This window comes from Amblyomma mixtum, chromosome 2, assembly GCF_055824585.1.
Source record: "Amblyomma mixtum isolate Tamu chromosome 2, ASM5582458v1, whole genome shotgun sequence".
Lineage (NCBI taxonomy): Eukaryota > Metazoa > Arthropoda > Arachnida > Ixodida > Ixodidae > Amblyomma > Amblyomma mixtum.
The window spans coordinates 106,600,983-106,743,010 of NC_143013.1; the positions used below are offsets into that span (position 1 = coordinate 106,600,983).

At 50.2% G+C, this 142,028-nt stretch overlaps 7 protein-coding genes and 1 non-coding gene across 8 annotated transcripts; 4 read left to right on the plus strand and 4 right to left on the minus strand.

Annotated features, from left to right (window-relative positions):
• Positions 1–545: 545 nt before the first annotated feature.
• Der-1 (derlin 1) lies at positions 546–36,926 on the minus strand. Its single transcript, XM_089572328.1, has 8 exons — positions 36,624–36,926; positions 34,286–34,385; positions 31,165–31,229; positions 29,064–29,090; positions 27,850–27,945; positions 21,385–21,437; positions 7,132–7,242; positions 546–1,641 (listed from the first exon to the last, which is right to left on the minus strand). The coding sequence occupies exons 1-8, from the start codon at positions 36,774–36,776 to the stop codon at positions 1,494–1,496; spliced, it is 753 nt and encodes a 250-aa protein (XP_089428454.1). The 5' UTR covers positions 36,777–36,926; the 3' UTR covers positions 546–1,493.
• A 402-nt stretch (positions 36,927–37,328) lies between these two features.
• mRpL21 (mitochondrial ribosomal protein L21) lies at positions 37,329–41,706 on the plus strand. The gene is made up of 2 exons (XM_089572329.1): positions 37,329–37,733; positions 38,726–41,706. The coding sequence occupies exons 1-2, from the start codon at positions 37,359–37,361 to the stop codon at positions 38,990–38,992; spliced, it is 642 nt and encodes a 213-aa protein (XP_089428455.1). The 5' UTR covers positions 37,329–37,358; the 3' UTR covers positions 38,993–41,706.
• Positions 41,707–54,913: 13,207 nt separating this feature from the next.
• Positions 54,914–57,241, minus strand: LOC149360465 (uncharacterized). The gene has a single exon (XM_089569289.1). It carries the CDS (start codon positions 56,918–56,920, stop codon positions 55,187–55,189), a length of 1,734 nt encoding a protein of 577 aa, XP_089425415.1. The 5' UTR covers positions 56,921–57,241; the 3' UTR covers positions 54,914–55,186.
• A 29,343-nt stretch (positions 57,242–86,584) lies between these two features.
• On the minus strand, positions 86,585–89,642 carry LOC149360466 (uncharacterized). The gene is made up of 3 exons (XM_089567856.1): positions 89,502–89,642; positions 88,668–88,673; positions 86,585–87,046 (listed from the first exon to the last, which is right to left on the minus strand). The coding sequence occupies exons 1-3, from the start codon at positions 89,595–89,597 to the stop codon at positions 86,585–86,587; spliced, it is 564 nt and encodes a 187-aa protein (XP_089423982.1). The 5' UTR covers positions 89,598–89,642.
• A 12,093-nt stretch (positions 89,643–101,735) lies between these two features.
• LOC149360467 (zinc finger protein ZFPM1-like) lies at positions 101,736–109,560 on the plus strand. Its single transcript, XM_089569290.1, has 2 exons — positions 101,736–101,869; positions 109,144–109,560. The coding sequence occupies exons 1-2, from the start codon at positions 101,759–101,761 to the stop codon at positions 109,558–109,560; spliced, it is 528 nt and encodes a 175-aa protein (XP_089425416.1). The 5' UTR covers positions 101,736–101,758.
• Positions 109,561–112,402: 2,842 nt separating this feature from the next.
• LOC149360468 (uncharacterized) lies at positions 112,403–117,366 on the plus strand. The gene is made up of 2 exons (XM_089569291.1): positions 112,403–112,519; positions 116,867–117,366. Exons 1-2 carry the CDS (start codon positions 112,403–112,405, stop codon positions 117,281–117,283), a joined length of 534 nt encoding a protein of 177 aa, XP_089425417.1. The 3' UTR covers positions 117,284–117,366.
• A 6,712-nt stretch (positions 117,367–124,078) lies between these two features.
• Positions 124,079–125,862, minus strand: LOC149360469 (zinc finger protein ZFPM1-like). Its single transcript, XM_089569292.1, has 2 exons — positions 125,746–125,862; positions 124,079–124,498 (listed from the first exon to the last, which is right to left on the minus strand). Exons 1-2 carry the CDS (start codon positions 125,860–125,862, stop codon positions 124,079–124,081), a joined length of 537 nt encoding a protein of 178 aa, XP_089425418.1.
• A 4,062-nt stretch (positions 125,863–129,924) lies between these two features.
• Positions 129,925–129,997, plus strand: TRNAM-CAU (transfer RNA methionine (anticodon CAU)). The gene has a single exon. It is a non-coding gene; the product is annotated as a tRNA-Met (tRNA).
• The last annotated feature ends 12,031 nt before the right edge of the window (positions 129,998–142,028 follow it).

A 142,028-nucleotide genomic window follows, 5' to 3' on the forward strand; every position in this document is an offset into this window, starting at 1 on the left:
TGTTTTTGTCTAGAGGCAAACTGGTCTTCAATCCGACCCATGGCGCTCCTCTTGGAAATAACGCCGAAGGGCGTCGCACAACAGCAACAGAAACAGCATTTTAAGAGTGAAAATTTTATGCATAAACGAGAAACCATAAAACTGAAGTACCAGCCTGCACAACAAGGTTTAGGTGCACGCCGTATTTACCTGAATTTCGAACAACCATGATTGCAATGCAAGGGTTTCTCTGCTTTTGCCAGTGACGAACAGGAAAAATAAATAGCAACTAAGACTATGAGAGACTCAAGATACTATCAACCTTATGAGAATATGAAGGGTAGCTTTCCATTACTATTACAAGTGAAAAAGCTGTCATTACACTCGAGTGAATACAGAAAACTGCATGTGCAAGAAACCCAATACGCATATTTGAAACAATGCAAACTTGACCAAGCGTACCTGCTGACAGCAGTTCTGTCATGTCTTCCCGCCATAATGGACCTCGCATCGAGTGCACTTCATAAGGTCAGCATCTACACTACACGCTTGAGGCACCATCCAAAGCCGAGAAATAAAAATCATTTTATTTCCATCCAAATTGCAACAGATGCTCGCTTGCACTCTCAGATCAATTCAGGCAAACAAATGAGCAGCTCATTGCCAGGCAGGAGAGAATACACAGCTGCTGCTGTGCCTCAGAGGTGCCTATTATCCACCAGGGAAGAAAACTGCACAGTGAAGTAAAATTTAGACAGGGCATTTTCAATAAGCACACTGCTGGTGGGTTAGTCCGCAGAAAAATATCAACAGCAAAGTCAGCTCTTGAAATAAAACATCCTCAGGCGGTCACTTCGCTACACATCAAATTTAAGCGACACAACCATTGGCGCCGCATACATGGTCCACAGCATAACCTACAAGCACGATCCACAAAGTTCATTAAAATGCACACCGACTCTGCACGAACAGCTTATGTAGTTACTTTTCTCATTAAGGGTCTGACAGCTTAAAACAGACCAAAGAACCAGTAAGAAATTTTGCAATGGCACAGGATCTAACTCAAGAAAAGAAAAAGTGATTTCCGCGAAACCATAAAAAAAAAGGCACCATCTGTCCCATTTAGACGAGTGAGTGTCCACAAGTACAAAACAACACCAACAGGAAAACGAAAAACAGAACAGGCTGGGTAACACCCTTGCAAATGTCTCTGAAAATATCGGCCAAAGTCCTCACAGAAAGTATGTGCTTCTTTGTCTCATTGCCTTCCCCTTGCATCATCCTTTGCTAAAGCTAATTTTCTCGCCAGGCAGCAATGCCCAGCACACAGAAGGAAAGGGGGGGGGGGGACACATGACGACAGGGAAGGAATGATGTAACAATGCCGTGCGCTCATTGGCTCCTTTCTGTCCGGCTGCGGCCCTGCCTGTGCGCCCCCCTCGGAAAGTGGTGCCTGCTGTTCGTGGCCCCAGAAAGAAACAAAGTGGCCGGAGGGTGCGGTCATCATCCGGACCCTAGTTCCCGAGCACACGACCCCTGCCCCAGTTGTGCCAGCCGCCACCAGCGTTGGGGTCATTGTTGCCAGCGTCCGCCGGTCTCCTCGGCGCCGGAGCCTGGCCAAAGCCACTCACGCCACCGACGCGATCGGGAAAGTACCGGTACCTGCGCAGCAACACAGAAGAGAAATGTTTGTCACTCATCCACTCTCGGATTTAAGAAGACAGCCCAAGTATGGCTGGTTAACTGCAAACCCTCGGTATCTCACCATCCCCATGTTATACCCCTGTCACACTAGCAAATTCAATGTCATTCTAATCGAATGACATTAGCACCTAATGTCATTAATCGACTGCTACACGGGAACATGTAATGTCATTAGGCTCGAATGACATTCGCCACCGAATGAGTTACAGGAACTCATTCGTATTCGATCTCGAACCGAATGCGTACTCTCGACACCAGATACGCAGCAGAAACAAGTGGCACGAAAAAATAATGTGCACACTGCCAAACTTAGAAACTGTATTTATTTAACAAAACTTCTGTTTGGGCTAGATGGTGCATAGCTTATAATGAAATGAATTCAAGCGCACAGGAACACGCACACAAGAGGAGGAACACACAGGACAGGTAGCACCTGTCCTGTGCGTTCCTCCTCTTGTGTGCGTGTTCCTGTGCGCTTGAATTCATTTCAATATAATGTATTTATTTACTTCTGCTAAAAAAAAAAGTTAATGCTGGTGTGAATCTGTTTACACTAGAGGCTGTCGTGGATAGCTATTACTCTCGGTCTCAGCAGCCTACAGCAGCGGCCGAGCGAAAAGCAGCGTCTTTCCCGCGACCGTCGGTCATTTTGGGTTCTGTGTTTCTTGCTGGTTGGCGTGCCACGTTCGTTAAGCTCGAAAGTACGCAAAGACGTAATCTGAGCAGTTCACCTTTTCGAATCATTTCCATGCTCCTCGCGCCGCCATGTCAGCCATTTTGTTTGTTTACATTTATCGGATTTGTGGTTGACTTTGTACTTGGCTTGGCTTTTGATGGCTGAAGTGGTGCAGAATGGCCGAAAATTATATTTTAAGCTTACAATACTGCACACAAATGTTCTCACCCGCTTTTGAAACACTGCACAACAATTTCAAACAGCTTTTACGCACTGATCTCTTTCAGTTGTACTACTTTTTTTTTCACTGATCGTCATTGCCATCATTTTCTAATGACATTATTTTTTTCCATGTAGCACCGAAAGAGACCAAATGACATTCAATGCATCGAATGAGGTTCGAATGACATTAAACTTGTTAGTGTGACAGGGGTATTAGTCTCTGAGCAAATACACTAGGCAGAACTAACGAGGGGGAAAAAAAAAGCCCACAGGTTCAAAAAGTGCCAAACTATCAGAATGCTCAGACCAGCACTTAAAACGCCGCTGCATGTCTGAGACAACTGCTGCTGCACTTGCCCATTGCAAAGAGCACCAAAGGTGCACTGGAAGGAACCACCTAGGAGATTATGACATACCAACCATGTCAAGAAGGGTGGTGGCAGTGAAAGGGCGATGTCATGTCAGAGTCCACGACCTCACTAGGGGGGTGTACAGTTCTCCGGATGCAAAGCTCAAAGTGGGGGGGGGGGATGCTGTGCCTTTCTTAACTCTGAATGAGCACAACGCTCCCTAACTTCATTGTTCTCTGACTAGTTGCCTGAGTGTGCACTTTGAGTTGAAATGCTTTGGCTGAGGAGATATACCTCAAATAGGCACGCACTGACCTGAATGAGGCCAAACACAGGTCAGCACTAGACTTCTTCACATTCATCTCTCAGTGGGATTTTTTCATCTTGCACAACCTTTTCACCAGACGTGCAAATATTCCTCAGGATACCCCTGTCTCTGGCACCATGAGAGGTGCAGGGGTTCTAATTTAAAACCTATCTACAATGAGATCGTCTAGGTTCTCAGGCCTTGCAGTATTGTCTCTTGAAAGCAAACTGGCAAAGAAAGTTCGAGGTTGAAGAACCAATGAGCAAGCTTTGCAGCCCTCACGGTCAAAAAAAAAAAATTTTCTTTTTCGTTATGTACAAACTCTGAGTGAGTGGATTCATTCACCAAGCGCCAATAAGTTGTCTACCTACATATGAAAAGAAAATTTTTGGAAAAAATGAACTTACTAATAATACCACTTGACAACACACTAATTCCATTTCACCTTCCATGACATAGGAGACTTCTTGGAGATGCAGGAGCCTTTTTAGCACTTCTTTGATTGCAATATAGTTGGGAGATCATTGTCCATGCAGAAATTTCTTTGGGTTACGAAAGAAAAAATAATCACCGGCCGCAGCCTGAATACTTATGGTCGCTTTGGAGCACTCTGAAACACTTTGATAAGTATCTCCCATTTAGCTGCTTAATACCAGGCGCTTTTTTCATACTTGGCTGTTCTTTCGAAGCATTACCATCTAGTGCACAGGGCTTTCACATGCTCCGAAAAAATAAGAAAAAATGAGCAACCGAGTGCTCGGCGTTATGTGGGTATCTCTCACCAATCTCAGCCAGTCGCTAATAGCAGGGTCACCCGGTTGTGGCTTTTGAAGCTCTGTCAAAATAAACCAGCTCCAATCCAACAAAGATAATCAGTATGTCGGCTCTCGTAACATTTTTCCGTGGTGCATGGCAGCAATGGCATTTGCAAGAATCGGAAAGGCTTAGCATGATGCGCCTTCTACAGTGTGTTTGCACCTAAATTTGGGAAGATACATCTTTGCAGCTTTGTTTGTGCCGAGCAAATGCAACGCAGGTGTTTTTGAGCGCATACAGTGCAAAAAACCTGCGTGTCCACGGCAAAAGTGCAATGTGTTCGTGGTTGATTGTAGTATTGTTTACTAGAGAACACTTTTTGGTGGTGACCACGCTGAAAAAGCTTGAAACGCACGCTGTGATGCTCGCCAAACAGCTCGCTGTGAGATAGCTCCAAGGATGGAATATGGATATGCTTTGGCGAAAAGATATGATGCGGAATGAATAAGATGCGATAAACGACGCTATCAGTCAGTACAAGCCAGAAGGCTTTCAGGGTCTATTTTAGTCAAGCGACCACTCTCAGAGCGCCTAGCATATTCGGCTGGACGGTGCCTTCTCCGACCCAGATTCAGTTTGCTACCTACCTGGGCGTTCCCAGTCAGAGGATCAAAGCGACCAGCCGAAGACACCATTAAGCTCAGTGAAGCCACGTTCCCAGATAGCTTGCATTTGCGAGACTTCAAAGCTGACGCACTATCGTCCTTGCCGTAACGCATTTGCCGACAACTTCACGTAGCATTTCATTTTGTTTGCTCCCACAATGCCTTTGTAATTAAGGCATAAGTTGCTCCATCCATCGTCTTCTGTGGCATGCATTTTCGTAATAAAACAAACACCTCTTGCATCCTAAAAGGCTGTCACCATAAGTTTTCCAGCTGTAATTTGCACACAAAATTTCTTTAAGTAGAGTTGGCAACCCCCATGCTACCACTGCACGAATTTCGAAATTCCTCTATTTTTTTTCTAGCTCACAATTATTTGCACTTGCCATCTCGTCACTTCCTGTGCTTCAATCGAACTGAACTGCTAGTGTATTCATGCCAAGAAGTATTTCGATATATACAAGGGGTACTGGACTTACTGGACGCTCTGTAGGAGTTAGTTTTGCATTACTAAATAATGCGGCCTAGTCATTCCTTCAATTTCATTAGGCTGTCTTCTGGTATCTGTCTTAACTCTGTTGAATGATTGCTTTTTTTTCTTCTTGCTTATTCCAACAGCAATAAATTCAGTTTTCTGTATGTTCGCGTGGGGCCTTGTGCCATTCGCCACTTTAGTTCTCCTTGATCAATCCTGCATATGAGTTCACACGTTTTCACATGCTGGGAAAGTGATTGCACCATTTGATTACTGGTTTCTTTCTAGTTATCCCTGCAGATATCAAATGCAATTTATCTGCACATCGTGAAACAGTCCTTGGCCAGCTGCCGTTTTCACTCTTCCTAGTTTTTCCTACTCCTATCGTTGTGAACCTTTTAAATGCTCACACAACATTTGCAATTCTTTACTATTTATCTGCTGTGCTAGTTTTCACACTGTCAACTGCCACAATCATCCATGTCTCCAAATCATAGTTCTATTTATCTCTTCATAAGAGCACCTTTCTTCCAAAAGCAAACTTGAGTAGTTTCGCTTCTCTGGCTTATCTAATATGAACATGCAAATACATTCACTAAGTGGGTTCGCATGCATAGTGCCATACAATGGAATAGAGGGAGGGGGCGGTCGACGCAATGGCCACCACACCAGGTACACCTGACCCTAGTGATGCGACTGGGTAATCTATACAGCTTCTCTAAAGCATCCTTTCTTGGTCGAGCATCGCCACATATGATGCAGACTCAATTCTCACTGATTCAGGCAAGTGTCCGACCCAAAAGTAGAATTAAAAAAAACTGGCTGCCAAATGCCCACTCTGCCCGAAATCTGAGCCCGAACAAGCAAGCGGTTAAGCACAGAAAAATTTTTTCACCCCCCGATTTTCTCTACACGATGCAACTCAGTATGTTCACATGAGAAATATGGAAAATGATCGGTCTGTCTGGAGGCAGGCGTTACACATTAAAACTACTAATAATTCCCACTCTCATAATATTAGATCATTAGTAGAGCCTACAACTAAAGGCATTTGCCTATAAATGCCTAAATGGAGAATATCAGTCCTTTCTTGCCTTTTTGCTGTTTTTTTTTAAGCAGCTACAGCGTTGCCTATAAAAGCTTTAAATGGTACACATGTTGCCTATAACTGCCTGCAAATACTTAAACTTGAAATTTCGTTATAAACCAGCTTATTTTTTCTAGGGTGTACTGCCTTTTACTGCAGAATGGTGCAAAAAATGCACTGCCCTGCCTCAGCAGAGTAAGTGACAGTCGATTCAGGCACCAGCAGGCGCTGAGTAGACAAACGACTCGGCTGCAAACTCCTCCTTTCCACCGACACAGCAAAACCAGACGCCAAATTCGCACTGCAAAACCTGAACTGCACGTGCGCAGTCCTGGGAGGGAAACATTGCGAACACAGCAAAAATAAGGCCGATATCCACTTGAGGTGCATGCCTCAGTAACTATCCCTTGGGACACAGTGAATCTGCTTTCTCTGTTCTGCTTCTGAAGGTTGGTGTTTGGCAGTCGATACCACAGTACAACATTGTAGATGGGTCTTTCATACACAGTGGTGGATGGACGGCACACAGTTGCTATGGAACAGAAAACTTTATACAACTTGTCACGGAGGTACGGATGAGATACGCACTAAGAACAAGCAACTGCATGCAGGCTTGCATCTACCTTTTAACCGAGCAAGCAGCTCATTTGCTACGATGTTCACCAAGCAGAATAACGCATGGTCTTGTAACCTTCCTCAACCGCTGAATGAGCCGTTACCTTGAGAAATGTGCGGCACTTGCTTTTGTTACTGCACTGCAACAGCTGCATTCTCACAGGGCAGTATATGTACAAAAAAGGGGGAGCATGCAGATGCTCCAGGGTAAAGCACTTCAAAGTAGACAAGTGTACTCCACTACACCGTCCCTCCCAGCTCATGAAACATGAAAAGTCGGGAGAGAGCAACTCACAGGATGGAGGGCACCTGGAGGAGGTTGCGGCCCCCAAACTCCTGCGGGTACTTGAACATGAGGAAGAAGTAGAGGTGGCCCACCAGGATGCCAATCAGCTCATACAGGCCCCTGAAAAGGTGGCAGTAGGAAAGAGAGAGACATGGGCAACACATTGCGGGAAACTGCACTCTGATGCTGTATGCATTCACCCTCTCCCCCCCACACACACACACACAAGCATGCACGCAGCCAAACGCGGATATATACTGAATTACTGGCCGCATCGAATATATATTGAATATCACTGGATATCACCGGAGCATCGGATATATATTGAAACCTGGATATATACTGAATAATATATTGAATTACTGGCAGCATCGGATATATATTGAATATCATTGGATATCATCGGAGCATTGGATATATATTGAAACTCGGATGTATATTGAATAATATATTGAATCACTGGTAACATCGTCCTCGTCTGTATGTTTCTTCGATGCCCTTGTTTCCTTTCTGCTGCTCAATTATACAACTACTGGTTGGTTTATTGCGGTTTAACATCCCAAAGTGACTCAGCCCATGAGGGACGCCGTAGTGAAAGCCTGCAGAAACTTCAACCACCTGGGGTTCTTTAAAGGGACACTGAGGAAAAATTGAAGTTGGCTTGTATCGGCAGAATACGAGCTCCTAATTACAAAAACGCCACTCATACTGACAACAAAGCTCTTGTAACGTAGAAAAGAGCAAGAACCAAAATACAGGTATCACCGCCACAGGCCAAACTCGCAAGTGCAAGCGTGATCACGTCATAGGACAAAACAGTGTTGCTAGAACCATTGGTAGAACCAATGGTTCTAGCAACAGTAGGACACAGGAAGCCACGAATCACTGAGGCGCAGCCAATGCATGCACAAATCTCCTTGGCGTCGGCAGATGGCGCCACGTCCCCGGCAGCTACGCGCGCGTCTGCGGCACCGGGACCAATCAGCGCCTGCTCTCCGGCGCTGGCGGGCTCCTGGTATTCCGCTAACGGTAGCAAGGTACATGGTATGCTAAAGGTGTCTATTTGCAAGAACTTCGTTGACTACCTCGAGAACGGGATCCATCGTAACGCTGGCAAAACACCGGTGCAAACGTAAACGAAGCGATGGTAGCGACGGCCGCAATAGCCGATAGATGCCTTCAACGTGCGGTCAGCGGTAGCTTTCTTTTCGGCTGCTGCTAGGCCGCACTGCTGGCCGCTAGAAATCACGGAGTCTGCGTCACGTCATGTTCACATCATGTTTCACGTCGCTTAGTCCTATGTCGTCATAGGAGAATCCCAAGTTTGAATCAGAGCGGCAGGAAAAACTTTGTCAACTTCGAATCCAAATTTCTTAGCAATAAATGCACCTTTTTTTTTTAAACGAATTCAAGCGCACAACAACACGCACACAAGAGAGGAAAGACACAGGACAGGCGCTATCCTGTGTCTTTCCTTTTTAGCGCCTGTCCTGCGTCTTTCCTCTCTTGTGTGCGTGTTGTTGTGCGCTTGAATTCGTTTCAAAATAAGCTATGCACCATCTAGCCCAAACAGAAGTTTTGGTAAATGCACCTTTCACTGCCGGCAATTGTGGCAACAAAGCCATGAAATGCTGAACTATTGGATTTTACTTTAAAAAAAATATTAATAAAGCTCTCCTCACGGTCCCTTTAATGTGCAATGACATCACACAGTACATAGGCATCTAGAATTTCGCCGCCATCGAGGTGCGACCGCCGCGGCCGGGATCAAACCCGTGTCTTTCGGGTCAGCAGCCGAGCACCATAGCCACTGAGCCATCGCGGCGGCCCATATCCCCTTCAGCGGCGGTGTGTACAATTGTACACATCAAATTTGGCGCCGCGTGGCGCTCCCGCCCTTGCTTCAAACGGGATGGTACATCACGTGGACATGTAAACATGCCTCCTAAGTGGAAAACTAGCGCCATCTAGTTTTTTCGCACCAACGCTGAAGCCCAAGCTAACATTGAAAATGGACGCCACCGCCTTTTACGGAGCAGCGCGTGAGTGCATTGCAATTCTTTTTCTTTTTTCGCTTGTAAATGATATTTAGAACAATGGTGTTTATATCAGCGTAATATATAAGGTTTGGGCTTTTCACGTGCAGAATGTTTTTGCAGCATGGGTTAACGATAGCTGTGTGCCGCAGAGTGAAAGATGCGTGTGTACAATTGTACACATGGCGCCTCAAGGCCGCCTCACCTGATAACGCTGTTTCTGCTTTTTGTTTCGTTTCTTAGAGGTAATGGAGAACTTATGCACATCTTTTATGTATTATAGGTCTTAGAGAGCACTCAGTATGCCGTCAAAAAGCATCGACTACGTCCGCTCAAGTTCTTTTGGCCAGAATAGCCGATGGAAACATCTCGGATGGGGACTTTTCAGACGATTGCTTGGGATTGCTGCAATTGCTTGGGATTTTGGCCTCTGGTACGATCAGGGCCAACAGACTTCTAGGCTGTGAGCTCAAGAGTGAAAAGGAGTTGAAAAAGGAGGGGCGCGGGAGCTACGACTTCAGGATTGCTGAAGACGAAGACGTAGTGATTGTTCGCTGGCATGACAATGGTCCAGTCAACATGGTCTCTAGATTAGTAGGAATAGGCAACATCACCAAGGCGAAGAGGTGGAGTGAAGCAGCAAAAAAACATGTTGAGATCGACTGTCCGCAGGTAATCGCGCAGTACAATCAATTTATGGGTGGCGTGGACAAGCTCGACTTTTTGATGTCCTTGTACCCCCACCATTCAAAGACAAAGAAATGGCCAGTGAGGGTAATCGCCCACTTCATCTCCTTCTCCATCTGCAACAGTTGGCTTGAGTACATTCGCGATGCTAATGCAGAGGGACTTCTCAAAAGGGAAGTGAAGGATGTAATGGCGTTTCAGTCAGACATTGCACGGAGCTTGATTGCAAGCAACAGAACTGCGCCTAACAGGAGGGGAAGACCAAGCACGAGCACAGCAGAGCCTGCCCGAAAATCACATGTCGGCACACCTCTGCCGACAAACTCCACAAGATCTGACGGAAACAACCACTGGCCATTCACATCAACGCCAAATTTCCGCAAAGGTGCCGAAACGCGGGCTGTCTGTCAAAGTCTCGAATCTTCTGCCGTAAATCCGGAGTTTTCCTCTGCCTGAGTGCCACCAAGGACTGCTACTACGAATTTCATCACAAGAAGTAGGAAACATCCAAGCAGGCAAGCTGAGATGCATTGGAAATGCACTCTTAAGTACTTGAAAAAGGTTAGGTTGTTCCTTGTGTTGTTCCTTGTGTAAGTGGACATAGACATATTTCGCGGCATAGAGGCGCCATGTGTACAATCGTACACATCAAAAAAATTTTGTTCGCTCAATAAACATGTTTTTTTTTCATATTACTCAGTTTGGATCGTTATGTAGAGGCAATATGTGAAGGAATCGCAATTTTCTTTCGTGTTTATCTTAATTCGCGCCTGAAGGGGATATAGTGAATTACCGCTGACATCAAAAAGTACAAACATCCCCTTGAAAATGTCATGCAAAAGTATAGCACTATTGTTCCAGTTTATCCCATTCAGTGGAACATTCGTCATACAGTATAATCTCGTTACTACGAACCTCACATTAACGAATTTTTCATATTTACAAACTTTTTCAAAATCCCCGCCAAAATATCTATATTTTCAATGTAAAAATATTTCACTACTACGAATTTCAAAATACCGAACATTTCAGAATAACGAGCATAATTTATTTGCCCACCTATTATAAATGCACCTCATTATTACGAACTAACCCCGGAGAAGTGAGCCGACTCCCCGAGAGGCACACGCTAACTCTGCTAATCGCCAAGGGCAGGCATCCGATACAATCCAGTCCAATCCGAAGCCGCCTCGCAACCGGAAGTTGGCTCGTCTCTACTCCTCCTTTTTTTTTTCTCCCACGGTGTACCACGGCCGGTCTCGACGCGTGCGCTCTCTCCTCTCTCCTTAAGAGAGAGCGAGAGAGCGCGCGCGTCGAGACCGGCCGTGGGTGTGCATGTGACTAGACTACCTCCGCGCTTTTCTTTTTTTGTGTACGGCCGCCGCGAATGCGAGGCCTAGTCGTTTCTCGCCGCTGCGTGTTGACTGTGCTGACGATGAATTCTGCGGGCGCCAGCGTCAAGATGAAGCGACGGCAGTTCACGCTTAAGGAAACACATCGTTGCTCCAACCCTTGGATCAGGGGATTATAAGGTGTGTAAAAACAGAGTTTCGGAAGCGCCTAGTGCAGCGCTGTTAAACCTTCGGCTCGGACTCCCGACAGCCATAAATGTCCGCCAGGCTGCCGAAATGGTAACTGGGGTGTGGTGGAACGTAAAGGCCTCGACCATCAACAACTGCTGGAGAAAAGCTGGCCTGGTGAAATTGCCGCTTCACACAGAAGACTGCGATGACGCTGATAGCACGGATGACGACAGCGCAAAAGAGGTGCGGACTGAAGTCACTGCGAAACTCTCTGTAGACTCTTCTGTAACTTTTGCCGACTACACCGAGTCGGAAAATGCTGCCCCTGACTGTAGAAGACATCGTAAGCAGCGTTCGCGAGTATGGAAAGCGCGGCGAAGAAAATGAACTGGACGACGATGCCGACTCGCCGCCTGCAGACCAAGCGGCCGAACCTGTGTCTAGTGCGGAGGTTCTTGCATCCATAGGCAAACTTTGCACATTCATCGGACGTTGTAGCGATGTGCCTGATTCTGTGCTCCAAAAAGTTGACGTTGAAGAGTTCGTCCTGGGGCGCCTGTGTCGCACCCGCCAGAATCACGGATTTCTTCAAATAAACGAGCGCTGAACCTCTCGTTTGCGTTCCTGTTTGAAAATTGCATAGCTTGTCGTGTGCCCTTCCTGAAGGTACAGTATTTTCATTGTCCAGTAATACTACTACCTTTTTTCGCGAGTCTTTCGTTATTACGATATTTCAAAATAACGAACGACTATTCGCGACCCCGCGAAGTTCGTTGTATCGAGATTTCACTGTATTGAACAGAATGTCATGCCCATGCAAGTGACACTTCTCCTAATGATGCCTCCCAGATGACCTGCTTCACTAGCTTAGCTGCTGAAGGCATGACAGAAATCAGCTGTCACTTAATTTTAAAGAGATATTATTCTGCTTATGGTGGACCAGTAACAGGATTAGATCTATGATGATCGGCAGTGGCTGCTTCCCAACCACAGTCCACTGCGACTTCGATGCAAAGCAGCTAGGCCTAGGGACACCCTGCAAGCGGCACATCGCTGCAGGAAGTGTGCCGCTAGAGTGAGTGCGCCCTATTCATGCTTCCAGGTTACGGACAGATTTAGCTGGTAGCGTGTGAAAGAGGATGCTTTGCATGCTGCAAAATGGCCCTTTGTGAAACGACTGTCAACTTCAGAAGCAGGAGCCAGGCACCAGCTATTGGGAATCATTCGCCCTATTCCTGAATAGTGAGGCCCAATGGTCATCGAAACTTCACTGGATGTCCCACGAACGTCCAAAACGTCCACAGGACATCCAGGGGAATTTTAGTGCCCACTGGGGTATTAGCACAAAGGATTACGAAACGAGCTCAAAAAGGCATGGTAGCACACTGGTGCCATCTGGTGATGAATATTACAAAAAAGGCCTGTATGATAGACTTTGTAGTTGAGGGTTTGACGGAAACCCATCTGGCGAGGGAAATTCAGCATATTGAAAAAAACAGCACTCGCCGAGGTCACTCTGTGACCTCGGCGAGTGCTGTTTTCTTCAATATGATGATAGACTTTGGGAAAAAGTAGATTTTGTTTTGGTTTTTCCACTCATGTTTTCTCTGATTTGCCGGAGGCGCACGTCTCACAAGTGATGCCTGCATTATGGTTGTAAATGGTAGATTTCGAGCATTTAATTTTCAGTTCCCTCAGCAGTGCAGTCACCTATTCGGGCAGAAAAAAAAACAGTGGAGAGGTCCTCAAAAGTGTCTACCAGCGTGGTGTAGCTTTTTTCACTTATCGATTTGCCCTTTAATCTACATTTAATTTAAATGCATTAATAACTTGGGATGATGAAACATCTGTGAACAAGGTGCTCTAGCAGCCTGTGTTATCCTAGATGGTTCCGTACAGTTGTCATATCAGGCACAACAATTATAACCACACTTCACATAACTGCAACGTTTAAAGGGACACTGAGGAGAAATTGAAGTTGGCTTGCATCGACAGAATACCAGCTCCTGACTACAAAAACGCCACTCATACCGACAACAACGCTCTTGTAACGTAGAAAAGAGCAAGAACAAAATACAGGTATCGCCGCCACAGGCCAAACTCGCAAGTACAAGCGTGGTGACGTCATAGGACAAAACAGTGTTGCTAGAACCAATGGTCTAGCAACGCTAGGACCTGTGAAGTCACGAATCACTGAGGCGCAGCCAATGCATGCGCAAATCTCCTTGGTGTCGCCAGATGGCGCCAGTGGCCGGCAGCTACGCACGCGCCTGCAGCATCGGGACGAATCAGCGCCCTTTCAGCGGCGATAGGCGGGCTCCCGGTATTCCGCTAACGGTAACAAGGTACACGGTATGCTAAAGGTGTCTATTTGCGAGAACTTCGTTGACGAGTTCGACAACGGGATCCATCGTAACGCTGGCAAAACGTCGGTGCAAACGTAAGCGAAGCGACTGTAGCGACGGCCGCAATAGCCGATAGATGCCTTCAACGCGCGGCCGGCGGTAGCTTTTTTTTCGGCTGCTGCTAGGCCGCTCTGCTGGGGCCAGAAATCACGGAGTCTGCGTTACATTGTGGGAATCCTGGCTTTCCGCCGTCGCCTTTGCGCGGCTGTGCCGGCCGCCCGCGTTGTTTCTCCTCTTTCTCTTGCTCCCGCCTCAGGCGGTGGAGAGGCGGCTGGGTGACTAATCACTGTCATTTAGCCACAGCTCCGCCCCGGCTCCCCAAGGGCCTTTGCCATTGGCGCCTTTTGGCGGGAATCCGGGACCCGTTTTGGCGGCCGCGCATCCCGCGACCGTCCGAGCGGGGCCCAGAGAGAGAGATCCCTCCGAGACAGCGTAAGGTGCGTACGTTACTGTTTGTCCGTGCCGGCTTTGCCGCTCGGACCAGTGCTTACTCGAGCTCGCCCGCACGTGTCCTCTGACCTGCAGCGGCTCGAGCCTGTCCAGCGGGGTCCAGCGACCTCTGACAGGCGTACCTTGCGTTGAATGCCCACTCTCTCTCGCAACCGGCCCAACGGTCGACACGAGAGAGAGATCACAGCACTGCCGCGGGGACATTCTCCTGCAGCGGCGTGCTAGCGGCGCACATTGCTCGAGTCGCTTCGTGCGCGCAGCGGAGCCTTGCTCCTCGCGCGCCCCCGGGACGGGGTAACTATTGAGTGCGTGTGTACCTGCTGAAGGACGACGTGAATAAACGTCTCCTTTGTGAACTTGGAGGCCTATTTCTTTGCGGCGAATCGCTCTCCTCCCAGCGGAGGTTGAGTGCACCGCATCGGTGTCCCAGTGTGTGTGTGGTGACGGCTGATCGGGGCCCTTGGCTCGCGCGAAGCTCGAACCCGCGGTGGGTGGTGGCCTGTGTCCACTTAGAAACCCATAACTGGCGCCCAACGTGCTAAGTCATTGGCGCTTACGCCTTTGATGGCACATTAGCCGAGCAGGTCGCCTTGACGATCACGCTTGCGCACCGTGTCTACCACCCCCAGCGCGGCACTCGGCAGCTACATGTCGGCTCCCTACGGAGTTGTAGCGTCGTTTGATCCGCTGGCTGCTGTTCCTTCGAATAGCTAGACACCGTGGTTGGCCGCGGCCCCCATTGGGGTTTACGGTGACACAACCCAAAATGTTGACCACGTGGCTCCCATTGGAGCTGTATCGGAAGCACCCTGCGGTGCATCCGCTGGTCACATGCCTCAGCTGTGCACGCTTTCCGCCCAGTGCGAAAGCAGTTCGTGTCACGCTGCCGCAACCGGCAGTTTCGAACAGCAGCAGCCGTGCCTCGCGAGCAGTCAATTCTGCTCTGGGAACGGCGAGGCGCTGGCCCGGTTCCCTGTGGAAACCACGCCGCTCATCGAACTAGGAGCCTTGCCTCCCTCGTTCGTGCAGCCCGCCCAAGCCTCCACTGAGGCAGGGGCGCAGTCGCTGAGGCCGGAGCTCCATTGAGCCAGATGCGGAGAAACTTCGAGCCATACTCGAATTTCCCTCGCCCAAGGACGTACGCGGCCTGCGCCGTGGTGTGGGAATGGCCAACTATTATCGTCCTGTGCCCGCATGCAGGCACCCTTGACCGAGCTCTCGGGAAACACTGCCGCGTGGCGATGGGAGCCCGAGCAAGAGCGATCCTTTCGCCTCCTGTCTAGTGCCATTGCCGAGACAGCGCAGCTCAGGCTACCCGACCTGACCAGACAGTTCGTAGTCCAGACTGACGCGAGCGATCTGGGTTTAGGAGCAGTTCTCCTACAGGAATTCGATGGCGTGCTGCAACCGCTGGCCTTTGCCAGCCGCTCCTTGCTGCCCTCGGAGAGGAATTGTTCCGTGACCGAGAAGGAGTGCCTCACCATCGTGTTTGCACTGCGCAAATTCGACGTCTACCTTGATGGAACGCAATTCGTGGTGCAGACAGACCACAGTGCGCTCAGTTGGCTGATGCGGCTCCGCGAGCCTGCGGGTCGGCTGGCGCGCTGGGCTCTCCTGATACAGCATTACGACTTTTCGGTGCAGTATCGAAAGGGGAGCACAAACGTGGTAGCTGACGCGCTATCCCGTGCCCCACTCGCCAGCGGCGCCTTGACGCCTGTAGGCGGAGGGGGCGAAACAGCGGACGAGCCGCCGGGCGGCAAGGAGGGGGAGCCCGCAAACGGGTTAACCCATTCCGCTAACCAGGCAAGCAGCGCTTCGCAAAGCGGACGAGAGGCAAAGCTCTTCGTGAGCGCCTCGGAGTTGCCGACGCGAACGGAAATTTTGGCTGCAAACCTGAGTGGGGACGAGACCAGGCTCCCCTCTGGGATCGTTTTCAGCCGTAAGAGCTACTGAAAGTCCAGCAAAATGACCCATTTTGTCGCGAGGTGAGCGACGGTCTCAGGGAGACGGAGCGCCGTGACGCTACTGGTATTGTAGCGGGCGCAGGGGGGCAGAAGCCAGCGTGTGTCGCGGCGAACCCCGGGGATTTATATTTGCTGGACCATGACGGGCTCGTGCTGACGTACATAGCCACCGATGACGAGTCCATCGACCCGTTCAAGGTGGTTATCCCCAAAAGTCTGAGAGGTGCACTGTTGAGATTCTCTCATGACGAACCACTGGCCGGTCATCTGAGTGGCTCCAAAGTTTTTGAAAAAAACTGAGTCAATCGGTGATGTGGCCCGGCATGAAGCGTGACATTTTCCGCTCTTGCCGTTCCTGCCATGTCTGTCAAGCGGTGAAGTCACGGGGAGGCAAGCCGCCTAGAATGATGATACCGATTGACAGTGTGCATCCGTGGCAGATGGCCACCTGCGATTTGATGGGGCCTTTCCCCAGGAGCAAGCAGGGGTTCCTGAAGGCCTACGCGTCACGGTCTGACGAGCTTGCGCCGGTACCCATTGGTATCAAAGGCAAGCGCAAAGGCACAACTGGTGCTGCGGAACGCAAGCGTACGGAGCACCGGTACAATCTGAGGCGATGGTCACCGGTGTGATTGATGCCGGACGGCGGACTTTTCCGCAACCGAAGGCACGCAGCCTCAGCTAGCTGGCGAGCTTTCTCGTCAGGCCCTACCTAGGTGAAGCACGGTGTTATTTTTTTTTTGTTGTTTTTGCAGCATGCTCAGTTCCAGCCTTGTGTGTTTATCAGTTGATTTATTTGTTCGCTTGAGTCAGTTTCTAGCCACTTTCGTTTCCAGCTGGTTCGTCTGTTTTTGTTCTAACGTACCGAGATGTACATAGGCAATATGCGTTTGTGTTGGCGTTCAGTTTTTTTTACCAGACTTGTACATAGGCAAACTTCAGCCCGCTTGTGTTTGCTCTTATCTTCTAGAAGGAATAGATTGGATTAGGTGTCGTTTGTACGGCGCGCCTTTTCTCATTTCCGGCCCGACTGTGGGTGGTTGGCTCGTTAAGGAGCCGTGTGTCGCGGTGTGAGTTTTGTGCGGCCCGTATGGAGGGGAAGTTGGCGGGGCGTTTGGGGCGATGGGGGGCGGAAAGTGCACCCTTTGACCCTCGCCGCGGCGCCTCTGGACGCTTCTGATGAGGGAATCGTTGTCGCCGACCAGCGTCCGCGCACGTGCCGGTGTATGCGTGTTTGTGGCTGTGGCTGTGTGTGCGCGTAACCATGAGCCAAGGCGACGCCTGTGAGTTGTGCCGTGTGCTTCTTTGTGAGCGCGAGGATTAGAAGGACCCCTCGCTGTGGCCAAGGTTACACATCTGGACGCCGCCGAACGTCCTCGCCCGTTTCAGCCGGCGTGAAAGGGGTGCACTAACTTTCTTGTGCCCGAACGTGATGTCGTGTCCAAGGGCGCGAGGTCAGTGCTCTGCCGCGGCCCCGTCGTCATCAACGCACCCTACATCAACGGAAAGAAGACCGCCATCAGTCGTCGGCCCTCCCAACCCGTTCAACTTGAAGTCTGCGAGCGGTGAGTCGCCGACCGGCCCATTGGGCCGCGCCATCGAACTTTGAGGCTGACATCCACCTGTCACATAGTTGTACAGTTGAATTCACATCGCCTTGTGTACCGTGTATATAATCTGCAAGCTGTTTTGTTTTTTCTTGAAGCGTATGCAAGTGTTGTTTGCCTTGTTTTCCTTTGTTTGTGTGTTGTTGTTTTTTACGTTGTTGTGGCTGGAACTGAAGTGTAGCTAGTTTTTTTTGTGTATTCATTTCTTTATTTTGGAACTGAAGTGTAGTTTTTTTTGTGTATTGATTTCTTTATTTTTGGCCGCGTGCTTTGCCGATGGGTAGGAGGGCATTTAAGGAGAGGGGGATGTGGGAATCCTGGCTTTCCGCCGTCGCCTTTGCGCGGCTGTGCCGGCCGCCCGCATTGTTTCTCCTCTTTCCCTTGCTCCCGCCTCAGGCGGTGGAGAGGCGGCTGGGTGACTAATCACTGTCATTTAGCCACAGCTCCGCCCCGGCTCCCCAAGGGCATTTGCCATTGGCGCCTTTTGGCGGGAATCCGGGACCCGTTTTGGCGGCCGCGCATCCCGCGACCGTCCAAGCGGGGCCCAGAGAGAGAGATCCCTCCGAGACAGCGTAAGGTGCGTACGTTACTGTTTGTCCGTGCCGGCCTTTGCCGTTCGGACCAGTGCTTACTCGAGCTCGCCCGCACGTGTCCTCTGACCTGCAGCGGCTCAAGCCTGTCCAGCGGGGTCCAGCGACCTCTGACAGGCGTACCTTGCGTTGAATGCCCACTCTCTCTCGCAACCGGCCCAACGGTCGACACGAGAGAGAGATCACAGCACTGCCGCGGGGACATTCTCCTGCAGCGGCGTGCTAGCGGTGCGCATTACTCGAGTCGCTTCGTGCGCGCAGCGGAGCCTTGCTCCTCGCGCGCCCCCGGGACGGGGTGACTATTGAGTGTGTGTGTATCAGCTGGAGGACGATGTGAATAAACGTCTCCTTTGTGAACTTGGAGGCCTATTTCTTTGAAGCGAATCGCTCTCCTCCCAGCGGAGGCTGAGTGCACTGCATCGGTGTCCCAGTGTGTGTGTGGTGACGGCTGATCGGGGCCCTTGGCTCGCGCGAAGCTCGAACCCGCGGTGGGTGGTGGCCTGTGTCCACTTAGAAACCCACAACGTCATGTACACGTCATGTTTACGTCACTTAGTCCTGTGTCGTCATAAGAGAATCCCAAGTTTGAATCAGAGCGGCGCGAAAAACTTTTTCAACTTCGAATCCAAATTTCTTAGAAATAAATGCATCTTTCACTGCCGGCCAAGTGGCAACAAAGCCATGAAATGCCGAACTATCGGATTTTACTATAAAAAAAATATTGATAGTGCTCTCCTCACTGTCCCTTTAATGCAATGCACCTACGAAGGGTTTCTTTCAAAAGTTCTTTGAAAAATTGGAGTTGACATGAAACGAGAGACATAAAATCAGGGACCATATCTGCCAGATTTGATTTGGCTGGAGAGTTTTCTTGAACATTTGAGCACTGAAAATAAAGCGGGATGATTTTCAATCTTGAGTTCATTCTTCTCCTTTTCTATTTTTTCAGTAAATGTCACTTTAGGAAAGATTGTTTCAATACTACTTGATAACATTTAGCACTGTAGCAGCCTGTCAGGAGTTAAATTTTATGACGAACACAACTGTGTGCTCAGCTTGTCTATTTTTTCTTCCTTCTTTTCATACTAAAAAATCAGCTTAAAAATATTGCAAAATGAATAACCAATGCCATGCTTCATATGGTAGCATTCTTTTAAAATATAGTAAAACTGAGCAAAATAATTCCACAGCTATGTGCTCTAGACATTCCTAAGACCACGTAACACAAAAAACTGGGAAAAGTACCCTTATTTTCTGAATGACACTCTTCCTAAGCAATAGTAGTCATCCTTGTCACAAAGGGTGCATAACATGCTTCCCACTTATGTCAGCCAAAGCAACCCTCTGCAGTTCATCAGTGTCTGATCACCAAAGCGTTCGGCAGACATAGTAGTCCCCATTTTACGCATGCAGGTGTCCCAAATGAAGCAATGATATAAAATACACAGCACCAGCCATGGCCTGCCCAGATGGATTATGTGCACCCTATCCGTTTAACTGACTGCTGCTCATATTGCAAGCCCCTGAACGGACACGCACACTCCTTAGAGCTAAGTGGGGCACTAACTTTATGTACAGTAAAACCTCGTTGATATGTTATTTAGGAAACTGCAGGGAAAAGCCTATTATTTGCAAAAATGTATAATCCAAACTGCCTAATTTTGACAAACGTAACTACTGAATGAGGTACGAAGGCATTTATTGACAATTTCACTTCTTAAAAATGTAGATTACCAATTCTTAGCACAAGATCTCAACAGATATGTTTCTTGTGCTCGCAGAGTTCATTCCGGTTCGTGCTGTCTTAAGCACGGAAGGAACTACGTAACGCATCTGGCCCGTCGACGGCAGTGACAAAAGTAACGAAAATATCCCCCTCGTCATTTTCACATGCTTCGCCCTTTTGCACTGAAGTAATGCGGGGAAGCCACCGCGGTGGCCGTAGTTCGTAGATGCTTCGCCCCCGCGCCCTTATGCACTCGCAAAGAAACAGCGTTTCTCCTCTTCATGTCACGCCCTCGCAAAAAGGGCTCTCTCGAATGCAAGCATGCCGTTTTTATTTTTGTTGTCACTGTTGCTGTTAGCAATAATGGTGGCGGAGAAGCGAGATGGTGGTGCTTCGCCTCCTTGCACTTAGGTACTGCAGAGAAGCCACCATGGCGCATGACTGCCGCTGCATTTCAGGTTTTCATGTCGCATGTCCTCGCTTTCGGCCCACTTGCATGTTTTTTTACATGTGCCGTTGGTCAATAGACGTATTATATGATCACAATTAGTCGAAATTTTAAACGCAGTACCCAGGAAATGTGTTATCCGGGAACGTATTAACCAGGAGAAACATAGTGTAACTCTATGGGACATTTTAAATGTCCGGAATTTTGAGCGTATGAACCGGGAATTCGCACACACTGGGAACGCATGAACGAGATTTCACTGTATCTGACCCTGGCTGTGACCCTTGCATGCACCAATGATGAACTACAAAAGTGACGGCCAATGGCGGAGTGCTTGCCATCCAGTGAGTTGCATCAAGAGTTGCACCACCATGTCCTCAGGACATCAAAATGAGCACGACCGAAATTACGACAGCTGACAATGACGTGGCGACCACGTCGACTCCAACCAGCTCCTCCCGCTGCAACCGGAATTCATCGTTAAGCATCAACCACAGCTTTGATGACCGCAGCGGTAGCGACTCCAAAATGCCTTTGTTGTTTCAGTTCGTTTTTGGATAACACAGAAACCTGCTCAACTGAAATATTTTACGTGGTCCGACAGGCTCTGATTACACGAGTTCTTTTGTGTTTTCGCTTCTTCCACTTTCCGAGAGGGTTTGATGGACCCCTCAACAAGTGGACACTAGTGAGTGTGGTCTACACTTGGTCAGCCATATGTTGATCATGCCACGCTATAGAAGCACACAAGGCTTTATGAAAAAAGAAAAAAAAAGAAACATATTTTTGATAAAAAAATAAAGGGCACGAGTGCGACACTCACCCGCCACTGATGATCATGTTGAATGCGAGCAGGACCCAGGGAAGGTAGATGGCCTGCAAGGGAGCAAGACAGCAAACTCAGCGGTGAAAAAAAAAGAAATCGCCTGCTTTCACAAGCAAACATACCGTAAAAACCGGAATATAGGTCGAACTTTTTTTCAAAAAACCATGGCCTTGCAACAAACCGCCTATTGATGCAAGACTTCCGTAGATTTTAGAAGTCTTGCAACAATAGGCGGCTGAAATAAACAGCTTCTATCACCATCGCCATCAGCAGCAGCGCGGTATGGCGACGTTATGGCACCACCGATTTGCGTTTCCGTTGTCCCAAAGTTACTATTTTGCTTTGTGGCTGGGTGTTGTCGGCGTGGAAATCTCTCCCGCAGAGATGGTGCGCAAGTCTTTTAGAAAATGCAGCATAAGCAATGCGCTAGACGGCACAGAGGATGATGATGCTCTGTGGAACGTGGGCAGCGAGAAGCAATTGTCGTCCGACCCGAGTTTGGATGACTCTGTTGATTTGGAGTAACGCTTGCACAGTCCGTGCACTTCTCTGTACTGTACACCCGGCCAATTCTTTAACAGTACTGCGTGACCATTGCCTCGCGTGTTTGTCAGCACCTTATCACAGAGCGGCGAAAGAAGCAAGAGTAAGCGCATGTGTACACATGTGCGTATCTCGCTTGTTTCGCCGCTCAGCACCATTATTAAGGCGCTGACAAGCACGCGGGTCGATAGTTCCATGATAGTGTTAAAGAATTGGCCAGGTGTACATATCAGCAGCATCTAAATGAAAATAAATATCGTCACTATAGTGCAACCGGTTGAGTTGCATTTGTTTCAAGGTAAGGGTGTCTTTCAGTACTTTTGCCATTCTAAAAGATCTTTCCCTTTTAGAGTTGGTTAGTTGGGGGGTCGACCTATATTCCGGTTTTCACGATAACAGCACGCAAGTACGACTTTGACCTCGACAAGTATGGTCTCCTCCAGCCCAAGGCTAATCACAGAGCTATCAGCTTCCGTTCCCGATGACGCGTCCTGGAGACTTCTGTCCCCGACAGTGCAGAAATAATGACAGGCAGCAGAGTGAACCAGCTTATCATGGTAGGTCCCAAGTTACAGTAGATATATAACAAAATATTTTCCATACGAAAATATTTTCCAACAACAGCTGTAAAGGTAGCTAGTCACGATAAATACGAATGGTTCGATCATAAGACATTGCCAACAAATCACTCTCAACAATCTAATCATTAATGAGTCAAAATGTTTTTCAGCACAGCTTCCAAATCCAAAGTACTGCTTTTCTGCCAAGCCAAAGAACAGGTACAGTACAAAACCATGCAAACTGCAGCATGTGGCTCGTATACTCAAGCAAACACAGTACAGTAGACTCCCGTTAAGACGAACTCGCTTAAGACAAATCCTCGGATAAGATGAACAACTGAGACCCATTTGGATGGTTCTTCAAAGGGTCCAACATAAAACAAATCTGCTTAAGAGGAACTGTTTCGTGCGTGATTCGGTTCACACAAACTTTTTCAGTGACTAGGAACCCCGGCAACCCCACAAAACGGTACTCGTGGGGCATCTATGTGGCATTGTCAAGCAAAGGAAAGCTCTATAAAACACTTTTAGCATAGTTTAAGTGCACTTGGAGCCTCGAAAATGGCCAGGAACAAGAAAAAAAACAATTGCCAGTCGCTTTGGAAGAGAGAGAGTGAAAAAGAGAAGCAAAAAGAAGGAAACTAGACCAATGCTGTTTTCAAGTAGGGTAATGCAGCTTTGTTTTGTGCCCTCAATGTTCAGCTCACTCCATGCATAATGCTATATACCGCATTTACTCTCATAATAAACATGCTTGCATAATGAACACATCCCCTACTTAGGCTGTCAAAATGTACGCAACTTTTTATCTCTCTGCTAATTAACACACCTTCTTTTTGGTGCACAGCCTGCTGATGATGATGGTGAATGCTAGATGGCAGGTGCTCCTTTTTTAAACGCCAAAATACTATGCAATAAAATAAAGCCTCATCAGTCGAATGTCAAGCCTACTACACATCGCCCTGTGGGACTAACTGCCAATAAGAATGCTCCGCGATGAATCGGAGAACCAATGGAAATTCCATCTTTTGGATTCCAGGATTGTAGCAAGTTGTTGTTGCGGTTACGCTTCGCGCCCAATGCTGTGAGTTATGATTCAGCCACTCAGTCTTTCATGGCAGAGAGAACTGGGGCTGTGCTTCCTTTTGATAGAATTATGGGCTGCTACACGATTAGTGCGCGCGGGTTTATTATCAGATCTGTTGACTATGCTATCGAGCTCAGAAACCATGCTGCAGAGAGAATTCATTCCCTTTAAAATGTAAGTCGTCCCGACTGAAGTACTTACTCAAACAGCCAGCCATATGTCCCACTTGTAGCACTTACAATTTCTTTCGGATACCGTATAAATGCGTGTAAGGGCCGCACCCGTGTACGGACCGCACCATGTTTTCTGAAGAAAATGTTAAAAAAAAAACCAAATCCATGTAAGGGCCGCACCCAAACTTTCCACTACCCACGCAGGAATAGCTTTGGAAATGCATGCACCATTGCCTCCGTGATCAGCTCTCGATGCAAGCAACTGTGCACTTGATCGTGGAGGCCCCACACGCACACAGGAGCTTCCAGGTGCTGCCCACAGATGGCGCCCGAGGTCGCAGTCATCACCATCGTCAACTTTTTCCTTCGTCGCGAGGTCCCACTATCCATATCGGCATCAGTAGACACCTTTAGTATATCATGTACAGTAGAATCTCGATGATACGAATTTCAAGGTAACACGCAAAATATTCGTATCATCCCGAATTCGTATGATCCAAAACAAGACAACTTCAACATGAGAACGAACACAAAAATGAACCAAACTTTATTATGGCGAGCTATTTCCGGCCGAAAAAGTCCGTAATGCTTGTCTGAACTTTTTTGCCATCGATGTCGCGGACAAGCCCCGCCTGAAATGCATAAAACCGTGCAGCGGTTTCGTCGCTCACGCTGCCGGCACTTACGGTGCGGCGCAGAACGTCCAGAGCGTGAAGAGTCTCTCCCGTTGACGGCGGTTGATCACACTCGTCGGCGTCTTCACCATCGCTGTCAGGTTCATGTTCGCCATCATCTGCTTGCTCGCTAACCAAGTCTTCAATAGACCTTAGCCCGCAGGTCGCGACGTTGTCGTCCGCGGTAACGAAGTCTCGAGCCGAAGCTTCAGTTTCCAAGCTGTCCCAGCCATCAATGGTCAAGTCTTCATCTGGCTCTTGGCAATCTCCCGCGGAGGCCGCATCACGCCCGATGGCAAATCCGCACTTTCTAAAACAGTTTGAGATTGTCTCTGGAGTTACACTATCCCAGGACATAGCTATAAAGTGTAAAGCATCCAAGAGGCTGATCCGCAAGTTGGCTTCTTTGCGGTCAATTTTTGCCAGCAGACGCCTCACTAAAAGTCCTTTGAAATGATGCTTCACATTTCGTATTATCCCAGCGTCCAGTGGCTGCAGGTGGCTCGTAGTATTCGCCGGCAGGAACCTGACTGTCAGGTTATTGAACAACATTTCCTTTGGGTGGGCAGAGCACTGGTCCATGAAAAGCAAAATTTTCCGGTCTCTTGACGCCATTTTGCGATCAAGGCTTGTCAAAAATTCGCTGAAAAAATCTGCAGTCATCCACGCCTTTCGATTGCCTTTGTAAATGACAGGCAAACGTTCTGCCGATCGGAAACACCTCGGTTTCTTGGACTTACCGATGACGGTAAGCTGGAGCTTCTCGGATCCATCCGAATTGCAACAAAAGAGTACTGTAACTCTCTCCTTGCTCTTCTGGCCGCCCTGGCATGCCTGTCCTTTCACACACAAACTCCTCTCCGGTTGAAGGTTGTAGAAGAGGCCCGCCTCGTCGGCATTGAATATGTCGCGTGGCGCGTAATCTGAAATCAGCGCCGGCAGCGTGTCCAGCCACTCGTCAACAGCTGCCTCGTCCACTTTCTTGCCTTCACCTGAGACGACCCGGTAGACAAGTCCGTGCCTCTCTTTGAAGCGGTGCAGCCATCCGCCAGACGCTTGGAAACCTTCAATTCCAAGCGCAAGTGCGATGCTGTCTGCTTTTTCACGCAGCACCTTGCCGTCCACGTTGACGCCGGCCGCCGTCACTTCGCGGAACCAAGTCAGCAGGACCTCTTCCAGCTTGACATGGGTCGCCGTTTTCGCCTGCTTGACGTTCACACCGAAGTGCTGCGCATTCTTTAAGATCACCTCTCGCTGCCCAACAATGGTGCAGAGCGTCGACGGCGCTAACCCTAGCTCTTTCGCTAAGTCGACGCGCTTCTTCTTGGGGTTTTCGTCAACCTTCTTCAGCACCTCAAGCTTCTCCTTAAAAGAGAGGGCTTTACGCTTCCGCGACATGTCGGCAGCTGCGAACGCTTGCGTCCTTGTCAAATTTGCGCAGTTCACGATGCCACGATACAGCGAAGCTCACAAAGAGGCGGCGAACGGAGAACTGCGGCGGCGGCAGACAGCGGCACAGGCTTCCTGGGAGCAGCTGGCGAGACAACTTTTCGATAGACCAATGAGCTGCCAGCAAATGGGTGACCGGGCACGTGACTGCTACAGGCACGATCTGTCTCGAGGGGGGCGCACGCTCTTAAAAAAGAGCGAGCGCGCACCCCTCGAGATCGGCCGTGCTACAGGTTACAAAAGGGAGGTGAGGGTAGGATGGCTAGCGGGATGGAGAGGAGGCAGCTGGAAACCCCTCTCCACATCTGCGTGCCATCAGTGGCTCGGTTTGCGCGCTCGTGCAACGTTCGTTCGTGTATTCCGCGGCGAGGGGTGGAGAGGAGTCAACGGCGGCCGCGGCGGGTGTTCCCCTCTCCTCTGGAGACCAGCCGCGCCGGCCCGCTCGCATGCGCCGCTGGTTTGCGCGTTCGTATCATCCGCGGCGGGTTCAGAAAGTGTTCGTATCACGCCGAATCTTAACGTATTCTGTACCATGTAGTCCGTTCAAAGCATTCTTTAAATTCGTATCATCCCGAAATTCGTATCAGCCGTAATCGTATCATCGAGATTCTACTGTACTGTGCTACCGTTGTCATTACCGGAGCATCGGCAGCCCGCCCACCGCCGGTGAGCACGCACTGATTGGTCCCGATGCTGCAGGTGTGTGCGCATTTGCTGGGTACTTGGAGTCATCTGGCGCCGCCAAGTGATTAGCACATGTGCACTGGCTGCGCGTGGGCTCCTGGTACTCCTCGCACCGGTAACGGCAACACAGTACACGATATACTAAAGGTGTCTAGTATCACCAGTTCCAGCTTTTTGTGGCTGTCAAAGGCGTGGGAGTTGTGATCAACGTTACTAGAACAAACTTGGTTGCAGTAGCGTGTTAGTTCATCGTAGTTGTGGCTTTCATGTGCTGCCGCCAAACGTTGCAGTTTTAGCACGATGGGCAAGCACCTCTACACAGCTGGGAGTTAGCTCTCGAACAACGCAAGCGTGCAGCGGGCAGAAAATTCGATGTGGCTGAGGAGTGCGTCCAAATGAAGATGCAACCAAAAGGATGCATTGCGAAACACAAGCTCCAAAAAGCGCGCTTTCGGAGGCAAGCCATGCGAGTTTCCCGAACTGGAAGAAGAGCTGCTCTGCTATGTGATGGAAGTGCGGAACAAAGGCTACGCATTGAAAGTGGACATGCTGCGTGACTTCTCATGGGATGAGCGTGCACCAGAGCACATCACCAGCTAGGAGTCTGAAGACTCCGCGAGTGACGACCGAACGTAGAATAAATGCCGCTCATTCTCTCACTGGTGCGTTTTTACTTAAAAAAAAAGAAAAAATTCACAAATCGCGTGCATTGGCCGCACCGCAAAAATTGGCCCTCAAAGCTGGAAAAAAATAAGAAGTGCGGCCCTTACACGCGTTTATACGGTATTTTCCCCTGGGTAATTGATGCATCCGCCAGATTTTAAAATTTTTTTGCAGAAAAAGTGTGTTGATTATGTGAGTAAATACAGTATGTTCCATTTGAAATTATCTCTCACTGCAAGTTCATTTTACTGTTTTCTGTAACACATATCTGAAAATACATTGCGTGCACCCGTATCTATTTTCGGAGGCACTCCTTTTAAGATGAACTTCTCGTAGGACGAACACATTTTCATGACCCCTCAAGTTCGTCTTAAAGGGATACTGCTGTATTTCGGTTCCAACATGCATTAAACAAATGCGGGGCACAAGGTTAACAAGGCACACAAAAGAGAGTTGTCAGTTGCTGCCGCTGCTGAAACATTTTCCATTTTGCACCCCTGACAGGGCAAAGGTGCGTGCTTGCATCCTTGGGTTGATTTCATCCAGGGCTGCAATTGGCAGCTGCTGTCGTGTGAGGCACACGGTAAGAGATGCACGGCAACCATATCTGTGCTACCGCATCCGCTCACCTTGAACTGTGTGCCGAACCAGAAGGATACGATGACGTCCTTGTTGAGTTGACACCAGACGTAGAGGACGCTCAGCACCATCGGGTCCATGAGGAGCTGTGCGGAGACAGCAAAGCACTGTCAGATCTCTACAGAGACATCTTTATGCACTCGGCCACCAAAAGACTGGCTCTCGGATGGCAAAGTCGGATGACAATTTTTTTCTTAGAGAACGAGGAATCGTCACACCAGTTAAAAAATTAGCAACTTTAGCTGGCTCACCCGAAAGTGATCCCCTTCATAATGGTGCTGAACAGCTAATTACTATAATAAGAGAGAGAGGAGATCTTCCAAGTATTAACCTATTCGAATTATTTCACAGAAAGCAAAAGAGCCTTCTAAAAAGGTTAAAAGCGACCTAACGCATACAGTGCCACTATTACGGCAAGAAAATCAAACTCCGGGCACCACCAAGCATGCCAGCTGCAGTATCTGGCTAGGGAGGTCGGCAGCAAGCAGGGCTCCACAGGCAACAATCACGAGAAACACCAGCACAGTTCAGCTTTAAACGAGTGCTCGAATTTGCAGAGACCACAAGTATATCATCTCAGCAGTTGCATCCAAAACCTAACCTATAAAGTGGTGGAATACAGTGATGGAAACCATAGTGCGTAACAAAAGTTTCCGCCTGAAAACGTGGATATGTTAAACAGGACATCCTAACCAAAGGTGGCGCTGGGTAGCCCCAAAATGTGTACTTTCAAATAACTCCCAGAGCTTTTGTCTTCCCTTGGGGTCAAGAAATGACAGTAACTTTGCTACCATGGCTTCAAAGAGACATGGAGGACAAATTTAAGTTGCCCTACATCGTTTCGTTACCGTGTTGTAATGGCAAAGAGATTACATTCATTGAACAGCAGTTTTTATGACCTAGAATGGGCCACAGTATGAAATAGGCCACAGGTTGTTTTCACAAGCAAACTGTGGTAATGTCAATACTTTTCCTTTTTTTTTTCTACTCAGTTCTCTGAGGCTAGCCCACATTACCACACACTTTAAGACAGCAATCACGGAGTCCATTATAGTGCCAGCATCACCGTCAATGCACTAAGAACAAAAATTGGACCGAGTTGTCCTTGATTTCCCTCTAAGCCTCTTGTGCCTCATTCTTCCCAGCCTTGAGCCTCAAAACTTAGCTGCAATCCACAAAGGTGGTCTGTTTGAACAACACTTACCATGAGGTCTGACAAGAGGGCGACGATCTGGGCTCGAGAATCAAGGTCTCACCAACAATTTGCCAAAGAGAACTCAACGCAGAGAAGCAAATGGGAGCAATTTGGAAAATGCCAGGCTATCCACGCAGCAAACTGAAATGCAGGTGCAAAATATTTTTCAAAATAGTTGCTTTGCTGCAAAGCAAACCAAAGCAAAGGAGGCACATTGAGGTTTGGCACTGCTGTCTTGTGCCAGCCTGCTTGAACATTTCTGTTCACTTACTCAAAAGAAACATGAATGTATACAACACAAATACAATTGGGCCCCATGAAGAAATGCATGAAGGTGACACAAAAATCTGAGCAAAAATTCGTGCGAAGCCTTGTAATGTTTGTTTGTTTACGCTCAAAGCTGCTGACACATGACTATCACCTTGTTTGTGATGACAGATGCGACCTGACTTATCTGGAATGCTTGTAGCCGTACATAAACATTCTTTGTAGTTGTGCATTCATGTGCATGTCTCGTTCGAGATTGTTGTAGGTTCTTACAGCATCTTATGTCGAAAAGTTGGCTGAGAGCGGCAGTAATTCCCTTCAACTATCACCAAGAGCACTTGTTGCTGCCGCCGCCGCCCAGTTGTTCCTTTCTTAGTGGGCACAGGTCAGTCCAACAAAGAGTACATTTCAGTGCCACACCAGTCTGCTTGCATGTTGTCTATGGCATTGCCACTACCATGCGGCAATACCTATTAGCCCATTATAGCCTATCATGTTATATAACTTGACAAGTGTTGCTACCGGTAAATTATTTTTGAAAACCTGATAAACGAACTACAAAACAAAATACTCTACACCTTTTGGCCGAGCTTAACATAATGACAGCTTATATGGCTTAGTCAGTGTGATCTAAATTCCACTGCATCTAAACACCTTTCACCACAGTGACCACCCAACGTAAACAGTACATTCAACTACCACAAAGTTTTGTGATCTAAATTCCACTGCATCTAAACACCTTTCACCACAGTGACCACCCAACGTAAACAGTACATTCAACTACCACAAAGTTTCGTTCGCCGCTGCAATAAGAATGGGTATGAACGAGCCAAGCAGTCATGAAGCTCTTCTATGCTATTTCCTTTTGCATTGCCATTTCATCACAGGGTGAGAAATTAAACTCCAGGTGAAAAACAGGTGCACAAAGGCTTAAGCTACACATCTCACATGAACGCCACATCTTGACAACACACTAGGAGCCTTGACCCTCGCTCAGTGCTATTCCTATTTCACGTGCTAGCTCCTGAAAACAAATACCTCTATCATTTCCATAAAGGCTATGGCCTAAAGTGACAATATGACATACATATCTGCACAAAAACCATTCTCCCTCAAATGAGATATGCTTGTTTCATAACACTCAATTCCAACCAAAATTGACTGCTACACTATTTGCTTCCAGAAAGAGTCACAGGAAAAAATTCAGGGGGCACTATGGCTCTCTAAAGTGCTGCAAGGCGAAAGCCTTTCCTGGTGCACTGTTTGGCATTGACTGTGAGGCTGTTCGTGCTGTACTAGCGCTTCATTTGACTACACACTTTGACTACGCATTACAACTACACACTTTGACTGCTTCTTGAGCACAACTCTCTCTCTGCTTCAATAAGTTCAGTTTTATCCATGGCTCTGTTCGCAGTAATGAGGTATGTGATGTGGTGACCCACGGATGCCTGATGCCCCCTGTCGGAGCGGACAACTGTTTTTTATCAGTTGTCGTCTGCTCCAAAAGTGGGCGTCAGGCATCCGTGCATTACTTTGAATCCGCACACTCTGACGTCATGACCATTTCAACCAACCGAAAAGCGTGACACCTCTGCTGACAACCTTCTGTCGACAACGATGAGGGATTAAAGGCTTTCGCCTTAAAAGCAGTGCTGCACCATTTTCCCGACTCCACCACCAACAAGTGGGCGCCAATTCCAGGCCCACCCAGAAAACATTTTGCATTGGCGAGGAAAGCAGGAGTTTTGAGCTACGACGTACTACGCCACCGATGGTGATTCTTATGCCAGAGAAAGTGCCTCGTACAGCCACTGCTGTGAGGGGACGTGACAAAGGATACCACGATGCAGATCCAGTTGAAGAGCAGCATGAAGAGGTAATTGGCCGGGTGCCCATCAAAGAGGCCTGCACGGACGGGTGGGATAAAAAGCAAGAGGTGAGAAAACGCAATGAACAGTCACAGGGAAGACACCCTTCAGCTGTGTTTCTACGACATGCCGCTGCTGCCATTTCAGTCGAGGATTGGCAGAGGAAAGGAACCCCAAGGCACCGGAAGGCTTGTGCAGCTTTCTCTCTCCCTAGTTCTTTAAAAACGGAGCAACAGCTATGTAACACCAGCTAGAAAGCATAAAAAGCCACATATGCCACAGGAAACACAGGTGGTTCCAAAAGGCTCTATTCTGCTAAAAAATTGGCTGGCGGCTTAACATTGCTAAGCATGAAGCATTGTGCGAAAGCACCATTTTTTGCATGTGGACACCACCATCACGTATCTCAAAGCACAACTGAAGTGTCCACTGGCCCAGGGGGCCAGTTACCTATGCACCTTTCTTTTCCTAAAATTGAGTATGGATATGAGGGTTTTAACGTCCCAAAGCGACTCAGGCTATGAGAGATGCCGTAGTGAAGGGCTCCGGAAATTTGGACCACCTGGGGTTCTCTAACGCGCACTGACATCGCATAGTACATGGGCCTCTAGAATTTCGCCTCCACCGAAATTCGACTGTCGCGGCTGGAATTGAACCCACATCTTTCGGGACAGCAACCGAGCGCCCTAACCACTGAGCCACCGCAGCAGCATTTTCTTTAAAATTAACGGAGTCTGATTTTGAGAAAAGGAAGGGCGCATAACTGCCTAAATTTGTAGGCAGCCACTCGGCTACTGAGCTGGAGTCCCTGGGTTCAAACCCAGCCCCGTTTCGATGAAGGCGAAACGCTAAGGCGTCTCCATGCTGTGCGATGTCAGTGTGCGTTAAAGATCCCCAGGAGGTCCGAAATTTTTCCGGAGACCTCCACTACAGCAAGGGGACCATTGTGAAGGAACGGAGAGCACACACGCAGACCAGACTGCTCACTTCTGAGGCCTAATTGACAAACAAACATATGTCTATTATATGTTTTAGCGAAATCACAAAAGACACCGCCAGCAAAGCAACTGATGAACTAAAAAGCTGCTGCTTTTGAACTGATTACAACAAAATCATCATGCTGGCCTGACAACACTGGGGGGTTATGGTACTTTGTCCAGACATCATCATCAGTCAAAAGTCAGTGCTATATGACTGCATGTTATATTTGTTGATTTCAGAGCATTAGCTCTACTGGTCGCGTTTCAAGCCTCCGAGTTATGCTGATTCCATGGATAGAATCCAAGATGGCGGCCTCCATAGCAACGACATTGTATCCCAGTGGTTGCCATGGTAACCAAGGTGGTTACATAATAGAATAAAATAATAACAGGCGGCAGCGTGATGCCTGAGCACCACAACTCATAACTAAGTTATGTTAATCCAGTACATATATCCCTGTCTGGCAGGAGTCAAAGTCAGTCCACTTGCTCCCGACATTCGCGTAAAATTTATGGGCCATCCAGAATGTTCTGGATGGTGTCATACAATTTAGCGTTTCGTGCAGCATAAACTTACTAGTTAAGGTAGAGCCTAGCTCGCGGCAGGGATTCAAAGCAGCGACCTGAGTACCCTCAACTCCACATCTTTACGAATCTTCATATGGACATTGCAGCTCAGCCCTTTACTTCAGAGTGTTCGGGGTGGTGGCATAAGATTTTGGATTTCATGCAGCATGAACTTACTAGTGAAGTTAGAGCCTACCTCGCGGCAGGGATTCGAATCGGCGACCTATGTCAGGTGCACTAACGCTTGATATTCGATTGCTGCCTTAGTGTCGGCTCATTTTTTGTCCTTTGCTGCACTTAGATGCAAACCTCACAGCATTCACACTGGCTAAAGTAACAACGCTATGTGGAATACATTACTACTGTCTATTTCACTCTTAGTGTGCAATGCTATCAGAGTTGTATAAGTAGTGTGCCTGCCAAAGCATGTCACTCTGCTGCACATCACCCCAACTTCTTGCAGCCTCAGTGAAGGGTGAGACGTAATCATGACGAGATGCAAGACGAAATGCTAGCCAGCACACACTGCAGAGCCTGCACATTGGCAATGCAAAGGATACCTAAGGCATCAATGCAACCAGGCACTCAGTTACTGCTTCATCCAATCCAACCGACCTCTTGAGTGCTCAACTGCTTTTTGGTTGCAAATGCAACCAGTACAAGTGGGCGTGCTACCCTCGGCTCTGCTACACATCAAGTATGTAACTGAGTATAAGCTGAACTTCATGTACAGCAAGCTTTCCTCCGCCTTCTAATGTGATAGAGCAGATACCTTATTAAAACAGAAATGGACGCCGACCAAAAGGAAATACAACCAACAAAACACGACACTTCGGCTCCTGTACGGAAGCTTTAATCACAATGAAAAGACACAGGCAGTGGATCAGGATTAAATACCCTAGAAAAGAGGGCACAGGGAGCGTACGTATACTGGCGTTAGATTTCCACTGTTGCGACTGAGGGTTTGATTAGTCGTTTGAATGACTAATGATTCGCGGTGAAGGCGAGAGAACAGATTCTTTTCAGTTGCCAGCACAGGGCTCCTGTACGGGAGCCAAAATGTTGTTTTTGTTCATTGCTTTTCCTTTTGGTCGGCGTTCATTTTTACAATTCTAAGTTTTAATATGATTGTCCCCGAACAGACAAGACTTTGCCCAACTCTCGATTTCAGGGTGGTTATCGCTGTTTTTATCGCCATAATCTAAACACATAGTGTGCTCTGCAAATTCAAGGAGACAGCAAAAAGCTCAAGCTGGACATGTGTGCTATTTTGTAACCTACGTTCCACTGGAAAAGAACCGGCATGCTGGCAGAGGAACTACGGCAGGTGACATCTGTGGAGGCGCTATGGCAGACAGCTAAAACGCAAGTAAAAAGAACACAAATAAAACAGCACATAACTGACAAGATTTCAACCCACAGCTGTTGTGTCTTTTGTACGCAATATCCTCCTCTTCTTCCAATCTCGATAGCGTGACTGTGCCTGTTCTCACCTGTCCACTGACACTGCAACCTTTTGATAGCCTGGGGAAAATGAAAGCCTCACCTGTCTCGAGCCGTATGGAGTATGTGTAAAGGAAGTACAGGTTCACCAGGTAGTGGAAACCCATGGGGTAGAAGAACACAGATGTCACTGGCCGCCAAATCTGCAGAGACACACCACACGGCACACCAGCGTCAGAGCAACTCCACACACACAGACACAATGAACACAAAGAAGAGCTGTAGTATGTGCATCCTAAACAGCGACACTGGATGTGTTCCAAGGTCTATGCACATTAAAAGAAATTTTGTACTGTACAATCCCCTCTGTTTCCTCGTATTTCAGACAAAATTATACAGCTGCGTGGCATTCTACTAATGCACGAAATGGCATTACAGTAAGGCATCAGAAGAACCACATCATAGCCCCAGTTAGGACAACTTCTATAAACACTGCCGAGCTAATAGTAGCCACTCTGCACTTGCTGAACAAGAAATGTGCCACATTTAGCATTGGTCATTCCTGACATATCTCATAAGCAGTGACATTAAGATACCGGTAAACCATTTCATTACCCCAAGAGTGTTGCATCAATAATCTCTGATGTCAATGCGGCATCGCACAAGACATTGCCTTTGGTCATGCCACCTAGTTTGTTTTGGTTTCCTAATTTTTACCGATCTGAAATCACTATACTCAGTATTTAAAGAGGAGGCACTAATGTGATCATTACGAAAAAAATAGGCATCCTTGATTATTATATCTTTTTATGCTCCTTTTGTTTCATGATAAACACTCAATGAAAACTGCCATATTGCACTAATTTGAACTAATAGCAATGCTAACAATGAAGTCTTTGCATAACACTGCCAAGAAGCACTACTGCTCCAGTGAGACCACACAAGGCATTTTTAACAACGTTCAGTGCACGATAACAGAACTCAAAACCACAGAACACATATTACTGTGTAGCTTAGATAGTCCAGATGCTTAAACTTTCATTTCTGCCGTTCTGCGTTGTTCACCAGAGTGCAGAATTCGCAGGCTGGCAAAGTTCCATCTTAGACATGAATTAACAGTGCCACTGACGGAACACTACCACACTAAAAAAGGTGTGATGCTGACATTTTATTAGCCACAGAAAAGGTCAAGAAAGTTCGAGCGGCCATAAAGTCTAAACAGCAGCTCACCGAAGGGCGATATACTACAAGCACCCCATACAATCTTGACACCATACACAATCTAGTGACAAAGGAGAGATTATCCAGATAAGCTGCCACCTGAAACAGTGATTAGACTGATAACAAAAATTTAATTGTTGCATCACTCTGTTCACATGCCAGACATGCTTGGATGGCCCTTTTTCAATTAATAAGCACTGCTACCTCTAAACTCCACATTAGTAAAATGGCGTGTAGATTTGAAGGAAAGTACATTACAGACGCCTTCAATAAATGTTCTAATGGTCTGCGCTTGGTAGCTCGCCTTCGGTGGAGATGTGCACACAGGTTGACAATGAGTACAAGTTGCTTGTATTCCTGCATTTAGCTTTCAGTTGTCAGTGCATTAACCTGCAACTTTCCTTCACTTCAAGAAGCGTTATCTCCGCTGTCATCAGCAGCCAAGTAAGAGCTGTCGGTCCGCACTGCGTACTGACGCACCACACGCGTTGTCGGGTGCATTTGGCGTCGACCGAGAACGCCTGCGGGTGACCGAGAAAAGCACGGAATGGTGCGACGAATACGTTAACTCAGTGGTCTCAACGTGCCGCGAAAGCTGCAGCACCTCCACACCATCGATGCTAACCCGAAATTTTCTGCTCGAAAACGAATGTGCAGACCGACGCCACGGTTGCCAAAAAGTCGACGACTGTTGCAATTCGTTGTATACGTATGGCCAAATACGCAACACATTGCAGCAGAATCGCGCTGGACACACTTAGTCAAGTAAAAGGGCCGGCAGCGTCAAGACAAGCAGCTTCTTCAAGGAAGAAAGTGCACGCAGGTATTTACGGAAACAACGTCCTCGCAAGGCGTCTCGTACGATCGCGCGCGCGCCGCATTTCCGGTTGCATTGAACGAGTGGTTCCCGTTTCGCCGTTCGCTTTTACTTTCTCCGCGGCCTCCCATCGAATAAGTTGCGCAAGGCCGCGAAACCTCGCTCGGAAAAACACCGCTCCCTATGTCCCCTGTGACCAAGTGAACGACTTCTCGAGGGCGATCTAGACCGCGGACACACAACCACCGAGCGGGCATGACGCGACATATTCGTACGTCACGGTGACGTACCGTCGCGCGATACCCCCACCGAGCCGGCGAGCACACGAGGCGCACCAAGTGCACAGAAATACGTAAACGAAACTTGGCTGAGCATTTGGCACGCTCGCCAGCGGCGGTCTCACCTGAAAGCCTCGCACGAAGTGGTCGTAACTGAGCACTAAATGCTGCGGGTTGACCAGCCGAAAGCGGCCGAGGATGGGGAAGAGCACGGACAGGCCGAACCAGTAGCGTGTAAACACCGGCAGGCTGCGGAACCAGTCGGCGATCTCCGTCATGCTGATGCCGGCGAGTCGGACACGGCGTCCGCACTGACGAGGCCCCGAGTTCAGAACCCGCTGCTAGAACGACGTGTACTTTCGAGCGCCCGGAGCGCCGCGCGTGCGGCCATTGAAGATGTCGATCTCCTTGGCGTCGTGGCCGTACAGTAGAGCCGTAGAGCTGGGGGCCAAGCCGACCTTGTCGTGTCAGAAGTAAAATATCCTCGTGAGAGATGTAGCTCAAAATACCTACACCCACTGAACAGATCCAAATGCGATACTGCGAGGAACTTCGCACCTTCGCTGGCTGCTGAAGATAATGGCAAGAAGCACAAAAATAAAGGCACTCAGGTGCTAAATATATAAAAATTTTAATTCAAAGTTGGCACTAAACGTACAACTTTTAACGTTTTAACAGAGTTTTAATGCATAAGAGTTTGCAAGATATAAAATTTTTACACGTTTATTAAAGTATTTAAAGCAATAGTAGCCGCCAGGTGGTGCACACTACTATTTCTGCACAACCCTCGCTTGTTCCACTAAAGTCTATAACGTACTACAAGTGCTTATTTCTCTATTAGCACTTTAAAGTCCACGAAAATGGCGCTTTCCAGTGGCAGCAGAACTTGCATGTCTCTGCTGCGGGTATCTCGATTGTTCAGTGCCCTGAGGCCGTCTTTGGCGGCCCGGGGCCTGCGCTCGGATGCGACGCGCATGAAGCCGCTGGCGAGCGTCGCTGCGGAACAGGCCCGGCCGCTGCCAGTCGTCGAAGGCAGCGTGGTCTCGTCGGACGAGGTCGAAGAGACGCGGCGCGTGCTGGGACTTGTGAACACGCAGATTGCCGAAAACAGGACAGGCCGTCTCTTCGCGGTCGTCACCATACACGGGAAGCAATTCAAAGTCACCCCCGAAGACCTGATACTCGTGCAGGCGGACATGCCGGTCGACATAGGGGACTCGCTGCGTCTCGAAAAGGTTACCACCACTAGCTCTGCACTGTTTCGAGCATGAAGTCAGGCTGTGCTGTGGATTCGTGGGTACAGAGATGTGTAATGCATGCAAGAAAACGGATGACTTCCTCATGTAGCACAGCTGTACTTGCATGTGTGAGTTTGTGCGCCAGTGTGTGTGTGTGTGCGTGCGTGCGTGATGTTTCTGGCATGTTTTGGACGCGATATCTGCTAAATTTATGTTTGAGTACGTTACGCTTGAGTATATTACATGTCTCACAGCGCGTAACTGTGTGTATATGGGAGGAGATTAATGTAATTATTTACAAAATACAGCAGCCCGAAGGCCAAGCAGAGTGACGTTACGACAGATCTGCAACGAAACGCTGCACTGTACAGGTGCGGCCAGAATAATACGGAGCGCAGGAAGGGTCGCGGAGCAGCGGAAACGTGCTTATGCGCGCTGCCTAGCAGTGGCGACAGGAACTATCTTAATTTGGACGCGGCGAGATGGCGCCGGTAGCACGGACCCACTTTTTCCGCAGGCCTATCAACATCACAGCATATAGCATGCAATCCCTTGCTCTACGATCGCCTGATAATCTGGTGACAGCGTCATGCGCTTCGTTGCCTCGTTTCTTGTATCGAGGAGCGGCGAGCGCTGTAAACGGGCGCAAGACGGCCGTTTTGGCATTACGTGTCATCTCGTCCCTTCAGTGATAACGGCAGGGTTGCAGCAAAGAGGGGGGCTCGGCGGCAGGCACTCTCGCTGCGCTCGGATAGCCAGGGGTGTCTTTGCTGTGCTGATAGGTGGCGCTTAGATGCAGTTTCTGCTAGCTTGGTCGCCTTTCGCGTGCTCCGTATTATTCTGGCCGCACCTGTACATCGAGAGCTTGAACTTCCTTATTGACAGTAAATTAATGCCAGCCTAGGAGCGGAAGTTGGGCTTCTTGCTGTGTGCAAATGAAGAACTCGCTGGTTCTTGACTTTTCAACCATTTTACCGGCAACTTCCCAGGTGCTGATGGTTGGCGCCCGAGACTTCACCCTCCTGGGGCGGCCACTGCTCGACCGAGGCCTGGTGCGTGTCGACGCCACTGTCGTGGAGAAGACGCTGTCCCAGACGAAGCGAAACTTTGTTTTCATCAAGCGTACCCGCTACGACAGGCACTACTTCTACCGGTACCCGTACACTATACTGCGCATCAACTCCATCGAGCTGCTGCGTGACATCAACGCGCCAACAGAGGGGCAAGCCGAGTCGCGACAGCGTTCCGCCTACTGAGTAGCATGTTATCTCGGCCCATATATACTAAGAAGGTAGTGTCATTCCCCCTTTCCTTCCCGTGTGCTCCTGGAATCCCCCATGCCATTTTTGCTTGTGAGCGCACCAATAAGGGTGAAATTTTTTTAGTTTGCATAAAAATGCTGAACTTTGCCATGGTTTTGCATCTTGATTATAATAAGTTTTTGTTGTGAACCTTCATTCTATTCATTGGGCAGTCATTCATGCAGTTGCTTGTGCAATCATCGACGACTCAAGCATATCTCTCATATGCGCTGAACTTTTGATTCTTCGCATGGCGACACTGGGTTATTCTCCATCTCACAAGTTGTTTGCAGCGCTGGGAAGGCATTCCTGCGTGCCCCCCAATCTGCGACTGGTGGCTCCATCCCTGAAAATTAAAGAGCACCAGTGTCTAGCTGCTGTTTGGAGGCGACTCGACCAACTTGGCAAATACCATGTTTATTAATGGTGGCGCACCACTTCGCAATGAGCCTCCTCAATGCTGTGTTCGTGTGGACTTTCTCTACTAATTTAACAAATGAAAACGCTCGCTGTACTTTCAAGGCACCATCCTTAACTACCTTTTCAATTACTGCAATAATTCTTTTAAAAATAGTCCCAGTGCTGCTCAGATATCTTGAATGACTATTTGTTGACTTCCTTGGCCCTGGTTAGACAAGAGAGCTCTACCTTCCACAGTGCTGCAAATAACTTGTGAAGTATAGTAATAGAGAAAATACACATTTAGTGGCTCAGCCTTCTTGGTATCAAACTTGCACTAAAATCGCTGGGTAAGTTTTCAGAGCACCGCATTCTTTTTCTCCGCCCCGCCAAGCTTGGAAGAAACATGGCTGCTGTGGCCCAATGCTGCCTATACAGTGAACACCAATGTTTACAGGGACTTTCCATGGAGCAGCAGATATCCAAAGCCTCTGGGCTTCCCTCTAGGATCTGTATACATTCACAAGGTGCTGCTTCACTGAGTTAGGAAAACTATTGGTGCTGTTTTTCTGAGCATCTGTTCACGAGATCTCCGCAGTTCACTGTGCCAACTATGCTGTTGTTTATCACTTTGGTAACAACGCTGCAAAGGTAGATGCACAGGGAACCGTAGATGCAATTGTAGTGCAGGGAATGTCTGGCAGGGTCAGCCATTAAGCTTCCAAATACCATAGTGGGGAGAATTGCAGTACTGTGAAAATTTTTCCAGTGACTCTAACTTTAATGCAACGCCAAGAGACGGAACCCAGACTTACAGCTAGGCTAGATATAGAAAGAAAAACTGAGTAGCAGAAATGGTGTTGCCATCTGTCTCAACTAGCACCTGGAAAGACTCTGCAGTCCAGTTGCCTACCGGCAGATGTTGCTTCCATTGCTTCCTTTCATGAAACTTGGTTCTTTTGGCTCAGCATGGTGTATTTTACATTATTTTATAAAAAGATAGGAAGGCAAATGCTGTTACCTTAGCTTGGAATTGAAAACAAATCCAATCACCTGTTGCCACCTCTTCGCAAAATTGCACTATAACAAGCCTGCAGTTAAGGAGAGACTAGCATGATATACTTATTTTGCTCAATGGTACAGCAATCATTATAGGTATGGCATGTAGCAGTTGTTGCCACACAAGATGTGCTATATTGCAGAGAAGGCGACCATACAATTTGTGGGAAAGGGGTGCAAGCAATTCATTCTAAGATGCAGTCTATTCTTACACAGACTTTTATTTAGGTTAGATGTTCATGACTGATTGCAGTCATTCATTGGCTCGGACCTAATAGCATAAAGAAAACATAAAAATGACATGATACAAATTCAACAGTCGTTTACCTTTGTGGCGATGCCAATTTCAGTGACAGCTGTGAAATACTGATGCCAGCTCGAGTGTTCTGTTACTCTGTCTAGAGGTGGGAGGGCAGGGGTGTAGGTCAGGCGTGAAAGGCTTAGTTAGGGAGGATGTGGAGCCACAGTGTTGACGGTGTTGTAGCTGAGTTCATTGAATCAGTCACGGTGTGTGACCGATTTGGCAGCATGTTGCCATGACATCAGTGTGTTTCTACCATTGAACATGGTGTGCTTCACCCATTTTGTGTCTCTTCCTCTCCACCTCACTATCATTTGTCTTACGACGACAGTATGTAACCAGGAAATGTAGCTTTACCGACTGTTGCTGTAAATGTACAGGGTGTTCCTCCAATATGAATTGGAACAAAGTTTTGGCATTCATTTAATGACTACTCCATAATTATGTTAGAAAGCACACTTTTCTCCTCTTTTCTAAATATTTTTCCTCTTGGCTTAAATATCCAAATGTCATTTTCAGCTTTAGTTGAAAAATGACCAAACCAGTAGTCTTTTTTTGGGCTAACTGGTTGTTCTCTTTCATTTTGGAAGGACCTGTACATAGTTTTCAAGACCACTGGAGCCTCGTCAAGTGTTGCTTTTAAGTTGCATGAATGCTTATGATTGAGCGATTGTACCGATTGGCTGTTGTCAGTTCTTTGTAGCATGGGTGAGGCAGCCAAAAACGACCATGTGTGTCATTTCCTCCTGGAAATTTAGGTGTTGCACAGAAAGCGTTGTGTGATACATTAAATGTGAAAAGCGCTTGACATGTGTTTCTTCCAGGTACTAGAGCGTGCCTGAAAGATGTGGCTTAGATGTAGAGGATGTAAATATGCGTTATGTGTCATAAAGAAGTGAGCTGTTATTAATTCTTGTTTCGTTTTTGGTGCGTCTCTTGTCTGTGGAGTTCTTAATCCTCTGGCCAAAAGAATTTGTGAATAAGTTGTTCATTACCCTGGACAAATGCTGCATGTACACTTGTGCGTTGTAGATAGATGATGGAACACGGTTTTGAGTCCAAACTGCACGGATGCATTATATAAACTTTAACAGAATCACTTTGCCTGCCTATTAGCTTTACAGTACTTTGTGATGAACTATCGAAGAGTTCACTTTCGATATTTATAAGGTGTTCCACCTTAGATGAGCTAAGAGCTCGTAAATGTTCAAAGGAGGTGAACAGGATATCCCTTGTCCGCCTCATTTCCAGGCTACAGCGAGACGCCTGTGAATGTTTTACTTATATAGTGTAATAATGTAGTTTGCTCTTACCACCACATATGTACAGTCGGGGACAAAAGTCTCCGGACCACGTGCTCCTCAAACGAAGCTTATAGCTCTGCTATCGGACAGTGGCTGGAGACCACACTTGTGGAGATGAAAGAACAAAAATTGAACTTTTACCTCCACAAGTATGGTCTCCAGCCGCCGAATAATAGCAGAGCTACCGGCTTCGTTAGAGGAACACGTGGTCCGGAGACTTTTGTCCCCGACTGTAAGTCATGGCAGGGGAGCGACTAATAAAAGGTGCCCTGCTACAGCTGACAAAGCCCTGAACACGCATTTTTACACCTTTTGTACGTTGCAGCCATTGTAAAAGATTTGGATGAAATCATGTGGCTTCCTACTGCTGTTCATATGATGTTTTGCAAGCCGTTTAATATAGATTGGTTTATGGGGTTTAACATCCCAAAGCTACTCGGGCTATGAGGGACGCCGTAGTGGAGGGCTCCGGAAATTTCGACCACCTGGGGTTCTTTAACGTGCACTGACATCGCACAGTAGACGGGCCTCTAGAATTTCCCCTCCATCAAAATTCGACCGCCGCGGGAACCCGCGTCTTTTGGGTCAGCAGCCAAGCACCATAACCAGTGAGCCACCACGGTGGCCTGGGGGTTCAATGGGGTTTAGAAATCCTGCTGGTCGGGCGGGAGTGGTCTTTCGTCGCTGACAATGTCGGCAGGTTTTTGTTATATAGCACCACGCAGGAATGACACAACAAGGAACGATTTATTCAGGCAGCTCCTTTTATAGCCCGCCGGTGGGGTGACGTTGTGATCACGTGGTCATGCCAAGGTTTGCCGACGACGCATCATCTCTCCCCCCTTAAAGAGACAAGCGTACAGGTGGCCGTCGCTGTCTGGTTGATCTTCGCAAACCAGGCGGGCCAGTTTCCGTCCCGGATGCTTCTGGGCTATCTTGCGACGTGGTTGGAGCGTCGTCCGCAGGTTCCCGCTTGCCAACTTCTCCAGGGGCTCTGTCTTCTGATTCAGTCCGACGTCTCAGTTGGTCCAAGTGCCGCCGCTGAAGACCTTGCTCCGAGTCAACGGAGACCATCCTGGAGCCCTGTTGACCATGCACTACTCCTGGAATCCACCTGCGACCTGCTCCGAAATTGCGCATCCAGACCGGTTCTCCCACATCCACTTTAGTCGCACCTACTCTTGGCTGGCTTTCTGCCGACTTCTCACCGGGCGTGATGCAGTCCATCTTTGTTCTTATCTGGTAGCCGAATAAGTGTTCCGCGGGCGACTTGCCATCCTTAACAGGCGTTCGGCGATATCGGAACAAAAACCGAGCTATACGCATTTCCAGGTCTTTTCCAGGGTTTTTCTTTAGCCCTTCCTTGAGCGTGCGCACAGCTCTTTCGGCTAAACCATTCGATTGTGGGTGATAAGGGGCTGTTGTGAGTTGCTTTACGTTGTTTCGTGCCAGAAACTCGCGAAAAACGGCGCCCACAAATTGTGGACCGTTATCTGAAACGAAGGTTTTTGGAAGGCCGAAACGTGCAAATATTGACCGTAGTGCGTCCACCGTTGTTTGCGATGTGGCAATTTTCATTGGAATTGCTTCTATCCATTTTGTTTCAGAGTCTACGACGACCAATACCATATGTCCGTCCATTGGGCCTGCGAAATCTGCGTGTAGTCTGCTCCATCTTTCCCCGGTTGCTGGCCACGCCAAAGGTATCTGTGCTGGTGGCATCGCAGCGGCCTGTGCACAAATAGAGCATGATTTCACCAGTCGCTCTATGTCAGAATCCAGACCCGGGTACCAAAACAGCGTTCTCGCCGTGCTTTTCATGGATGTCATACCAGGGTGCGTCTCATGGAGCAGCCCCAACAAACGCTTTGCCGCCGCCATAGGTAGAACAATGCGATGTCCCCAGTACACCAAATTGTGGCTCACGGTTAGCTCTGTTCTTCTGTTGAAGTACGCCCGGAGATGCTCAAGATCCTGCGGTAGATACGGTGGCCATCCGTCGTCAATCCACCTTTTGACCTGTTGAAGAGTGGCGTCTCGGTTTGTCATTTGTTCAACCTCCCGGGCGCCGACCGCTGTTTCCTCAAGACACTGGGCATACAAAACGTACTCGTCGGCAGCGACATCCCGCGGCTCCGTAACCGGCAATGGCAAGCGACTGAGGGCGTCTGCATTGGAATTCTCGCTGCCCTTGCGGTACTGCAATGTGTAGTTGTAGTTGCCAAGGAACAAGGCCCAGCGCTGGATTCTCGCAGCCGCCATCGGTGGTATTGGTTTGCCTGGATTGAATAAACCAGTAAGAGGCTTGTGGTCGGTTACTAACACGAACCGATGTCCATACAAGTAGTCCTTGAACCGTGCGACGCCGAACACCAGTGCTAGCGCTTCTTTTTCTAACTGAGAGTAGTTACGCTCTGCCTTTGTGAGTGTCCTGGACCGGAATCCGATGGGGTAGTCAACACCGTTCACACGGTGGGACAAAACGGCCCCAATGCCTACTGGTGACGCATCGCACTCGAGCCGCAGTGGCTTATCCGGGTCGAAATGAGCAAGGAACTTGGAAGCCACAATTGCCTGCTTAACTTTCTGAACAGCTTTTTCTTGTTCCTTGTTCCACTCCCACCTGGCCCCTTTAGCTAGGAGGGCGTACAGCGGAGCCAGCACAGTGGCCAGATTGGGCAAGAACTTGCCGTAATAATTTACAAGTCCGAGAAAAGCTTTCAGCTCACTCACTGAAGTAGGTTCTGGGGCTTCGATAACAGCCTTGATGTTATCGTCCTTTGGTCGCAGACCCTTAGCATCGATCCGATGGCCGAGAAAAGTGACTTCGTCTTGCCGGAATTTGCACTTATCCTTGTGCAGTCGGAGACCGTACTCCCGCAGGCGCTGCAGCACCCTCTTCAGCCTTGATACATCGTCCTTTTTTTCACCGATGATAATATCATCCAGGTACACCTGCACTCCTGGAATATCGCCCAGCAGCGCGTCCATCCGCCTCTGGAATATAGCTGGAGCAGAACTTATGCCAAAAGGTAATCGGTTGAAACAGAAGAGACCTTTCTGAGTGTTCAGCACTGCTATCTTTTTGGCATCCGTGTCTAAAGGTAGCTGGTTGTAGGCTTGGCGCAAGTCCAACGTCGTAAATACTTCTCCGCCATTTAGCTTAGCAAAAATGTCGTCCACTCGAGGCAACGGGTACTGTTCCATCACTGTGGCTGCATTCACTGTCATACGAAAGTCTCCGCACACTCGGAGAGACCCATCGCCCTTTAAAACGGGTACCACTGGTGTTGCCCATTCGGCGGTTTTCACAGGCGCCAGGACATCTTGCGCAACCAGTTGGTCCAGCGCTTCCGACATCTTGTCCCTCAAAGCGTAGGGAACCGTACGGGCCTTAAAAAACTTTGGACACGCATTCTCTTTCAGCTGCAATGTCACCGGTGGTCCCTTGCATACGCCGAGTCCTGGAGCAAACACGTCAGCATATTCGTTGAGCAGCTCTTGCAGTTCCGTGCTGTGAGCTTTTATCTCGACTGGTTGCACACTCGCGACCACACGCGACAGCATTGCCACCCCAGCCTCGTTGAATGCCTTGATTGTGTCTCTGCCGCACAAAGATGGTCCGACGCTGTCGACCACTATGACCGTACCCGGAATGCCTTTCCCGTCGCATGTAGCCGTCATACTGAGCTGCCCGACAACTGGAAGTTCGCCCAAGAGGCAGGATAGCTTAAGCTGTGATTTGCGCAACGGCGGCCACAGCGCCTCGTACTTCCGGAACGTCGTTACGGAGATGACACTCACGGGTGATCCTGTGTCCACCAGCATAGTAAGAGGGACGTTATTCCAATTAATGTCCTTGTAAATTGGCCGAACCTTGCGGATGCTGGCTTCTTGGTGGAGAACCGCTGCAATAGTGTACAGGGCTTCGCTGTCGTCCGAGCTCGTGTCCCCTGCTGCTGCCATTGCGTAGGAGCCCTGGCGTCGTTGGCCTCCCGGGTGCGATGCGTGCCGAAGGAAACCTGTGCTGGACTGGCACATTCGGCGCAGGTGTCCTCGTTTGCCGCACCGGTAGCACACCGCGTGAAGGTGTTTGCATTCCCCCTCGGTGTGCGACTCGCCACCACACCTGCCACACGTATCGCACTTCTCCAGCCTTGGGCGCGGCTTCGATAAACGGCTCTTTTGACGGGCAAAATGTACCTCTCCTGGCTCTGAAGAGTGCATGCTTTTGGCGTTCTGGGAGGCTTTCTGTGCCGAGACAACAAAGTCTTCCGCCTCTTCTAGTGTAAGCTTCCGTTGAGTCAGTAAATGTCGCCGGACGTCTTCATCTTGCACACCGCACACAATTCTGTCCCGTAACATGCGCTCCAGTGACGTTCCGAAGTTGCACTTCTCCGCCAGCCGCCTAATTTCCGCAATGAAGTCCTGGGCAGACTCCCCGTCTTTTTGCGAGCGCCTGAAGAAAGCATAACTTGCAGCGATCTCGTTAACTTGCGGAGCGTAGTGGTCCTCCAAATGCTGGACGACTTCTTCGTAACTCAGCTCATTCACTTGTTTTGGATGACACCGCCCCTGCACCACTCGCACCGCACTGTCTGTGAGCGAAGCTATGAGCAGCGCTCGCTTCTTCGTTGGTTCCGCGATGCTATGGGCTTCGAAGTAAGCCTCCAGCCGAACACGATACGTAGGCCACGTACCTTCTGCATCCGTGAATTCCGGTGGCCGCCCGGCACTCATTCTTGCGCACGTAAGTTCGCCTAGCGCCGGCGCGCTATCTCGTCGCCACTGTTATATAGCACCACGCAGGAATGACACAACAAGAAGGAACGATTTATTCAGGCAGCTCCTTTTATAGCCCGCCGGTGGGGTGACGTTGTGATCACGTGGTCATGCCAAGGTTTGCCGACGACGCATCAGTTTTCACAGTCAGAGCCAGTAATACTTGTCTTGAATGCGGCGGAGGGTGCGAGAAAACCTGAGTTATCAAGCTGTCGGCTCGTCATCTGAAGCCTGAAGAACTTTGCGCAGGCTTGACTTGCTGGTACAACAACGGGGTAGGCTGTTTTGTTCGCTGTGTAGTTCTTTTTCATGAGGACATCATTCTGTACACTGAATGAAGACAATTCTCACTTGAATGAGGCGTGGAGTGAAGAAACCTTGCCTTCCAAGTACTCGATGAGGCGTTTTAGGTCGGGGTCTGAGTGTTGCTGCTGTGCAAATGAGCTGGAGCTGATGGGTCCCAGGAAGGCGTCCTCATCGTCTTCCGGCGACGGTGTGTCTACAGGGGCTCGTGACAGGCAGTCGGCGGCAGAGTGCTTGCGTCCGGCTTTGTTAACGACATGCTGTCAAACTCCTGGAGGCGCAGGCTCCATCGAGAGAGGCGGCCGGAGGGGTCCTTCAAACCGGCAATCCAGCACAGTGCCTGGTGGTTGCTGACCACTGAACGGTCGTCCGTACAGGTAGGGGCGGAATTTCGATATAGCCCAGATGATGGCAAGGCACTCCTTCTCAGTTGTCGAATAGTTAGTCTCGGCTTTGGACAGGGAACAGCTAGCATATGCGATTACCTTCTCCAGTTCGCCAGTTTTCTGAACGAAGACGGCGCCTAGGCCAACGCCGGTTGCGTCGGTGTGAATTTTAGTCTCGACGTTGTCATCGAAGTGCGCGAGGATCGATGGGGACTGTAAACGACACTGAAGTTCCTTGAAAGCTTCCGCTTGTGGTGCTTTCCATTTAAATGGTACGTCTGCTTTGTCAGGAGGGTCAGAGGCTCGGCGATGGGCGAAAAGTTCTTGACAAATCGTCGGTAATATGCGCATAGTCCCAGAAATCTGCGCGCAGCTTTCTTACCGGCCGGCGGTGGAAACAGTGCGATAGCGGCTGTTTTCTGCGGGTTTGGGCGTACTCCCTCCTTGCTAACGATGTGGCCTAGAAACAGCAGCTCTTAGGCAGAGTGGCACTTCCTTGCTTTCAAAGTTATGTCCGATTACTTGATTGCCCCTAGTACTGTTCGAAGCCTTTTTAGGTGCTCTTCAAAGTTCGAGGCGAAGACAACGACGTCATCTAAATATACCAGACAGGTCTGCCACTTGAGGCCTGCTAGCACTGTATCCATTACTCACCGAAATGTCGCTAATGCGGAACAGAGACCAAACGGCTTCGCCTTGAACTCGAACGGGCCGTCTGGGGTGATGAATGCAGTCTTCTCGAGATCTTTTTCGTCGACCTCAATTTGCCAGTAGCCGCTCTTGAGGTCCATCGATGAGAAATAATTGGCGTTGCCGAGCCGGTCCAGTGTGTCGTCAGTGCGGCGAAAGGGGTAGACGTCCTTCTTTCTTATATTGTTCAAGCGTCGGTAATCAACGCAGAATCGAAGGGCGCTGTTTTTCTTCCTCCATAGAACAACCGATGCAGCCCAGGGGCTTTTTGAAGGCTGTATGACGTCGTCACGAAGCATTCCTTCCACTTGGTCCCGGATGGCTTTGTCGTTCTCACAGCGATACACGGTAGGGGCTTTGGCGGAGAGGTCGGACGTTCTGGTCTGTTATAATGCGATGCTTGGCAATCGTCGTTTGTCGGACCTTCGGCGCTGACGAGAAACATTCGCTGTAGCTTCGAAGCAGATTGCGGATCTCTTCTTGTCTGTTCCGAGGCAGGGCTGGACTGATATCGAAAGTTGGCGAGTTCTCTTGGTCAGGCAGATCATCTGCGGATGGATCAGAAAGGGCGGAGTCTCGTACGTCGGATATTTCGTCGAAGAAAACAATCGTCGTTCCTTTGTTAACGTGCCGGTATTCTTCGCTGAAGTTAGTCGGCAATACTTCGGCTTGGTCATTGCGGAAATGTGCGATGCCAATTCCTCGGTCTAGCAACAATTTCGTGCTCCCCTCGATGATGGCTTCAATGTTATTGAATTCCGTGGCGACTACGGTGGCGATGGCGCTTTAGCAGAATGGGAAGCTCACTTGTTCCTCCGGGACACAGGGCAACGTGATGTTCCAGAGTTCTCACCGAAGGGATGGCCTCGTTCGTCGAAAGCGTGATCAGCTTGGATCGTAGGTCGATGATCGCCTGGGCTCTAGGGGGGCTCGGTGGTTGTGCAGCCACACAGCCTAACCCTTTCGCCTTCATCATGCAGATTTTTCTGTTCATAGTTCGCGTGGCCATCCCCGCCCTGCTGTCTGCGCGCCCTGTAACCGCAGTGCTTCCCACGCATGCCGATGCCAGAAACATAAACAGCCCCTGCTGCAACCCTGTAGTCATCATCTCGCCATTTCCCGGAACGCCCCTCGGGCAGCACTGTGTATCTACAACAGCAACAGAGTTAACGGCCTCATCTTCAGAGCCCGCAGTGCACACGCAGAAGAGGTCGCGATTGCTCTCGCGGTCTCACGTTCCGATTCAAAATACTTAATCACCGACGGCCTGTCGGAACATCGAACAAGGCTGCACTCCCTTCCTAGCCTATCGAATCTACCAAAATTTCATACGGGATACGGACCCCGCACACCGTTACCTTATACGAGTGTATTGGCCCCTGCTCATCAGGGGTTGGCTGGAAACGGGGCAGCAGACGCAGTCGCCCGCGAACTCTCTCGCCGTTCTGTTTTCTCCTCCTCACCCGATCAGGAACCCCATTTTAATCCGGTCTTTACCTTCAAATATATTACAACCTACTGTCAATATAGTCATCGCCTTTACCCTCGTCCATGTAAAGGCCTCAATAAGGCGGCTGAAAGGCTCCTTCTCCGCCTTCTCACCAATACATTGCTGTGCCCGGCAGCACTAAAACACTTTGACTCCTCCTTTAGCGGCAGCTGCCCGCACTGTGGAGCGGTGTCTTCTGACATCTATCACATGGTGTGGGCCTGCCCCTCCAACCCGGCTATTTCCCCCATCCCCAACCCGGGAGGACTGGGAGGCGGTCCTGCTCGGCTGCCACCACTTACAGGCCCAACAAACCTTAGCGGGCGCGACCGGGCAGCGGCCACCGCCACTGGGGTCCCAAACTAGGGACCTCCACCTAGTGTTTTTAAGGATCGGCCCCTTACGGGCTGATCCAAACATACCTCCTGTCCCTTCTTAATAGTTTTCACCACCACCACCACCACCCACCGTCGTAGACGCGCACGGAAACAAGGTATGTGTGCGACTGACTGTTTGTTTGCATTCCTGACCATCCTCACAAGTTTCATTTGAGGCGTGTCAAGCATTACGGCATGTCCCTCTGACTGGGAGCTAGCTCACAGAATGTGATCGCGATCAAACAGCGAGGTGGTTTTGCTTGCAGTGCAGCCTTGTGAATCTGAAGGATAGGCTTATGTTGCGATGGAGCAGAGAGAGAGAGAGAAAACTTTATTGTCGGAAAAGAAGGGTTCCTGGACGCTTAGCAGAAGGGCCAGGTGGCCGTTAGCTGATAGCTGGCGGCGACCTCTTCGGCGCGCTCGATGGCTCCTGCCTGGACGGCGGGGTCCGAGCTGCGCAAAAATAGATGGGGAAAGGGTACACGAGAGGTGATGCAGGCTTAAAGAACGCTAATTCGCGAATAAGTTCGTTGAAACCTTTTGTACGTGCATTGCATTCGCCGTTCTGTGCTTGAATTACGACTAGGCATGATTGCACAAACTATTTTCCATCATGATGTAAAAAATAGCGCACAGGGAACACAAGAGACGAAAAGTAAACGACGCAGACAAGCGCTAACTCGCAACTGAAGTTTATTGCTGACGCGCGCAATATAAGGTAGTCACTTAAAAACATAAAACAAAAACAACCACAAACAGTCCCTCCTCGAAAGACCAAGTCAGAGGAAAAAATTGAAATTGAAGCATCAGGCGCCACTCATCGCTGTGGAAGATCAGTTAAAAAACCGTTATCAAAAAAGGAATTCAATGCAACGCTGAGGCTAAAAAATCGATTTCACAGTCTGCCAAGTTAACAGAGGGCTCACTGATACACGGATTCCGACATTTCCTAATATGGTGTGCCTCCATTATCTCGCGTACACGCTGATCTCGATGTCTGAAAAGTATGACGGTACTAGAAAAAATCGGTTTGCAAATTTTCCCCTTCTGCTCTTCTTTTTTGCTACATTCCCGGCAATGCTCAGGAAGATTGCCATAATGATCTTTTAGGGAGTTACGGTGTTCAACAAGCCTAACGTTGAGGCATCGCCCCGTTTGTCCTACATAGACAGCTCCGCAGGACAACGGTAGTTTGTACACTACACCCAAGCTGCAGGGAACAAACGGGGCGCGGTGCCTAACGGTGCATCCGCGCTTTTTTCGCTTATCTCCAACACCTTCCTGCCTGTTCCGTATCTGAGAGCATAAACTGCTCAGCTTGCTTGGCCCGGAAAAAACCACCTGGACGCCGTAGCGGCTCCCTACATTCTTTAACCCATGTGCCATTCTATGCACGTAGGGCACCACGCCGACTTTATGCCGCTCCCTTTCAACGTCTTGGGATTTTTGTGCCCTTTTAATCCAACGCACTAGTTTGCCGCACGTCATCGAGATGACATGCATGGGATACCCTGATTCCTTGAGCCTGTTCACCTGAGCAGAGACGCTCTTTTGGAAGGAGTGAATGCACGATTTGGTGATGGCTGCCTTAATGCAGGACGTCGCGATACCATTCTTCACGATATTCTTCACGAATAAACTTCAGTTGCGAGTTAGCGCTTGTCTGCGTCGTTTACTTTCCGTCCCTTGTGTTCCCTGTGCGCTATTTTTTACATCATGAACGTAATCCAACTTGCCCAACTTTCCGCTTTGCTACTTTCCATCATCGTGCGAAGGGGTAGTACATGGCACGGAGGTCAAAACACTTGTCTAGAGCACCCGAGCTGCGTTTTCTACGCTACAGAAGCGGCTGCCAAAGCCAAGGCGGCTATTAAATCGGGAAAGGCGATCATATCCCACGACTGCAGCGTCCTATGCTCAAATCCAGCCCGTTTCGAAAGGTAGTACCGCCTATTGACGCCTTGGTACGCGTCCAGAGCGCGCAGCTGGGATGGGCTCCGCAAATTGGACCACGTGGGGTGCTTTAACGTGCACTGACATCGCACAGTACACGGGCCTCTAGAATTTCGCCTCCATCGAAATTCGACCGCCGCGGCCGGGATCGAACCCGCGTCTTTCGGGTCAGCAGCCGAGCGCCGTGACCACTAAGCCACCGCGGCGGCTAAAAACAATGGTTCCACAAGAATCATTCCGGATGCTACAGAAATCAGGTGCCAGTCAGCTATAGTTCACTAGACCTATAATCTGCAACATTTTCCACATACAAGTCGACGAATACGTTCAAAGGCATGATACGAATTTCACCTGATGGTGCAATAACCAGATTCTTTACCTTTTCCCTTTGAAGCGCGGTTGAGGTGTCCCCCGAGTTGTGAGACAGTTACTGCCCACTTTCCACAAAAAAACAATTTTCGTATTAAAGTAGCGGCGCAACCGTTCGTCGTGCACCGTTGCGGTGCGGGTGGTGTCAGGCGATTTCACTTTGCATATAGCATAGGTCTCTTAGGCTGTAGTCTCGCTCCATACAGCTATTCGAACTGAGTGTCCGAGTGCTTCACTCGGACCTCTATTGAATCAGCATTTGGGGAATAAAGGCGGAATCCATAAAAAAAAATTGGCTGAAGGCTTAGCTTGGTTAAGCCTGGCTGATTGCGAAAGCAATAACACCTGGCTGCGCTTGGTCCTGCTGGTAGTTGGACATGGTTTCCCGTATAGTGCAACTCTGGTCACGACTTGGTTCTGCTAATATAGTTACCTGTACGGACTCACTCTGGACACAACATGGGTCTACTGTAAATGTGCTTTATTTATTCCGATGAACACGCTTTGGTGATCCGTAAAGAAATGGCTTTTGACTCTGAACTTGTAGATGCACCCGCAGCAAGCCGGCGTGCTCGCCATTCTGCAGCATACGCACGTTCCTTCGCCAACCATTGTTCCCTTTCTACGTATGTTTCTTCGGCACGGCGCCGTCGCTTGGCCGCGGCCCACCGTTCCAGCCTCGCCTTGTACGCATCCTCTGACAGCACAGCACTGCGAGGAGCACAGCCGCAGCCCCGTTTTATCCCAGTCTAGCGAGCGCCCTCACTCGGCAGCTGCGCCGGAGCGAAGGATGAGCCTCCATGGATGAGACGAGTTGGGCCCCCAGCTCTCCTCTTGTTGCGACGTCACGTGGTCACGTGGTAGCGTGCCGCAGCTGCGCCGGAGCGAAGGATGAACCTCCATCGATGGCAGAAAAGTGCAAGCAGTATTGCTTTCGAAATAAAACGAAGATAACCAAAAAGTGGCTGTGGTTTGACCAATGGCCACCCCGAGTAGAATTGCGGAAGCAACGGCGCGGCAATCGCAGCGGCGGCAGCACCTCTGCGTCACCCGCGTAGCGGAGGAGCCGGCGGTGGCCCCAGCGCCGCAGCTCTGCGCCGTGTGGCGTCACTTCTGGAGAATGCACTTCTGGCACAGCGGCGACGGCACCTCTGAGTCACGCGCGCAGCGGAGGAGTCGGCGGCGGCTCCGCGCTGCTCTGAAGTCACTCGCGCATGCGCAGTTGGGGCTCTCCTGGGCTCCACGAAATCGCTCACACCTAGCGTAGTGTTGCTTCAGTAACAAAAATAAACCAAAACTGGTTCATAGAAAACGGTTCAGTAGAACCACAAACGCCGAGCAGTGAAAGGTTTGTTGTCTGTACTCGAAAATTCGGTTTCACATGAATTATATATAGTAGGGTGCCGCATGACACAGGAAAGTGAGAACATTTCGCTGTGGGCAATTCTACAGTGTCCAGTGTCAAATATGCCATCTGCATTCGACGCTGTCTAGAACACATCCTCTGCCATCTTGATAGGGCCCCGCTGACGGTGTTTTCATGCTGCAGGCCGTCAGGTGACCCACACACTGAGCAACCGCTGGAAAGCTCAACATGCCCACCGTGTTCTTGGAAGGATGAATGCTGCCGAGAGGAAACTAATCATGAACACGCCCAAGAGCCCCGCAGCTCTCAAACAAGACCAATCAACGGTGCGTCTGATGACGACCCATCACGACTATTGCATACCTGCGAATCTAAAAGACGTCCTGCAATTATGCGAGGGCCATTTCAACCTGACCTCGATGCCTACCGACCGTCTCAGTGAGAAACTAACATGAAAAGTTTTTCTCAGGGTGATACGAGGAGTTCTTGCTTGAGTAAGGCACCTAAAAAGATGCTGTGTTCTGCTTTTCCTGTAGAGCTTTACCGTCACCAAGTGCCATGTTAAAGGGGCATTCGATTTAGCTTTTCTATTCACAAGTGGCAGTTCGCGGGCGTGGACAAATGCCTCCAAAGGAGCACCTCCAGCCAATGGCGTCGGCTGATTCTCAGGACGTCGTATTGCTTGTTATCACTCTGTAGTTTTATAAAAGCAGTCAAAGCAGAAATCTAGGCTAGTTGGTTGTGAATCATATAAACGCAAGACTAGCGCTTAAGATTGTTATTACTCTGTAGTTTTAGAAAAGCAGTCAAAGCAGAAATCTAGGCTAGTTGGTTGTGAATCATATAAACGCAAGACTAGCGCTTAAGATTGTTATCACTCTGTGGTTTTAGAAAAGCAGTCAAAGCAGAAATCTAGGCTAGTTGGTTCTGAATGATATAAACGCAAGACTAGCGCTTAAGACGATAACATAGAGAAAGAATCAGATTGGTGAAAAGCTTGAAGATCCACTGCCCGTACCAGCTCGGCCGTGCTTATGATAGTGTTCCGTATTGATGTCAATAGCAAGACTTCGATACAGCCCGACACGCTATGGTCACACCCTCCAGCTAGTATTTATTAAGTGGTCTACAGTGGCACACGCATTCCAGAAATGATAACTACAGCAACAACGCAAAAGTCTGCAATAACAAGCACGCTTCACACACAAAGTATTTGAAAAACCTAGAAAACCTAACGTCCAGCTGTTGGCATTCTTCCTACCACTTGCGTTTGGAACGTGAGTGTGGTTACGGTAGATGCTCCTTGTGCTAAGTCCCAGTAGTGGCCAGATGCGGCGGTGTTGCTAGCAGGCCTATAGGCTACCCACGATGTCAAGTCAGGAGGTTGGCCACGCTCTTGGAATTACCACTGCCTGCGTTGCTTGCTAATTGGGCATTTCTAACTTGTGCCTTCAAATAGGCGGGGGCAAAGCTTTCTGAGAGCCTGTTCTGGTTGCTTTCTACCTCGGCTGGCATTGTGTGTCCAACGTGCTCATCTCTGTAAGGCTTCAAGCACAGCTTGGATGGCAGTTTGTATGCAGGGGACGATGGTTTGGCTAAGACGCACTGTGGGCCCCGGTCACTCTGACTCACACGTTGTGGAGAGCTGCGAGTACTTCCACGCGTCGAGCCTAGTGATGCCTGCTGCTGTAAGGAGCAAGCGCGCTTCCAGGCCATATCCACTGTTGGCAGCTTGCAGTTGATAGGTTCAGATTTCACAGAAGTCTGGAGCTTGGCAGCACTACTGAAAATGTCACGGCCCCCTTTGGCTTCCATCATACGCTTAATACCTAGCTTCCATTTTAAAATGGATGGTTGAGGGCTGGCTGGGAGCTTATCCTCGTTGGTCTCTGGCATGGCGCGTCCCAGGAGCCTATCCCTGTAGGGCTTCATGCGCAGCTTCGGTGGCAGTTTGAATGCAGGTGGTGCAGAACAAGCTGAGGCGGGTTCTGTGGAGCTGTCACTCTGATTGGCATGTTGTATGGAGTTAAGAGTGTTTTCTTGCATCGAGTGCGTCGGCGCCTGCTGTTGCGAGGGCAGAGCTTCGCTGCCGGAACGAAGATAGCTTGGCACAGGTAGCCCTTGCGCCAGCGCTTCGCTTTCGGTGTAGTAGTTGCCTCGCCAGAACAGGAGCCGTTCTTTTCTCGTCACTTCACGTCCGCGTAGTTCTGCTTCCTGTTTGCACGTGCCGTATGGGGATGCAGAATATCGCTGCATAGTTTCGTAGAACTTTGCATGTGTAGCTTCTAACAGCCTCGGTTGCGACCTGGGCTTTGCTTCCAATAAGTCCATCAGTGGCTTCTCGGCTGGCAGCTCTGCCCCGTTAGACGTTGACTCAGCCGTGGCGCATTCCTCATCTGACTGCTCAAACGTGGACAACTGCATCCTCGTGAGCATCTTGGGGCGGTATGTTCGCTGCAGTCCTTGACTTCGTACACGGAAAAGCGGTTGACTAAGCGGTACCTCCACTGTTTTGGCGCTACAAGAACGACTTCCGGCACTACTTGCCCAGGTAACGTGGCAAGAATCTCTAAACCCAAGTAAAGTGGACTGCTTACTTTTAGGACTGCCATCCTCTGTGTCCAAAGTCTTTTCAACAGGTGATGACCGGAGTGTAGCGTTCGCGAAGCAAGGTCTCTCAACGGCGGTCACCTTGTTTTGAAGCCGGCGTCTTCTCGTTGGCAGCAACGGGTATTGCTGCTGGTCTGCAAGTGCTTTGCTCCCGGGGGTCAGACTTGAACACTCTGTGTCCGCGGGTGCTGTCATGGAGGCAGCGGTATGCTGCGAGGCGAAGACTGTGGCAGCTTGAGCATGGGTGCAGTGTGCTAGCGATGGTCCGGCGTCATCGTGTTGCTGCTGCTGCTGAAGCAGCAGCGCGGCAGCTTTTCTGCGCTGCCACATGAGCTTGGAGGCTTGCGAACGCTGGGGATTAACCGGTCGGACCACTTTGCGCTGGCAAGGCCTCCACTCAGCATCCTCGGCAGCGGACTGCTCGCTGCTGCTGCTGCTGCGTTCGCGTTGCTTCCCATTCTGCGGTTCGTTGTAGGGCAGTTCGGGCAGCTCCATCCTTCACGCCCCTCTGCAGATGGCACGCAGAGGTAGTGCTTGGAAGAAGGTCAGGAGGGAAGCAGCGACGTCGCAGCCGACTGTGGACCTACGGAGCTGGCAAAGACGCTCGCCTGGTACAGTAAGGGGTACACTCCTGGATGTCGTACCCTGCTAGCAACTATGACGTACAGCAGGGTCATCAGGTGGGCGGCCCCGCGTCGATCGAGGGTTCGCCACGAACGCGCGAGCTCGCGCGCTGTCCACGTTGTTTCGTTTTCTTCTTCATACCTGCTAATCAGCCGGAGTATACCTGAGCTCGAACCCGGCCATGGCGGCCGTTTTTCGATGGAGGCGAAACACAAAACGCGTCCGTGCGCTGTGCGATGTCAGGGCACGTTAAAATCCCGGAAATTATTCCCCAGCCCTCTTTCTGTCTTTCCTCTTTTACTCGAACCTTCCTCCCTTTCCTTACAGCGCGGTTCGGGTGTCCACCGAGATGTGAGACAACTACTGATTTTTCAGGTCCCACGAGATGTGAGAAGACGCATCACTGTGCACCCCATTCCGCGGAATATGCATCCCGCATATAACATCGAGAGGAGGAAAGCAAGCGGGGAAGCCCTGCAGAAGAAATGGGACAAGCAAACTAACACCCTTCGCATGCATGGTGGTGGTGAAAAACATTTATAATGCAATAAATATTTACAGAGAGGTGATTGGGGTAGGCCCTATTGGCCCTTTCCCCTAACAAAACAATACTAGGTGGAGCCCCTATTCCGGGGCCCCATTGGCAAGCAACGCCGCCCGCGTCCGGTGAACCAAGGCCTTTTGGGTCTTTAGGTCCTGACAGCCGAGCAGGGCCGCCTCCCAGTCCTCTCTGGTGGGGTTGGGGTTGGGGGGGATAGATGGGTTTGATTGACGCAGCAGGACCAAAGAATGGAGTCATGACTATTGTGGTCTCAACGCCTTCAGGGTCGATGGTGAACTGCGCCTCGGTGAAAACATCTAACCCCACTCACGCAGAGGAGGCAGTTATTGCATTATCTGTAGCATCTAACCCGAACGCCGTTGTGCTGACTAATTCCCAGAATGCCTGTCGCAACCTCAATAACGGATTAATTCACACGTCAGGGTTGTCATTGCTGACTAAGCATCCACCCAACCAAGCCTCAGTCATCTGGTTTCCCGGTCACCTGGAACTACCAGGGGGAAACGAAGCCGCTCACAGGCATGCCCGAGCTCTTCTATACCGGGCGTCTCCCCCTGATGACCATGAAGGGTGCCGCGACCTAATGGGTTTAGCAGTGTATGCTGACAATCTCGCGCCATACAGAACGGCCAGAAAGGAGTACCCAACACCACACAAATCCCTCAATAAGTTAGAAGAGAACACCCTTAGGAGACTACAAACCAACACCTAACACCAGCAAAGTTACACCAGTGGTACCCTACACTATACTCTCCGCAGTGCCCACACTGTGGAGAGGTAGCTAACCTCTACCGTATGGCGTGCGCATGCCAATTTAATCTCTTAGTTTACCCCATTCCAAACCCCTCGGAGGAGCAGTGGGAGGCTATTCTGCTCAGCCATGATCCTGACCGTCAACACTGGCTGGTGGGGAGGGCCAGCGCAGCAGCAGCAGCCAGTGGACTACCGGACTAGGCGGCCCACCCACATGTTCTAAGAATATTGAACAAATAAAGATGTTTTTAATCAATCAATCAACCCTCGAAAAGCAATTTCCCAATTTCGAAATATGGGGGTAGAGACTGAGCGGGGAGCATCGTCATGTCGCAGGAAGTCCGAAGCCAGAAGGCGCCTGCCTTGTAGTTGCCGCCGCGGTGGCTCAGTGGTTATGGTGCTCGGCTGCTGACCCGAAAGACGCGGGTTCGATCCCGGCCGCGGCGGTGGAATTTCTTTGGAGGAGAAATTCTAGAGGCCCGTGTACTGTGCGATGTCAGTGCACGTTAAAGAACCACAGGTGGTCGAAATTTCCGGAGCCCTCCACTACGGCGTCTCTCATAGCCTTAGTCGCTTTGGGACGTTAAACCCTATAAACCAACCAACCAGCCTGCCTTGTAGAGAATTCTCCTAATTTGATATCGGATGTTGGACGCGCGGATTATTTCCTGCAGTGGTGGCAAGGCAACAGAGCATTCAAGTGCAGGCACCCTGTAGTACCTTGGATTTTTTGAGCGCAGCTCTTTGGCGCCCGTTCCTGCGTTTCGCGGCGTCGCCGTCGCCGTTGTTCGTTGTAACCAGCAGTGGACACCCGATTTAAGCTGCGATAATAATGGAACGGGAGCTTGGAAAGCAAAGGAAAAGCACATAACTGCCCTCTTGGAACAGTGGACACATCAGTCATGCTTTAGTGACACATGGCCGCTGCATGCGTTGACATTGACAACGTTGTGTCATTTTAAGGAAAGGAAGCGCGATAACTGGCTCCCTGGGTCAGTGGATGCCTGAATCGCGCTTATAGGTACGTGAGGTGATGAGAGCGAGATAAGGGCTACAGGCATTGACAACGTTGTGCCAGAAACGCGGCGCTGAAGCCATAGGCCGTCGGCGTTCGTTGTGTTCATTGGCGTTGGCGTTGACAACGTTTTACACTCCTATCATTCTTAGGAAAGGAAGTGCGCATAACTGGCCCCCTGGGTCAGCGGACGCCTGAATCGCGCTTATAGGTACGTGGGGTGATGAGAAAGATGAGCGCTGCATGCGTTAGCGCTGACAACGGTGCGCGAACTTTCGCGATCAACCATTAACTGCCACCTGCCAGGGTGTCAGGGTAGGTGGTTAAAACTCTTATTTGGTAGAATTGAGTTTGGGAGCTACAGAGTGGCCCCGCTACATGGTCGGCGTCCCTAGTCCGGGACACCGCATTACGAGGCCCCGTCTCTCGCCAGTTTCACCAGTACCCTGCTCGGCTGCCACGACTTACACCCTGGCAGATGGCAGTTAATGTTTGATCGCGAGAGTTCGGTCACCGTTGTCATGCGTGGGTGGCCGCGCCAGGGCGGCGGCCACCGCCACTGGGGTCCCATGCTGGGGACCTCCACCTAGTTCTTGTAAGGATCGGACCCTTACGGGCTGATCCAAGCATATCTTCTGTCCCTTCTAAATAAATGTTTTCACCACCACCAGAGCCCTTTGGGACTCAAGCGAGGAGCAGTTGAGGAGGGCAGCCTCCCATGCCTCTCCGGACGGGGTAGGGGAGGGGGGAGGTGGGGATTTTGATTACATGAGCACACCATGTGGAAGATATCACAGGTCTCCCCACAGTGCGGGCATCGCCCATCCATGTAGGGATCATAATGTTGGATGATTGCAGGATCAAATAGAGTACCTGTCTGCAGGCGCCTTAAAGTTCGCTCCTCCGCCTTACTCAGCCCCTTTGCAGGGGCCGGGAAAAGGCGGTAGTTGTCGCTATAATGCGTAATTATTTCCCTGAACCGCAGCTGCGGCTGGTTAGTCTCCGAGCCAGAAGAGCAGGGAGGAGGAGCCCGGTGAGTAAGCGCTCGGGCCGCCGCGTCAGCGGCCTCATTACCTCGTAAATGAGCGCTGCATGCGTTTTGCGCTGACAACGGTGAGCGAACTCTCGCAATCAACCATTATACTGTCATCTGCCAGGGTGGCAGGGTGGGTGGGGACCTTAATGTATACATATAAAGACAAACACGAATTTCATACCACTTATGCGGGAGAACATCCCGTTCCTCTCGCTCGTAACGCCTCCCACGGCTGTGACAACCACTCGAAATACTTGCACAGACCCGTCTTTGAGAACCAGGCATTAATGCAGCAAGTCGAGCATATATATACATCTATTTCTCCGACCACAAAGCTTCCTTCATGACAATCAAGAACTGTTAGTGGAGTATTTCTATTGTGCTTGAAGTCGACACACATCCCATACCGCCGGTCCGCACCATCCGCGTTCTGGGTATGTTAATACAGAACAACACGCAAAACTCGGAGGCCATTCAGCGCCTCCGCACCACAGCTAATCAGATCAACGGCCTTATCCGCCGCATCAGCACCCGCCGCAGAGGTATGAAGGAGGATGACCTCTGTCGGCTCACGCAAGCTTTCCTCATTAGCAGGATAGTCTACTCCTACCCCTACTATCACCTCCGCCGGAAGGACGAGGAAGCTGTGAACAGCATTATACGTTCAGCGTACAAAGCGGCACTGGGGCTACCTCAGTACGCCAGCACACAGCACCTCCTCCAACTCGGCATCTACAACACGCTCACAGAACTCATAGAGGCACACAAGACCGCCCAACTCCACCGCCTCTCCCGCACTAAACACGGGCGGCTCATACTTGACCGTCTCAACATCAACCCCATAGGCGACGTCCACCCCACGACGCCCATTCCGATAGGGGTCTATAGCCGCCTAGTTATAAAACCAATCCCCAAAAACATGCTACCTGGTCGCCATGATACGCGCCGTCAGCTGAAAGCCCAAGCACTAGATGCCACATACCTTGCCGACGAACACGCAATATACGTAGATGCTGCACAGCAAAGTGCAAACACATACGTGGCTTGTGCAACCACGCCACAGTCTACTCTCGTCACCGCCGCCACAGTACTAGCTCACTCTCCGACAGCGGCAGAAGAAACCGCCATCGCGCTGGCCATCGCTGACCCACGTACGCGCACAGTCCTAAGCGACTCCAAAAGAGCGATACAAAATTACTCGGCAGGTTTTATCTGCCACCCCGCTGCACGCATCCTTCGCGGCTGCACTCTCGACCATAAGATCAACCTGGTCTGGGTACCCGCCCACGCGGGAAACTCTGGAAACGAAGGGGTCGACCGACTAGCCCGAGGACTAACCAACCGGGCGGCCGGCCCCACGGATCCAGACGCTCTTGCCGAGGCTCCCCAGACCTTTGCCGAAATTACCAACCTCTACAGAGAGATGAGACGCCAGTTCCCGCCTCCACACCCCGACTTGAATCGAGCGCAAGCCAGCTTGCTCCGCAGGTTGCAGACGCACTCCATCCTTAGCCATTCTAGACTTTCACTCATCACAGGCGGGGAATATGACCCCGTCTGCCAAAATTGTTACCAGGGAGAAATCGCCACCCAGGCACACATCCTCTGGGGTTGCGCGGGAAATCCGCCCCCTCGAACCTTACTGCCAGCTCCCTCCGAAGAAGGATGGAACCAACTCCTCAAAAGGCCAGACAAGAGCATCCAACTGGCACTCATTTCGTGGGCCCAGGAAGTCGCCCCCACCTGGGTGCCACACCAAGCCCACCTGCCCTAAATCCCTCCAATCTATGGCAATAAAGTTGTTTCTCTCTCTCTCTCTCTTGAAGAAGCAATACGTGTGAAAAATTACAAGTTGTTTGTAATTGCACATACATGTCTTGCTCGAATTCCTTTCCTCAATCTATCGAAAAGCTGGAACAGCTGATCAAAAATAAAGTTGCAAGTTAGCGCCTGTCCTGTCCACTTCTGTGTCGTCCGCGTCCTTTTTGCGCTATGTTTTCGAACAGCTGATGAGCTCAGCGCAAATTTCGCATTAGGAGGCAACGTAATCGTCGGCATTTTTTTGTGTTTATTTCAGAATCCAATTTTCGTTTTTTTTTTAGATAAATGTTTCTGGAAGGAGATTTGTCGGGAAGTGTTCCGTACATCTTTGTATATTGTCACAGATGGGTCCTTAATCACACAGGCTAGGCACAGGCCGCAAACAGAGAAGCAGAGTTCCAGCTCCGAGAGCACGCGAGTTCCTCACTTCTTCGTCCTTTTTCGGCGCCGCCCGGGGACACCTGGCGGCATTATTCCCCCTCCCCCCCGAAAAAGAAAGCAAAAACGTGGGCGCACATTGAGTGAACGGGAGGAAGTAAGCAAGTGAACAAACGGTCACATGCCGCTCAACGGCTGCAGGTACAAATAAAAAGAACACGCGGAAGAGGCTACGTCCCTTACTGCGTACAGTAAGGCTTCATGCGCAGTACGTGCACGACCTCAGGCTGAGGTCGACGGCGCGAACTCGGTAGAGTGCCATCGGGGAGGACTTCATACGTCACATCCGTGATACGGCGCAACACTGTGTACGGTCCAAAGTAGCGGCTCAGGAGCTTCTCCGACAGGCCTGGGCGACGTACTGGGGTCCATACCTACACTTTGTCGTCGGGGTGGTACTCTACGTGCCGATGTCGTTGGTTGTAGCGTTGTGCATCCGTGGCCTGCTGCCGTCGGATATGCATACGGGCCAGTTGCCGGGCTTCCTCTGCATGCCGGGTAAACTCCTCGGCGTCCGACGTGAGCTCCTGGTCGTCAGGGGCCCACGGAAGCATGGCGTCGAGCATTGTCTGTACGTCACGCCTGTAGACGAGGCGAAACGGCGTAAAGCGAGTCGTTTCCTGAAGTGCCGTGTTATAGGCAAACGTCACGTGTGGGAGGATGTCATCCCAGGTCTTGTGCTGCACATCGACGTACATGGCGAGCATGTCCGCTAAGGTTTTGTTGAGGCGCTGCGTGAGCCCGTTTGACTGCGGGTGGTATGCAGTAGTCTTGCGATGGATCGTGTTACTCAGCTGGAACACCTCGTGCATGAGCTGTGCAGTAAACGCAGTGCCTCTGTCGGTGATTACGGAAGACGGGGCGCCGTGTCGTAAAACGATGTGGTGTATGAAGAAATGCGCGATTTCCGAGGATGTGCTGCGCGGCACCTCCTTGATTTCCGCATAGCGCGTCAAATAATCAGTCGCAACTATAATCCACTTATTGCCAGATGCTGATACAGGAAATGGGCCGAGAAGATCAATGCCAACTTGGCCAAAAGGTGTGCGAGGTGGTTCAATTGGATGGAGCAAACCTGCAGGCTTTAGCGGTGGAGACTTACGACGCTGGCACTCACGGCAACCTCTGACGTAGCGATGGATGGTCGCTGCAAGTTTAGGCCAATAATAGGCCTGACGCACTCGGGCGAGCGTGCGCGCAAATCCCAAGTGGCCAGATGTGGGCTCATCATGACACGCTGAAAGGATGTCGTCGCGGAGGTCTGATGGCACGACTAGGAGGTAGGTTCGGTCACCGTTACGTGACTTTTTCTTGTAGAGTACGCCATTGCAAATACAAAAAGAGGACAGGTGGCGGGAAAAGGGTCGAGGTACGTTGGAAGCATGGCCCTCTAGGTGAGTGAGTGAGTGAAAACTTTAGTAGCTCTAGATTCGGTTGTGTTCGGCGGTTTTGAGATGGCTTCGTCCATCTTGCTCAAAGGTCGGTTGCCCTTAGTCCAGGGCTCCGCTGGATGCTGCTGCCAGTTTTGATCGCCGAATCAGACCTTCTTGGTCGACCCGGCGATCGCTGGAGAGCACTCCCTCCCATTGCTCCGCACTCGGGTTTGTTATCACTGGTACCACGCTTATCCTCTGGCATGCCCACGTTATGTGGTACAGCGTGGGGGGTTCTTGGCACCAAGGGCATTTGTCATTGTATTGTGTTGGATATATTTTGTTGAGTACGTGTAGGTTCGGGTAGGAGCCCGTCTGTAGCTGCCTCCACGCGACAGAGTCCTCTCTGCTAAGGGAGTTGTCCGGTGGTGGATACCGCTTTCTGCAGCCCTTGTAATAATTTAGTATCGCCGAATAATCTTGGGGTACAGGTTCGTTCCCCTCGAGGTCGCCTACGTTGGATGCTCGGTAATACGTGTACCCTCGAGCTATCCTGTCCGCCTCTTCCGTATGTCCCGGCGTCCATACTATCGTATGCCTGATTGGTTCTTTGTTTGTTTGTCGTTGTGTTATGTGGCCCCCAGAGCGGAGTATGCGGAGCGCTCTGTGCCCTATTCTGCCGCGTAGGTAGTTGCGGCATGCTGTTTGTCAGTCTGTAAGGATTTTTAGAGACCATTTAGACCGATAGCCCTCCGCTGCCGCTAGAGCGACGGCCGCTTCCTCAGCCTCGACTATCGTACAGTCTTGTAGTGATGCGCTGGTGATCTCGCGTAGGGTTGAGTCAATCACCGTTGTTACCGCATTGCTGTTGTGCTGCCCCGCTGTTCTGGTGTATGTGGCTGCGTCCACGTATACCGTCGTTTCTTGGGGTGCTAATGTCTTTTGTAGGTATTCAGCCCTTGCCTCTCTGCGTGCTTTGTGTAGGTTGGGATCCATGTTCCGGGGTATTGGCGTTACTTTGAGTGTGTTGCGATATTCGTCCGGAATTGTTTCTGTCCTCCGTATTTCTTGAATTTGATCGGCGCGGCCCAGTTTCTTTAGGAGCTCCCTGCCAGATGGGGTCTGTTGTAGTCTGCGCAGTTGGGAGACTAGTTGTGCCTCTCTCAATTCATCGAAAGTGTTGTGTAGTCCTAGGGCTAGGAGCTTTTCGGTTGAAGTGCTGTGAGGAAGGTGGAGTGCGGTTTTGTAGGCTTTGCGTAGAATCACGTCCGCCTGTTGTACCTCACTCTTGATGGAATTGTAGTAGGGGAGGCTGTATGTCACTCGGCTGACTACCAGGCTTCTGACCAACTTGAGTGTGATTTGGAGTAAGAAATTTGTCTGATCTGAGCTCCCCCAGGCCAATCGTTGCCGTTCTGTTTGAGAGGAAGCCTTTGACGTAGCCGTAGATTCTCCTTCCGCAGTTCAGGTCGTTCATGCCCGTAAGGATAGCCTCGTGACTGACATTGTCAAAAGCCCCCTTGATGTCCAATGCCAGTATTATGTTTTCTCCGCTCTTGGGGACGTTCCCAAGTACTTCTTCTAGGTGATCCATGACAGACCGCAGGTAAGCGTCAGCACGCTGCCTTGCCACCAAGTCCGAACTGCTGACCACACTTAGGAAACGATTGTCGTCATCTGTGCTGTCATCAGCTTGCTCGACGGGTGCGCGCGAGAGCGTGTCGGCATCTTCGTGTTTACGTCCGGACTTATAGACAATTGTATAATCAAATTCCTGAAGGCGAAGGCTCCAGCGTGCCAGGCGGCCTGATGGGTCCCTGAGATTGGTCAGCCAGCACAAGGAATGGTGGTCTGTGACGACTTTGAAAGGACGACCGTAGATATAAGGCCGAAATTTCATCGTGGCCCAGATGACGGCGAGGCACTCCTTTTCTGAGATGGAATAGTTGATTTCGGTGTGCGAGAGTGTGCGACTCGCATACGCGATCACACGTTCCACGCCTTCTTGATGCTGAACGAGGACGGCACCAAGCCCAATATTGCTAGCGTCGGTGTGTATCTCGGTAGCAGCCTCCTCATCAAAGTGAGCAAGCACAGGGTATAGTGTACAGCCGTCGTCGCAGCTCTGTGAAAGCAGCCTCTTGCGCGGCAGTCCAGACGAACGGTGTATCTTCACGCGTTAAGCGGGTCAAGGATTCAGCGATGTTGGAGAAGTCTGCGATAAAACGGCGGTAGTAGGCGCACAAACCCAAGAAGCGCTTGACCATAAAGGGAAGTTTATTGTAACGGCCAGACGTGACAGTAACAAATGAGGCAAACAGTTCAGAGTGGACATAAGGGTAACGTGGCAAAACTTCGCGACAAAGCAGTAAACACAAACACTGCACTCACATAAGCGCATAAAACATAGGCAACGCCGAGACACTTCGCGACAAACACTTCACGAAAGCACATAGCAAAACACTGACCGGGTATCCCCTGTCACTAAGAAAATCCGACAACAAAGGTAGGGGGAGGGGGGGGGGGGGGTCTCGGCCCCTTAGCCTGTACACTAGTTACACATCACACTTTCTCACTCCAGGAGGAGAGTGGGGGGGGGGGGGGGGGACTCGGTGCGAGACTCTCGTCACTGTCGCATACAAGAAAAGTACAACAAACACAAAATGCACTAATAGAGCAGAGCTGGCAGGCCAAGCCTGCCATCTCGCACAACATAAAACCTTGTATGCCAGCGCTGCAGAAACCGCTCCTCTCCGTCTAGTGCGAGTCGGTTAGACAAGTATTGCCACAAGAGGAGGCGGAGGTTCCGCAGCGCTGGATACATCGCTCTCGCCGGCTGCCTGCGGGCTTCAGCAAGGCAGCGGCGTCGCCACAGCACAAACAATGCGCAAACAAAAACAAGTTTGCCAAAGTGGCTCCGCGGTTGTCGGACACCTGGGCCGACCCGCACAGAAAACATGCGCTGTACCAGCCGCCACGTAACTTTGGCGACCGAGCACTGAAAAAAGGTATGTCGCGCCGTTTAAGGGGCGCCACAGTTAGGACACCGACTATCCGGTACGACCCCCCCAGGAAGCGAGTCGCGATCGGGTGGGCAAGACGCCCCAGCGCCTGCGCCACTCAAAGTCGCGGGCCTGCGCGGGCAGTCGACTTGTGGCCCACGTTCGCCATTTGCCCACCGCTGTGCGGCGTTGGTCGTCGGGACCCAGCCGCGCGCACGCGATCAGCTCACTGAGCCTCGACGGTGATGTCTCTATCAAGTCTACGTCGGGTAGGTCGGCCTCGACCGCCCTCTTGAAACCGGCCGCGGCTCTGTAAAAGGGCAGCGGCCGCTCTGCTTGCGGGCCTAAATGGCGACCCGGGGCGAAAGCGCGTCGCGCTGTGCTGAGCCAGTACAGCAACAGCGAACGCCCCGGGTACGCCTCGTCGTCAACAAGTGCAGCCACCAACTTGGCACTGAAAGCGCGGGCGACTGTCGCCACGCAAGGTAGCCCCAGTCCACCCCGAGACATTGGGAGCTGGCAGAGGTTACGTGCAACCTGAGCGGTGCCGCCGTCCCAAATGAAAGCGCCCACAAGGGTCGCGAGGCGGGCCTGCGCTTTCTTTGTAGTAGGACGGGGAAACTCGGCTACGGCGGCAGTTTTCTCGGGGTCGGGTTTTACACCGTCGGCGCTCACAACATGGCCAAGAAACTTGAGCTCTTTGTAGCCAAAGTGGCACTTCCCGGGTTTAAGTGTCAAGTCGGCAAACCGCAGGGCATCCAGCACGGTCCGCAGTCGTTCAAGGCGTTGGTCGAAGGTTTCTGAAAACACCACCACGTCATCTAGATAAACTAAACAGGTTTGCCATTTGAGGCCAGCCAGGACAGTGTCCATCATCCGCTGAAACGTCGCAGGCGCTGAACAAAGGCCGAAGGGCAACACCTTAAATTCATATAGGCCGTCGGGTGTGATGAAGGCAGTTTTTTCGCGGTCTCGTTCATCAACCTCAATCTGCCAATATCCTCTCTTTAGGTCGATCGATGAAAAATACTTGGCGCGGCGAAGTCTGTCGAGTGAGTCGTCGATGCGAGGCAGCGGGTAGACGTCCTTTTTCGTTATGGCGTTCAGCTTACGGTAATCAACGCAAAAGCGCAAAGTCCCATCCTTCTTCTTTACCAGAACAACAGGCGACGACCACGGGCTCTTAGAATGCTGAATTATGCCGTCTGTAAGCATCTCCTTCACCTGCGTTTGGATGGCGTCGCGTTCCTTCGGGGAAATGCCGTACGGCTGCTGTCGTATGGGGCGAGCATCATCGGAAGTGATGATTCGATGCTTTGTGACCGCCGTTTGCCGCACTTTCGAGGAGGATGCGAAGCAGGTTTGGTATTGAAGCAGTAGGGCGCGTAGATCGCGCTGTTGAGTCGCTGATAGCCCGGAGCTAATATCGATACCATCCAGGGACGTGTCCGGTTGTACCATGCCCTCGGACGCAAAACACTCAGTAACATCTGCCAATTGGTCGGACCACGCGATGGAAGTAGCTCGGAAAAGGCGACGAGGTTCGTTGGTAAAATTAGTAATCAGGAGCTCCGACCGACCGTTATGGAGGTGGACAAGGCTTCGGGCCGAGCAAATGCCGTGTGTAAGTAGCAAGGAAAGGTTGCCCTCGGCGACTGCAGGTCCGTCACGTAGCCTATCATCGCATTCAACTCTTGCAAAAACACTGCGGCGGGATCAAAACACTCTCAGTGGAAATACGAAGGGCGGAGCTGCGTTGACGAACATCGGAGGTGTCGTCGGCTTTCGCTGTAGAAAACGTAACGGTTCTGTTCCGCAGGTCGATAACGGCACCATTCTCACGGAGAAAATCTACGCCCAAAATCAGGTCACGAGAACAGTCGCGGAGCGCCAGGTAGCTCACTACGAACGTCGAATCGATGATCTGGACCCTAGCCGTGCACTGTCCAAGCGGAGTAATGATATGGCCCCCCGCCGTCCGGATCTGCATGCCAGAGCAGGGAGTCGTGACTTTCTTGAGAAGCGCTGCCAATTTGCCACTAATAATTGAAAACTCTGCTCCTGTGTCCACCAACGCGCTAATGCTGTGACCGTCGAGAAGCACGGGTATGTCGAGTGAGAATCGCTCCTTTAGATCCCCTGTTGTCGTCGACGTCGACAAAGCTCTATCATCGGATGTCGGCGTCGTCAGGGGGTCCTTACAGCATCGATATCCAGCGACCGCGCCCCCGGAGGTCGCTGTCTTCAGTTTTCCCGGCGAGGACTGGGCGAGCGGTCCGCTGTCGCTCGCGAAAAGTTCTGCGGATTCGGTGAAAATGATGACCGGCGAGGGGACGGTGATCGGGACTGACGGCGCGCCATGGACCACATAGGCTGCTGCGTCACGTACTCTTCAATCGCAGGGGGCCGTTGACCAAATCGGGGTCTTGGCGCATCGGGGGAAAAACCCTGCAGGCCAAGTTCACGATATGGGCACCGCCGGAACAGGTGACCGGGCTCCCCACAATGGAAACACAAACGTCGTCGGTCTGGGCCACGCCAGACGTCCGTTCTGCGCAGGGATCGTCGGTCACTCGGGATGTGCTGCACTGGCTGCACGGAGGGTAGCGGGACGTCGTGATGGGCTTGAACAAACGCCGTTGCATTTGGGGCAGGGCGTTGTAAAGCGTCAGCATACGTCGGGCGGCAGTAGTCCGTCTATATAGGCTGTGCAAATGCCGCTGGATTCGGGGCAGGGCGTCGCAGAGCTTCAGCGTACGTCGGGCGGTAGTAATCTGGCTGTACTGGCTGTGGTTCGCAGCGTAGTAACTGTGGCCTGATAGCCTGCTGCGCCTCGTCGCGGATAACGCCCATAAAGAAGCTGGCCGTGGTCTGCGACGTACCACAGATCTTCTGTAGCTCCTCACAGACGACAGTGCGGATCATGTCACGGAGGAAGTCGGTATTGGTGTTGAACGCCGGGAGAGGCTCCGTAACAGAAGCAGCAAGGACTGGCCGGTCGTACGCGGTGGAACGCTGCCGGAGAACCTGCTCCATCGTGACAGCCTCTGCTAGAAACTCGGCAACAGTGCTTGGGGGGCTGCGCACGAGGCCGGCGAAAAGCTGTTCTTTCACACCACGCATTAGGTGGCGCAGCTTTTTGGCTTCCGACATGGCTGGGTCAGCCCGTCGGAAGAGACGCGTCATGTCTTCGACGTACATGGTAACCGTTTCATTGGTCATCTGCACGCGGTACTGCAGGGCCCGTTCAGCTCGCTCCCGACGATCAGCGCTGACATACGCGGCGAGCAATTGACGTCGAAACTCATGCCGTGACAAAAGAGCGTCCTCACGGTTTTCGTACCACGTCCGAGCACCGTCCTCCAAGCTGAAGAAAGCGTTCCTCAGTTTCGCGGCATCATCCTACTGGTTAAATGCTGCGACACTTTCAAACTGGAGGAGCCAATCTTCCACGTCCTCCAGCTGAGTCCCGTGAAAGGATTTTGGTAGCCGTGGGTAGTGGAGGGTGTAGTACGCGGCGCCTTGCATGACTGGTTGAGGGGCAGGCGCCGAGGTAGTGTCAAATGGCCTGAGCTCAGGAGGCAGCCGGCCAGGTGCCGAGGTAGCCTCCAACAGCCCATGCTCAGGGGGCAGTCCTAGATTGCCGCGACTGACCCGATGCACTGGCGTGTCGATAGGGAGAGGTCTGGGGTCATTGGTGTTAGGAGGGGTGTGCGACATATTCCAGGGCGATGTACCCCGCACCTTCACCACAAATGTCACAGATGGGTCCTTAATCACACAGGCTAGGCACAGGCCGCAAACAGAGAAGCAGCGTTCCAGCTCCGAGAGCACGCGAGTTCCTCACTTCTTCGTCCCTTTTCGGCGCCGCCCGGGGACACCTGGCGGCAATATTGCTTCGGTGCTGTTTTCGGCAAGCAATACCTCACAGCAAGCCAGCGAAGCGATTTCTCGTTACGCCTATTCTCGTGTGAAGGAAAGACTGGGATTTGTGTTGCGCGCGAAGGAAAGACCGGGATTTGCATTGTGCGTGAATGAATTATGGTTACTGAAAAAAACGAAAAAGTGCAAAGTGTGCCCTGTTGTGGTACTCTTTTTTTTTATTTATTGCCTGACTTCGGCAAGAACCACAGTACACAAATACACTTACAGAGCGCAATGAGCAATAATTAACAACACTATCCGCCCGGGGGTGCGTGGCTTCATCATATTAAAACTCCTTAAGCGTCACCAAAGGCTCGACTCTTTCGAGCCACTCGGGAGCTTCAGGAGCAAGTTTCTGAACTTCAATATACTTATGCATGCACTCCCGAAAATAGATCCGTGCTGGCCGTGCATCAGGATCGCAATGATATCCTGCCATTCTGGAGCGCCAAATACAATGGAGGCCCATTAGCATAATGAGGTCGAATGGTGTCCCATCCTCACTCTCTACAGGCAAGTACCGAATACCATGAGCGTCGAGCGGAAATTCCTTTTTTAAAGTCCGTTGCAAAATGTCCCAAAAGTATACCCCCTCCCAACAGTGCAAAAAAACGTGGTCTATTGTTTCTGGTTGTTTACAAATTAAACAATGTGATCCCCAAGGTAGAAATAACTGCTTCCTTTCCAAGAATTCCTTTACTGGTAGTGTTCCGGTATGTAATTTAAAGAAAAAAGTTTTTGCACTTGGCGGCACCTGCATCGCCTTCACACGCTTAAGTACGTCGCGTCCCTGGCCTCCATTGTATAAGGCCCTGTACATAGGTTGTGGAAGAACTACATCGCACAAATCTTTATACAACTTCTTCCTGCTAACAGAAGATAAATATTCATACGAAAATCGAACAGACAGGAATCGAACACTCACGACAACCTCTCTAAAGTAACCAAAAATACATCCCGAGAACCTTTCGGTTGTGACAACAAAGTCCGGCAGTGCATTTCCGAGCCTTAATTGGCACACAGTGCGCAAAAACGGATCGCTTACATCGCGCACAAAACAAAATCTGCTTACAATCTGCCGCAGAAATAAGTGTCCCAGACTCAGGCCGCCATCCTTCACCCGCCTAAACAAATTGGTCCGGCTACAGCGTTCCCAGTCCGCAGCCCACACAAAAACGGCAAAGATCCGGTGCAGTCTCTGTACGTTCATCCTTGCACAATGCAACACTCGCATCACGTACCACAGCCTAGACATAAAAAACAGATTGCACACTGTGGCCCCTGCGAAAATTGAAAGGTGTCGCCCCTTCCACCCTTTCACGCGTGGCCCGCGTCTGTGCTTTCCAGCACGAATCGCCATCGCGACAACCGTCCAGTGGAACGCCCAAGCACCCCACTGGGGCCGTCACCCAGGACACGCTTGCAAAACTGCCGGGCCTCGTTGGCCATTCCCCGTGCCAAAGCCCCAGGGACCCCGACCAATTCACCCTACTACCGGTGATCCCGGTGAACTCCTTTACGCATGCCACGGCCCCGGCTACACCCTCCCGGTTCACCGCGAACACCGCGACATCATCCGCACAAGCCAGCAGCCCAACTTCTGCTGCCTGCAGCTGGAATCCTCGAATCCTTTCACCCTCCATGACACCCAAACACAACGCCTCAATGTAAATGCAGAACAGAAGAGGGCTGAGGGGACAACCCTGGCGCACCGAACGCTGCAGGCCAATGGGGGCCCCCAAACTCCCACTCACAATCAATCCTGTCGTGCAGCTCCGGCACGCCAAGGCCACTCCCTCACAAACAATGGACCCCAAATTCACATGGTCGAGCATGCAGAACAGGATATCGTGCGAAACACAATCGAATGCCTTCTCAAGATCTAGCTGAAGGATGGCTAGTTGTGGTACTCTCTGCTGAATGTACAAACCAGACTTCACGGATTCGATCCCGGCCGCGGCGGTTGCGTTTCACACCGTGGTTTCGGACCATCGGACTGTCTTGCTAAGAACCGTCCTAAGAACCACCGCTGTCCCCGCTCCCCCATTGCCATTGAACTGAATGGTGACCCGGTTAGTGAGTGAAAAACATTTATTGCTCCAAAAATCAGGTTTTAGCGGTGGGCCGATGTCGTCATGTCTTCGGCCTCTTCACAAGGTCGGCGCCCCTATTCCAGGGCACCGCTGAGTCTTGCTGCTTCGCAGCCGTGCTACACCCTTTGGGCCGTGAGCTCGCTGCTGGTCAGCAGGCCCTCCCATTGTTACCTGAGGTTGGCACCCTACGTGTATTGGGCCTGCACATCCAGAACAATGGCAAAAACACCACCACTCTGAAGAAACTCAAGCACGTTGTAGGCGCGATATCGCACCTCATCCGCAGGGTTTCGGGACATCATAGAGGCATGAAGGAGCGTGACCTATGTCGCCTCATTCATGCCTTTGTCCTCAGCCGTGTGCTGTACACTACCCCATACTTACAACTATCCAAACATGACATAATCATTTTGGATGCTTTGATTCGCAAGGCATTCAGAGTAGCACTTCATCTTCCCCTCAACACACCCACAGACAGATTACTAGGCTTGGGCCTCCACAACACGATCGGAGAACTGGTGGAGGCCCACCGACAGGCCCAATACATCAGGCTCACAAGAACCTCCACAGGTCGGTATATCCTGGACTCCCTCGGAATCAGAATACCGGCCAACGACCCAACCCTCCTCCCCATCCCACGATCCCTTCACCGGGAGCTCCTCATCAGGCCGCTCCCGAGGAATATGCACCCGTCCCACCATGAGCAGCGCCGCAGAGCCCGCGCGAAGGCACTCCATCGAGCGTACGGCTCCGAGCCGGACGCCGTATGGGTGGACACTGCCTGCACGGGTGATGAAGCGACAGCAGCTGTGGTGGACTCCTCTTTATCTGCCCTCATCACACTACCTCTCCCTCCAGACACCTCCCCAGAGGCTGCAGAAGAAGCCGCCATTGCACTTGCTATCACCCGCACGGAATCCCGGTACATTTTCAGTGATTCAAAAACTGCGTTTCTAAATTTTGCTCGAGGCCGAGTTCATGTCCCTGCTTTTGGCATACTGGACTCGCCCGATGCACCCCCGCCCCGCCAAGTGGAGCTGATATGGGTGCCTGCGCACTCCGGGAATCCCGGAAACGAGGCCGCCAACCTTTTAGCCCTAGGTTCTTTAAACCGGGCTCAGGTGGCCTCGGATGCGGGATTCACGAAGGAGCGCATGCACTCATTCAGTGAGCTGACCCAGGTATACAGAGCCTCACGCCAGCTCTACCCTCCGCCCCACCCCTCCCTAGATAACAGACACGCAACACTGGCGCAGATTACAGACACACTCTCCCCTCGCCCCTTACCCTAGCCCACTATCATCCCTCCTTCCCTACTCCGGCATGCGCCCTATGCCCAGAACCCTTCGCTTCTTCCCTCCACATCCTTTCCCTCTGCCCGGCGGACCCTCCCCCGCGGTACCTAGAGAACCTCAAGACCTGGGAGGACTGGGAGCCCCTGCTGCGCTCGGAGGACCCGGCCGTGCAGACCATCGCCACCGGCCGGGCTGCCAGTGTTATGGACCTTAGGAACACATACTCTTGAGTGGAGTGGGGTCGTGCGGGGACCCTGGGGCGTGCCCCGAATTCCTGTTGTAAAAAAGTTTTCTTTCTCTCTCTCTCGATGGAGGCAAAACGCAAAGGCACCTGCATGCTGTGCGGTGTCAGGGCACGTGCAAGATCCACAGGTGGTCGAAATTATTCCGTACCCCTCCACTACGCCAAGTCTTTTTCTCTATGTCATCTTTAACTCCCACTTCCTACCCTACCCTCGCGGCGCGGTAGAGGTGTCCACTGAGAAACAAGTCAGTTACCGCCCCATTTTCTTTCCTTAAAAACCACCAATTTTATTTCTGTTTCTTCTTTACGCTCCTTTTGCAGCAACGCTGTGAGCGTCGTTGAAATTTAATCGAAAGTATTATTGGCCATTACAAGAAAAGCCAGCAGCGTGTGTGTTCGTGAGCGTACAGAATATCTCGCAGATGGTATAGAAAATCCCAGCAATGGCAAGAAAAATAGGGTGACGTCATGACACACAGTATGACAAACATAGCAAGCCGAACACCGTCACTTCTTGTTGCGACTGAGAGAAGGATGAAAAGGAAAGTGCACGGGCCTGCCGACTGGCTCGAGCCGGGATATACTTCTGCAGCTCCACCACGACATTTTAGATCCTGTAGAATGTCCCCACAACGACAAGGTGGTCCTGGCCTTGGATCTTAAAGGCGCATTCGACAACGTCAAACATGAAGTAACCCTGGACCACCTCAGTAACACCAACTGTGGCCACAAAACATTTCATTACATAAGACAATTTCTTACAGACCGTCAAGCCTATATACGCATACAAAATGCGGAACACGGGCCATACACCATCGGCTCGAGGGGAACACCTCAAGGCGCGGTCCTGTCTCCCCTGCTCTTCAATTTGGCAATGCTTCGTCTTCCCTCCAAATTGTCTTCTCTGCCCGAGATACATCACGCTCTTTATGCGGATGACATTACAATCTGGGCCACGCAAGGTAACCTGGGCCACATGGAGTCCTGCCTGCAAGCAGCGGCGACCTTAGTCGACGACTACGCGGCCTACTGCGGACTCCAGTGCGCCCCAGCTAAATCAGAATTTGTGCACATACGTCCCTCTCCTCGGGACACAACACCGCTTCGCGTCAGTCTCCCCTCGGGACCGATCCGGGAGGCCAAGGAGATCCGCGTCCTTGGCCTCTTCATACACCACCAACGCAGAGTCGACACCACCCTAGCCAAACTTCGCACGGTGGGAGACCAGGTGGGCCGCATGGTCCGCCGGGTCTCCAACAAGCGGGGCGGATTACGAAGCAAGGATGCACTGCGGCTTGCCCATGCTTTCGTAACGAGTAGAATCCTCTACTCAACTTCCTACTTGCACCTGCGCAAACACGATGATGACCAACTGGAGGTCATCCTGCGGAAAGTCATCAAGCGGGCTCTCGCTCTCCCGCTCACCACGTCCAACCAGAGGCTTCTGGCCTTGGGCGTGGTGAACACATTTAGGGAGGTTCGAGAAGCCCACTTAGTCAACCAATACACGCGTCTTGCACAGACCACGTCCGGTCGCAGCCTCTTGGACCGGCTACACATCAAACATGACTACCACATTGAGGAAAGGGAGAGAGTGCCAGAACCATGGAGACGCGCCCTCCGGGTCCGACCCCTTCCCCGCAACATGTCCAGAGAAGACCATAGCGGTCGTCGCCAGGCGCGCGCGGAAGCGTTGGCGCGATACTATGGTAACCAAGAACACGTGTATTACGTGGACGTTGCCGGCCCACACCACGGGGGGTGGTACACGGCCGCAGTCGTACACAACACAAACACAGTTAACGGGCTCACTTTCAAAGCCTACAACGCAACACACGCGGAGGAGATTGCCATTGCTCTGGCTCTCACGAATCCCAAGTCAAAACACACCATCACCGACTCGCGAGGGGCCTGTCGGAACTACGAGTTGGGCTGGGCTCCCCCGCTTGCCTGGCGCATACTGGAATATAGCTGTCGATGCGAAGATCCAACTCCACGCAACCTGATTTGGGCCCCCGGTCACCAGGGACTCCAGGGAAACGAACAGGCCAATCAGGCCGCCCGCGCACTCTCTCCCCGGACTATCTCCCTGTCCTTAGAAGGGTACTCCCAATCAGACAATCTGGCCCTTACATTCAAACAAATCACCGATTACTACAAGGAGGAGCACCGGCGCTACCCGGCCCCTTGTAAGGGTCTGGATCGCGCTGACGAGCGCCTCCTCATCAAAATTCTTACTAACACTGTACTGTGCCCAATACATCCTTTGATGGCGCGTGCCAGTTCTGTGGGGAGGTGGCTGACACCTTCCACATGGTTTGGGCGTGTCAATCAAATCCATCTATCCCTCCCAATCCCAACCCCACCAGAGAGGACTGGGAGGCGGCCCTGCTCGGCTGTCTAGACCTAAAGAGCCAAAAGGCTTTGGTTCAACGGACGCGGGCGGCGTTGCTTGCCAATGGGGCACCGGAATAGGGGCTCCACCCAGCATTGTAAGGGGAAAGGGCCAATAGGGTCCTACCCCAATCACCTTTCTGTAAAAAACTTAATTTCCCATAAATGTTTTTCACTACCACCACCACCACCACCACCACCGCGGCCACGTGCAGATAGAGGAGAGTTAAAAGATCAGAGGAAAGAGAAAAAGAAAGAAAAGACGCGAGTCGCAGCAACAACCGCGTCCGCCGAGGCGGACGCTGGCTGAAAAAATGGCCTGGCTTAGCTTATGGTGCGAAGCATACCGCCGGCGGAGGCTGCGCGTCCGCAAGCGAGCGCACGAGTTGAGCCCCAGCTTTCACAGCTGTTGTGACGTCAGCGCCCCTAGCGGAAGGAGCGGGAGTTGGGCCGCCAGTGGAGGCTGCGCGTCCGCAAGCGAGCGCACGAGTTGAGCACCAGCTTTCACAGCTGTTGTGACGTCATATCACGTGGTGCGCTGATGTAGGTCAAATGGTAGCTACGCGGCCGTGCGGTGGTGGTGGAAAACATTTATTTACAGATAAACTTCGGGAGGTGAGGTATGAGCTGACCCAAAGGGGGCCAGCCCTCACAAGTACTAGGTGGAGGTCCCTAGTTCGGGACCCCAGTGGCGTCGGCCGCTGCCCGGGCTCGCGCGACCAAGGCCCGTTGGGCCTGCAGGTCAGAGCAGCCGAGCAGGGTCGCCTCCCAGTCCTCCCGGGTTGGGTTGGGGTGAGGGGGGATAGCAGGGTTGGAGGGGCAGGCCCACACCATGTGGTAGATGTCCGAAGACTTCTCCGCACAGTGCGGACAGCTGCCAGAGAAAGAAGGGTCAAAGTGTTTTAGAGCTGCCGGGCACAGCAAAGTATTTGTATATAGGCGAAGCAGAAGCCGCTCCTCCGCCTTTGAGAGACCTTTACACGGGCGGGGATAAAGACTATGGCCAGATTGATAAAGTAAAGAAATGTCTTTAAACGAGTAAGCTGGAGTGAATTCGAGTTCCTGATCGTCGGGGTCGGAGGGGAATGTCCGGTGAGAGAGCGCGCGGGCGGCGGCGTCAGCTGCCTCATTTCCCTCAAGGCCCATGTGAGCAGGAGCCCAAACGATACGCCGGTGAGCGGGGTCCCCGGTATAGACGCTGTTTTGGAGAATGCGGTAGGCTAGATACGGTACCCAGCCCTGCTCGACGTTCCGACATGCCCCTCGCGAGTCGGAAATAATTGTTTTTGAATTGGAATGAGATGCAGCCAAAGCAATGGCGACCTCCTCCGCGTGTGTTATGTCACGGGCTCGGAAAGTAAGGCCGTTCACTGTTTTGGATTCGTGGACGACTGCGGCCGTGAACCATCCCCCATGGTGGGGGCCGGAGGCATCCACGTAGAATACGCCGGGTTTCGATGCATAGTGGCGGGCCAGGGCTTCCGCCCGCGCCAGGCGCCGGCCATTATGGTCCTCACGGTTCATGTTCGCGGGAAGAGGGCGCACGTGGAGGGCGCATCTCCACTGGGATGGAATACGTACGCGCTCTTCCATGAGAGTGGTGTGTTGGATGTGTAGTCGGGCAAGAAGGCGGCGACCCGACGATGTCTTCGAGAGACGTGTGTATTGGTTGGTCAAGTGAGCTTCCCGGAGCTCCCGAAATGTGTTCACCATGCCCAGCCCCAGGAGGCGCTTGTTGGAGGTGGTCACGGGGAGGTCCAGAGCCCGCTTAATAATTTTGCGGAGGATGACTTCGAGTGAATCCTCGTCTTGCTTCCGCAGGTGGAGGTATGGAGTCGAATATAGAATTCGACTGGTTACAAATGCATGCGCCAGCCGCAAGGCGTCCTTACATCGTAACCCCCCGCGCTTGTTAGAAACCCGGCGGACTAAGCGGCCCACCTGGTCCCCCACCTGACGGAGTTTGACCAATGTTGTTTCTGACCGTCTGTCTTGATGTATAAAGAGCCCCACTACCCGGACTTCGATTTTTTCAGGGATTGGACCTGTCTCAAGAGACAATGAAATTTTGGCTGTGCACTTTGGTGAGGGGCGTATGTGCACAAATTCAGACTTTTGGGTGGAGCACTGGAGGCCGCAGCGGCGAGCATAACGGTCCACTATGGTCGCCGCCTCCTGCAGGTTGGCCTCAATGTCTCCAAGGCAACCCTGTGTGGCCCACAGGGTGATGTCATCGGCGTACAGCGCATGCTGTACACCGGTGACAGCGCCCAGCTGGGCCGGTAGGCGCATCATAGCCAGATTGAATAAAAGGGGAGAGAGCACCGCGCCCTGTGGTGTACCCCTGGTTCCTAAATGAAAAGGGCCATGTTCCTTATCCTGGATTCGAATGTAAGATTGTCTGTCTGTCAAAAATTGCCGAATGTATTGAAAGGCATTTCTGCCGCAGTTAGTTTGAGAGAGGTGGGTGAGAATGATCTCGTGGGTAACGTTGTCGAATGCTCCCTTCAAATCCAAGGCGAGTACGACCTTGTCATTGTGAGCGCATTCGACGGGGTCAAGGACAGCCCGATTGAGTTGTAGCAGGACATCCTGTGCAGATCTCTGTGGGCGAAACCCGAACATGGTGTCTGCAAAAAGATGTTTGGATTCCATGAACTCGGACAGCCTGTCGCGTACCATCGTCTCCATGAGTTTGCCCACACAAGAAGTCAGAGAGATGGGGCGGAGGTTGTCCGTGTTGATGGCCTTTCCAGGTTTAGGAATGAAGGTGACCAGGGCGGTCTTCCAGTCGATGGGGAGTGGTAATTCCCTAAGCCAGATTGAGTTAATGTAATTCAGTAAAGACAAGTATGTCGGGTCGGGGAGGTTGGCTAACAATTTGACTGTAATTTTGTCCCGACCCGGAGCGGTGCCACGTTTCATTTTTGCCAGGGCCGCCCTCAGGTCATGGAGTTGGAACGGTTGATCCAGCTCAACGTTCTCAGAACCTGCATAAGAGTACGCCGGCCCGCGGGGGTCCTGGGTGGTGCACAAGTACTGGTCCCGGAGCTTGTGCGCCAACTGAGTTGTGTTGCCCTGAAAGCTGTGTATGGCTCTTTGGAGGTGTTTTTGAGTTTCCGTGCGTGTTTGCGTGGGGTCAATTAGTGCGCGAAAAAGTCCACTCCGCAAGCAGGACCCACCGTTACACATACTCAATATATACTGCAATCCGAAATTGCCGAATGTATCATTCGCGGACCTCTTTAGCCGCGCGCTGAGAGTTGCGGGTCGGGACCCCCTCCTGATTGTGGGCGATTTCAACGCTCCCTCTCGGATGTGGGGTTACTGCCGTGAAGAGAAGCGGGGACGCAAGTTGGCGGAGCTTGCGTCAACGCTGGGCCTCACTCTTCACACTGACCCCATCCATCCAACTCGTATAGGCAACTCCGTGACAAGGGATACGTGTCCGGACTTGACCTTCACCCACAACATTCAGTATGCAGACTGGGTCAACACCGAGGAAACCCTCGGCAGCGACCACTGCCTCCTGAACATTACGATTAGGACCTATCCTTTCGCGCGACCAACAACACAAGCCCGACTCCCAGATTGGACCAAGTTCAGGCAAAATTATAACACTGCCACACCAATACATGAACAAGGCTACCAGTCTTGGTCCGAACAATTGGTCTCTAGCGTTCGCTCCTCCGAAACTCAAATTCAGCTCTCAGAGGCGGTTTCTGATGTGGACAACCACCTGCTCCACCTCTGGGAGGCCCGGCATTGCCTCGTCCGTCGGTGGCGCCGGCAGAAGCACAACCGGAAACTTAAAGCTCGCATCGCCGAGCTCACTCAACGAGCGGCTGAGTATGCGGCCCAACTCGCAGACTCCAACTGGGTGGCCCGATGCAACACGGCCGCGCGGCAAATGTCCAGCCGGCCGTGCGCGGCGCAGCAAGGAAGAGCTCGGTTGTGCGGCTAGTATGCTTCGCATAAAAATAGATAAGCGGCCGTAGCCGCGCTTCAGTGACATCATGTCAATCATTTGGCGCAGAATGTTCCGAATAGGGTCACATGATTGAGCGTTTCGTACAGCATGAACTTACTAGTCTAAAATCTAGCTCTCGGTAGGGATTCGAACCAGCCACCTATAAAGGGGGGGGGGGGGGGCTGCGTATCATGTGTGGTTCGGGTGTCCACCAAGACAAGTGAGACTGTTACTGGGTCGTTTCCTTTCCCTAAAAAAACGGTTGTGCAGTTTGCCCAACGCGCAAGGTGTTGCCACGAACGGGTGATGTCGCTCTGTGGACTCCCTGGCAGCACTGCTAGATGTTGTTGCGTTCCACTGTTGATGGCGAAGCATAAGTGCCCTCCAAATTTTTTCCCTTTTCGAATGGTCAGTGACGCGGTATGTCTTGATGAAGCTCCTTTTATAAAACTTTGCAATTAAAACCATGCTCTACTAGCAGAAATGAGCGGATTTAGAAACGCATTCAGAGGCTGTACGCTAAGACATAAGGTATATTTAAGAATGTTCCTTTAGTATCTGGTGCATTCTCGCATGCCTTCTGCTGTAAAATGGATGGAGGAACAGTTAACGACGGCGATGTACGAAACCCGTTGAACCTCAGGACAACAAACAATGGTCATGCCCATTTATTTCTGTTAATAACGGTCGTTTTGTCTTGGTTTTTAGGCCAAACTGGCGCTAAGGTCTCCTTTTCAATGTTTCAATGACTAATTATCGACTTTTCGCTCTTCTGTCAATCGGTATATGTGCATTCTTATTTTACATTGCCCATTCCTGTTAGTTACTTAGAAATGTTTATGGTACCTCTTTAATTGGCTCACCTTACATGCTTAATGTCATGTGTTTTTGTTAATGTGAATGTATCTTGTAACCTTGGCATGTATACATATGTAAATAAATTTTTTCTAAACAGCGGGTTTTTGTGCGCGGTTTTTCAACCCGGCGTGCTTTCCCCGCGTATGGACCCAGTAGAACTTGGACACTTTTTGTTTTTGGACGCTTACGTTCCCTGTGAGTGTGTGTGCATAGGGCGACATCAGTTGCCGCAATATATCTTTGTTTTTGTAGAGGGACGGATGTCCCTTCATGATCGTGAGTCCAAATAAACTTCTCTTATGCGGTAAGTGAGATCTGTAAGCACGCACCATTCATCCAGCCACTTCCTTATGGTGCTAGTTTTCGTGACAACATTCGTACCAAAAATTTGACTCAGCCGTTTGTCGTACAGTGTCATACGATTTCTCGTTGCATATAGCTTAAATGAGCTAGCAAGGCTGACTTGCAAGAGGGATTCGTACAGACGACGTATGGGCTTCAATTGTATGCCTTCAGAGACCCTATGAATTGTATGCCTTCATAGACTCATCTAGCCACGTGTATGCACAGACTCGTTCGCAACCATGAAGCGGTTCCCATTCATGCTTTGGCGCAGTAATGGATAGCTGTATGTCATACATATAAAATGCAAGCAGTGCAGCCTGTGTTTCTCCTCTTTTATTGATTTGCTGTCAAGTAAAGGCAGGTAGACCGTGGGCAGTTTCTTCACAATCCGGTGGGCAGATTGTGATGAGGTCACAAGATCATGTGATCCCGGTGGCACATCTGCCATCTAGGTTGCTTCTCGGGTTATTTTTCGTGGATTTTTCGATCGCGGCCAACGACGCCAACACCGGTGTCGACGTCGGCTTTGCCGCAACCCCGGATCCTGTACACTATGGCATTAAAATAACAGATACTGAAACTGATGTTGTTCGTCCCTCCGTTCATCTCTTCGCTACCGGGGCTAAACATTTAATCCGTTACACCGCCAAACGGCACGCTTTCTCCTGCATTTCGGCTTTTTCTGGCAATACGTCGACAGCGGGGAGCAGTTAGTCCTCCTTACTCCCGAAGGAGCAGAATCGCTTTAAGTGCAGCGCCATATCTAATGTACTCTTGCAGCGTCTTTTTTAACTGGAACTGATGGTACAGTTGCTCCTGTCCGCTTTCCTAAATCTCTTCGTTCTGCCAACACACGCGCTTACTCACTACCTCCGCGGGATGGGCCATGCTCCAACACATCGGGGATCCTTAGAAACCCGAACACTCGCCCTCACAGGAATACTTCTTCCCACTATTCGAACCCACTTTTACCCAGGCCTTCTCCCAAGATACATGCACCATGAACTCCAAAAGGCCAGGAGACAGACCCGACTCCGGCGTCTGCGAAGACAGTACGGACACGATTCCACCACAGACTGAATGGAGCCTCTCAGGGCGCTTAAGGCATCTCCAGAACTGTAACAGAAAGGCAGGAAGATAGTTGGCCAGCTGCAGTGCAGGGATTTTGGCCCCGGAATGGAACGGATTGATTCCCACGCACGCAGGCGATCTCTACAATGAGGATTGAGCAGTAGCCTGGTGTTTAGAGTAACCGACTCGCATGCGAGAGGTGCTGGGTTCGAACCCCAGTAGGTGCAAGGTTTCTCCCGGTCTGCTACTTGGCTTCTGTGGTAAAATACTTGGGAAAAGGGTCTTTGGCTAACCTCCTGTTGGAAGAGTTTGATGCGTCAAGGCTCAAAATCCGCAATGTGCAATAAAGCACATTTGTGGTCCTCATACCTTGGAGAGGGAGGATGAGGCGGAAAAAACTTCATCTGAGGCCAGTACTAGGGCCCCTTGAGAGTGGGCTTGCTCCGCTGCGGCCCGTTGGTTATCCGCTGAGTCCAAGTGAAGCCAAATATATTGGGTGAATGAGAATGATAGGGCAAATCCCCCCTGCAAGGTTAGCATGGGCTTCACACTCACGGAAGATGCCCCACCAGGTGACATGCTTACACACACACACACACACACGCACGCACACACACACACACACACACACACACACACGCACGCACGCACGCACGCACGCACGCACGCGCACGCACATCATAATCATCATCATCATGATCAGCCTGACTACACCCACTGCAGGGCAAAGGCCTTTCCCATGTCTCCATTAACCCTGTCCTTTGCCAGCTGCGGCCACCGTATCCCCGCAAACATGTTAATCTCATCAGCCCACCTAGCTTTGTACTGCACCTGCTACGCTTGCCTTCTCTTGGAATCCACTCCGTCCCCCTTAAGGACCAGCGGCTATCGCTCCTTTGCATTACATGTCCTGCCCAAGTCCATTTGTTCCTCTTACACACGTAAGAGATTATAACAAAGAAGAAGCTTATAGATTGATTGTAAAACATTTTATTCGCCGGAAAGAGCTTGGTAAGAGGTCGCGTTAAGTGGTCGAGAGTACGCAGCCCTCGACGACTTTGTCAGCCCACTCCATCGCCAAAACTTGCGTTCTGGGGTTAGAGCTAGCCAGCACGGTCTCCCACCGCTCGAGAGAAGGAGCAGTAACTAGATCACCCGGAGGTGGCTCTATTTTGCAGTCCCACAGGATGTGATCATAGGTGGCTCGTTGTCCACAGTGTTTACAATTTGGGTTGTAAAGATCTGGATAAATGTGCGCGAGGAGTGATGGGGTGCGTATCGATCCCGTCTGTAGACGACGCCACGTAACCGAAGGTCGTGGGTTAGGATCCCACCGGCGGCATGTGGTTGTTTTTTCTTCTGCTTTTCTAATCAATTAGCTTTATGCCACAACATAATCAGTAATATTCTTACTTGATCAACACCACAAAAAAATTAATTAATTAAAAAATCCCCTGTGCTCCTTGGTTTCTGTGGCTGTTGGCTTCTCTCACTCTTGTTCTTTAGTCAGGCTTGTCCGGAGGGGGGAAAATTCTCCTCTCTAGTTTAGTATGATTGGTGAGATCATGATATGTGATCATGGAGTCCTTCGTGAAATTCAGGGAGCCAGACTCATCCACTGCCCGGTCGCGGTCGCGTGTTCGCCAAATGCAGCCGGTACAGCCAGCGATGACAGCGACGTCCACCGGCAGGTAGCAGCCACCATTAAGGCTGGTTATAAATATTCATTCAGAACGACGGCTTGATATCGCCGCTATGGCGCAGTGGATTAGAGGCACGTGTTGCGTATGGAAGGTCGGCCGTTCGACTCCGCTCTCTGTACTGTAATTTTATTTTTTTTTTAATTTCATGTTTTAATTTTTTTTGCCTTTTAGGTCGCAAATCGTGATGCTTAGTGGCATATAACACCATTTAAGATTTACAAAACATTTTCTGCATACTTTTACACACATTATTCACAGCGCTGGAATATCAGTTTTGAATTTAAACTAAATATTACATGGTTAGTAACAATAGGTTGGTATACACTTTTAATCATTATTTAGGGAATAATTATCCATTTTAGGTAAGCCATTGCGACAATCTTCAGTCACCGTGATCAATTCACCGTGGTTTCAAGCCTTGTGGCTGTACAGGCTGCAGTTGGCGAATACGCTGCCCGGTCTACGAAACCTCAGGCTTTATTGTGGGCTGCCTCGTTCCATGGATTCCCCGAATGGGCTGGGACCCATATCAATTCGGAATAATTTGATGAGAATTTGGTTGCGTTAAGGATTCTAAGGGAGGTGTTTGTAATTCGCCCTTTTGCAAAATTATTGATACCCATTTTGGAGTCGCTGAGGATGATGCTGTCTTGGGTATGCTCTAGGGCGAGGGCTACAGCCGCCTCTTCTGCCGTTTCAGAGGATTTCGTTTTGATTGTTGCCGAGACGATGTGGTCACCATTGTCGTTCACAGCCACAATTGCAAAGGCATTGGTATGTTTGTGTTCTGCCGCATCTGCATAAAGTGTTCCAGCGCACTGTTTGTATTTATTATGTAAGGCTTTGGCTCGTGCTTGTCTTCAAACTCGTGGCCTGCTAGACTAGCCACACAGAAACAGCACCAACCGTCCAGAGCCTCCTGTGGGACTACCCTGGTTTGCAACCAGCACGAGGCCACGGTGCCACGTAGAACGTTGCATGGGGGACACCGCCAGCGCTCCGTGCAGAGATTTGTTTGCAAAGCTGGGCTCCTCAGTTTGTTTTTTATGCGAAGCATACTACTTTAGCTACCACTTCAGCCCTTCACCGTGGTTGTGCGCCTCCAAATCACGTGATACATGACGTCACACCACGTGACACGATGACGTCACGACAGTGCAGAAACGGGGGCCCACCTCGCGCCGTCGCTGTGGTTGTGCGCCTCCAAATCACGTGATACATGACGTCACACCAAGTGACACGATGACGTCACGACAGTGGAGAAACGGGGGCCCACCTCGCGCCGTCGCTGTGGTTGTGCGCCTCCAAATTACGCGACACGATGATGCTTCGCATTCTCCAGGCTTAGCCAAGTTAAGCCTCAGCCATTTTTTTTTGTCAGCCAATACTCCACTGTATACAACAGATCCATCTGCATTCATATTAGAGATACCATTCGTTATTTTATCTCCAGGCGCGAGAAGCACTATAGAAAATTGAATTATTTTTGGAGACTTAAAACGCTGCATGCAAGGTGAAGGTAACTTGAAGCGGACGCATTGTCTCTAAGCAAAGCACAAACTTTATTCCTGCGCTAAGCGAGTTTCACGGGGGCACTGGTCCAGTGGCTTGCAGTTTGCCCGTCCTGGCTCCGCTAGTCTACTCGCTGCTGGACAGACAAGACGGTGGCTTCGGCAGGTCGGGTAGCCCGCGCACCCTGCGGTCGTGCTTCACCTGGCTGTGCTCTTTCAGGTCGCTCAGCCGTGCGAACCGCTTCGCGCACCGTCTGCACTCGAAGTTCCCAGCGTGGCGATGGAAGTACTTGTGTGCAGCGGCAGCCCCGGCGCTGGCAAACTGCGCCCTGCACTTCTTGCACACGCGCTCCCCGAGGTGTGTGCCCAGGTGCGCGGCCATGGTGCACTGTGACCTGCACCGGCGCTTGCATATGGGACAGGGCAGAGTGTTCATTCTCTCGGATCCATCGAAGTCGTGCTTGTACACGACATGCGCGATGAGCTTGCTTAGACTCCGATACAGGAGCCGACAGTCGCAGCAGTAGTGGACTGCATTTGGCCCCGCCGGACGGATGACCCACAGTCGCTTTCGAGGTTCCGAGGCATGCTGTAAATTGTAAATTTGTTTTTGAGGAAAGGAAATGGCGCAGTATCTGTCTCGCATATCTCGGCGGACACCTGAACCACGCCGTAAGGGAAGGGAGGAAGAAGAACAAAGAGAGAAAGAGGTGCCGTAGTGGAGGGCTCCGGAATAATTTCGACCACCTGGGGATCTTTAACGTGAACTGACATCGCACAGCACACGGGCGCCTCTTGCGTTTCGCCTCCATCCAAACGCGGCCGCCGCGGTCGGGTTCGAACCCGGGTACTCTAGCTCGGTAGACGAGCGCCTTACCACTGAGTCACCGCGGCGCTGCACGTGAAAAAAGGTGGTTTGGCCGCTCTGTGTGGTGAAAGCTCGCGCACTCACTCTGTACTTTCACTCTGTTTATACTGGTGTATATATTGGTTTTTGAGGAAAGGAAATGGCGCAGTGCCTGTATCACATCTCGGCGGACACCTGAACCGCGCCGTAAGGGAAGGGAGGAAGGTGGGAGTGAAAGAAGAAAGAGAGAAAGGGGTGCCGTAGTGAAGGTCTCCGGAATAATTTCGACCACCTTGGGATCTTTAACGTGCACTGACATCGTACTGGAGGTGGTGACGAATCGCGGCTACGACCGCTTATCTGTTTTTTTCAGCCAGCGTCCGCTCCGGCGGACGCGGTTGTTGCTGCGGCGCGCGTCTTTCCTTTTTCTCTTTCCTCTTATCTTTCAACTCTGCTCTGTCTGAACGTGGCAGCGGTGGTGGCTCGGCTGGAGCCAGTTGGCAGGCCCGTGCAATTTTCATTTCATCCTTCTCACAGTTGCAACAACAACAACAACACGCACAGCCCACGGGCGCCTCTTGCGTTTCGCCTCCGTTGTTTCCCCTTGCTCTTTTTGATCAACGCATCTCAGTATGATTATAACTACAATGCACAAGGGCCTATATTTTCTTTTTTTTAAATTGATATAAAATCAAGAACCACGAGGTTTTGGCAGGCCGAATGTTTGCATATTTTGCTTATATTTCGCGCAATCAAGTGTTAATATTCTCATTGCTTTTTGAATTTGTCAAAAGCAGCCGGGTGAAGTCCCTGCATGACCGTATCATGTCCGAGCCAGCTGAGTCATTGCTGGCTCAGCGGCTGCAATAACTATTGTGCTTGATCGCCAGAGGTTCTGGGCAGAACCCAGACCATGCGGACCTCTGTTTGCTGCTCTTTGCTGCGAAAACTGCTAACGTGGCTTCTTGATCGCAAGGATAGCTACGCAACTGAGAGTTTGCAGTAGACTACCGGATGGTCTTTGATAGAGGCTGCGGCCACTAAGTAAACATGCATTACAGGATATTTAGGAGGTGATAGCTGTAGGCCAGTTGTTAACAGTTGGGACGGACAACCGCAGAAGTCACCGCAGGGAGGCAGCGGACAACTGAACGCGATGGGCAACACATCGCTATGAGTTGTCCATTGCCTCTGTACCGTGTCTCTATTACTGGATATCTCTCAGCACTGAATTTAACAGCACTCCTAAAGTCTTTAACAGTCTTTGCCAAAGGTAACCAGGTAGTGGTGTTCGTTTCTTAGGCGTCTAACGGACAACGTATGGCACCCTTTAAACTATAAGTCTCCGTAAGGTAAGAAGAACCCTTTTCTTCAACTTGTAGAGCTTTTTGCTTGTAGGGCTGCCGTAAAGGCTCCACTGAGATGGAAACCGCGTTGCCTGGTCACGTTTGGCAACGACGGTACAGTAGCAGTCGTACACATTCCGCTGGCATAATTCTGTCGCAGTATAGCCGTTCATTTTAATAAAAAAGTGTAATGCTAACACTACGCTCACCGTAGAATACGTGAAATATAAACGTGCAATAGAGTTCACGCATAGCTCATAAGGGCACATGATTCGTAAACACGAAACCTTTAGTCAATGGCTTCGAATGATTGTCATGACGTCACTGTTAATCCTATTTCACGCAGGCACTTGCTAGTCACCTGTAATTCCACGCTAGGGGACTAACTACGACGTCATTTGAACCGGTCGATGCCACCGGCTGGCGGGCCTACTTCGAGAAGCAATTGCCGCTGCGTACTTAACTTGTATCCGACTGTCACCCTTTGCGAGTGTGCAAAGAGTAAACTTCAGACTATAATTTCGCAGCTCAAAAGTATATCCCTCCTTGCTGAAGTGAACTGAAGGAAAACCGATGAATGGCAAGAATGGCATGGCGAGAGTCAGGCTACGTGGTATTTTGGGGTGGCGGCAGCGCAAAGTGATTGCGAAAGAGCTGGAGGCATGTCACTGCTGATGTTCCCTGTGCTGTCCTCAGTACTTTTGCCATTTCTGCGCTGTCACCACCACGGATCAAGCAAGAATGGGCATCCCTACGTGGCAACCTGGCCGAAAGAACCTAAACGCAAAGAGCGTGACGCACGGACATCGACGAGAAATGCCAGGGGACTCGGGAGCATACTCGGGACTCACCGTTCCGGACGAAACCTGTGCCGCGCCCTGCCGTCGAAGTTCCATCGGCAACTGGCAGCTGGCCGAGAGGAGGCTCACAGCAGCATTGGATTCCATGGCAGCAGAGTCTTCGGTCCTAGTGGTTCATCAAAGGAAGCCCAAACAAGCGTGTGCTCACGACGAAGGCGGGACTGCCAGGTCAGAGCGCGTGGATCGCGTGGCGCGTGTTGCGACCGAGAAAAGAAGAAGCAGCGCGTGAGCGAAGGGAAGCGAGAAAGAAGAAACATTAAGTGCACAACTTTTCCTTCTCCGTATTTTTTGTTTTGCACAAATTCTGGCTCTGCGTCCCAAAATTTTAAATATACTCCATTCCCTGTACATGAGTGCGTTTGTATCTGCTATGCACCCTGGCCAATCCCCCGCCGTGGGTATGTGGCATTAAGCTTGAGAACATCATCATCATCATCATCAAGTGCACGGGTCTCCTGTCGTTGCGTCGTCCAATCTGTCAGCCTATACCATATCCCTACTCCCTTTCCTTTAAAAACGGTCTTCTTTCCATCAGTTCACCGCCTTTGTCTTGGCCACTCCCCCGTAGTGGGTATGTGCCATTTTATTTGAGGCCAACCAACCAACCTAGTGCATCGCCTTGCGTAGAAGTTGCTTTGGTTCACTGGGGTTTAACGTCCCAAAGCAACTCAGGCTATGAGGGACGCCGTAGTGAAGGGCTCCGGAAATTTCGACCACCTGGGGTTCTTTAACGTGCACTGTAATCGCACAGTACACGGGCCTCTGGAATTTCGCCTTCATCGAAATTCAACCGCCGCGGCCGGGATCGAACACGGGACCTTGCGTAGAAGTGCCGTCCACAATTGTTATCGAATTCAGTCGGGCAGTTATTAATGCTGCTGAGGCTGACAAAACTTAATTGCACATAAGCGTAGGGGATTAAGGCACGTTTGCTAGCGTACTGCAGGCCGTGGAGACATTTGGCGATACCGGCCCATTCGACGGCCTTGGACTGAATGTTCGGGTCGTCGCTGGACCTTAGCTTAGGCCAAGCTTCTTTAGAGGGATCAGGCAAGAGTTCTGAGGGATCCAGATCATATGGACGAAGTTATCTTTCTCACCACAAAAGCGGCAGGAGGGATTGATGTCCTTATTTCTGAATTTAAATACGTAGTTTGGGTTGGGGACGGGTCCCCGTCTGTAGTTGTCTCCACATGACCTGTTGTCTTGTCATTGTTTTGTGGGGTGATGGGAGTGTTCTTCGTATTGCTTTTGTTATGTGCAGTGAGTTCGTGGTAAGATACGTGTGGCTCACCGAAGTGTTCCGGTTGCTGCCTTTGCGCCACCGCTCGGCCCGCTAATTCTCGAGCGTGTGGGTGGGCAGCCTCGTTTCCCGGATTCCCCGCGTGTGCTGGGGTCCATTTGAGTTCAATATCTCTCAAGAGACGCGATTCTCTTATTTCTACGAGTATTTGCGCGACGGGACTGGAGACGCCACCCCCTGCAAAGTTGCTGCTCGCCAACCTCGAGTCGCCTGCTATGGTAGTACCGTCAGCAAAGGAATGACCGCGGCGATAGCGGCCTCTTCCGCGACTATCAGTCTAGAGGTGAAAACCGCCTCCGCTATAGCCAATCTGGCAGGTCGATTTCCGGGGTGTGTAGCTCCGCATATAGAGTACTTATGGTTCTGTGCGTCTTCTGCGGCGTACACGTAGAGGACATCCTGCAGCCGGCTCAGGGTCCTGCGCAGGGTCCTTGTTCTTGCTTCTCTTCGGCCTTGATGCACGTGAGGGCTTATATTTCGGGTGAGAGGTTTGATGATGATCCTCTTTCGGATGTTGCTTGGGATAACTTGGGGGAGATCTTGTAGGGGTTCACCCTCAATCCCCAGCCTGTCGAGTATTCGTCTGCCGGCGGGAGTGTTAGACAGGCGCTTTATTTGGGCATTTTGTTGTGCTTCCTTGAGTTCCTCGTAGGTATTGTGGACCCCGGTTATAATAGCTCCTTGTTGGGATTTGGGCGAAACAGGCCCATGGCTGTTTTTAAGCCATCCTAATGATGGCGCCGGCTCTTTCAACTTCGTCTCTTCTAAGTTTTAGGTGGGGGATGGAGTATGTAATCATGCTTATGATGAAGGCGTATATTAGCTTGAAGAAGTCGTGTTCTTTCGTGCCTCTTTTTAAATTAGTAGTTCTGTATATTAGTCTGGCTCTTTGGTGGACTGCCCATTTGAGTTTATTGATCGTGGACGCGTTGCCCGAGTCCGTTTGCAGCCTGATCCCCAGGATCATAATTTCCTGGACCTCTGTTACTTTCACGCCTTGTATGAGTACTGTCGTCAAGGGCGCGTTATCATAATTTTCTGGACCTCTATGACTTTCGTGCCTTAAGGGCGCCTTTAATTTGTGTTTGCGGAAGACCATTATCTCCGACATTTTTGGGTAGATATTGTGCGAAGTTGAGGTTTCTAACTTTTGTTGACACTGCTATGTGTTTCTGCTCACCGGATACTTTGCAAAGTGTGCTACATGGGGACATTTAAGAAGCGTCTTGCCAAGAATTATCGACATCGCTCGTAATTGCGTTGCCCCCCCCCCCCCCTCCCCAAGAAAAATAACTCGCAGCAAGGCGCAGCCAACACCTCGGCGTACATTTAGCGGTAGCATGAGCGACGTTACGGCAACTTGTTTCCAATTCTTACCGCATCGTTTATACCTTCTAGCAAAGGGAATTAAGTCCTAAAGTTTAAGATTTGCGATGCTCCAGCTTTTGTATCCATTTAATCGGATTCCGCTTAAACCACAGATCTAATGTCTTCCAGAACCGTTCCTTGTTCCACGAAGCAAGGTTCCTCCACCTCACTTGCACACGCCCAGAAAACCAGCAGCGTCTCTCATCTTATTACCCTGCATAGCCACTACTATCGCCATATGATCACTAAAGTGAGTCGATAAGCACCTGACTTTGTCTACCACATTATGCCTGTGGAATACCTAGCCAATGTCCGTGAGTCGGTTGGTGGTGGTGGCTTCTTTAGATGTCTCCAATTGGAGTTTTAAAAACGCTTCTCTCATTACGTCTGCGAAGTTTGAGTACACAAGAATGTTCTGATTGAGATCTACGAGATTGAAGATAACGAGCACATCGCTTCCCCGCTGGGGATCGCTCGGGATCCTCGAAGCCACAACTTGGACTTTCTCCCTCTCAGATACTCGCGGTGAGGCGTAAACACACGTGATTACAATCCCACTTGGTAGATTTAGAGCACATATTTCACCCTTCTCACATTCAGTCTTCGGTGAAAGACGCAGTTGTCGTGGGAAGTTGAGGCTTCACTTATATTTTAATGCCAGCGTTCCGATTGTCAGCGCGTGCGGAGCCGCGTACAAACGTGAAACTTCACTACACACTGCACTACACACGGCTGTTCAGAATCCATCCACCAAGTCTCCATGAAGCGGAGTACTGAGGCTTCCTTACGTTCAAGTCTCTTACGACGGCCAAGCTTTGGTTTCTGAGAAAGCGAACGTTTACGCAAGCGACCGCCAAATTGGCTCCCTGCATGTCTGCACGGTGATGGTGTCCAGCGGGTGTGCTTGGAGGCGTAGGAACTAGTTGTCCGGAGCCCTGGCTGGAGTGGCTTTAATGTGATAGATCATATGATCTTCTTTCTTGGAGAGGTAGACTCCTTTCACGCTTGTTGCGCAACTCAGCGCTACGTACAACTTTTGAGTGTGCGTCTTCGCGTACTCCACGACGAGTTGTTTGAACGTGGAACCTTAAGACTTGTGTACCATTATTGTGCTTGCTTTCGCTACCGGAAACTCGCCTCTGAAGTGGAAAGGTGGCCAATGTTCTGGCCTTTTACGTGCCCCAAGACTGTTGTGACGTCGATCGGGACCCACGGTGCATGGAAGTGGGGTTCGGTGATGCGGAATGCCTTTTGTTTTGAATTGGCGAGCACGCCTACGCCAGACGGACACTCGAGCCTGATTCGAATGAGACATTTCTCGACATCGCACTGCACGTACTATCGAGGACAAAAGTCTTCCGAACACGTGGGCGGGAAACAAAGCCGACACCTCTGTTGTTATTTGCTGGCACCTCGAAACCATACGTCTGGGATTGAAAGTTAGGTTGACGTATTTTAACGTGCATAGTCGAATGGGGTGTTCGTTGGCAGACGCCGCAGCTATGCGGCCCGATAGCTTTCTGCTCGTCCTAGAGATTTTGCCCCGATAGTACTTTAACGTGCCGACCGAGACGCTCACGAGCCCGTCGACGATGTCTATATTCCGAATCACCAAATACGTTTTTTTTTTTTTAAGGCAGAGCCTGCATCTGCTGGCATCTTTCTCATCTGCATCTGTTCGAGGACGAAGTCGTTTGGGAGGCTGTCGGTTCGGCTCTGCATCGCAGGACAGTGCGCCTCCACCGCCTTTTCCGGGGCTCTGAGGATCAGAGATGGGTCGATTCGTCGTACTCGTCGACTAGAGATAAGATACTAGAAGGTTTTGAGGCTCCTCTGTCGCGAACATTTCAGTTGCGTCATTCTTGTCGTCAGCGGCTACCGTCACGCAATCTTTCTCCATGGTGATAGGCCAAGCACCCAGAATGTATTGGCTTATGAATCTGTGTTAGACTCGATGTTGTGATCGTAAATTTAGAGAAACTTTTCCCAGTCGAAGATGTCGCGCAACTCGTCGCGGAATGGTTGGAAAAGCATTACTATTGACCGTTTGTGGTTGATCGCATATCCGATAGTGGGTAGTTGGGGTACCGCAGTACGGCTCTCGTCTCGCGCTTTGCTGCCTTCACACCCCGTTCGTTGTAGTCTGCCAGGGGCTTGGCAAAGGTGACGTTCTCCAGCTCCAGTGGACGGTCTTAGTAATTCTCTTCCTGGGTCTCGTACCAGACGTCCGTGCTCGTCTTGTCTGGACCTCCTTCTCCATGTGGTCGCGAGTCTTGCGAATTTATTAAGTTGGTTGGTTGGTTTATGGGGTTTAACGTCCCAAAGCGACCAAGGCTATGAGAGACGCCGTAGTGGAGGGCTCCGGAAGTTTCGACCTTCTGGGGTTCTTTAACGTGCACTGACATCGCACAGTACACGGGCCTCGAATTTCTCCTCCAAAGAAATTCAACAATTTCTCCTCCAAAGAAATTCAACCGCCGCGGCCGGGATCGAGCCCGCGTCTTTCGGGACAGCAGCCGGGCACCATAGCCACTGAGCCACCGCGGCGGCCAATTTATTAAGTGTTGAGCATCTTCACACCGAGCAGCTGCAGTGCTTGCTTATGTGTCATGCTTCAGTCGGTGGACTAGTCAGTGAAGGCCCTGATAGCGATGCAGGCCTTATATTCCATGATTGGCTTTGTTGACGTACTCTACAATCTACTCTGCAGAGGCGTTCACATCCAGCACGATTTACAGATCCATGTTCTAGCCGAGAACCGACGCGATCCATGGGTTGAAACAGTTGCACTTGACATGTGCACAGGTCCTCGAGCATGAGCGTCGGTCTCATTACTCCTGCTGGTATGATCGGATGTACTCGTCGTGGTCCCCGATGTTGTGGTGAGACCACAAACCTTCCATAGCGTCGTACTGCGCGTTGTCGATAGCCTCGTGTATGACGTCATAGGAGTAGTAGAAAGATTTATTGGTAATTAAAAAAAAAGACGAAATCATTCTGTTGCGGATGGTGTCCTCATTACAGGATTTTAATGGTCGTGTCTGTTTCTTTTGCCTGGGACGCCAGGTTACGCTGGACCGTCAGGCCAGACCTGTACAGAGCGGGCTTCCACTGCTCCTTCGTGCATGCGTTTGTAGTTTGTCTGGTTTTTCGCCCCTGCAGCCAAACGTGACGTGGTATGCTGTGGGTCTCTCGTCGCACCACAGGCATTCATCTTTGTAGCGCTCAGAGAATTTTATGCTCTATTTCTGTAGATCTGGGAAAGTATTGATTTCGGGTTGCCTCCAGTTCCTATCCTCCTGTGCTCACACCACCTTGTGTGGTGGGGGATGAGTTGACTCATAGATCGAAAGTATTGTAATGTGGTGTTGTTGGCCGTAGGTTTAGTGCCGTGTCTGGTTGGGCAGCGTGAGTCCGTGTGTAGCCTCCTCGGTTTGTATATCCTCGAGCTATGCTATCCACGACACCGTAGCGCTTCGTTATCTCCTCCTGACTGCTCGCTTCGGCATCTCTCTCTGGCGGTGGCAGAGGCGTCACTATCATTGTGGTCTGCATCGGCCAGAACGGAGCGTTGAAGAGGCACTTGGTACACGCCGCTTACGGCACATGAAGATCTGTTGGTGGGTCTGGCACCGCGGCCTCTTCAAGTTCTCTGCGTCTGCGGGGAAGAGTCGCTCGGCTAGCGTGACCGTGTCGGGCATTCCTGTTCCGACGTCTTCGCTTTGCACAGTGAAAACGGGGTAATCTGTCCATTACGCACTTCCTTTCATAAAAGGCAGTGCGCTAGAGGACAGCCTACTCCTTTTTAACTCCCATATAGGAGTGTTCGCCTCTGAGTGCACATTGTGCAGCCGCAAGAGCAGGTACGCATGGGCGCTACCTTGATGCTGAAACTCGATCCGTTCGAAGTATAGTCCTCAATGTGGTTTGCACCGAACGCCGATTTTGTCTTGGGAGAGCGAACGTCCACGATGACTTGAACCAGGAGGTTCGTTGCTAACCAAACGCGCCCTCTCGCGCAGCAGCATCTGCTCTGTTTGCGTAGCGAATTCGTTCGCGTCAAGCTGCAGATGTTGTAGAAGAAGAGATGTCCTCCCAGTGGGCCTCTGACGCAGACAGCGTGAGGAAGGCTGTCGGCTTTCTGAGCTGGTAAATCACTGCGAAGACTTCTTCCGTCCGTCTGTGTTTAGTACCCCATGCATGAAGGCCATATCATGTGTCGCTGCATTTTCCACGAACGCGTGGTTCTCCAAAGGCGCCTGCCTAATCATCCTCATGGCAGGTGTTGTATGTACGGAAGAAGAATTTCATACTCATGACGACTACGTTTCGCAACGCCCGCCTGCCCTTGTATGTACAGCAAGTGTCGTGGATCCGCTCCTCAACGGTACTGCGGTGGCATTCGCTGGACGCGAGAGCCTGCTTCGTCATTAAAACCCACCATCACCATCATTGACAGATTGAAGTACAAGGTTGTCCTGATTCTATTAGCGATTACAGTAGTAAATACCTTGCAGGCAACGCACAGTAAGCTGATCGATCTGTAATTTTGCAAGTCCTTGAACTCTCCTTTCTTATGTCAGTGTTAGAGTTCTTCCAAGCTTCTCCTACGCTCGTGGTCACGAGGCATTGCGTATACAGCCGCCGCGGTGGCTCAGTGGTTAAGGTGCTCGGCTGCTGACCCAAAAGACGCGGGTTCCATCCCGGCCGCGGCGGCTAGAATTTCTTTGGAGGAGAAATTCTAGAGGTCCGTGTACTGTGCGATGTCAGAGCACGTTAAAGAACCCCAGGTGGTCGAAATTTCCGGAGCCCTTCACTACGGTGTCTCTCATAGCCTGAGTCGCTTTAACCCCATAAACCAAACCAAACCAAACCAGCATTGCGTATACAGGGTGCTAGTTTTTCTAGCAAAATCTCCCCTCCGTCCTTCAACAGATCTGCTGTTACCTGATCATAACCAGCTACTATCCCCCTTTGCATTGCTCATAAAGCTTTCTTTACTTCCTCTTTCGTTACTGGCGGGATGTGGCTGTGCGCTACTGCCTCTCTCATTAATGTTCAGATTACATTGGCTACTGTATAGATTTTTGTAGAACTCTTCGGTGACTTTTACTACCTTATCCATATTGCTAATGACATTGCCCTCTTTGTCTCTTAACGGATACTTTAAATTTTACCTATGCCTAGTTTCCTCTTCACCGCTTTTAGGCTACCACCATTTTTTAGAGCATGCTCGATTCTCTACGTATTAAACTTCCTTATGTCGCTACCTTGCACATATTTATTAACTTTGTTAGCTCTGCCAGTTCTATTCTCTATGCAGGCTTATACGCTTTCATACTAAGACGTTTCTTAATCAGAGCTTTCATCTCCTGAGATTGCTTTCAGGTATCCTGTCGAACCATCCTACCGCCTACTTCTACTGTGCACTCCGTAATGACAGCTGTGAGATTACCATTCATTGCTTGAACTTTTAAGGTCATCTTCCTCAATTAAAGCCGAATATCTGTTCTGCAGCGATATCCTGAATTCTACTTTCCGTCATAGTGATAACTCGTTAATGGGCTTCCGCTTCACTTGTTTCTTCCTTTCCCTCTTCAAGTCTAAGCTAATGCGAGGCCTTACCATTCTGTGGCTGCTATTGCACCTTACCGAGGACCTCCACATCTTGCACGATACCTGGGTGAGCGCATAGTATGAAGTCTACTTAATTTTTAGTCTCACCATTGGGGCTCTTCCACGTCCACTTCCTGTTCTCGCTTTTCCGGAAGAAGGTATTCAAGATCCGTAAATTATTTCTCCCGGCGAACTCTACTAATTAATCCCCCCTGCTATTCATGGAGCCTATGACAGAGTCGCCAACCCCCTGATCTCCTGCCTGCTTGGAGCCTATTCCATAGTCGCCTATCACCTGACCTCCGGCCTGCTTTCAATATAGACACCAGAATGACCAGGTACCCAGACAAAGAGGACCTCCCGCACTATGCGAGGAACAAAAAACCTTACGGAACGATTCAATAGAGAGTTGCCGGAAGCTTGGAGGGAGACTAAAACTGAAAGGCAGTCTGCAAGGATAAGTACCCATGCTACATGCCTCGGAATTTGGAGAAGAGCCAAACCAATAGCCAAAAACTCTGCAAAGAACGCAGGAGTATAATAAGGGTTACGAACGGAATAGCTAGAAGTCATACCCTCCGAATATATCCAAATCGCCGCCTTCTCACAGCTCCCGGAGGCATCAGTGGAGGGGACACTATTGCCACGTATCATTTTAGTGTGCGTTTGTTCGAGCTCAAGCCCACAGGAAAGGGGTGTTATCAATTTTGTTCGTGATGCGAGAAGCGACCGGACTAATCTCGGTTGATCACAGCCATGAAGAGCAAAATCTACGTTTTTCCAGTCCACTGTAGATGATCTTGACCTGTTATCTCGAAGTTTCCTTGTCGGCTTAATTCAGCGATGCCGCGAGCGGCGGGTATTCGTAGTTCGACGACTGACGAGCACGTTTGCTGCTTACGCTGCCGCCGAGTGATTCAGTTCTTTTGCGAGCGCAAGTCAGCCCAAATAAAGAGCTTCGTTTGCAAGCCTTGTTGCTGCCTTCCTGACCGCTGGACTGCCGTCACTACAACGTGACACTATGATGAGGAAAATTCTGTAGGTGTTCAGCAAGAAGACCATTTAGGATATTTGCGGGCATGTGTTTCGCATGGGAGAGAAAGATATGGTCGTAATAGAATAGGCTGCGGTTTGTAGCTCGCGCTAACACGACGCAACAGAATTCCATAATCGGTCTCATATAGGTGGTGGTGGTGTGACACTTTTATTAGAACAAACTTTCTATTATGCGCTCAGTAGGTCCTAGGCCAAGGCGACGAGGGCACGTTGAAGCTTCAGATCCAGGGAGACGAGCCAGATGGGCCACGGGGGGAGGGTAGGCGGGGGACTGGAAGGCTGCGTGGCACTTTGTAAGGCAGTGTTCTATGTCTGCTTATGTGTGTGGACAGTTTGGGCACGGAGGTGTGGAAGTGACCGGTATAGATAAAGTTTGGCTGGTGTATGTAGGAGATTAAACTGTATTCGGCGAAGAATGCGAGCTTCACGGATCGATAAGGATTGGTGTGGCTGTGGTAAATCAGCTAATACCAATTTTCGCTGCGTGTAGTATTCGTCGACAGTGCGTTTGTAAGCCCTGACCGCCTGCTCCGTCGATGGGCTCGTCCATGGGATCCCCGGCGCCCGGTGTATAGTTTCGCAGGCAAGCTGATGAGCCAGCTCATTGCCGGGAATGGCCATGTGACCAGGGATCCACCGAAGGGTCACCGGTAGTGGGCTTAATGCTATGAGGGCGGCATCTAAGGCCGATCGGGTAGGGAAGGGGAGGGCTTTTTTTCGTGGAAGGCACGCAGAGCTGCCTGCGGGTCTGTAGACAACGTATATATGCGGGGGCGGGGGGTAGGGTGGTAAAGTGTGTGATTGCATCGGCGATATCTTGTATTTCCAGGGTGAGAGTGGAGGGTGGGGAGGTCTATGGACCGGTTGTGTGAGTGCTGGTTGTAGAGAGGGAAGGGTGGAGGAAGAAGGCTGCTGTGGAGTCCGCGGTTTCCGTGAGACAGGCGGCTGTGCAGGTCACCGCCGCAGCGTCCAAAGGTGGCTTTCGGTTGTATGCGTATGCTTGGCGGCGGTCTGCGTGTGTGCGTGCGGACATGTTGCGTGGAATGGGTGTGAGGCGGAGGTTAAGGGGGTAGATTGGAGACTGCGGTGGGTCTGGGAAAGAGATAGGTGCGTAGGAAGTCTGGGATAGTATCCACCGCCCAGCTGGTGAGCTGGACAGGCGGATGATTTGTCTCTCCCGGTGCAGGTTAAGGAGGGCTTGAAGAGGGTGGAAAAAGCCTGTTCTGTACAGGGTGTCTGTAGAAGCCTGAGAGGGGAGTCCTAGTGTTGCTTTAAACAGTGTATTGAGGGCCCGGGGTTAATTTGTCTTGTTGTGTATTTTTACGCGGGCAGTAAGGTATGTAGTACAGGAATTAGTTCAGGGCCAGCGCTTGAGCAAGGCGGCTGGCGTGTGTCTCGGAGAGGCCTGCATGTTTTAAAACTACGCGGCGAGGTAAGTGTGTGATTGAGTGGTATGTGCGTATGGACTGATTGATGGCAGAGGTGAAAGTGTTTGAGTTGAGTGGCATACCTAGGATGCGACAAGAGTCGACGCGGGGGATAAGCTGTCCGGCAAGGGTGAGAGAGATAGAGGGGTCATTGTCCGTTGATATTTACTGCGTGCTATGAGTAGAAGTTCAGATTTCTCCGGAGCGGGTTGCAGGGCCGCTTGGGAGAGGTGTGAGGAAATGGTGTAAAGTGCATGTTGGAGCGTGGTTGGGACCTCTCCCGGTGAGCCAGTGGTGACCCACAAGGTGAGATCGTCTGCATAGAAGACGAAATGAAGGTCAGGAATATCGGCTAGGGCCCGGGCGAGTGGGACCATGCCTAGGTTAAAGAGGATGGGAGAGAGGACGGCACCCTGTGGAGTGCCACAAGTGAGCAGGATGTGGTGAGACAGTTTGTCGAGATAGCGAATACGGGCAGAGCGGTGGGATAGGAAAGCTCTTACGTAATTGTGCACGCTGTGTCCGCACTTCATGTCAGCTTTTATGGTGAGGATGTGGTCGTGTGATATGTAGTCGAAAGCCTTGTGTGTGTCAACGATTACTAAGGCTTTGACCTTCGCAGCGTCTGGAGCATTTGTGTTAAGGAAGGTGTGTTGAAGGAGAAGGAAAACTTCTTTGGTTGATAGTGCTCGGCGAAAGCCAATGAGGGGGGTGAGGGGGAGAAGATAGTCGGTGGGCTGAAGATGGGAAGCTTGAGGCGGGCAAGCACCGTGTGCTCCATGAGCTTGCCCGCGCAGGAGGCAAGGGAAATAGGACGGAGGTTATTGATGCTGGAGGGTTTATTTTGTTTCGGTATGAATGAGACCAGGGACGACGTCCAGTCCACTGGCAGGGTGTCAGAGGTTCAGGTGTCGTTAATGACATTAAGAAGAAATGTGTGGGCTTCGGGGGAAGCTTCTGGAGAGTTTTGTATGGGATTTTGTCTGCACCGGGGGCAGAGTGTGTGTTATATAAGCCTTATAGAGAAACAGCAGCGTGTCGCGACCCATGGCAGTTTTTATTGCGTACTCGTGTCAACCGGCCCAGAGCACATTCCCTTTAATAACATTATTCTTAATATGCTGACGCCAGTCCAAACTTGTGTCGTAAGAAACACGTAGCTATTTAACCGACTCCACCTGTGGAAATGGGGTGGAGCGGTAGACTAGCGAGGTGTACGAAAGGGTGTCTGGCAGAAATACCAGCACGCCACACTTGCTGAGATTAAGTGATAAATTAATCTGGTCCAACCAAGGAACAGGACATTTCCTTTCCGCTTCGTCTTTTATTTACTTTGGGTATCGTCATCTTCCTTTGTCAAGCTCCCATCTCACGAAGCTTGTGCACGTGCGCTTCTCGAACGTTGGCAGTCATCCTTCGCACCTCCAAGCTCTTGGGTGTCTTTCTGCTGGCCCACAACGAAGCCAGAGTGGGAAACTATGGATCGAGACACCGTCGTGTCACTGGTCACGATCGGCCTCCCACCGATGGCCGATGCGCAGCAGGACTCATCGTCGGAAAGTATGGAATCGGACACTCCTTCCGAAACGGTAAATGCCAATTCTCTCTTCAGTGCTGTCGGTGATTAACATGAGGACGATGGTATATCCCGTGGTCGTCTTTCGAGGATTTAGTTCGGGACAGCTTGGTTGCTATGCGGTTGTCCGGAAAATTGTTTCTTTAAGAAACGAAATAGCGCAGTAATTGTCTCACTTCTCGGTGGACACCTCAATCGCGCCGCAAGGGAAGAGAGCAAGGTGGGAGTGAAAGAATAAATTTAGCAGTTTCTCTTGGTTAGGCATGTTGCCGCATCTGAGCTGCTATACACCGCCTGTTCGGCTCCGCATCCCAGTGTCTCCGCTTGACAAGCCGTTCTTCTCTCTGTTCAGGCGTCTCTGCTGCTCGCTTGGTTTTTTCGCGTTCATTCTTTCTAAGCAGAGTGGCCAAGCGCCAGGCGACAACTTCTGGGTGCGAGGGCTTTATCTTGTCCTGTCGATACCGCCGCTGAGCAGCGGCCGAACTCTCCTTCTCGTCACCCATGCGAAACCACTGTGATACGGCCGTTGATGCGTTGTTGTTGTTGTTGTTGTTGCGACTGAGAGCAGGGTGAAAAGGAATGTGCAGGGCCTGCCGACTGTCTCATGCCGAGCCACCACCGCTGCCACGGGCAGATAGAGGATAGTTAAAAGATAAGAGGAAAGAGTGAAATAAGATACGTGGGTCGCAACAACCGCGTCCGCCGAAGCGAAGACGCTGGCTGCTGCTGTTGTGTTGTGACTGAGAGAAGGATGAAAAGGGAAAAAATGCACGGGCCTGCCTACTGGCTCGAGCCAAGCCACCACCGCTGCCACGTGCAGATAGAGGAGGGTTAAAAGATCAGAGGAAAGAGAAGAAGGAAAGAAAAGACGCGCGTCGCAGCAACAACTGCGTCCGCCGGAGCGGACGCGGCTCAAAAAACAGATAAGCGGCCGAAGCCGCGCTCGCCGAAGCGAGGGCATCTGTCTGACGCTGGCTGCTGTGTCGCCTCCGCTTTATACACGCAGCTGCGCATGCGCAGTTATGCGTATACATAGCACGAGGCATCCACGTGTGTCACGCGCGGCCGAGGCAGCGGCGATACTCTGACGTCACGCGCGTCGCACCAGCTGCACCTTTCTAGTTGCCGCGCCTGCGCACAACTGCTCTTTCACGTGACGCCAAGCGCGGCGCCGGCGGTGGAGTCGGTGCCGCCGTGGCGGCGAACCTCTGACGTCACGCGCGGCTCACCTACTGCCCCTCTCCGGTTGCCGCGCATGATCAGAACTGTCTACCCTGGCTGACGGCGAAATGCTCGGCAGGGTAGCGTAGTGCAGCTCTCGCTACAAAAGAGAAGTGCCGTAGTGGAGGTCTCCGGAATAATTTTGACCACCTGGGGATCTTTACCGTGCACTGACATCGCACAGCACACGGGTGCCTTTGCGATTCGCCTACATTGAAACACGGCCACCGTGGTAGGGTTCGAACGCGGGTACTCCGGCTCAGTAGACGAGCGCCTTAACCACGGAGCCACCGTGGCGGGTCTGAAATTAAAATTGAAAATTCCTTTTTGAGGAAAGGAAATGACGCAATGACTGTCTCACATATCTTGGTGGACACCCGAGCCTCGCCGTAAGGGAAATGATAAAGTAGAGAGTGAAAAAAGAAAGCAAGAAAGAGGTGCCCTAGTTGAGGTCTCCGGAATAATAGTTTATAGTTTATGGGGGTTTGACGTTCCAAAACAACTCAGCTTATGAGGGACGCCGTAGTGAAGGGCTCCGGAAATTTCGACCACCTAGGGTTCATTAACGTGCACTGACATCGCACTCTACACGGGCCTCTAGAATTTCGCGTCCATCTAAATTCGACCGCCGCGGACGGGATCGAACTTGCGTCTTTCAGGTCAACAATCGAGCTCCGTAACCACTGAGCCACCGCGACGGCAGGTCTACGGAACAATTTCGACCACCTGGGGATCTTTAACGCGCACTGACAACTCACAGCACTCGGGCGCCTCTTCCGTTTCGCCTCCATCGAAAACCGGCCGCCGCGTTTCGATGGAGGCGAAACGGAAGAGACGCCCGCCGCGGTCGGGTTCGAACCCAGATACTCTGGCTTAGTAGACGAGCGCCTTAACCACTGAGACACCGCGGCAGTGTCTCAGCATTTTATCATCGACTCTTGCCTCTTTCAACCCTGCCAAGAGGGGAAGGAGGACAGTGGGAGTGAAAGAAGGAAGAAAGAAGGAGGTGCCGTAGTGGAGGGCTTGCGAATAATTTCGACCACCTGAGGATCTTATGGGCTATGTCATCATCACCATCAGCCTGACTACACCCACTGCTGGGCAAAGGCCTCTCCCATGTCTCTCCAATTGATCCTGTCCTTTGTCAGTTGCCGCCACTGTATCACCGCAAACTTCTTAATCTCATCCGCCCACCTAACTTTCTGCCGTCCCCTGCTACGTTTGCTTTCTCTTGGAATCCACTCCGTTACCCTTAAGGACCAGCGGTTATCTTCTTGTAGTATGAATTATTCCCGAACATTCTACTACTTTTGCGCCGCCGCGGTGGCTCAGTGGTTATGGTGCTCGGCTGCTGACCCGAAAGACGCGGGTTCGATCCCGGCCGCGGCGGTTGAATTTCTTTGGAGGAGAAATTTAGAGGTCCGTGTGCTGTGCGATGTCCGTGGTCGAAATTTCCGGAGCCCTTCACTACGGCGTCTCTCATAGCCTTAGTCGCTTTGGGACGTTAAACCCCATAAAACCAAACCAAACCAAACTGCATCATTTTCTTCATTCACTACCCACAACCAACCACACCTCCAACCCCCAAGACCCCGCTACTGCCTCTTCCTAAAACATAAGTATGGAGTCAACCTCCCCTCAAATCACTGCCAGCGCCGCGCAATCAAGGGCAGTGAACGCCAGCCTGAAGACAGCAGGATGACCCGCCGCAGTGTCTCAGTGGTTAAGGCGCTCGTCTACTGAACCGAAATACCTGGGTTCGACCCCGACCGCGGCGGCCGCATTTCGATGGAGGCTAAACGCAAGAGGCGCCCGTGTGCTGTGCGATGTCAGCGCACGTTAAAGATCCTTAGGTGGTCAACATTATTCCGGAGACCCCCACTACGGCATCTCTTCCTTTCTTCTTTCACTCCGTCCTTTATTCCCTTAAGGCGCGGTTCGGGTGTCCACCGAGATGTGTGAGACAGCTACTGCACCGTTTCCTTACCTACACAGACTATTCTGGTTTGATTTATGAAGTTTAACGTCCCAAAGCGACTGAGGCTATGAGGGACGATGTAGTGAAGGGCTTCAGAAATTTCGACCACCTGGTGTTCTTTAAAGTGTACTGACATCGCACAGTACACGGGCCTCTAGAATTTCTCATCCAAAGAAATTCAACCGTTCTATTCCTGTGAACGAATAGAACAGTCTACGTAATGACTGAGGTCGCACCGGCTCCATGTGATAGTGTCGTGCAAGGGCCGGAATCCCTGAAGTGTAGTAGAAGGCTACTATCACTGAAAAGCTTCGCAGCATCGGCAAAGGCTTGGGAAGGCTGCTCGCATGCGCTACTATGCGAGAATACGCTCCAGGTGATGAAAAAAAAAAATGATGCCCAGGCTTAGCTTGGTTAAGCCAAGAATGCGTTGCATATTGCGCGGTCTTTTTTGCGCGAGGTATTGCTTGGCAGCACTCGATTTTCTCAGCAGCTTTTCCTCCGTGACATATGGATGGATGGATAGGAGCGCCCCCTTTGAAACGGGGCGGTGGCAACCGCCACCATGCTCAGCCGTCGTTTTCTTTTTCTTTTCTTTTTTTGTTCTTTTTTTGCTGTTTTGTTTTTTGTTTGTTTTTCTTTCTTTTTTATGTGGTTTGGTGACGTCACCAAACCACGTGACGTCACGTCACGTGGTTTGGTGGCTGCCCGGCCGCGCCCAAGGGCTGAACTGAGTGATTGCAATATGCTACGCATAAAATGGCTGTGGTTTAGCTCTGGTTAAACCTGGAGTGACGCGATAGCGACAGTGGCCGAGTAGAACTCGCTCAGTCGAATTGCAAAGTCAGTCTTTCGCCGCTGCGTTTCGCTGGATGTTCCTTCTTCATCTTCATCCCTGGTCGTGGATTTGCAGTTACTGAGTAATTTCCTTTCCTTAAATTCATTTTTTTTCATAACGGCCCTTATTTTTCTTTCTTCTTTCGCTCCCACTTCCTCCCTTCCTCTACAAAAGGATGACGGGTGTCCACTGAGATATGCGAGAGAGTTACTGCGGAATTTCCTTTCCTCAAATATAATTTTCATTTTCTTCAGTACGGCCCCTCTTTCTTCCTTCACTCCCACTTCCTTCCTTCTTGTACGGTACAATTCGGGTGTTCACCGAGATGACAGATAGTTACTGCACCATTAATTAGCGAGCTAGAAGCCAATGTAATGCTGATGATGATTTACTTGGGTTATCTCTGACGTCATCAAACGGATGACGGGTGTCCACCTAGATATGCGAAACAGTTACTGCGTAATTTCTTTTCCTCAAATTGATTTTCTTCATTACGGCCCCTATTTTCTGTTTCTTCTTTCATTCCCACTACTTCTACAAACGGATGACGGGTGTCCGCTGCAGCCACGGGCATACGGCCGAGGTGCGACCACGCTCGACGAGGCAAAGTGGCTGGCGTAGTGAAGCTGTCGCTTTAAAATTTTCAGCCAACACTGCCTCCGTGTCCGAAGAGCGTTAGCTACGGGAGCTTCAAGTGTTGACATTTGTGCGCTCAGCAAACATGGTTTGGTTTGGTTTGGTTTATTGGGGTTTAACATCCCAAAGCAACTCAGGCTATGAGGGACGCCGTAGTGAAGGGCTCCGGAAATTTGGTCCACCTGGGGTTCTTCAACGTGCTGAAGACCACATCCAAGCATCCCTTCAAGAGACATTCAGCTCCATTTACCCCAGAATTTTGCACTAGTATTGTGATTTACCACCACCTTGGCTATATGCGGTGTATTTCCTCGTTATATCAGTTAATAAATTTCATTAACGTGTGCATCGCAACACGACAAATCGTTTGACACCATCCGGAACCCCCTTCGACAAAAGCTTCGCCTGTAATGGCCGTCTGAAGGTCCTCGGAATGCACGGTTTGGGGGCGGAAAGGTCGTCATTGCGAATCTCACACATGTTTTTGGCTTCGTCTCAATTAGTAATTTCATCCTCAGGAACATGCCAAGTCATTTGATACCACCACTTCGAGCAGTCTATGCCAAAGGGGTGCCCGCCAAATTTTATGAAAACGGTTGTCCCCGGGGGGAGGGGGGGGGGGGGGAGTCCCACTTCGATGGCCACTATAATGGCACATATACTATAACGGATTGAAAGTATGGGTATCAATGGAGGCGCTACGCTCCCACTGTTGCTATAGGATATAGTGTGTCACGTGGTCACTGTTTTGGTCAATTTGACCTTCATTGCAGACAGACGCGTCCATGACAAACGCAAGTAGCAAGAGCTCACGCTCTTAAAAGGTTAGTGGGGCTATATTTTTTACGAAAAAACGAATAGGAAAAAGTAAAATTGTGAGGGTAGAATAGAATAAAAACAATACAGTTGTGAGGTATCCGTTGTATGTTGTTGCTAAATACCTGCTCTATGCACAGTTAATCAAGAAAACAACTGTCTAATGGCTCATTCACGATACTTGAGAGCGTAGGAACAGCCGCAGCCTGCCAGAAACATCATGTACGCGCCTGTGTATTTTGTCGCGCTTCTAGTGAAAAATAATACGGAATTCCAGTAACGAATGCAAAAACATGGTAAGGTTTTGACTTAGCTAAACCGAGTAGCCGCCGCGGTGGCTCAGTGGTTCGGGCGCTCGGCTGCTGACCCGAAAGGCGCGGTTTGGACTCCGGCCGCGGTGGTCGGATTTCATTAGAGGATAAATTCTAGGGGCCTGTGTAATGCGTGACGTCAGTGCACGTTAAAGAACCCCGTGTTAAAGAAACTACGGCTTCCCACATAGATTGAGTTTCTTTGGGACGTTAAACCCCCATAAACCTCAAACGGGAAAGACGTGCTAAATCGTGTGTTTAGCCGAATTGGCTCATGGTTTTGCCTCGCTGGGTTGTCGGCACGTGTGGCGACAATATTAGACTCAGGACAAGGTCTGATCGAGGTTAAGGAGTTGTTACCTGTTCGCGCCGCAGGTGGAAGTTGATTGGTTTGGTTTATTGGTTTATTGGGGTTTAACGTCCCAAAACGACTCAGGTTATGAGGGATGCCGTAGTGAAGAGCTCCGGAAATTTCGGCCACCTCGGGTTCTTTAACGTGCACTGACATCGCACAGTACACGGGCCTCTAGAATTTTCCCTTCATCGAAATTCAGCCACCGCAGCCGGGATCAAACCCCTGTCTTTCGGGTCAGCAGCCGAACGCCTTAACCACTGAGCCACCGCAGCGGGGCGCAGATGGAAGTTGATGAAGACGACGGTGTGCAATGAGCAGCGCAAGAGTATGTTCCAATCCAAACTTATATATATATATATATTATGATTATTATTTTTTTCATCCTCTCCCTGCCCTTCTTGTGGTAGACTCCCCCAGTGTTCCTCTCCCGTGTGTTTTTCCTTTGCCTTTACTACGTACAGGTGAATACCAACCTTTACCTCCCGATTCTTGGCCGATCCCCCAGTGTGGGTATGTGCCATTCTGTCTAAGGCTACAACAACAACAACAACATGTTGCAGTTTAACACTAGGCGTTTTCGGCTTCGGCGATAACATAGTGCTCTTGCGCACTGGGCAGCGAGAATCCCAGTCGCGGCAAAATTTCCCTAGTGTATTTGTTTATTCCAGGTCGAGGCTTCAGCGATGGCGCGGCTTTTGCTGCTTTGGTCGCGAAGTAGAGCTTTCGGTATGAACCATCACTCTCTTCCACTGACTGCAGTTTCGACGTGTGCCATTCTCAACGCCTCATATCAAACCTCAAGTTTCTGCACTTCTTTAAACCCATATGATCGAACATCCTCTCTGGCTTTCGTATTCTTTTCGGTGCGAACAAAACATTTATCACCGACGCACCTGTCGTGGCTAGCCACCGGCTCATCTCCTGATGAGTTGCAGAGTCAGCGTGCTACACCCAGTAACGCTGTGTGACCAACCCTCATTCAGAAAGCTGTGAAGCTTTGCGCAAACCAGACGAACTCTGCCCAGATTCTCTGTCGTGTCGTCTAGTTCGCGCAATCCTTCATAGTTTTCTAGAATTCTCGCAACTAGCCAGTGAGCATGCTTTGCTAAGCCCACTTCCTGATTGCACGCAGTGTCGCCAAGTATCGGAGAAGCGGAGGCGACTGCGGGTGATGCGGTCGATGGGCGAGGTTGCGCTGCCACACTGCCGTGAATGCAAGCTGCAGTTCCGGGATCCCAGCAAGCTTGTAGTCCACCATGTGTACAAGCATCAGTTCGGAAGCGCCGAACGGGGCAAGAAGCTGCCGTGTCCCGTCTGCCAGCAGCGGTGCAAGTCCCGGGGTACCATGGCCGCGCATCTGGGGACGCACCTGGGCGAGCGGCTTTGCAAGAAGTGCGGCGCTGAGTTCGCCAGCGCTGCCACTGCCGCAGCCCACGAGCGCTTCCACCGCACAGCTGGGAACTTCGTGTGCGAACTCTGCGAGAAATTATTCGTGCGGAAAAGCGATCTCAACTCGCATCATTGGGTAGAGCACGCACAACCGTTTTAGCCAGCGTCGCCGGTTGGTGTGTCCAGTGGGAAGCTTAGAGGGAGTCCGCAAGGGCAGACTGGACATCGAGCGCCCTGTTGTCTCGAATAAACATTGGCGTTCTCAGAAGCTTGAATATGTTCATTTGAAGTAGTTCTTTGGAACCCCAACTGAACTCCACTGTCTAGCTGTAACATCATGGCATAATCTCTGGAACCGGAAAGAGTGGTTGCTTCTAGAGTAACGAATTTGTTCTCACGCTGTAGCGAGCGACGGGCTGTCGGACCGCGGAATGTGCTCTTATTTAAGCAGCCTTATTTCTGTTCAACTATTAGAGAAGAGGAAGTATCACGATTTGAAGCCATCCAGCCAGGAGAGTAATCATAGGAAATACAGCTGTTAGGCGTGTATGTGGCGAATCCATAGCGAACTGTTTCTTCAGTGAAAAGATTTTTTCACGGTAAAAAGCCTATGAATACGAAACGATATAGTGGTCAAGGCCATCGTCCTCAACGGCGTTTATTAATATGAGGGCATTAAACAGTCCCTCACCGAATCGAAATAGTCCCACTTGACGTTATATCGTCTGCACAGCTGATAGGTACTGCGGGCTGCCTTGCAACGTCCTCCTCGTCACCGCTGTCAGCCTTGATGACGTCAGCCTGCTTTCGACAAAAGGAATAGTCGCGCTCCCTCTGCGCAGAGCGAGCCACATTTCCCAGGATCGGAGCTAAGCTAGCCGCCCCCATTGCAGTTAACAGGTAGTTGGCCTCACTTTGGAGGCTTAATTGCCGGTCCTGAATGGGCTAATCCCTGTCCCGCCACGTGAAGCTGCGCATTCACCTCAAGCTCTACTAGAGCCACTGGATAAGTTATCCAGTGAGTCTAGCTGTTTAGCTTTCTAACACTGTCACCTGCAGCAAGGATCAGTCACGTGGTAGCAGCTGGGTTCTTGAAGCAGTTCGAAGCTTCTCTTAACGCGCGAACAAAGAAGCCCCATGACGCCTTTACGCTTAAGTTCATTCTTAAAACCTGGTGCCTTTCGCATACCAGGGAATGCGCATAAGTCTCGAGCTTTACTGAGAAAAATTAATGGTACAGGATTGAAACCCTCCACTTATTCAGCATCTTCCCTTCGAAGGTGAATTAACTTTTCGCATCGGTCCTTGCAACTTGTGGTGGCCCTTCAACAAAGAGGGCAGTGGTTGTGCGTCAAACCATCCGTTTTTGCAGCTATGACGTCTTCACAGGCAGAAAAATGACTGTCTTGAGATTCGGAAGCAAATGATGGTCACTGGGAGCTAAATCAGGTGAGTATAAGATGGATGTTGCATTATTTGAAATCTGATGTTTGTTAATTTCTGAACAAATCATTTATTTATTTATTCATAATACCTTACAGGGCCCACAAAGGCATTGAGTAAGGGGACTAAGAACGACATATGTGCAAAAGAAACTAAATACAACATGAGGTGCTAAAGAAAAAGTAAAGAGAAAATGCACATAGGTTCAAGGTACTTAGTAGTAGCATGCATGCCGGACATCTAAGCAAGAAATCCAATAGTCATATTCGAAGCGTTAGTAAGCGTAAAAGTTGTACGACGCACAGAAAACCTAAACAAAACGCAACAACGAACAAAGAAAAAGATGCTGTGATACCGAAGAACAAAGATAGAAAGTTGCGATGCCTTTTGAGAAGATGTTTGGGTAGCTGATCCCGGAATAGTTGCTGGTTGCAGATGCATGCAGTTCTGTCAAGAAGATCCTTCCAAGGAAGTGAGGCTCGTGGAAGTGCCGATGAATTAAAGGCTCGAGTTTCACGTGTATGCGTTTTATGCTCTACTGATTATGTAGGCGGTGTGAAATGCGGGAAGACGCTTCGAGTGCTAATGGAGATGGACTGGCACTCTAAAGATATTAATGAAATAAGCCTAAAATAGAGATGGAACAACTTATGTCTAAAGCCTCAAGGCCGGTATCAATTTGTTCCTATGCTATTGTGGGCACCGTCGTTAGATGTAATGAAATGAGCGTCTCTATATTGGACTGATTCTAAGATGCTGATTAGATAGTTTTGATATGGGGAGCATGTAGGTGGTGCGAATTCTAGTTGTGATCGTACGATTGCTAGCTACGCCAGTTTTTTTACGCTGTAAGGAGAGTTTCGCAAGTCCCGACGCAGGTACCCTATCGATCAGGAGGCTTTGGCGCAAATGTGAATGCGTGTAGCCCATGAAAGATTATGCATGAGATGAATACCTAAATACTTGTATGACGATTCCCGAGACACTACAGTGCTGTCTATGTGATACGAGAAGTTAGAATCAATAGACTTGCAAATGAAAGAGATAACCTTGCATTCGATCGAGTTAAGCGTCATTTACCATATGTATCACACCAGTCTGAAATGAGGTACAGGTCACTTTGGAGAGCAAGGTGGTCACCCGTGGACTAATAGAGTGGTAAATGATGCAGTCGTCCGAAAAAAGTCGCAGGGAAGAAGATTTGACAACGGGTAAATGCTTCATGCATGTCATAAACAAGAAAGGACCGATAACACTGCCTTGAAGCGCGCCAGAAACAAAGCAGAAATTCAAAAGCTAACGCAGCACCGCCTGGTACTTAGCCGCTTCAATTTTCACTCACTTCCATGCTTACTACTTAGTATGGCAATTTTCACCTTCATTAAGTTTTCTTCTCGCGTTTTGTTTGCTTCCCGTGCCATCTTCTTTCTTCAGCACGCTCTCGCCTCACGCCCCCGGGGCTCACGCGCGCCGTCTGACCACCGGAGGCCATAGCCGCTGCGCCTCCATCGCCAGCGCTCCTTCGGGCTGCCTCCGCGGGGGACACAGGGTCGGGAACCATGGACCGGAACGCCGTCGTGTCGCTGCTCACGGTCGGCCTCCCTCCGCGGGCTGAACTGGAAAAATGGCGATGGTCATTGACGGAGAGCGACGACTCCGACACGTCTTCGGAAGCGGTAAGTCGCCAGTCCCCGTACCTAGGGGGGCGGGGGTGGGGGCTTCCGGAAGGAGGGGGGGGGGGGGGGTGGCTTCACTTTCCGAGAGTGCTGGCAGGCGCCGGCATTTTCGCGCTGTGACACTAGTACCGCTTTCGCGGTAAAATGGCCGACTCCGGTGTCCGGTCACTGTACGCAATTTTCACTCCGTTTTCTGGATATTACTCCTCCTCTAACAGGCGGCAGCTGCCGGTGGTTGATGGAAGGAGTTAAAAAAGAACCATTAACATATATGACCCCAGCTATATAAATAACAAGGGCCGCAACTTTTTTTGTCAACAGGGCGCTACTCAATACGAAGCTCAGCGCGTTGAATACCTGCGGTCCTTTTCCCAGCGATACGACAAAAGAGAAATTCCCTAACCCGTCTCCTTCTTTTCCGCAAACTTTAGTTAGAGTTATGCACGCCTGTATTAACCAAACGAAGTGTGGGCCTGAGAAACGCTTGTGAAATTAGCCAGACCGAAATGACCGTTCCGTCATGCTAAGTTTAATAATAAGGTGCAATGCTCACAGCACTTTTCTTTGCATATACCAGGTGTTTCAGGGAAGACTTTAAGTAGTTTTAAAAAATAGATTTTTTCGGTGTAAATGCGGCTTTTGCGCCATAGTATTACTAGTGCTGGCGGACACCATAAAAACGCTGAATCGCTTAAAGTAGTACGCTAGTTGACTGATTTTTAATAGTTATCTTTTTATCTATCAGAGTTAGCGCCTAGTTGCAATTAGATTTGTAGCCGGTCGTTAGTAGTAGCCGTATCAGTTTCTAGAATTTGTAAAACACGATTATCCTCGGGGCTTTAGCTCGAGACAATTTTTTACATCGTGCCAAAATACATGCGCTCCCAAAAAGCATGTAGGCAAAGCAACCTTTCCAGTGCGCGTGACTGGTCAAAAAAGTCAAATTTTGTGAAGCCGCAGCGCCGAGGGTAATCGCTTTTTCTAAATTCTAAAAATTGATATGGCTATTAATAGCGACCGGCTACACATCTTTAATTGCAACCAGACGCCTAACTGTAATTAAAAAGTGAATTATTAAAAATGAGTTAACCAGCTTACTACTTAAAACGAATACCTGTTTTCTGATAGTGCCAACACTGGCAATGCTGTGTGCTCAAAAAGCCATATTTGCATCTCCAAAAACCTATTTTCGAGAATTTCTTAGTCTTCCCTGAAACACCTAACCCCGGCCGTTTAGGTTTGTTTTAACTGTTTGCATATGATGTGTTCACGTCTGTTTTTCTGGTCTAGTTTTTGTTAATTTTTTTTTTCACCAGCCCTTCTCTGAGTTTTTAACATCTCTGGCTCTAAAAAAAGCGTCGTCTGCATGATTTGCGAATTCGGCCACCGCCAGAAAATTAGCCGCGCTTGTAAGTCTAATGAGTAACTTAATGCCAATATGGGAGTTTAATTAAAGGCTGCAGTAAAATTCAACGCTTTGCTCTAAGTGATAGCCGTGCTTTAATCTCAAGAAAAATCCAAATACGCTGCTCGAAAATTACTGCGAAAAAGGCCTGCCGGGCCGAAGTATGTGCTCGAGATTCCCTTGCGAATCATTTGTTCTCAACAATGGATGAGTGAGTGAGTGATAACTTTATTGAGTGTCCGGGAGGGTTATAGCGCGACCGGGCCCAGGTCTCCCACGTGGGGACGCCGAGATCTTGTCTCGACGCCGTCTCGAGGGCCTTGTGGACGGCCTAGAGTTCGTCGTTGAGGCTGGAGCTGCGCAGAGCGGCGGACCATTTTGACGAGAGGATTTCGGTATTAAGAACGGTTAGTTGTGCCTTACACTTCCAGAGTATGTGTTTAAGTGTGGCTACGCCTGTCTTGCAGACCTTACACGTGTTGGTATCATATATTTCGGTGTAGGTCCTGTTGTATTGCAGTGGGTTGGAGTACGTGTTTGTTTGTAATTGCCTCCAGGTGACTGCCCGAGCCCTGAATGGCTTGTTGCAAGGCAGAGGGAAGGTCTGGCGGGTCAGGTAGAAAACTTTGGTTAAGTCATTGAAGCTCGTCAGCCTGTCTCTCCCCGTCTTCACCATGACTCTCTCTGGCACGGTTTGAGAGACCTCGTGCGGTGGAGTGAACGAACTCGTTGAGGTTGGTGAGGTGCGGAGAGACGTCCCCCATGTGTGCGGGGAACCAAACTAGCTCGACCTTGTTGTCCGGTGAGCGTTGCAGGTTCTTGATTACTCGGCAGGTTTCTACGGATATTATCCCTGGGCGTAATTCTTTATGGCCGTGCGCGTGTCTGACAACGACCCCACAATCGTGATCAGATATGAGAAGTGCGATGGCTATTCTCTCGGTCACTTCGGCGTGTCGGGACTTAACGCTGGCGGTGTGGACAAGCGTTCCGGCAGCGTCGAAGACTGTAACCGCGTATCGTCGATCTTCTCTATATTGGCAGCGTCCACGAAGCGCTCTTTCCTCGCTTTTCCGTAGACTCGCAGCCTGTCTTCTGCTTTTCTTAGACGTCGGGTATACGTTTCGCGGGACTGGGGCTACTTGGATACCGTCCCTGACGTTCCGCGGGATTATTTCCTTTTCGCTGTGTTGGCGGTAGCCGATGCCAAGCCGCTCGAGTAGGTATCGTCCAGATTCGGTGGCCGTTAGTCTTTTTAATTGCGATATGTGCTGGACCTCTGCAAGTTCGTCCAGCGTGTTACGGATTCCCAGTTGTAGCAGGATCTCTGTGCTGGTCGAGTCTGGCAGTCCCAGCGCCTTTTTATATGCCCTGCTTATAACATCTATTTTGTTGTTCTCCGCCTTGTGCCAGGTGTGAAAGGCGGTCACCTACGTTATTTGCTTAAAACATAGTGACTGGCTAGTTGGTTCTGCATACTAGAAAATTGCAGCGCAGCAGTAACAAGGACGAGACGAGAAGGACGCAAACACAAGCGCTGCAGCGCTTGTGTTTGCGTCCTTCTCGTCTCGTCCTTGTTAGCGCTGCGCTGCAATTTTCCAGTACGTAGGTTATGTGACATAAGACGGAGTGCACGAGTCGTATCAGGCTCTCCTCCCTCATGCCACCTATCCTGTTGGTGACGCTCTTTAGTAACCTCATTGCAATGGCAGTCTTGTGCATGAGCTTCTTGACCGTCCGCGATAAAGAAAACAAAGTAGACTTACAACCATCTACGTTCTCAGAAATTTAAGACGCACGGCAGACCAAGTAAAAAACTCCGCAGCGAAATGTCCGCATGGGTTTAAAATCTGTAAAAGCGCAACTTTCCCGAGATACTTGCGGTCACATTCTTGAACTCGTGCCGCGGAATAAAGCAGAAGGTCCTTTCTACTGAAAACAACTTATCGTTGTGTCGTACTGGAGTGCATTTCCATGTCACAGATAATGCTTCTCTACTCGAGTCAATTTATGCGACTTTGTGGCCTTTCTGGGTGTACTAACCGTACCGCTTGGTGAGTGGCACATGACGTGAGTGGCAAGAGTTAATGGAGAATTCCTGAGTAATTTGCGATTCGGTGATGACATTGCCTTGCTGAGTCACTCAGGACATGAACTGCAAAGCATGATCAATGAGTTAGACAGTCAAAGCAGAATGGTGGGGCTAAAAATTAACATGCAGAAAACCAAAGTAATGTTCAACAACCTAGCAGGGGAACAGCAGTTCGCTGTTGGTAGCGAGGTGCTGGAAGTAGTAAGAGAATATGTCTACTTAGGGCAGGTAGTGACCGCAGATCCGGATCATCAGAGGGAAATAACTAGAAGAATATGAACGGGGTGGAGCGGATATGGCAGGGTCTCTCAGATCACGAATGGCAGTTTGCCAATATCCCTCAAGAGAAAAGTATACAACAGCTGTATCTTACCAGTACTCACCTATGGGGCAGAAACGTGGAGGCTAACAAAGACGGTTCCGCTTAAGTTAAGGACCACGCAGCGAGCTATCGAAAGAAAAATTATAGGTGTAACGTTAAGAGATCGGAAGACGGCTGAGTGGGTGAGGAAACAAACGCGGGTTAATGATACCCTAGTTGAAATCAAGAGGAAGAAGTGGGCTTGGGCAGGACATGTAATGCGAAGGCAAAATAACCGCCGGTCCTTAAGGGTAACGGAGTGGATTCCAAGAGAAGGCAAACGTAGCAGGGGACGGCAGAAAGTTAGGTGAGCGGATGAGATTAAGAAGTTTTCGGGGATACAGTGGCCGCAACTGGCAAAGGACAGAGTTAATTTGGAGAGACATGGGGGAGGGCTTTGCCCTGCAGTGGGTGTAGTCAGGCTAATGATGATGATATAACGTGGCATCTAAACGCAAGTGGCGACCAACCCGTTCCATCTCCGTGCAGTGTCCTGAGACCTCGGAGCAGCGGAGGCGTCTGCGGGCGATTCGGCCAGCTGGCCCAGATACAGTGCATTACTGCCGCGAGTGTCAGATTCTTTTTCGGGATCCTAGTAAACTTCTTGCGCACCATGTCTACAAGCACCAGTTCCAAAGCACCGAGCGGAGACGGAAGCTGCCCTGCCCCATGTGCCAGCAGCGATGCCGCTCTCGAAACACCATGGCCGCCCACCTGGGGACGCACCTGGGCGAGCGAGCGTGCCGAAAGTGTGGCGCCGAGTTCGCCAGTGCCGGTGCTGCTTCTGCTCACAAGCTCTTCCATCGCACCGGCGGAGACTTCTCGTGCCGGCTCTGCGGGATGGCATTCGCGCGGCAAAGCAGTCTGAATGCCCACAGTCGGACGCAGCATGCACATGGAGTCTAGTCAACGAAGCCGCCTCAAGTGGTCAGTGGGCAGCGGCGGTCAGCCTCCAGAGCACTGGCTTGACAACGGGACCAGTCGCTGACGAACTCGCAGCTCGGAGCCGAAGGTCCGCGCTGGCATCGTCCTTTGCGAAGCCCATTTGATGTAGTTCGCAAAATCCCGGCTTCCACCACCTCGCCGTAGGATCACTGCACTGTAGCCCTCTGTCACCGGGCGAACTTGGCTCTTTGTCTGTTTGAAAGGAAAGAAAAGAAATTGTTTTGCTTTTCTCAGTGTTACAGAAACTTCGTGCTTTTCTGAAATTCATTTGTGTTTGCACAACAGCGAGAAACTTGTTATTCAAACGACAGGGTTCTCCTGCAAATTGGCTTCATGTTGGCTCCGTGCAGTAAATTGCACTGCACGGAGCCAACATGGAGCTGACGGCAGCGCACGCGAAAAGCGGGCGTTGCTATAGTGATACCAAAGCGGCTATGCATGGGACCTTGCACAGGGAACGGAAACTTTCACGCAGACCATTGTCCAGCAAAACAGACGTCAGCGCCAATTCCTGCCATAGTCGTCCGGAAGGAATCAAACTAGAGCGTCTTACCGTCATCGTGACAATGGTATCCAGCGGAAAGAAAAACTTCATCCCGGAGCGGGATTTGAACCACCGCCGTCGATAAAAAGAGCGGCTCCGTATCTCGGTCACATGGACAATTCGGCCGTGGACTTATCGCGGTACGTGCGTGGGCAGGAAGCATTAAATTTTAAGCTTATCAGTTCACCTCCAGTCGCCAGGAGCACTGAAGTATTTGAAATCGAAATTAACCGGAGTTTCCAACCCCTGTCCTGCCGCGCAAACTGTTCGGTGAGAGCAACCGCTTATTTATGGTCAAAGCCCTGTGCACGTGTTAAAACGATTTTTTTGTACGGCGTGAAGGACGACAGATGAAGCGAGAAAGAGAGGGAGAGAGACATTTATGCATGGCTCATAGTGTCTTAGGGAGCCTTCATGGATGGAGTCACTAGTCCAGGACTCTTGCGGCTGCTGCGGCAGCTTGGGCCCCGTACGACTACTGGAAGCTGATCACCGGGTTCCCGACAAACAAAGAAAATCGCCAGACAGGTGCTGCATTGTCGTCTACTGTCCTACAATCCTTCGCACTGTTGTTTCTGAGTTTTAGCACAACCGAACAGCCGTACGGCTAATACGGTAACGAGTTTCTGTGCTTGAATAGCAAGCATGTTTACCGTACGTCGCTCCTAAAACTGTCTATTAAAAAAAAAAAAGTTTTCGCCTATCCAATAGAACTTAAGCCAAAGAAATCTTCACGAAAACTTTTAGCGTGCGTGGTAACCAAGTGCCGTATGACGCTGAACTTGAAATTACGGCAGGAATTTCTAATATTAGGTATACATCCCATTGATCGGTCGTCGGAACTAGTCATTGTGAGCGCAGGAAGCATTTTATTGGTCACATTTTGAAGCGGTGAGCAAGAGCCGGTCATGATATTGATCCTGTTCGCGCAGAATCTCGCCACACTGTCTTTTTTTTTTTTCTCAGAATTACAAGTTAGAATGTCCTTATTCAGTTATGTGGTGTTGCTACTGGCGGTCAAAAGATGGCGCTAGTTGGTGCTGTCCAGGAAAGCTGGAACAAAGAGCACGCAAGGACAGTGTAACGAGTCTCATTACCAGCGCCCTGCACATAGTTGAACAAGTCGAGAGGGAAATATTGGACATAGTAATTTAGAGGAAATCCCTGAAAGGAGACCTCAAGAAATTATTTAATATACTGCCGTCCTTTTCGGGAGCTAATACTGCAGGGGAGAGGAATGAAAACGCGTAGTAAAATCGCAGTGTACTTCAAATGTTATCGCTACTAAGTTTTCAGTAATTTTAATAAGCGAATGGTACCATATATAGGTTTAAAAACTCAACAGTATGAGCTACAGAAGATATACATTTTAAAATGATTACATCAGTAGTTACTTTTAAATGTTGAGACCGTAATGGATCCTAGTTGCTAATACTGTGTACAACAGTACCAGGCAGGATGAGGGAACAGTAACTGGACGATGTTTAAGGAATCAGTTTTCCGTTGCGCAAACAGTAGACTTCAATTTACAGTAGATTTCAATTTGATTATCAATGTATCAATCAACGTATCAATTTAGGAACGGGACAAGTGGCTTTTAAAATTCGTAACTACGTTGCTGAGACTGACGTTCATCTGCCAAGCGTTACACAGGCGCAGAACTTTAAGGAGATAGTCAAAGCTATGGTCGTGATAGCCGGAAGTTTTGTCTTTGAGGCTCAAGCCAATCATCGGCGTAGAGACGGATCGTAGAGGCTATGTGCTGAAGTAAGTGATTTCAAGCGAAAATAGTAAAGAGTCAAGGATTGAGCCTGGCGTACCTTCGAAATTACTTCAGCAGCGAAAGAGCTGGGAGTTAAAGCGTAGAAACTGCGACCGATGTGACGGGAAATCAGAAATTAAGCTAAAGGATTGGGCGTTATTCAGAATTGTATCCAGTTCGCGCAATAGGCTATAGAATAGCCAAGCAGCGTGTTCAAAGGTTCTGAAAAATTAAGGCACTGACTGGGTTGCTGGCATTTACTAAAAGTGTCAAGTGCAAATCCAGTTCAATGCGTTGCTGCACCAAACAATTGTTGAACCCCACGTTGACCACCGGGTAGCAGGTATCTAGTTTCAAAGAAGTCTATAATGTTACATAACAGCAAGCCGATGAGCACAGGGGGACATGATGGATGGTGATGCGATTTTTTAATTTCTGCTGGCCTAGCGCGACCGCTCCTTCCCATGCCACTTCGTTGTTGTTGTTGTTGTTTACCTCAATAAAGATGGCACATACCCACGCGGCCGGATTCGCCAAGGTACGGTGGCGAATGCCAAGGAAATATTTGTGCGGGAAAAAAGGCTTGAGACAGCGAAGTAGAAGAGTGGAATGACTAAAACTAGAAGAAAAATATTAATCGACGAAAAAAATTTATATAGTACCAGGAATAGAATAAAATACACTTTTTGGGCATGCGGCAGAATTTCAGGTATAGTTAACAAGGTAACGAACCAGTTGCAATAATGTAATCATTATGGTTTGTTCATAGAACCTTCCTTGAACAAACCTTGAACAGGGTTAATTGGAGAGACATGGGAGAGGCATTTGCCCTGTAGTGGGCGTAGTCAGGCTGATGATGATGATGATGATGATGAATCATGAAGGTAGCCGCAAGCACTACTTAACGCGAGACCCTTAAAGCTCGCTCCGAACGAGAGAAGCACCGGTAGAGACAAAGGGAGTCCTAACCTCGAAAGAGGGACCTCTAAGTATTGCTTTCTCTGAAATGCGACCACCGGCAAGAGAGGGGACAATGTTCTATTATTTCAACTTCTCCTCATGAGTAACAAAGATTAGTCGTAGCGAACCCGCATCTGCATAAGTAGATATTTAGGTGGGGAATTCTGCATCGAAGAAGCGCGTGATTGAGACCTCACAAAGCCTTAATTTACACCATCGGACACTCCGTGGGTAATTTAAGTGCTGAAAATCCACAATACTAAGCAACGGATCACCCAAGCTGGCTGAGATATGTTGGAGCCGCTGGAAACGGGAAGTCTCGAACCGAATGAGGTGAGGTACGGGATAGATCACAGGGGCGCTTAGAGCTGAACTTGTCAATGAATCGGCCACCTCGTTAAAATAGACACACGAATAGCCAGGTACCAGACAAAACGGACCTCCCTCACTGCGCGCGGAACAAAAAACGTAAGGGAATTAACGATTCAATAGAGAGTTTCCGGAAGTTTGGAGAGAGACAAAAACTTAAGTGCAGTTTGCAAGTATAAGAGCCCGTGCCACTTCGTAATCCCGCCCGCTTCGTTTTCTTCTAGCCCGTGACATCAACCGAGGCCACCGAGTGGCCGTCACGATCGCAAAACTAGAAGATTGGTTTGGTTTTATGGGGGTTTAACGTCCCAAAGCGACTCAGGCTATGAGAGACGCCGTAGTGAAGGGCTCCGGAAATTTCGACCACCTGGGGTTCTTTAACGTGCACTGACATCGCACAGTACACGGGCCGCTAGCATTTCGCCTCCATCGAAATTCGACCGCCGCGGCCGGGATCGAACCCGCGTCTTTCGGGTCAGCAGCCGAGGACCATAACCACTGAGCCACCGCGGCGGCTACGCTGCAAACTGCAGTGACGCTGCAAACTGCTAGTACCACCTGTATAGGCTGAAAACAGTACTTGGGGCAATCGGACTCTCTTCACTCACACTGAAGCTCGAGAAGTGCCCCTTCGCCTACGAGTAGCGGCCGTTCTTAGGCCACGTTGTTGGTAGAGACGGAGTGGACCCTGATCCAGAGAAGTCAGCCGAAATTCCACAGTTGCAGCTGCCTACCGAGAAAAAAAAAAAGGTATGGGCAGAATTTAAGAACTGTGTGCCTAGTTGGTGTTCTCGAAAAATTAAACGAGATGATCTTGAAGCCGTGCAGGCGAGGAGTGATCCGACCAGATTCGAAAACACGTGTGCATATTCCGAGTTCAGGTAATCACACCGATGAAGTTGGATCTATTGTTCAACATCTTTTGGTGGATGCGCAATTAAGATTGTTCAAATAGGTTTAAATTACGCTAAGCCGGAAATAAGGTAAGCCAGTCTCTAACATTATTGCCCTCCTACCGTTTTGAGCGCTACAATCATAATGTTGAGGGGGGGAGCCGATCACTCCCCTTGCCTCCCCGGTTCCGGAGTCTCTGTTGGTCACCGCTGCCAGTTTTTTTTTTTCTGGTCATCGTCGTACGAATTGACGGGACGCCGTTACCCGGCCGACGCCAACGGAAGCGAATCGTTTCGGGCGGTCGACCACTTCGGCGCCATGCACAGCTTATTTCTAGAGGATTCAGAAAAGCATCCCAAGTGATCCAGACAGCGGCGGCACCCTGCTATACTCCAGCAATGATGACAGTAACGGTGACGCAGAAAATGTCCCCAGCCGGAATCCAAGAGGACTGTACCGGTGGCAGCACCGTCCTGAAGAGCTATCGCTGCTCTTCAGGACGATGCAGCGAGTCCTAGCCAATACAGTCTTGTGCCTCTTGCGCTTTTATCTCCCAAATTAAAGCGATTTATTTGCAAGAAATCTGTGCAACGCGAGGCCTCAGTGAAATTAAGAACGTGAGAGCGGACCCCCTCAAGCACTTTGTCTCAATAGACGTCCTCTATGCAGTTGCCTTGGGTTGAGTGCGTAACATATCATCGAGCTTCGTGGAATGAAATTACCAGTTTTTATTGCACTAAGTAATAAGGCATCAAATGGTGCCATCTGCGGAAGCCGAGCCTCGCAATAAAGACTGACAACTTAGCAGGACCAGTATTGGCGTAGCTATAGCGAACTAAGTGTCGTTGTACTTTGCATTTCCTTTCATGGAAAATCAAGGCGCATTAGATTATTTTCAAGAGACAGAACGAAAATCACCACATTAAAGAGCAAAAGAGAGCTCGAAAGGTCCTGGACAGCTGGGGGTGTGAAGGGGGGGAGGGGTGAGAAAGGAGTTTGGTGGTCTGCTGTGCACTGAAAGAGACAGTTCTCCAGCGTAGCGTGAGGGACATTTTGGGTTGGAGGGGTCAGACGGCATGTGAAAGAGGTGCAGATGAGCTGGGATGAAAAAGGTGTTGGTAAATAGCTTGGGAAGAATATGCCTCTGGGCGGCGCTGAGTTGAAGTTGGGGTCTGAGGAAAGTGACCGCCTGCCAGCCACACATTTCGAAACCTCTGGAGTGCCGCAAATGCATAAAGTTTGGTCACAGGAGGGATGGTTACGAGAATGAGATCGCGTGTGCAGAGCTCCATAGGGCCGGAACACCCGAAGAGAAGGTGGGGCGCAGTGGGCAGTGGCCAACAGATTCACGGCAGTGTTTGAGGTTCCATCGATTGTTCACGTAAGGTCACTAACAGCGAGTGAGTCCTTATCATTTATTACCTGTGAAAATGTGTGGCGAAAAAGGCCTATGATGTATCGCTGAGCCAATCCCCATTGTCACGTTGTTTGAACTTCTCTTGCCGATTTCGAAGCACTAAGAATACACAAAAGGAAACTGTACTCCGTTATCGAAATGGTGCGGTCACTTCTCGCTACGTACAAAGATTTCTTTGAGAGTTGAGCTCAAATTTTATTGCTATTAGAGAGGTATCAAATGGCACCGATGTCCATCAGTACGCATATGTCGCCTGTTTACATCGCAGGGTTCTCTCCGTTAGCCACGGCATGCGGTAATAGCTGCAGTCTTTTATTCAATGAACAGCTTCCTTAGACCATGCTAGTCCAGGAAAGTGCTTCGCAAAGTCAACAGCCTATTCCTACGTGACACCCTCAGCTCGGCCTGGCATATCAACTCCAGGTTGAGTCTATCCCTAACACTCCAGACCTGCTATAACACTTGCACAGGCGAGGTGAACAAAAGTACGCCCTCTAACACACCTCGATCTGTACAATGCCTACACTAACGGGTCCTCACCTACATTCCATGACTAACATTTCGATTCAAGAATAAAGCACAATTTTATTTCACTCCAATTTTTCAACACAGCCACAAATGCATTTTCTCGGCTCATAGGACGCTAAATACAAGCATGTGAAGACCACCGTTAAATGAGTGCTCCTTGAGGCTTCCAAATTGCTTAACTGCTCGTTCGAGCGCAGTGTTTCACTTCCTAGCGGGGAGTGGCATTGGCAGTCGGCGTCAGTATTCTCCACACCGCAGGCACTACTACCGCGGTGTCGTTGGCTAATGTGTTTGTGCGTGCCGCACCCGATTATGCGCGTTCAGATCACTCTGTCGCACAAATGTCACCGCGCATTGTTCGCACACGAAGTTGCCGGCGGTGCGGTGGAAGAGTTGGTGCATCGCGGCAGCGCCGGCGCTGGCGAATTCAGCGCCGCACTTCCTGCACAGGCGCTCGCCGAGGTGGGTCCCGAGGTGGGCAGCCATGGTCCTCTGGGACTTGCACCGTTGCTTGCAGATGGGACACGGCATCTTTTTGCCCCGCTCGGCGGTGCCCGGGGATTGATGCTTGTAGACATGGTGGGCTACCAGCCTGCTGGGGTCCCGGAACTGCAGCTGACATTCACGGCAGTGGTGGACTGAAGCCTCGCCCTGGGGCCGGATCACCCGCAGTCGCCTTCGCTGCTCCGAGACATGACGGCGCTGGGAGGAAAGGAAAGCGACAAATTGAAAAACATGTCCCGTAGTAGTCCCTCAAAACAAACTACCCCAGTTCAAAAAACAGCAAGTAAATCTCAAAGAGCGCCGGTTTGCACAAGTAGATCTGTCACAAGTTTGGTACGGACTTTAGCTCTTTGTGACCCAAGATCAAGAGTCCTGTATCAGTCCAGTTGCGCTGTTTCTAATATCTAAACTGTTTCAAATGTTTTTTTTAATACTTTGCTGGTCAACTGCGTACCTGCGACGCTGAAGCAAACGAGGCATCCGATGCCACTTGGTCTTTATATTTTATGCAAGAACGGGCAGTATTAACCTTCGTCTTAATCACTTCAGAATCAAAATCAGTACAATTTTGTTGCCGCATGGCCGGATTCGTGCCCGGGCCTCCAAAGCCTTTCATGCCGAGGCACGCTTTGCACTGCCAGGCCTATGGTGCCATATTTTTTATTCCTCATATGTTAAACAAGATCTCTCAGAAAACAACCCTGCAAGTCATTGGTTTCATCCGCATCGCACTTCTCACGGGCCTTCCTCTTAACCATAAAAGAAGCGGCACAACAGGTTTGTAGCAACCAACCTGTGCTAGAAACTGCTGCTGCTGAACTTATTCACCCATCTAAATTGGTCGCGTGCGTGTAATCAGCTTACGCCAGGCTCTATGGCCAAAAGGAGCAAAGACAAAGCGACAATCAACAAAACGTAATCACGGCCTAAGGTAGAGCTCAACCAACTTGAAGCGTTAGTTGGCGACGCAGCAAAAACACGTGATTTTAGTTTACTTTTTATTGTGGTCAGCATAGAGGTCGAGGTTATTGGAACCTAGCAAAATTCACGGGCTATGCACACATTGATACGCATCGAACAAGCATCGGTTCAGATACAGGCCAACTGATCACAAGATTGGTGCAGCGGGACATTGTACTATTTCTTTTTTGCGCATTTCTCTCTCTTGTACACGCGGAGTGGTGACTCACTAACGGGTTCAGCAGTACGTACCGCAGGGAGAAACCTTTGCATAGAGATCCCAGGCACCACACTATGCTTTAAAAAGCGATCTCACCGCAGAGCGAGCCGCACTCATCAGTGTTCAAGATCCGGTCGTAGCCTTCTGTTCCTTGGCCGATTATGCGGCGATTCCTGTCCTGTCCTAAGCGTACTAACGACAGCTAGCATTGGTCATCGCTACTACAAGAATGACCTGCGAGAATAAAAGGAGGCGGAGTATTTACCGTTGCTGGCGAAGCGTCTGAGTCCATGCTGTCACTCGACGTGCACTGCTGCGCTGCCAGCTCGGCCAGTGACGGAACGTTGACCGTGAGCAGTGACACGACGTCCTCCCGGTCCATGATTCCCTACCCTGGCCTCGTTGTAGCAGAGCGGATGTGACACTCAAGAGCTGTGCAGGTGGAGACGTGACGGCTATGGCTTCCAACGGTCAGAGAGCGCACGTGAAAGAACGATGCGGCATGAGGCAGAACTACGACAAAGGAAGAAGATGCACAATCGAAGAGGCAAGGAAATTTAAGAAGCAGAAAATAAACGCCAGTTTCACGCTTTCTTGGGCAGCGTCCTTTGTCTGTATTATTAATTTGAATAAAAATGTTCTTTGTAAGTCATCAAGAGAGGTTAGTCATTTTATGAGTTTCGCTGTTACCGTTGCATAGGTTGATGTGAAAGCTCGCAATGTGCAGCAAACGCTCGGACGTCTCTGTGAATGGGGCGAGAAAGCTGAAGTGCGAGCGATGGCTTGGTAATGAAAAAATAGAGGGTGAGGAGGAGGAAAACTTTATTAAAGAGAAGGGAAGTTGTGCGGACTTATGGGTGTGGTCCTCATTCCAGGGCTCCACTGCCTTCAGCTGCACTGCAGACCTGTTGTATGAGGGCACATTGGTCCTCCAGGTTATCGCTGGTCAGCAGCGTCTCCCACCGCTCAAAAGACGTGTTTCCAGTAAGAAAAGTGTTTGGTTTAGCCCCAAATTCCTACGAAAATGTGGAAGAGTGTAGGGCGGGCCTGGAACCAGGGACATGTGTAGGAGTATAATGTATGAGATGTAGTCTATGGAGGTTTGGAAATGTGTTCGTCTGTACCTGCCGCCAAGAGACGGCACCTGGGGTGTCTAATTTCAAAAGGGTTGAAAATTGGGCGAGAGCACCTGTGTTGTTGTCACTCTGTCTCTGTCCCTGTCCCTGTGGTGCCACACCAGTATGAATGTCTAATTTCCTATTAGGTGAGGGGAAGTGTCTCCTTTGAAGACGCTGAATCTCGACGCGTTCGCTTTACCTGGAAGGTAGAGGGGTAAAAACGGGCACGGTTCGCGGCCCCACTCGGTGCATGATGCCTCGAGCTAGAGCATGGACCCTCTCATTTCCCTCCAGTCCCTCGTGACCTGGGGACAAGGTGATTTGATGGTGCTTGGTAAGGGGTCTTGTGCCCGTGAGCATGCTGATGGAGCACAAAGCCGAAAGGCACCTGCCGGCTTGAAAGAGCAGATATCTTTTTTTCTTTTTTTTTATACTCCGCTGTCAAGGAAGTATTTTTTCATTTGACTCCCTGTGATTTTGATATTAGGTATTAATGCATCTGCGCGTCGTCCAGTTATGTTAGTGCATGTCTATTTTTGCATCGATGATCAAGTCGAGTCCTCTGGATATGCTGCTACTAAAGGTCAGCAAGTCCAATTGTTATTTCCGTACTTATCATGAGGATTTTACATTTTCCTGAATTTAATCGCAGGCAGTGTCTTGCACCGGCAGAAAAGAAAACTATGAGAAAATAGAACCCTCATGCCTGGTGGGATCCCTGGACTTTTCCAGTAGTGAATAAGGTCCACCTTCATTTCTCCAAAGGCAGTTTCGAAACGTCCTACTTATTTCTCTTAATTCTTTGTTGCCACCTTCAAAGTGTGTTCAGGTAGATGGAGGAAGAACGAGTTCGTCGCGTACCCTAATGCCTGAAATAGAGGACGGTCCGCTGCACAGATTGCGGTTGCAAAGTTGTGCTTTATTTTCTGCTCCGCAATCGAGGCGAAGTGCATTGAAGCAGGAGTGAACGACTGTAATGGGTGCTATACGACGAAGAACATGGAGAATAAAGAAAGACATGTGAAGGTAATGGGAGGCACAACAAGGGGTCCCACGAGGCCCTTGAGGAGAGGCGAATGGGCGGTTGGGGGTGCTGGCAAATGCTCAGGCCACAGAGTGTCCATGACCTGTACAGAAGCTGCGTGTTGGGAGGGTGTCGGTGGGGTGACGGGCAAGTCGGTTCTCGGCCGAGGGGAAGGCGCCTGTCTGGACTGCCTATATAGGATAGCTTCCTCTGTCAATAGCGTGCAATGAAGAGGGCGGGGGGGGGGGGGGGGGGGGGGGGTCCTCATGGTGCCTATGTAGGAAAAATACACACTAAAACCGACCCCACACACTGGGCCGAGCACCGAATTGTCCCTGGTGTGTCGCCGCGAACAACATGAAAGGGTTCCGGCTGTAGCAGTAGCACCAAACGGGTGGCGCTAAAACTGCTCTCGTTATACCAGCGTAAGATCGAGGTGACGGAACCTGGCTTGGGGGAGGGGATCTTCGTCGTCGCTTTTGTTAGGTTGACCCTGTCTCGGAGGGTCGGAGACCCTGAAAAATGTTTCATGTCGTATGAAAGTACGCTTGGAGGCCGGGAGCAGCACTCTGGTTAATAGCGAGTGCTCTTCCTCTACGGAGGCTGGAAAAGAGCTCGACTGTATTAGGATAAGTTCGAAAAACACAAGCTGTCTTCATTTCCGCCCAAGTCCCGTAAGCTATAATCTACCACAAATTTCCCCTACCGCATGGCCACCCCTACCAGCTACACTCTAATAAGAAAGGAGTAAAGAGTGGAGTAAGCCGGTCCTCTAGCGCACTCTCTTTTGTAGAAGTGAGTGCGCTAGAGGACTGCTTACTCCCTTTTTGCTGCCAAATAGGCGTATTCCTGTTCGGAGTGCACGTTCCAGGGGAGATCAGGGGAGACTCCTCGGGCCCGTTCCCGTGGCGTTGGGTCGGTGTAGTAGGAGATACCTGTTGATTTCTTTCCACCTTCAGGTGGTAAATCCCAATCACCTGCGGGCCTCGTGTCTAATATTAAAAATGGGATTATACCCATGATACATTAGCAGTGCGGACGAGGCTCTCTTTCTAGCACTTATTTATAGTGGCGGTTCCCCGCATTTAGCCTCTGCGTGTTTCTTTCTCTGCCTGCCTGCCTGTCTGTGCCTCTGCCTGCCTTTCTGGCTGTCTGCCTGCCTGTCTGTCTGTCTCTCTGTCTGTCTGTCAGCAGACAGCAATCAAGCAGGAAGCTTCTCTACCGCAAGAAGAAACCTTATGCTAGCATTTCAAGGTCATTCGGTCTTAAATAGTGCCGTAAAAGCTCTGTTATGCTGCTAAAGCGAAAAGCCTTTGCCTTAAAACTTTTGATCAAGACTACGTACGTATGTACAGAGGGCAAAACACATGCCTAGAACAACCAAACTGTGTGTACTGCCGCTCCCAAAGCCGCTGGGAGAAAGAAGGCAAAAATTGAGGATTAAATTCTATGAGTTTAACTGCACAGGTTTACATCCAGACCATTTTTAACCAAATCTTATCGCTAGTTACCGCGTGATCAGCCCGAAACAGGCTCAGAACATGTTCTAGACATGCGTTTTGCCCTCTGTACGTACGTACAGTGGTGAGCAGCCTTGTCTAGAGCGCTCGGACGGTGCACTTCCTTGCAAACAAATCCAGATTTTGTGGCAGCCTCTAGGGTCCAGCTGCAACGCTTGCACGGAAGTAGCGCCAGATAGCCTCGTAAACAAAGCAGGCACGAAAACTTTGCCCCGTAATGAGGGGCTGCTCTCTAATTTCGGTTTTTGTTACCAAGTGCGCACTGCTCAAGCGCTCTAGACAAGGCTGCTCACCACTGTACGATCTTGTGCCATTGCTAAGAAACCCGAATTGCTACCCGAGCTTGCCCGAATTACTCGAGCTACGCATGAGGTTGCTCGGGAAGAGCAACTTGGGTTGCATAATCCCTACCGGTGGCTGCGATAGGTACAGCCACAGCCATCTGCCAGTGCAGTGGTGCAGCGCTCAACCGCTACGCCACTGCACTGGTAATGGTACGAGGACGCGCCGCCCTCTATGAATATTAACTAAATAACGACGCATTCTGCAGTTATGGGCATTAGCCCACTAAAGATATCCCGTCATACCCCCTCTAATTGAGAATTGACGTCTGCTTTCGCACGTCTCTTCGGTTTCACTACGTTATAACCCTACCGATTTTTATTTTTCTTTGCTCCTGCACTTCACCCACTGATAATAACGCTGAAGGACAGCACGTGTATTGGGCTTTACTGAATAGGTTTCCACTCTAGGCGTGGACCCTTTGCGACAGCATTTCATCCGCCTCGGTAGCGCAGTAGGCAGCGCGTCAGTCTCATAATCTGAAGGTCGTGAGTTCTATCCTCACCCGGGGCAAGGCGGTGTTTCTTTTTTATTTGCGCAAATTTGCCCTCTAGCATAAGGCACTTATGCAAATATATGCAGCCCTGTGTCGGCTATATATGCCAAAAAGGCCCGGTGTTGAGGCCCATGCGTCCAGATTCTTGTGTCTGGTAGTCACGTCTGATAGGGTGGTAATCATGGCTGCCAAAGTGTAGCCTGAGGTCGTCCGAAGTTAGCAAGAAGTGGTGTACCTTCGCCTCTGTAGTGGGAACAGGGCAGAAGACGGAGGTCGGAAAAGGAGTCTGTGATGTCCAGGAGGCCCTGACCCCAGGCGTCAACGCTGCATCCACCCGGATTCTCCGCAAGCCCAGGGAAGCTGATCACTAATTTCTCAAAATAGGATATTTGAGGTAAAGAGGTGCTCTTTTGCGGCATAGAAAGGCCAGTTTTTGTGGACGTCAAAAAAAAAACAGGAAATTTATGTTATAGAGATTCTGAAACACCTCCCGAGGAGGGCGCATGAACTCGCTCAATCACTGCATTGTGATGTGCTCAAGAACGCCGATGAAAAGTCGGCGAGCTTGAAGAACGCAGCCGTAGAAACAACGTAATCATTCATGGTTTCACTGAACCCGATGGTGAAACGGCAGAAACGCTCTGTGAAAAGAAATTGGAAATAAATAATTAAATAAATTTGAAAATAATTTTTTTTAATATGAAAATAAATTTTTTGACAACAAGCTGGAATTCGGTGTTACTGGCATCGAGCGCTGTTGCGGGCTTTGTTCTCAGCAGCCCGTAAAAATACAGCCAGTAATTCTCAGGCTAGTTGATCATACCGCTAAAGTTGTGATCTTTAAAAATTGCCGCAAGCCAGAAAATTCTGGCATCTACACCCGGCCAAATCTTTAACTTTCGTGAGTTTTGCACACCTAATAGACGATATGCGAAATTGCTTGGTGGTCTGGCTACACCGCGCCCACACCTTCTGGTTTCCATCTTGGTTCGGGCGAGCTCGTCGAGCTGGTGCATCGTTTGCTATGCGTACATTCTTGATATCGGTATAGCTGTCATGAATCTTGCGTGTGAAATTTCAACAGGCAAGCTTTAGCTGCTGCGTTGTTTTCACTGCTGATCTTTTACCAAATGTAGGTGCTTTCAGTAAGCGCCAACTTCCTCCTACCGCGTCCTGAGCTTCGCTTAAAGTCTGGCGCTGATGATAGGCAGAATCGGCACTGGGAAGTGTGTTTGCAAGTCGAACTCTGCGCCACTCTCATTTTAATTCGCGCATTAAAGTACCGGTTCCAGCATCACGCATTATCATGGATAATTTATTCCCAGGTGGACGCGATTTCATCTGGTGGGGTAGCGAGCGGTTATTTTGCGCTGAGTGCACAGATGTCTTGACAAACTTCTGTGACAGTGTGAACTTTCGTTCGCGCCGACGCCAGGAGCTTCGTGCATTGTAGTATATTTACACAGGACCCTCGACCAGCTGCGTAATGTGATTCCTTTAGTGCAATGTACAATGCACATCCGCGATTTTCAACGTCACCCTTTCAGAGCCCGGCGCCGGCTGGTTTTCGCCGCAATTCGTTGAAACCGCGTCTTGCTTAAGACGCAGTTGAAGCGAGTATTGCGATGTTGTTAGTCGATATTAACAAGAGGAAAGTGGGCACATAAATTTCAAATATTGTAAGCAAAGACGCAGTTTTTTTTTTTTAGATAAGCACTGAGCCACCGCGGCGGCTTGATTATAGAAAGAGCGTACAGCTGTAGGTGCCTGCACGGACTCGATACGCTGGTCAAGCTGAGTATGCGGGGGTGAAACTCGCATGTTCGGTTGCCTCCGACACTTAATTCGCTTCCTCCCAAACCTGCACAAATTTCTTTGTTGCGAAGCAAGCTGTTGCAGCTTGCCACAACGATAACGAAATCTGATGGCCTGAAGCGTTTTCAGAACAATGTTGCACGTACTTTCTAGCTTGGAAATGCCTCCCGCCTTCACAATAAAGTAGCTACATTTTTTTTTCACTTTCGCCGCCGGAGATATCGAATATATAGGAATCCTCAAAAAATAAACCATTTGCACCTCGGTTTTTATACGTAGGATGTATTGCTTCACAAAGACGCCTTAACGCGCATAACATACGCGGGCGCGATCACGTACGACATTATAAGAAAACAATATGTGGGATCTTGAAACAGCCCCATGGTCCAGAGATTGCTAGCCCTTCCAAAACTAATAACAAACTAAGCAGTAATGTGCGTGTGGTTCTTCGAGTGCGCTTAGTACGCCACAGCATGAACAATCGAGATTTTTAGATGGAGCGCACTGAGTGCCCATGGCCGCGATTTACCTGCACATTAATGAACGTGCTTCTTCGTGACTGGCTTGAGGAACACAGGCGCAGGCTCGCTCACAAAAATTACCTTCTCTATTACGTTGCTCAAGTATGCGTCTATATATATTCACGCCAGACCGGAGAGTTAATAAATGCACTAAATCGTCTTCTAATTTTGATCAGAGGCAACAAAGGCTGTGGTCCGTATCTTGTAAACGCAAATCACCTAGAAAGCTTTGTGAAAAATCAGCGCAGAAAGCGCAAGCTGTGCACTGAATGGCGTGCTGACACACGATACCTCACATGGCATTTGCTGTTACTAAAACGTTGGGACAGAGTAAAGGAAAAATATAAAAGCGAAAAGCTGGAACGCACCTAGTTCTGGCACGCATCGTAGTTTCTTTGCGGAGTGGACAGCATAGCGTAAGAGCGCATCGTCATTCCACTTTTCAAACGAAGCGCAGCCGTTTTAACCCAACGCAGGGCCGTGGTTTCGTTTTCTGTACCTAACCAACATGGAGGACTTAGTTCTCGGAGCGCCGAGAGATGGCGCTGCGCATTTCGCATATCGTCTATTCTGTCTGTAAACGGCTTATCTGGGCTAAGCCGCTGGCATATTCATGATGTAATTTGACGCATGTGGTGGATTTTGGTGGTCAATTTTCTTTTTCGTATTATGCTCGAGTGGAGTACTTCCCTGACTGGAGGAAAATTATTAGAAATCCGCATCGTCTGCAGCTAAGAAGAACCAGAACAAGCGGCACACGCAGCAATGGTTCTGGTTCGTCTCGCTTCATCCTCTGGGCAAACTAGTTTAGTTTAGTTTATGGGGTTTAACGTCCCAAAGCGACTGAGGCTATGAGAGACGCCGTAGTGAAGGGCTCCGGAAATTTCGACCACCTGGGGTTCTTTAACGTGCACTGACATCGCACAGTACACGGGCCTCTAGAATTTCTCCTCCAAAGAAATTCCAGCCGCCGCGGCCGGGATCGAACCCGCGTCTTTTGGGACAGCAGCCGAGCACCATAGCCACTGAGCCACCGCGGCGGCCCTCTGGGCAAACTACTTGCCGTCCCATGCTAGACAAGTCGTTTGCCCAGAGTACCGTCAGAACCACTGCTAGGTATCCCCCTTGTTTTGGCTCTTCATAGCCGCAGACGGTGAAGAGTACTAATATTTCTGATTTAACCACGCAATTACTCCACTTAAGCATAATATGTAAATAAATGTACTACTAGTGCACGTTAAAAAACCCCAGGTGGTCGAAATTTTCGGAGCCCTTCACTACGGCGTCCCTCATAGCCTGAGTCGCTTTGGGACGTTAAACCCCAACAAACCAAACCAAACCAAACCAAACATGCCCCCATGTGCGTCAAATTACACCATGAACATGCAGGTGGTTTAGCCGAGAGAAGCCTGTTAACTGAGGGCCGGAGTAGCCGGTTTTCTTGCTATGGGCCCGAATCTTCAGTAACAAACCGCTACAAAGGGCAGCATGGACCTTCACCCGGCTGGTGAATAAATAAAGTGGCTTGTCATTGCACTATATGTTTTACAAGTTCGCGCGTAGCCTAAGTAATATTGGCTCGGGAATTCTTCTAGTTGGAGTGTGCTCCTCGGCTCCCAGCAAACCCGACCTCTAAAGTACCGAAGCTCGAGAGCTGAAGAAAAAGGACCCGCTAGCTCTGGATGTGTTTTACGTCGCGTCGCAAACTATGGCTAGGGCAATGCTGACGACTTTTATAGAATTTGGCTCCTTGTATTAATGTTTACACGAAATACTCTGAAACGGCAAAAGAGGCGGCTAAGCCCTCGCCCTAGCGCATACCCAAGAGGGCATCATTCTCAGCCACTCCAAAATGACCTATCAATAATTTCGCAAAAGGGCGAATTACCAACACCTCTCCTAGAATCTTTAACGCCACCAAATTCTCACCAAATTATTCCGAACTGACAAGGGTCGCATACTATTCGGGGAATCCGGGGAACGAGGCAGCCCACAATAAAGCCGAGTGGATGAGTCTGGCTCCTTGATTTCGCGAAGGATTCCATGATCACATATCATGATCTCACCAATCCTTTTAAACTAGAAAGAACTTTCCCCCCTCCAGACAAAAGCCTGACTAAAGAACAAGAGGTTACGTGGCGTCGTCTACAGACGAGATCGATACGCACCCCATCTCTCCTCGCGCACATTTATCCAACCCGAACTGTAAACACTGTAGCCAATGAGCCAACTACGATCCCATCCTGTGGGGTTGTAAAATAGAGCCACCTCCGGGTGATCTAGTTACCGCTCCTTCTCTCGAGCGGTGGGAGACCGTGCTGGCTAGCTTTGACCCCAGAACGCAAGTTCTGGCGGTGGAGTGGGCTGACAAAGTCTTCGAGGGCTATGTACTCTCGACCAGTTAACGCGACCTCTTACCAAGCTCTTTCTTGCGAATAAAATGTTATACAATAAATCAGTTAACTTTTACATCTGCCAAACCATCCGTTGCTTCAAACGGCGCTTGCCTGAATGCGATCTGTCTCAGAAAGAATTCCATATTCTCCTTTGGCCCCAGTCTGTTATGTGTGGCTGTATCCCGCGATTTCAGCATGCGTTCGCGCTGAACAAGCACAAAGATCAGAGAGACGACGAAGCTGATGAAGCGATTAAATGACCAAGTCAGGTCCATGACTCAGCCATACATCAGCCTGCATGAAAAGGACTGCGATCAAGATATGATTTGAAATCCGTTTTCTTATCGGTTTTCGGCAACCTACTTTCCGCGTTTTTTAATTTCACTTTTCGTGCTAAACCTTCAGCTGCGAGCCAGCGCTTACGGTGGCCGTTTCCTCCTCTGTACTGTCTTGCTCGTCCTACTCCGATCAAGTATGCCGTCAGATTACCAAATTGCCATCCTCACGAGGACCCTGGCTAGCAGCGCGGGCTGGGTACGTTACAGCACACGCCACTGAGCTGCCGAATTAGGCGGTCCACACAAGGCTCCGGGCATCTTCCATCGTTAATAAAGGTGTTCTCAATCAATCAATCAATCGTTAAATCACGGAAAAATTTTTGCGAGCCGATTTCGTTACTTTCAGCGCTACAAATGGGGGCTGCGATCCAGCATGCTACAAGCTGAGGAAATTACACACAAAGCTGGCTCTAAGAAGTTTGTGTTCATGCCGATCCTTTAGTGTTTTAAACGCTGGGCCCCGTATGTCGAACCATGGTTGCTGCAGGGAAGCGAGAGCATTCGCGGTGGAACTGTCATAATGTCTCAAATCTGTGCCCTCTCATCATAATTTGCTGGCTCTCGAATGAGCAGAGCAGACTGGTAGCCGCGAACGCGAGACAGCGGGTTCCACAAGTTTGATGATGTCACGGGCTAGCGGATAAGCCTGAGAGGTCTGGAAACCTCTCGTGCTCGTAGTTTCCACTTAAAATCTGTCAAGCTGTTGGGTAGAGTATAGCTTCCAGTAAAGTTCTTACATAGGCCTGTCTGCACCACGTTAGTTGTTAACCCCTTTGAGCCATGCCTACGGGATTAGTCCGGTCGCGGCGGGTGGATTTTTACAGAGGCTAAATGTAAAATCATCTGTGTGCTGTGCGATTCAAAATTAATGCCGAGTCCTCCACAACGGCCCGCCTTCTTTCTTTCACTGCCTCCTTCACTCCTCCCGTCACGGAGCGGTTCAGGGGTCCAGTCAGACAGTTACTGCCGCTTTCCTTTCGTCATAATCAATTGTTATTATTGTTATTATTATGGGCTTTATAGATGAACAAGGTATAAAATGAAACGAATAAATATCAGTCCGTCAGGTTAAACGCGAACCAAAATGGCGGCGGGAGTTCTCGTGAAGCCGGCGTGGTGATCTCTCGCTCCTTTGCGACCGGACAGTGTGGTGCAGTTCTCTCGTTGGCTGCCGACTGCCACCGCAGGTCGCTTTGCCGTTCCCGCCGGAGGGAGCGCACGGCCGCTTGTCAGCAAGCCGTTGGTGCCCGTGCGTCGTCGTATCGGTGCCGTTGTCGCCAGGGCTGTAGGTGGCTGGCGGCTGCCCGGTTGTCTCCGAGGAGCCCAGTGTGTCGGTGGTCTCGGCCGAAGCAGTCATTTTGCGCCCCCCGGAATTCGGGTGCCGCAGCGCGGACGTCCGTTCGCTGGCCCTGCGAACACAGTTTGACAGCGAGAGCTGTTACTAGTACGTCCACCGCTACTGTGTGGCTTCGGTTGGTTCCCGTTCACGTGAGCACCCACTGCATGCAATAGTAGAAGATAACCGAGGCTACCACGATTCCAACCTGGAACCACGTGATTGATAGTCAGATGCGTTATCCGTTGCCCCGCGCTACAGTGGGGAAGTCAGAAGCAACAGTACTGTGGTGTACACCCATATTGACTAGCGAAATTCACACACACAGGACAAGAGAAGGCGACAGAACGCACGCTAGACTTGCATTCTGTTCTGTCGCCTTCTCTTGTCCTGTGTGTGAATTTCGCTAGTCAATATGTGTGATACCGACTACCAACTAGCCCAACTTAAAGCAGTAACTGCGGTGTACAGGTGCTCACAAAGGTTTTCGGAACACGAAAATTGCAACAAAGCCTAATTACTGGGCAGCCTAAGCACGCAGCCGTGAAGCGGAGTGTGTGCTTTGTAGTTCCCAGCGCGACCTGCACAAAGTACCCCTCACTGCCTGGTTGCGCTTCTAGTCGGCGAGGAAATTGACCGTTCTCTTGATTTCGGCGTTCCGAAAACTTTTGTGGGCACCTGTACGTGAGCTTCAGTTTAAGCGTGATCTGCGTGCTTCGGCTTCAGCACACGGCCACCGCAAGAGATCCGCGCAGCAGCGCCCAGACTCCAGTCTCTTCTGTAAACGTACTCATACGACATCTACGTGTCTCCTGCGTTCTGAACAGATAGGAGTACAAAGCGAGTAAGCTCTCAACTAGTGCGCTTCCGTTTATAAAAGGGAGTGTGCTAGACGACAGCTTAGTCTCTTTGTACTCCCATTTAGGCATATTCCTGTTTAGAGCGTATAAACGAACGTACCTGACGCGCATGTGCAGTAATCACCGCCTGTTAGCCCTGCTGTGTTGTTTCACAGCACAGCTCGAGGCACGAGCGTTCTCACTCTCATTACCAGGAACTCGGGAGAGCGCCCACCCAGTGCCCTTAAGCCTAGCGGCCTATCACGCTGTGTTCTGCAGCCACTTGTTCATTCTCTTTCTTACGTCACGGATGATGTCAACGCGCTATTTTTAAACGTTCAAATCCATTCACCACGTGGTGGCAGCTAAGGGAACTAGTAGAGCTTGTCCCGAATTCTTGGTTATGGCTCAACAGTATGTCCTTCTGCGTAGAGGTTGTAAGGAAAGGTGTGTCACGGGAATTTCAGTGGGTATACGCTTGGACCGTATAGAGTGAAGAGAGAGATTAAAGGGCAACTGCAGCACTTTTCTGAGAATTTCGCGACATTCAAGGATACAGATCTTTATAGGCTGCAGGTAAAGCATGCCAAGTGTTTTTTCACTAGAATATAAAATAGTGACGTAATCGACGATTGAATTTTGCGCTTCTCCTCAATGCACCGGAGAAGTGCAGGGAAACTCAGCGTGACGTCATGGAAGGTATGATTTCAAATTACCGCTGTCGTCAGCCACACCCTGCCATGACGCGTTAGACGCTGCCAAACAACTCTCGGCAGGGTTCGCCTTCGGTGGCGTTGGTTTTTTTCCTTCAAAGCACGCGTTTGTGCGTTGGAAATGTACCCATACCTTCGATGACGTCATCATGCGCCCCCCACTTGGCGTTGTGCGCTGCGGAGAAGCTGGAATGGCGTCCGGATTTTAATCGGCGATTACTTCACTATTTCAAGTGCTAGCCCAAAAAGACTTCGCATGCTTTACCTGCAGGTTTCACACATTCGACCCTCTTAAGCTCGTTGATTTCTAAAACCTATGCAGTTTCCCTTTAAGGAAGGCTTCAAAGGGACAGACTTTAAGGGTGTCCCGTGGGCCTTCGTAAGTTGTCATGCCGCCAACAGCAAGAGAGCGACCATACACGCTCGAGAACAAACTACAAGCCCGTTTATTTGCAACAAGTCACATCCATGATTAAGCCCAGAGGACACCACAAGTCAGCTAACAGGTGGTGACCACTACAAAAAGAACTGAAACGTTTACGTTGGCTTTCGCAGTATTTATCGATTTCCCCAAAAAGCGTAAACATTCCAATTTAATTCAGTAGTGGTGCGTCATAAATATGGCAAGTTTTTCAAGGAAGCCTCTCATTAGTTGTTTTGTTTCTTTCTTTAATAAGGTTTGGAGGTAAAATGAAGCTTTTGGCGTGTTGGCGGACGTCACAAAATAGGCGGATCATGTTAACGAGATGATGATGATGAAAACATTTATTGAAAGCCACAATGCCTTAGTTGAAGGGAAGGCTGATCGGGTCCCTAGTCCGGGACGCCGTTGGCAAAAGCCGCTGCCCGTGCTCTGGCGACAAGGGCTCGTTGTTTCTCGAGGTCCGAGCTGGACAGGGCCGCCTCCCAGCCCTCCCGCGTTGGCTTATTTATGATGTCAATGCTGTCACTTTTCTGAAAAAGCTTATACCATATGGTATAAGTTTGCCTTCTGGCCACAAAATTTACACTGTGCCGAAAAGGACTCGGGCTCAATGGCGTGAAGAGTAGCTGGATTATTGAAAGACATAGTTTGTAGCCTGCGAAGGTGGCATTCCTGTGATTTACTGAGACCCTTAGCGGGCCTCGGAAGTGTCTGCCTTTCAAGGCGCAAATGTTGTGATATTTATGAATATGTTGTTAATGGAGAAGAGGAGCCTGAATCAGTAAGGGAGGACTTAGAAGGATTCCGGGGAAGAAAAGCTCGGACCGAAGCGTGCGCGCGCTCGTTTTCTTCAACTCCCTGGTGACCTGGTACCCATATTAATTCCTTCCGTTCAGCTGAAGTTCTACATTGACTAAGAATTTTGCAGGCTAGCGGTGTGATTCTGCCACGCATATAGTTTCTATAAGCCGCCTGGGAATCTGTAACTATGTATTTCGATGCGGAGTGCGTTGCGGCTAGGGCTATCGCTACTTCCTCCATAGCCTGTGTATCCCCGTTACGAACTGAAAGCCCGTCTACGACTTGCATTTGGTGCGCCACTGAGATTGTTGATATGCCTTGTACAGGACCAGCAGCGTCCACGAAGAAGGCTCCTTCTTCTGTTGAATAGCACTCGTTCATCTCTTGCTCCTCGCCACTCGTCTAGCATGATGATGCTCCGGGTGCATGTTTTTGGGAAGCGGAAGCGTTAGGAATTTGCTCTTCCACTCTTTAGGTATATCTTGTCTCCCAGCCACTTGCTGCGGAAATGTAATTTTTAAATCTTCTAAGACCCTGCGGCCGGTCGTAGTTGTGGCCAGTCGCATTACCTGGCTTGTAAGATGGGCGCTAATCAATTCATCAGCCGTATTGTGTACCCCTAGTTTTAGTAGACGCTCCGTAGATGCTTTCATGAGTAGGCCGATTGCCTTCTTATAAGCCGTTCGAATGATAACGTCGAGGTGGTTGAGATCGGTCTTTCTCATACGAAGGTGCGGGACCACGTACACTATCCTGCAGATGACAAAGGCCTGTATTAGTCTAAGGGCAAGGGCGTCCGCAGAATTTTTTGCAGGGGGGGGCCCCATTGGTTGTTGGCGCCGGAGGGGGGGGGGGGGTATGTTCGTAGCAAAAAGGCACTATTTGCGGAGTAAATTTATTTATTTATATACAAATAAAATAAATAAGTAAAATACACACATGAAAGAAAAATTACAAACAGCAAATTAAAGCGAGGCTAGGAGAGATACATTGGAGTTTATCAACGAAGAAACAATTAAAATTAATAAAAATGCAAAAAGATACTATCACTTCGTGGAGAAGAGTGCTCAGTCTTGCTGCATACGGGTTCTCGACACACCCGGATTGATGACCAGCACACAGCACAATATGTTCACAAACACGCAACGACAGTCACTCAGTCAGTCTTCCTTGAACAGAAACTGTAGACGCCTCGGATTTTTCTGGGCGAATTGCGTGATGACACTGGTGATAAATTCATTTCTGTGCTTCATTACACGCTCTCGGTGCACACTCATCATACAAAGGCCGTCCAGTCTGTCGTTTGTCATCGTTGAGCGTAGCCACGTTTTCACTCTCCTCATTGTACTGAAGGAGCGTTCGACCGTACAGGTAGTAACTGGCAAAGCCAGAGCCACCTCAATGGCTTTTACAACACCAGGTAAGAATGTCTTGGCCTGATGTAGAAGCTCGCAGTAAGTTATTTCTGATGGGTCCCCAGTTTTGTTGCACCACATCTCGTACCAAGAGATGGCCTCTTCCTTGAAGTTGTCGATGCCGTAAAAGCACTGGAGTTCTTCGGCGAGAACAGCGAACTCAACACGGCTCAAGTGCTTCATTTTTGATGGATGCAGCTGGAGAAGTTTGAAGCTCCTCTCATTGCTTTCAGAAAAGCGCCGAGCTAAAGAAGCAGTGAGGGAGTCCAAGTACGGCACATATATTGCCACACGGTAGTATTCCTCTGGCGACTGAATCCCGTAGTTGTCTCGGTGGGCCTGACGAGAGACTTGTCTTGGTACAGATATCACCACATTTAAGTGATTGGCTGCCTCCCTTGCTGTATTCATGATGTTAGAGAACTCCTCTACAGCGTTTGTCCGGTGGCCGCGAAAAATACGTTGTAGCTCAGTGATGTGGCCATGCACAGAATGGAAGTCCATGGATACACCTTGCAGAATGTTCGTAGCTGGTTCGAGCCGAGCGCTGTACTTCGCTACAATATGCAAGCAGACGATGAAAGATGAGCTTGTTGTTGCGCAGTAGAGGATGTGAGCTCGTTGTCTAGTTGCAGCGTTCGAGCATGATTCCGTGGACGCGAGCTGCTCGAGTGCTTCGACTATGGCCACGTAATGCTGAGAGAAGATCCTAATAGACTTGTACTTTGCAGACCATCTTGTCTCACACAGCATCGGAATGTTGGGCACCAATTTTCTCCGGAGCACGCTCTCGCGGAAGAAGTTTATGGTTTGTTTGATTATCCCAATTGTGTTTCGAATTTCAGAGACGTCGTTCAAATCGTTGATGACGAGATTTAGTTTGTGACTTGCACAGTGGAAAAATAGTGCCTTCGGGAACTGTTTTTGTATAATTTTGTTCACTCCAGCTTCTTTTCCAGCCATTGTAGAGCATCCATCGTACCCCTGTCCAACGAGGTTCGAAAGAATCAGTCCGACATTCGTCAAAAGCTTCAAGATTGCCGCGGCGATGCAAGCGGAGTTTACTTGCTCCAGCTCTACAAATCCCAAAAACTGCTCTCGAACGCACACTTCGACTTCCGCCTTGTCAATAAAGCGAACGCCTATAGACATCTGCTCTTTTCCTGAAATATCTGCAGTTTCGTCAGCAAGAACGGAAAAAGCAAACGCTTTGTTAGTTTCGGTAACTATCTGCTCTCTCAGGATGTCGCCACAGATTGTGATGATCTCGTTCTGGACGCGGACAGAAGTGTACTTGGCATTGCCAGCAGAAGAAGCGAAGTGCTCCTGAAGTAGAGTATCTCCAGCTTCTACACGAAAGTCAAGCAGATCATTGAAGACTCCACTATCGGACTGCTTGCCGCGAATCGGCAAGTCATGCGTCGCGCAAAAGACAATGGTGGAAACTATT

Bases quoted from the DNA above. Each gene is read 5' to 3' on its own strand.
- Der-1 (XM_089572328.1), bottom strand. From the start codon at position 36,776: ATGACGGAGATCGCCGACTGGTTCCGCAGCCTGCCGGTGTTTACACGC. The intron at 31,230-34,285 runs GTGAGGCTTTCA...CCGTCCGTGCAG, and splicing joins CTCCATACGGCTCGAGACAG to GCCTCTTTGATGGGCACCCG. The intron at 29,091-31,164 runs GTATCCTTTGTC...TCTCGAGCCCAG, and splicing joins TCAACTGGATCTGCATCGTG to ATCGTCGCCCTCTTGTCAGA.
- LOC149360465 (XM_089569289.1), bottom strand. From the start codon at position 56,920: ATGGAGCTGCCCGAACTGCCCTACAACGAACCGCAGAATGGGAAGCAA.
- LOC149360466 (XM_089567856.1), bottom strand. From the start codon at position 89,597: ATGGAATCCAATGCTGCTGTGAGCCTCCTCTCGGCCAGCTGCCAGTTG.
- LOC149360467 (XM_089569290.1), top strand. From the start codon at position 101,759: ATGGATCGAGACACCGTCGTGTCACTGGTCACGATCGGCCTCCCACCG. The intron at 101,870-109,143 runs GTAAATGCCAAT...GATTGCACGCAG, and splicing joins CGGACACTCCTTCCGAAACG to TGTCGCCAAGTATCGGAGAA.
- mRpL21 (XM_089572329.1), top strand. From the start codon at position 37,359: ATGGCGCTTTCCAGTGGCAGCAGAACTTGCATGTCTCTGCTGCGGGTA. The intron at 37,734-38,725 runs GTTACCACCACT...GCAACTTCCCAG, and splicing joins ACTCGCTGCGTCTCGAAAAG to GTGCTGATGGTTGGCGCCCG.
- LOC149360468 (XM_089569291.1), top strand. From the start codon at position 112,403: ATGGACCGGAACGCCGTCGTGTCGCTGCTCACGGTCGGCCTCCCTCCG. The intron at 112,520-116,866 runs GTAAGTCGCCAG...ATCTCCGTGCAG, and splicing joins CCGACACGTCTTCGGAAGCG to TGTCCTGAGACCTCGGAGCA.
- LOC149360469 (XM_089569292.1), bottom strand. From the start codon at position 125,862: ATGGACCGGGAGGACGTCGTGTCACTGCTCACGGTCAACGTTCCGTCA. The intron at 124,499-125,745 runs GTAAATACTCCG...CTTTCCTCCCAG, and splicing joins CAGACGCTTCGCCAGCAACG to CGCCGTCATGTCTCGGAGCA.